Genomic DNA, 138,590 nt, shown 5'->3' with positions numbered 1-138,590 from the left:
GAAAACAATTTTTTTCTTGATAAACAATCTGGTTGTACTGCTTGCATTGTATTTTTCTGGCACACACAAAAATTAAAGATTAAAAACAAAAGTGTATGCTTCAGCCGAGCAAAGATTAAAATGCAGCGCATGTACGCAAAGCACACCGTGTATACATGCGTGTGCAACTGAAACAAAACAAAAAAAATATTGTACTAGCCACGTTTTTTATTTACAGTTATTTGACAAGGAATCATTTTTTAATCCCTATATGCTCAAGTACCACATTGAAACTGTATTCCACAGGATAACACCTTGCAAATTCTATAACGAACATGCAACATTATCCTAAAATAAATCAACATTCATGTCACTCCGAAAGTTTATTGTCTCACAGATTTCATGCAATTTAGTTGAAACTGAAATTCATTGGACGCATCAAACAAATGACGAACAGAAAAAGGTTTTCTCACGAGCAGGTCTAGTCACAAGTTTTTTAACGGCAAGAATTTGGCAACGAATTTGGAGAAATCTTTTGCAGTGAGTGATTCGCGCTTATTACAGACGAGGCAACATATTTGCCAATCAATGTTTCATTTGCGGTTACATACCATATAAAGTTAAGGTAAAATACCTTGAAAAAATGAAGTTATTTCTGTTTATATCTTTTTATTATATTTTCAACTTATGATAAAAACTATGTAAGATCTGCGCTTATAAACGGCAATACTTTCTCTTCAACGCTTCAAGCGTAGATCTTCAAACTTCAGCGCATTCACCAACAACCTTTCATAAATTTGCGTTTTCTGATCGTTGACACCTCGGCTTGGGTCAAAAAGCAGTTAAACAATTACATTTGATAACAGTAATCATGCAAAAAATTGTCAATTTTGAAATGCTTTGCAAAAAAACTTCAAAACTTTCAATCCTAATTTTCACCGAGCAAGAAAAAAGCAATTTAAAATCAGTTTTTCTATATGGCCCTCTAACTTCGTCGATAGGTTATGGGCCTACGTGAGACACAAAAGAAAAGAAGCATAAGGGGTGCCTGTTTGAAAGAGTGACAAAAAGGGAGAGACAGTACTCCTGGTCGAAAGAGTGTGTGTCCTTCAGAGACAAAGTCGCACAAACATACACACACACACGCGCACACACACACAATGAGCGAGAGAGAGAGGGAGAAAGATAATGACTGTGAGAGAGAGAGATTTAAAAACTTTTAAACTGTTGATTTGTTGAATTAATTTTACAAATGTTATTTTAAAAAATGAAGATTACAGCGCGCGTCCAGGCATAATTACAGGAGTGTGAAGATCACTCGTTTTTAACCAAAAACCGTCTATTGAAATAAAAGAAATAAGAGGGTCGGTTAAAAGAGTCCGTTCATAAAAGTGTAAATCGAACCCTCAAACAGATTGAAATAGTAGACTCAATTTTGAGTCCCTGAAGGCTATATAACATTGCGAACAACCATTGAAACATATGCAAACCTACAAAATAATTGAGAACATTAAAAGCATCGTTAATTTTGATATATAGAAAGCTTTCTCAAAGAATATTTGGAAACTTTGCTCATGCGCAAGGGAAAAGTTTAAAATAGTTTTTGAGAAACTGTCTGCAGGACCCGTCTTAGTCGGTGTGGGAGAATAATTGGCTATATTGGTCACTGGCCATTACACTTTTGTCAAGGATACTACGTTCTCTAAAAAATGGGTCATGTTTCTTTTTAAGTAAACAGAATTTCTCATGTAGCTTCTCTTCAAAAGCACTGTTGTCTAAAAAATCACTTTCTTTACCGACAAATTTTTATAGGCTCTATTTTTTAGAAAAAATTTCCAGTAAAACTGGAAAAAGTTTTTAAATGAAAACTATCTGAGGAACTGTTTTAGCAAAAAAAATAAGCCTATATTGTTTGAAAGAGTGTGCAATAGGATTTTTATTTTTAATCCTCTTTTGTTGAATGGTTAAATTAGGAGTTTAAATTTTCAAAAACACATGATAAGAATTCTCCACTGTAAACATGAATAGCAAAATTGGTAATAGTTTTCTTTTACGATTGAGTACACGACTTTGTCTTTTTTGAACAGTTTGAGACGCGAAGGTTTGTTTCAAAGTGGAACAAAATTCTTGACGGCACTAAAGGATATGATGATCTAATAGCTGTGCTGAGGGGACAACAGGGGAAAATTGACGCGACCGATTTTTGCCAAAAAACAGTTGACTTTCTGGTATGAACTTTTCCAGTTCCTCGACAAAAAAAGTTTATTTTGGCAATCAAATAGAGGAAATGGGTCTGAAGCTTGGAACGTCCTGTGAAAGTTAAAAACTTTTTTGAGAAACCGCGTTGACAAAAAAACTGACATCTGATTTAACAAATTTGAGGAAACACAGTATTAAATATTTAGAAACTATGATACCAGAGCCACTGAAAGCAGTAAGACTTTTCTGTTGTTGATGAGTCAATGAGTGAAAAAAGTTTTGTGTCGACACTTTTGAAGGAACTTCCATGCGAATTTGAAATTTTTTGTACTCTGGTAAAATAAGGTCAACATAAAACCGTCAGATGAAATGAAACGTGATTTCATTAAATTTGAAAGTGAGAAACGCAACGAAAGAAACACAGAGAAATCAGACTCCATTTTCTTAGGCATTGATCGAACTTGTTTTGGTTTTAACAAGAAGGGCATAGTGCAAAATATTGTCCTGCCCATCAACCGGAACCTAACAAAAATTGACTATGTCGAAAATAACATGATTCAAGCGCAAGAAAGTTGAACATATTGCCAAATTTTATTTCACTGACAAAACAATGAAATCCTATGTAACAAAAAGTTGAAAAAATTGAAAAAATTCAAACCATTGTTTTGGAAGAACAAGGATAGGAACATTTTAAGCTATTTCTCGAGTGAGAATAAAGTTGAACATCAAGATTTCATCATTGACTCTGGCTTAGCGAACTACATAATTAAAGACAAGAGTGCTTTTTCTGACTTGGATGAACATTTTTCTGACTTTATTCTCATTGCCGTCAAAAAAATCTTCAATATAAGGAGAAAAAGATGTTTTTTGCTGAAAATGGCAAAGGAAATCTGGAAAAAAATTTTCCCAAATATGCTGTCTTTTGTGCCTGATAACTCCTCAAAATAAACTCAATTTCTGTTTTAGAACATGAAGAAGCTGGCAATGAAAACATTTGCGTTTAAATTCTTGTTTCTTTTTGAAACTGAAAATGGTTTGTTTGTTTGGAAAACTAATCCTTGTTTGAAAATTGCTTTGAAGGTGACAATCTGCAAATGTGGCATGCAAAACTGATACATAGCAACGTGTTTGATTCGAAATGCCTGCCAAAACTCGTTGAGGGTATGAATTTACGTGATCCAAAATAAATTTGTGTGTAGTGAAATTTGTGAATTGAATACGCCAAAAAAACATCTTGTTCCCATGGATCGCATAATAAGAGCGAAGGAAATTTTGCTCATTGTGCATACAGATATCTTAAGAATATTTCAAGAAAACATCAAGGCAGCTGATGGTGACCCTTTGTTATGCCATTTGATTTGTGGATAGTTTCATGTGTTTTTCAAAGGTTTATTTTTGAAAACCAGAGAATATTTCTTGGATGAGTTAAAATAGTTTTTTGAAGATGTTGGAAAACCAGGTAATTTAGCTTTTGATGAAAGTAGAGAATACAATTCAAATGATTTCACGCGCTTTTGTAGGATCCAATGATTATCTCTATCAAATTATGCTTCACATTGTTCACAAAAATGGGCTAAAAGAAAAATTTTGGGGAATTTCTTTTGCTATGGCTTGCTGTTTCTTGGAAAACGCTTTCTTAGACAAAAAATTTTGGACACCTGCTTTGAACATTGTTTTTTGTCACGTCAGTGACATGATTTTGCTTTCAGCTATTGAGAAGACGCCCTTTGAAATGATGCACAATGAGGAACCTTATTCATCACTTGTCAAAGTTTTTAGTTTTGATGCAGTTTTTCATATTGGGAAGCCAGTTAGCAAAAAATTCAATCAAATCTCAGAAAAAACTATTTTTAAGAATTTTGATAATAGTAAGGGCTGTTTGATTTGGTTTGAGGACGGAAAAGAAGATCTCAAAAATCGGAAGATGAGAAACGTAAGATTCAACAAAAATATGTTTTCTTCAAACACATGAAAACACTAAAATTAGTCGAAGACATTGACAGTGGTTCAAATGGAGTTTCCTTTTTGAGTCAACATGCTATCGATCCTTTGCTCACAAAAAATGTTAACGAGGCATTGCAAAACCCAATTTGGTTCTAAGAAATGGATAATGAATACGACTCTTTGGTTTGTTCTTCAGTGGTGTTTGTTCTTCAGTGGTGAAAGTGAAAAAAGTGATGAAAAGACAGTAGAAAGTAGATGGCATTTTGCTTGAAATCTGGTCCTGGTGGATTAAAATGTCGCTATGAAACTCGTTTTGATGCAAAAGTTTTTTCCAAATTTTTGGATTTTTTTTGAGACGTTATCACCTCAACTATACTTTCAATTGTTAGAATTTTGATGTATCTCGCTTCCCCTAATGGTCATCAATTAAAACAAATGCTCAAAACTTGCTTGTTTAAATGCTCCAAAAAAAGAAGACGTATCATTAAACAACCTGAAGGTTTTGAATTTTCGGCTGAAAATGGAAAACCTTTTGTTTCTAAACTGAAAAAGAGCTTTTATGGTGCGAAGCAAGCTAGAAGAAACTCGTTTCTGACTTTGAAGTCTTTCATGATAACACTAACATTTTTCAATTCATTTCATGGAGAATGTTTGTTTATAAAAAGGCGGGACGAAAAAATGTTCCTCGGCAATAAAAACAGCCAACACAAAAACATTGAAAATTTTTGTTAAAGATTTTTAAAATGTGAGCCAACTGTTCCACCAATAAAGGAAAATTTAGAAATTCAAACTTGCAAAATGAAGTAATGTAATTGGTCACGACACTCCATTACAAATGAAAGAAATTTGATTATTTGGGTCGCGTTATAAAGAAAATTCTTTTTGCATAGTTTTAAATCTGACTGCTAAGGGTTTCCAAAAAGCATGCCGGATTCATTTAAAAAAATGGAGGGTGGTAGAACGAACCAACGAAAAACCTGGAATCAAGTTCTGGCGTTATTTTATACATCAGGAAAATTTTTAGCAGAAAACGTCAATAAGAAAGAAATAATTCCTTTAAAAATTTGCCACTTGCTGATAAAATTCATAATACCGATCAAAACTAAAGGAAGGCAACAATTCGTCGAAAACTTTGTAGAATTCTGAAAAATCTTGCAGAGATGGTCATCAAAGAGGAACTGCCATTGAAGGTTGCCCCTATCTTCCTCAAGCTCCTTCTCTCTTACGTGACGTCGACCTACAGCGGTTCGCTAACCAACAACCTCACCAGACGCCTACAGTTGTGACGCAAATTCGCCTTGACGAGCATCTTCTGGAAGCAAGAACTCTGCGGTGTAAACTGCGTAGGATCTCTGAAAAAGGAGAAATTGAGACAATTCAACAAGAGCGATACTCTCCTCGCCTCTGTGTGCAGCAACCTATAATGAGAAACACAATCTCAGGAGTTTGATAGTTCTATTGATAAGTTACTCCCGGGAAATTTATTGGAAAGTGGCCAGGCGTGTTCTTAAATATTTAAAAGGAACAATGAATGAGACTTCAACTGTCTGTGGATTTTTTGAATTTTTCATTTTGATTGGGCAGGGAACATAGATAGCAGGAGGAGTACTTTAGTTTTTGTTTAAAGTAAATGAGTTGTCTGAAGCAATAATTTAGGGTTTTATGGCCTAAAATACTGCAGAAACATCAATTGCTGAAGCAGAGTTCATCTCTGATGTTGAAGCAAGTAAAAAAGTAATTCACGAAAGAAAGGGTTTTGCATAATTTCAAAAGTTCAAAGTGGGAAAGGACATCCACTAACTTTGGGCTAACTTCACACATCCAGATCAAGTTTTGGCGTGAAATTTACACTAAAAGATTAAGCTGACTTGCTACTTACATTTGCCGTCCATAATCAAAGAACAGTAAATTGAACTTCCAAACGGATGTGTAAGCCTGCGTACCCTATAATCTCGTCAAAAATGGCGCTGATACTAAAAGCGGCGAATTTCTTGGCCTTTTAAATTTTCTTGAAGAGCAAACCCTCAATTCAACTTGATATCTGACCACCCTGGGGCTCTTTGACAGATGGAAAGACAACAATTAAGTCGTGATTCAAACACTTGTTTTTCATGAATCTTAAACATCATATAATTTTTTGATATATATTATTCTTGATTCTTAAACATCATATGATTTTTTGATATCATTTAAAATTTATCTCTTCGGGTTTGTTTCCAACTTTTGACAAATATTCCTTGAAAACTAAGAAAATATGCTTCATATTTCTTAGCACCCTTACCTAAATCTACAAACAAAGACGAACTATAATTATAAATGTAAATTAATCTGCTGGTCCATAGTTCTTTTAATGAAGAGTTGCCTCATGATCAACAATGAAATCAAAAGCATAGTACAGATTGATTACCCACTTTGAAACATTTCGTAAGAAATGCGCCAAAGCTGCTAGATGTTTGTAAGAAGTGAGCTCAATGCGCTGAACTGCGCTGAAATGAGCCGAAATGCGCTGATTCTCAAATTTTACAGCGCAAAAACTTTATATGAATCATACAAAAAAATGCGCTGAAATGTTCTGAAAAGCAGTGGATTTTTGAAAGAAATTTATTCAAAATTCAGCGCGTTTAGAAGTTTTTTCAAATGGATTTCAACAATTTCTGGGCACCACTTCTTGAGCTTTGACAATTCAAATTGCTCTTTTAATAACGATTAAACTTTTCTGAAGAAACTGTGCTAAAAGGTGCTGAAATGCTATCAACGAATATAAGAAACGCGCTGACATTTCAGCGCAATTCCTATTTAATTTAGGTTCATTTGTTCCTATTCTGTTTTTCATTGAAAATCAAATGAGGGGAAGAAATTCAGGAATCGTTAGTGCCGTGGAACTAATCGCTTTTTACCGAAAAGAGGGTTTCGAGTCTCAGTCAGCGCATTTTTGTGAAAAGTTTTTAGGCTGATTTTTTTTGAAATTTAACAGAGGAACTCAGCGATTCTCTTACATTATTTTTTCACATAATTGAGATTTCCACAATAACCATTACAGATGACCTCGAGATCTTCAAGTTGTTACCACGTAGATGTAACAACCCGGTACTCTCATAATACAAGATTTCTAGTAATTCTACTAAGTCTTTGAAACTTTCACTCAAACTGAAGTTTATTTTTGAGCAGCCAATAGAAGGCATCAAAATTTATATTTTGTCAAAAAATGTAATTTCACTAAAATCTGTACTTTTATCATCTTTTAGCAATTTGAGATATACGATATAGTGGATTCTGTTTTTAGGAAGTATGACAGCTATATTCTATTTTTTAGTTGTTGCTTCCAAGAACAGTGAAAAACTGACAGGAATGTGTTGTTGAGCCAAAACTTATTTTGCCCTCAATTTATTGCAGGAAAAAGAAGTAACTATTTTTGTCTCATTAGATTACTTTCAATTCTGAAAAAGTCAAGACTTTAATGTCACACAAGAAAATGGCTCTACAATTTTCTCTTTGAAATTTAGATGCCCTCGCAATAAAAATTCAAGTCACAACAAGTAATAAAGTGTACGTATAGATAAACAACTTGATTTTCCAGCCTAAGTAGAAAAACCAATATAGTATTTTTCTAACATTTTTTCAGCACGTTTTTTTTCTGGCACCGCATCCTGATTTTGGAAAACTTAAATTGCTTCTTTATTAACAAATAACTTTATTGTTTATGAGCAGCCAATAGGATGCATCAAAGTTTATTTATTGTCAAAATATGTAATTTCGAAAAAAAATCTCGTACTTTTATTATATTTTAGCGAATCGAGATATACGATGAAGTTGATTTTGTTTGTAAGAAGTACGGCAGCTATATTCTTTTTTTTAGATATTGCTTCCCAGAACAGTTAAAAAAACTGACAGGAGTGTGTTGTTGAGACAGAAACTCCAATTTTGACCTCAATTTAAAGCAGGGAACAGAATAAGTAACAATTTTTTGTCTCATTAAATTACTTTCGATTCTGAAATAAGTTTATACTTTCATGTCACACAAAAAAATGGTTTACAATATTCACTGTGTAATTTAGATGCCCTTTCAATAGAAATCAAGTCACTATAGGTAATAAAGTGTACGTATAGATAAACAAAGTGTACGCATAGATAAACATCCTGATTTTCGACTATTTAAATTGCTCTTTTGTTAACAACTAATTTTTTTTCTTGAAAAAACTGCGCTGACGAGTGCTGAAATGAGATAAATAAGGAAATTGACTAATTTTTAAGCACATTTCTTACACAATTCTATCGCATTTTTTCCAAAGCTGTTTATGGCATCAAATTAAATGAGAAAATTTTCAGGAATCAAAGGAGCAGTGAGCTGATGGCTATGTAGCGGAAAATGGGTTAAAAATCTCAGTCAGCGCTGACATTTGAAAATACTGAGGGGTTTTCAGCCCTCAAGCACATTCTGGCCAGTTTTATGTAAAGATTTTGCGATAAAAAATTGAAAAGTCAGCGCATTTCAGCGCGTTTTCTGCATTTTTATGCAACGTTTTGACATTGGTAGTAGTTCACAAACCATTGCACATATCTGAATAGTTCACAAACCATTGCACAATTTGAAGCTTCCAAACCTTCAAATTTTACGTTCAATTTTGAAAAAATTATACCTCCAGGTCACACCAAAAAAGTGGCTCTACAATTTCGAGACTATAATTATTGACGCCCTTTAGATAAAAATTTTGAGTCAAGGCACGTGACAAATTGCATCTTTAGATAGAAAACTTTAGTTTTCATGCCTAAGTAGAAAAAACAACATAGTATTTTTCTAAAGGTATCAAAATCATAATCATATTAAACGCCCTAAAAGTTTTTCTGACTGCAATGTAGTTTATTTCTTTTCAACAGTCCTAAAAGAGATCTTGCCCTTGAAAATGTCCTACTGCTGGTAAAATTTCCTTTGAGACACCCTGAGGCTACTCCATAGATGAAAAATTAATTAAGTCTCATGAAGCTACCACGCTGACCCGAGAGCAATGGCAAAAAAGTTGTAGCTATTCTTCTACTTTTTTATTTACTCGGAGATTAGAACATCATTATATGGTACGTCTATTACGCTAAAGCTGCGGGCTCCTTGAAGACCTTAATAGTCGTAATATATCGGCTCAATAAAGAAAGAGAGTTTATTGATTATAGTGCAAAAAAATCCGCAAATCAGGAATGCCGATATAGAATAAAGAAACGCTTTTTAGGCGTAAATGTTGACTAAGTCATCGCTTTCTTAGGATCGTACTAAGCGGAAGTGCATAATTTGAATACTTCTTGATCGCAACCGCAAAACTAGATTAACTTTTTGGTCCTAAATTTGCTCAACACAAAAACTTTTTTTTAAGAATGTCTGAAACAAACTTTTTAAGCAAAAAGAGCTCATAGAGACTCAAAAGTCAAATTTTGCCAGGCTACTTCAAAATGCAACAAACATATATAAAAACAATTTGGTCCTTTCAGTTTCGTTCCATTGTTCCGGCAAAGGTAAAATTAGAAATTTGTTCTATCTTCCCTTCTGAAGACAGGACTGACAAATATCAAAGATCTGTTCACTGGTGTGAACCCTCATATAAATCTAGTGCTGCAATTCTAGTTATTATTCACAAACACAACTTTCAGAAGATCCCAAATAAAAAAAAACTACAGAATACAGAGATAATTTTCCGATGTAACTGAACCTTATCTGCAACGGAGAAAGAAGCGTCGTGCTGCTTGAATGTGCTCCGGCTAACAAGATGAGATATTGATCCAAGGAAGGAAAGGAAATTTAGAGAAAGCATAGGCCTCAAAAACCGCTGAAAGCCTGTAAAGCACAATTTAAATGTGCACATTTAGAAAATGGTAACACAATCCGAGAGAGAGAGAGAGAGAGAGAGGGGGGGGGAGAAAGAGAGAGAAAGATTTTTATTTTTTTCCTAGGCATAGCCTGAGCTTTTAAATTAACACGTGTAAACAAATTATCCAGCTACAAAATTTTTTGTTATATCTGACTGGAGAAAATGGTGTTTGAAGCTGAATTCTTGCGATGTGCTATCTCACTGAATAAGAGCTGAAGACTCAACTATCAGAGAAATTTTTCAAACAAAATAGATAGGTATATGTAAACTTGCATTTGTATCAATTATATCGCATGTAAAATAGTAGTGACTATCAGAAAAACAAAACATGGTTATGAAACAATTCACAAATAAATGAAGCACATTAAATACTCCACACAAAATATTTTCATTTAGATCGAAAGATATACTTATGATAGGCTATTGGTAATTTAGGCCATTGTTGTTAAGTTTTCCTCATTTTTTGATGTATTTTTAAATTACGATAAACTATGTACTATATTTATTTAACAACTTGATACTAGAAAAGACAACACACTTCAAAACCCAAGTTATCTTGTTTGCCACAGAAAATACCAGATCTGAACTGACATAAACAAGACATGAAGCAAAAAAACAAATAGCCAATGACAATTAAATGGAAGAAGACGAGGAATATTGTGGTGGGTTATCTTTGTTGTGCAATTCCAATCGTTTTCATCGCTGCTGCCATATTTCTCACAACTTTTCAAAATTAATAGAAACCCAACCTAATTCTTTGAAGTATTAGGTAAGTAGTTAGATTATTTGTTCTTTTCGGAGTATAGCCGCTTCTAGAATTACAATAAGCGAACAGTTGAGCTCGCTCTAATTTGTGCGTTAGAAGGTTTCAAACTCAGTTTTTTGCTTTCCGAATTTGACGTATTGATACGATAGAAAACCTCCAATAATTTAGTTAACTTTGTGGAGAAAAATAGGAGGAAATATCAAAAGTTTTCCACTACAAACAACAAATAATCACCGGCATACTGCAAAATCTTAACAGCTTGAGGTGGTTGCTTTTAGAGGTAGCAAACGTTTCACTTAGGAACACCTTGCTTTAACTCTAGATTGAAAGGTTTTACTGAGGAACACCTTGCAATATCGAGTTCGTTTCCCCTAGAAACAAACTCGATATTGTTTTAGATGTTGTTGTTCTTGTTGCTGCTGTTGTTGTTGCGGTTGGTTTTTCGCAGCTGCCTGCAGGGACAACTAAGTAAAATTCGTATTTATTTATTTACCCATGGTTCTGTTTCTTCACAATTGGTACTTATGGGTTGCACATCAATTGCTATTTGAAGACTTTTTGTTCAAATCGTTTGGTGACAATTTTCCATACAAATGTTAGAAATCGAGTTCATAAAAACTTTGAACTTTTTCTGCTTACGTATCTCGATTTTCGAGTCACTAATCGTGTTGATCGTTAGTGAACTTCTGTTCTATTTTTTTTCTCTTAATCTTTTCGAAACTTTTAAGATGTTGTTTTAACTTCCCTCGGGCGTAATTTCGCCTATATTTTTTTTTGTGGGCGACTTTGACTTTTCATATAAAGCAAATTATCTAACAGCAAGATCATTGGGATGGGAACATGTTTGAATGTCTTATTTGATTGAATGAAGTCGCTTCAGTACCGTTTATCAATCCAGTAATTATGTTTTGAAAATATCATTAAGCATTTGTACGACACATTGTTTTGTTGACACTTGTTGAAACCGTTAAAAAGAACAGGTAAAACTAGAGACCTGTAGGGGCCTAGTTTAGTGAGTATTCTTTTTTGATACTTAATACTGCTCTTGAGCTTGAAAAATATTTTGCTTGCTTTTTCAGTCAGTCCCCATTGTGAGGTTGGCGTTACTGATCACAAGTAATTTGATGTGATCGCATAGTTCCTTTAATTTTCAAGTTTTGTGCTGCGTTGTTCCCAAAATGTTACTTTCTATCAAAGCTAGTTTTGCATATTTGTATACCGCTAGCTCCATTTTCTTTGTTTGAACCAAAGGTTCACTGTCGCCCAAGTAATTTTGTGTTTGGTCTCATACAAAGAAACTTCTTTTGAACAATTTTTTTGTAAAAACTGAAAACAATTTTTTTGTGTTTTTTGTGGCCAGACCTTAAATTTTGTCAATTTGGGATTTTCAATCTTGATATAGTAATAACTAAAACAATGCATTGTACGGAAAATTGAGAAAAGTTATTTTTTCTGGTTTGGTGTCTCTTAGTGATTTTTATAATGTACGCAAACTCCGAAGAGTCGACTATTAGATCTTTAAGTAAACAGATTTTGACTACCAATGTATACGTTGAACAATTTAAAGATTGTAAATTTTTCAATAGGTTTTGATGTAACATTGCGTTGAAGGCTTCAGATAATTAGAGTAAAAAGACAATAATAAAAATATCTCATCTTGTGCTGATGCGGCCAAATCCAAACTGAAGCAGTGGAACAATTTTGCTATTCTCAAAAAAGCGGTTATAAAACTGAATTTTTCAACAATTCTCATACACAAGTTTTATAGTGTGCAGATTTCCCCTTCTCACATTATTGATTAAATTGAAGCACTTTTTATTAGTACTATGTGAGATAAAAACAGTTCCAGTAGAGCCTTTGTTTTACGTTCAGAAAGCGTGGCAGTTTGGTTCAGTTCTTTTTGTGAGCAAGCCAATTTTCTTGCAATGATTTTAGATAAAAAGATTTCTGCACTTCCCATATTATTTCCACTACGTTGCACTAAAATGTTTACACAATGCTTCTTTTATGTAATAACACGTGTTCTCTAATTGTGGAGAGCATAACGTACTGTAGCACGTTTTCTCACTGCACGCTCGACGAAGTATGTTATGATGTCAAAGTAGAGCTCTGTTTTCAAAATCTGCAGTGAAAAACCTTTGCAAATAGAGGTAACAAATTTGATGATGACATTCGATTAAAAATGAAAGAAATTTGCAGTTTGGGTTGCTTTTTTATTAAAACAATTTTTTTAGGCGTTAAATCCAATTGCTAAGATTTTCCCAAAAGCATGTTGTATTCATTAATATCAAAAATACAAAGGTTGGCAGCAAGAATCAGCGAAAGAACAGTACGAATGTTCTGACGTTATTACATACATCAGGACAAAATTTTTGCAGCTGCATACTTTTTCTCCGTGGCGCGCAATCAACGCTCCAGCTTCCCGCCTTCAAAGCTTCCTTTGCAGCCTTAGTAAAAGAAAGGCGATTGTTGTCGTAGGTCACCTTTTAAATTGTTCAAATCTCTACTTAATATCATGTGGTACACATTTTTATATTCCCACAGTTTTCTCTCCTCCAATGTCTCACGACAATGAAGGTCAAAACTGTCGTTTCGTTTTCTGATCAAAGTGATTGCATTCATTATAAACCGTCTTTAAAGAACGCGAGCGTTTGTTGCAATGCTTGCTAATGTCTTCACGTAATGTGCAGTGGTTTGAAACAATCGGCTGAGAAACTCTTGTTTTCAATGTCTGCGATGTATTTCAAAAGCAGTATATGCTGCTTGCAACGTCCCAATTAGAACCATGTCCACTGACTTTCATACGCAAAGCCAAGACCGTACACTCCCTTTACCAGCACGAGAAGTCTAGGTTGCCGCTGATGATTCAAAAAATGGACCCAAAGTCGCAGCGGCCCTCTGAAACGCAGCGAAAGAAAACAACAAATTTCACAAAACGTTCTGTCATACACTGCAGGAAATGTTGATCAGATTCACTTAGTTCATTAACGAATGTGCCACTGGCGGTCAAACTTCATAATAATGAACAAAACCAAAAGAAGAGAAAATTCGCTGAAGGCTTTGATGAATTTCTGAAACAGTTTGCAGAAAAAGGTATCTATGAAGATCTCTCCTCGAAGGTTGCCCCTATCTTCCCGAAAATTGTTCACCCTTGCCTGACATCGACCAACAACTGGTCGCTTACCAACGCCCTCGCCCGACGCTTATGTTTGTGATACCAAGGCCGCCTCGACGAGCTTCTTCTGGAAGCTAAAATTCTTCAGTATAAACTGCACAAGACCCCTTAAAACGGAAAAACTGATTCAATTCAAAAAAAGGGATGCTGTCCCCAAGAAGGGAGTAAGGACCAAACTATAACCAGAAAACTAGCTCCCGGAATTTGATAGGTAAACTGATAGGTGAATCCTGAGAAGTTCTTTGTAAAGCGGCCAATCGTGTTCTTCGATACTTGTACACTTTGCCATATAACAGCACTTTGTAAAAAACTGTACAATACTGGTAATAAAAAACAGCAACTAGAAGTGTTTTATTTGACAACGGAAAACATGCCGGCAGATATTCTGACCATATTGCTTGCAATGAGAGGACGCTCACAATTTCGTATATATTACCTTGGTGAAGCCCAGATCAAAAGGAGGGGGTTTTTGAAAGATTTAAAAAATTAAAAGTGAGAAAGCACATTCGCTAACTTTTGGCTTACTTCCAGGTCAGACTTTTGCGGGTAATTTACACAATTCATAAAACTTTATTTGCTACATTTAAATGCCATGTCATATAAGTTGCATCTACTCGAATTTGTTTTTAACTTCTGACAAAAATACCTGATAAATTAAAAAATTAGGCAGCACTTTTCTTAGCACACTAACCTAAATCTGTGGACCAGAAAGAATTATACTTACTGTTAATAATACGCTCGAATGAGCTCCGCTTATTGATTTTCGACTATTTAAATTGCTCTTTTTTTTAAAAAAAAAATTAACACTTTTTTAGGAAACTGCGCTGAAAGATGATGAAATGCAAAATAACACGTGCATGAAAAGCGCTGATTTTCTATACATTTGTTACATAATTCCGGCCCATCACTTTCCATACTGTTCATTGGTATCAAATCAAATTAAAAGGTAACAATTAAAAGAATCAACGGTGCAGTCGATTAACTGCACCGGAAAAAGGGTTTTATGTCTCGGTCAGCGCTAACTTTTGCATTTCAGTGGTTTTCAGCACGTTTCTTGCTAAGTTTCAGTGCATTTCAGCTTATTTGGGCGCATTTTGATGCCAGGCTTTTGCGCCGAAATTTTTGAAAAAGGGCGCATATCAGCGAATCACAAATCGTTGCAGATATTTAGGACCGTTACATATGGCCTCAAAATTATCAAGGTGTTACCAAGTAGTTGGAACCCCAGGATGCTCATCCTACAAAACATTAATTAGTCATGCTAAGTCATTGAATGTGTTACTCTGTTTGAAGGTGATTTAAGAGCAGCCAATAGAAGCATCAAAATTTACACAAAATCAAATTTTTTATTTTTGAAAAATTTAAAAAGAGACATACTTTCCTCCTGTGTCTATCCTTTTATTAACTTTTAGTAAATTGAGATAGATAAAGTTTTCGAGTCTGGTTTTAAGGCTTCTGGCAACTATAAAATTCTTTGTTATTCATCGCGTCACAGATAAGAATAAAAAGAGAAGGAGTGTGTCTCTGAGCAGAAACCTACAATTTCTTCTGAATTTCCTCAATTCGATGCAGGAAAGAAAACAAGGAATTTTTTGTCACGTTATGTTAAGTTCAAACAACAAACTGAAAAAACAGCTATGTCACAACGGAAAAGTCGCTCTAAAGTTTTGAGAATTTCTTCAGAAAAAAAATTGAATCAGTGCATGTGATAAATTGTACGCATAGATAGAAAAAATTATTTTTCACGCCTAAGTAAAAAAGACCAAAGTATTTTTTAAAGGTATCAAAATCATCTTCATTTTAAACGCCCTCAAAGTTTTTCTGACTTCAATGTAGTTTAGTGCTATTCAACAGTCCTAAAAGAGATCTTGCCCTTAAAAATGTTCTACTGCTGGTGAAAGTTCTTTTTGATACACCCTGAGGCTACTTCATAGATGAAAAAATAATTAAGTCTCATGAAACTAAAACGCTGGGAGGACCCGAGGTTAATGGCAAAAAATGGTGCAGCCCTTCTTCCACTCTTTTGATTACTAGAAGTCCAGAAGAACATCACTTTATGGTACGCATATGACGGTAATGCTGCTGGTACCTTTAAGTTCTTTTAAAACGTGAAATAACGGCTCAATGGAAAAGGAAAAAACATTGAAAATAGGGCTGCAGTAACGGTTGAATTTCGAAGTATCAAGAAAAATTTCAGAAATGCTTCTTTGGGTGTCAATGCAGACAGAGTCTTTGTTTCCGATTGACCGTGATGCTGGAATTAATGTTTTGAATAGCTCCTGAACGTGAAATTGGGTTTAAGTTTTTGGTCTAACTGCAAAAAATTGCTCAACACAAGAATTTGAATCTTCAGAGTGTCCTAAACAAAAATCTTAAGCTAAAGAAGTCTAATGTAAACGCACTTCCTTGCAAAAAGGAAGCCAGATTCTGCAAGGCTACTTCAATATGCCACAAAAATAAATAAGAACAGTTTTGATCTTTTCAATTTCATTCCATCGTTCCTGCAACGGTAAAAAAAGGAAATATCTTTTCTCTTCCAGAGATAGGTGGTCTAAATTTTTTTTTAGCAGAAGACAGGGCTAACAAGTATCAAGGATCTGTTCATTAATGTAAACCCTGCTTAAGTCTGGTGCTACAAACGTAGTTATCACACAAAAATATATCTTTCAGAAAATCCTTGAAGCAGAAATCACGCGATGTGCTACCCCATTGAATAAGAAATGCTGAAGTCGCAGCTATAGGAGAACTTATCAGAAAAATTGTAGTCACTTGTAAGCTTGCACTTGTATATCTTTCATTGCAGATGATTTGGTAGCAAGTTCCAGATGAGCGAATCCTGGGAAGTTCATTGGACAGCGGCCAACCGTGCTCTTCGATACTTAAGAGGAACAATGAATCAGACTTTATTTTTGCGTAAGACTCAGGTTCTGGATTTGTTGACTTTTTTGATGCTGATTGTGCAGGGAACGTAGTTAACAAGAGGAGTACTTCAGGTTTTCTTTTAATTTAAGTGAGTTGTCTGGAACAGTAACTTGGTTTTTTATTGGCCAAAAGACTAAAAAATATCTACTGCTGAAGCAGAGTTTAACTCTATTGTTGAAGAGAATAAAGAAGCTATCCACCTAAACTGAATTCTAGAGGACTTAAAAATTTTCCATAATTTACCTATGAAAAAATTTGTGGATAATCAGGCTTGAATTTTCTTATGCAAGCTTTCTATGCATCATGGAAAAATTATACAGTTTGCCACAAAAAGCACTTTCTACGAGAACTGGTAAAAATCAGAAACTAGAAGTGTCTATTTGACAACAGAAAACATGCCGGCAGATATTCTGACCATATTGCTTGGAATAAAAAGACATTCACAATTTCGTATACATTACCTTGGTGAAACCCAGCTCAAAAGGACGAGTTTTTACATGAATTCGAAAGTTAAAAGTGAGAAAGCATATTCGCTAACTTTTGGCTAATTTCACACATCCATATCAATTTTTGGCGGGTAATTTACACAATTAATAAAAGTTGAATTAATACATTTCTTGCCATATCAAATAAGTTGCATCTACTTGGATTTGTTTTCAAGTTCTGAAAAAAATACCTGATAAACTAAGAGAAAATGATGCACTTTTCTTTGCACACTTACCTAGATCTCTAGACGAAAAAGAATTATTCTTATTGTTGGAACTACCCTCGAAAGAGATGCGCTTCCTGATTTTTGACAATTTAAATTGCCCTTTTAATTAAAATCAACACTTTTTAATGAAACTGCGCTAAAAGGTGATGAAATGCAAAAAACTCTATGAAACGCGCTGAATTTTGTTTGCATTTCTTACCTAATTCCGGCGTTCTTTCTATACTGTTCATTAGTATCAAATCAAATTAAATGAGAACAATTAAAAGAATCAACGATGCCGTCGATTAACTGCAGCGGAAAAAGGGTTTCGTTTCTCAGTCAGCGCTAACTTTTGATATTTCAGTGGTTTTTAGCGCATTTCTTGCTAAATTTCATTGCCATTCAGCATATTTGGGAGCATTTTTGTCAGCATTTGGGAGCATTCAACTTCCAAAATGACCACTACACATGGCCTCGAGATTATCAAGGTGTTACCAAGTGGTTGGAACCTCGGGATGACTAATAATAGTTTCATACGAAACTATTATTAGTCATTTTAGGTCACTAAATGTGTCACACATGAAGGTTATTTAAGAGCAGCCAATAGAAGCATCAAAATTTACACAAAATCAAAACTTTTTATTTTCAAAAAAAAATTAAAAAGAGACAATTTTTCCTCCTGTATGTGTCCTTTTATTATCTTATAGTAAATTGAGATATACAATGTAGTCAAGCCTCGTTTTAAAGCGTCTGGCAGCTTTAAAATTCTTTGTTATTCATCGCGTCACAGAACAGAATAAAAACAGAAAGATTGTGTTTCTTAGCAGAAACCTACAATTTCTCTGAATTTCCTCAATTTGATGCGGGAAAGAAAACAAGGAATTTTTTTGTCGCATTATTTTACGTTCAATTCTGAAAAAACAACAATGTCATTTCAAAAAAGTGGCTCTAATATTTCGAGAATATCTTTAGATAGAAAATTGGGTCAGTGCACGTGTTAAATTGTACGTATAGATAGAAAACTCTATTTTTCATGCCTAAGTAAAAAAAAGGAACATTTTTTCTAAAGGTATCAAAATCATCTTCATTTTAAACGCCCTCAAAGTTTTTCTAACTGCAGTGTAGTTTTCTTCTATTCAACAGTCCTAAAAAAGATCTTGCCCTTAAAAATATTCTACTGCCGGAGAAATTTCTTCTGAGACACCCTGGGGCTACTTCATAGCTTTCAAATTGATTAAATTTCACGAAACTGCAACGCTGGGAGGACCCAAGATTAATGTTGCAGCCCTTCTTCCACTATTATGATTACTAGTAGTCCAGAACAACATCACTTCATTGTAAGCATATGACGGTAATGCTGCTGATACCTTGAAATTTTTAAAAATTGCAAAATAACGGCTCAATGGATAAGAAAAAAGCATTGAATATAGTGATGTAACGTTTGAAAAATCAAAATACCAAGAAAAATTTCAGAAATGGTTTTTTGGTGTCAAGGCTGCCAATGTCGTTGTTTTTGGTGGACTGTAATGCCGAAATGAATGTTTTGAATAGTTCCTGAAAGTGAAAATGGATTAACTTTTCATTCCAACTGCAAAAAATGCTCAACTCAAGAATTTGAATCTTCAGAATGTCCTAAACAAAAATCTTAAGCTAAAGAAGTCATATGTAAACGCAATTCTTTGCAAAAAGGATGCCAATTCTGCAAGGCTATTTCAATACACGACAAACATAAATAAAAACAGTTTTGATCCTTTCAATTTCGTTCCATCTTTCCTGCAACGGTAAAAAAGAAATATCTTTTCTCTTCCAGAGATAGGTGGTCTAATTTTCTTAGCTGAAGACAGGGCTAACAAGTATCAAAGATCTGTTCACTAATGTGAACCCTGCATAAGTCTGGTGCTACAAATCTAGTTATTACACAGGAACATATCTTTCAGAAAATCTCAAAGCAGAAACAGCAACAGAGAGATTTTATTGATGTAACTGAAGCTTATCTGCTAGATCTTGCAGCGGAAAAAGAGGCGTCAAGCTGTTTGAATATGCTCTAGATGAAGAGATATTACTTTGATGCAACCATTGAAAATTTAGAGATGGCGTGGACCTGAAAACACCATGAAAAAGAGCGAATGGGGAAAATAATAGTAAATGCGAGAGAGAAAGAAACTTATATTATTTCAAAGGCATAGCTTGTGCGCAAAAAAACAACAAGTGTAAACAAAATATGCAGGCACATGTTTTTTTTGTTTTTTCTGGCTGGGAAAAATGTTGTTTGAAGCAAAAATAACGTGAAGTGCTACCCCACTGAATAAGAAATGCTGAAGTCTCAGCTATCAGAGAATTTATTTGAAAAATTATAGGTACTTGTAAGCTTGCACTTGTATATATTTTCTGGCAGACGAAATGGTAGCAAGTTCCAGATGAGCAAAGCAAGACTGAACCGAAACCGCGCACTCTGTTACCTTGCTGAACAAGAAGTGCTGAAAACTCAGCTATCAAAAAATTCTGTCAAACAAATTTTAGGTAGAAGGAAACAGACGTTTCGAAGCCCAAGTCATCTCGTTCTCCACAAAAAGCACTAGAACTGAGCTGATATGAAAATAACTAAACCAAAATCATCCAAAATACCAATGACAAACAAATGGAAGAAGATGAGTAATACTGTGGTAGGAAGTCTTTGTTGTTTTTTTTTTCAATGCGTTTTAATCCTACTGCCAAATTTTTCAATATTAATTAAAACCCAATCTGCTTTCCTATGGTTTTTAAGTAAATAATTGCATTGTTTTGTTTTCAGTATAGCGGCCGTAACAACCATATCGTGCGAGAAGTTGATCCTGTTATAAGTTGTGCGTTGGAACTTTGTAAACTCAGTTTTTTTTTCGAAGTTTGACGTATTGATATGAAAATAAATTTCCAAACCTTTAGTTGACTTTATGTATTTGATGATAAACAATTTAATAAAATATCAAAGTTTTTTTTATATACTACAAATAATTACCACCATATTGCAAAATTTAGGTACTCAGGTACTCATTTTCTAAAGTCGTTAATTTAAAAGTTAGAAAGAAGTCGTTTTGAAAAGTTTCGCTGAGGAACAATTTGCTTTAGCACAATCAAACCTGCTTGAGCACTTGTAAAACGAACTTGACGTTGTCATTATTGTTTTTGTTTTTGTTGTTGTTGTTGTTTTGTTGCTTTTGGTGTTTCGCAGGAATCAGAAAGTTGTAGTCGTTTTTATTCATTGTTTTATGCTTCTGTTTCTGCACGATTAGGAGTTGCAGAACAATTGACAAATTTTAGAGAATTTGTTCAAATCCTACAATGACAATTTTCCATATGAAAATTAGCAATCGCATTTATAGACACTATGAACTTGTTATACTGACAGATCTCGACATTCGATTTACTAACCAAGTCGAAAGGTAGTAAAAATCCGTTCATATTTTCTCTGTTAGTCTCTGCAAAAATTATTGATGTTGTCTGAACTCAACTCGAGCATACGTTCGGGTAATGTTTCTCTAGAGGGCGACTTTGTTTTTTAATATACTATCTAGCAGCAGGAACATTGTGAATGGTAGGCGTTATAGCAATTTTAATTAAATAAATGATGTAGCTTTGTTGCCGTTTTTAGATCCAATAAGTTTGTTTTGAAAAAATGATCAAGCAGTTGTATGCCTTATTGTTTTGCTGACACTTATTAGAAATCATGATGGAGAACAGGTAAACCTAGTTTTTTGGGACGCAAAATTTCTCCCGAGCTTGTAGAATACATTGGTTGCTTTCGTCACTCTGTCTGCAATGGGAGTTTAGAATTATAGATCACAAGTTATGTGATGAGAACCCACAATTCTTTTATTTTATCTTCTATCAGAGCACTGTTCCCATCAAGCTGAAATTGTGACCTTCTATGAAAACCAGTTTTACACATTTGTATACCATTGGTTTCATTTATGTCGTTCCCGCCAAAGTTTTACTGGAATCCAAGTCACTCTTTGTTTCGTAGAAACGTTCCTTAATCGAAAGAGTTTTTAGGTCATCTGCAAATATCAAACAGGTTAACAAAGACTGGGTCAGACAAAAAGTTTACGAAGATGCAGAAGAGGAGTGGTCTGAGCAGTGAACATTGTGGGACTCCACTCGCGACATTTATTATTTTTGAACTAACGCTTCCGACACGCACAAACTGTTTCCGATTTAAAAAATAGTCCAGAAGCACCTTGAGTATGCCACCAACCATTCCAGCATCAGCAACACTTTGTAAAAATTTGAACTAAAAGAATTTTTCAAAAGACTTGAAAAAGTCAGTGTGAAAACCGCTGTTTCAGAAAGTTGGTCCAAAATTGAACGCTTTTTTATGTTTAAGAAAACTAATAGCATGTTGGTTTATGCAGATCAATTTTTCAGTAAAAACGCGCTGGCACTCAAAAAAATAATGGCTGGAATTATCGTAGAGACTTTTTTTCAAACGCTTTGCTGTTGATGTCAAAAAGAAACACTGAACGATAATTTTGAACATGTTCCATTTTTTCGTATAATGGTGATATTACGAAAATTTTCTGCCTATCCGGTTTTCAGCGCAGTTGCTTGACGTATTTGAAAGGGTTTTAAAAGGCAAACAGATTTATGTAGAAATAATTCGATAGAGGACTGGTCGTAGACCATTTGGGCCACGAGATTTGTCCAGCGCAGACAATTTTGTGTATTTTGTAGTAAGACCTTGAATTTTTTCATTTTGGGATTTTAAATCTGGATAAATTTGAAATTAAAATAAGTTATTGGACTGAAAATTGATTTAAAAAATTTCTTGGGAGAAATTACGTTTGCCAGTTTGAAGTCGATTATTTTGTACCGTATGGAATGGACTGCCTCTTGGTTATTGTTAAAATGCTCATATTTAGATTTCAAGCTTGTCCAGATGTATTTATCAAAATAACGCGACTTCCGAAGAGCTGACTATAAGGTCTGCAGCTAAATATATTTTGATTCTAATGTAAAAGTTGAACATCTCAATAATTGCATTTTTTTCAATAGGTTTTGATGTAATAGTGCCTTGAAGGCTGTAGACACTTAAAGTAAACAGATATGAATAAATTTATCTCTACAGAGTTCATGTTAGACTGATTTAATGAAATTTGAAAGCTTCTTGAGCTGATATGGCCATATCTGGATAACTAATTCGATATTAAGGAGATAGCTACATCTTGACACGATCACTGGTCCCTGTAGCAAATGCTATTATTGATTGCTAGCAATTTTTACCCAGCAACAGGATGTCCATATTAAATTAATGCATAACCTACTTTTTTTCCTACAATGTTCAATGGAGTTGTATGAGCCCCATCTACAGAATCGAAATCGTTGCCCTTAAATCTATCAACTTATTTGGAAAACTAATTCTCACTCTATACCATTAGAGTAAAGCTCGCCCAAACCTTTCGCCTGCTGTTTTGAGAATAGCAAAATAACTCTACCGCTTCAGTTTGGATTCTAAGACCAAACTGAAGCGATCAAATAGAGCGACCAAAATGAAGCTACCAAGCTGATACCACCAAACCGAAGCGGTGGATTTTTTTTTGCTTTTCTGAAAAAAACAGATAAACTATTTGTGCCAGTTTTGTTCTATTAATATATAAAGCGTAGATATTAATATATAAGTAGTTATCCAAATAGGTTGATAAATTATTGGTTAAAGACGTCAGTTTTTTTACATGGCGCTAAGACAATTCCTTTGAGCATAGTAGGAAATAGAGTCTGTTATACATTAATTGAATGTCGACGTCCGGTTGCCGGCTAAAATTTGCCAGCCATCAATAATAGCTTTTGAGGGTACTCTTCAAGGACCAGTGATCGTGTCAAAACTTATCTATCTAGTGATATCAAAATTATTTCTGATCTGATTTTCGCCGAAAATTGAATGATGATGCTTCAATAGGAAAACATGGCGTTCTTTTTCGCCCTCCAAAAATGGTGACCGATGATTCAGAACACGCAATTAATTTTTTATGCCATTAATTGTTGTTAACATTCATCTCGTCAAAGGAATTTTTACCGGAGAAAAAATTTACAGGGTGCGTTTTCTCCCTCCTAACATTATTGATTAAGTTTAGGAACTTTTTAAGAGTACTGTGTGCAAGAAAACAGTTCTAGGAGAACTTCGATTTTACTTTTAAAAAGCGTGTCAGAGTGGTTTAGTTCTCTCTATATGCAAACCAGTTTTCTTGCGATGATGTTGGATAAGAATTTTCTTCACATTACTTGCAACCTCCCCAGACGCACTGCAACATATACCTATTGATGTACTGTGTAATCAGACGTGAGTTTTATTTGGGGAGAGCATAACGTACTGAGGGTGGGGTTTACAGACGGAAAAAATCACTTTTTCTTAGTTTATTTACATTAACGAAGTAAACATTTGTTTTCGTCGTCAAAATTTTTCTCCCTAATTTGTTTTAGTGTGTTTCCTCGAAGATGCTTTTCGGATGTTTCAGGTTTTGCCTTCGCCCCCTTACTAAATTTATATGTGAGTATTATTTGCACCTCCTAGACGAAGACACCATACTTTCACGTAATGATTTTTTTGAAATTGCATTCACTCTGTAATTGTGCGCACAACATAAGGGGGGATGGGCAAAAATGGAAAAGATCTACATTTTCTTAAGGGGTGATTGTTTTATTGATACACTGATGTGCTACCTTGTTCAAAAGGTTGGTATACCCACATCAGGTAAGAGACACGCGATACATTCGCTTTTTTAGTCAATGAAGTGTAAAATGATCTCATAGAGCTCTCTTTTCAAAATTTGCAGTAAGAAAAATTCGCAAATCGAAGCAATGCAATTGATGACGATAAAAAACCAACGGAATTTGGCTGTTTGGGTAGTGTTTTAAAGAAAACTTTTTCACGTTAGTGTCAAATCATTTTGCTAAGGGTTTTCCCAAAGCGTACGGGATTCATTTATATTAAAAATAAACAGGTTGGCAGCAAGAATTAGCAAAAAAACAGGAAACAATTTCTGACGTTATTACATTCATCATGACAGATTTTAGCAGAAAAAATTAATAAGATTGACAAAGTACTTTGAAAAATGTGACACTTGCCGACAATTTTCATAATAATCAACAAAACTAAAGAAATTCAAAAGTTCTTTGAAAATTTTGTGGAATTCTGAAACAGTTTGCAGAGTTGGACTATGAAAGACTTTCATTGAAGGTTGCCCCTATCTTTCTCAAACTCGTTCTCCCTTGCATGACATCAAACAACGACAGTTCGCCTACCAGCGCCCTTGCCCGACGCCTACAGTTCTGATGCCAAGGCCGTCTTTGACGAGCTTCTTCTGGAAGCAAGAGTTCTGCAGTGTAAAATACGTAAGACTACTTAAAACGGAAAATTTGGCAAGTTTCAACAGGGGGAAACTGTCCTCAAGAGGGGAGTAAAGAGCAATCTATAACCAGAAAAATTAGCTTTCGGAATTTGATAGGTTCATTGGTAGGTTAATCCCTGGAAGCTCATCAGAAAGCAGCCAACAGTGTTCTTAGAAACTTAAGGGGAACATTGAATAAGACTTTAACTTTCATTGGATTTATTGAATTTTTTTCAAGCTTATTGGACAGGGAGAGTGAACAGGGAGAGAAAACACATGGCAGTCATGGCAGTCATGGAGGAGTACTTCAGGTTTTGTTTTGATTTAATTGGAATGTCTGGAGCAAAAAATAGCGTCTTTATGGCTGAAAAGACTGTAGCAATATCAACTGCAGAAGCAGAGTTTAACTCTGTTGTTGAAACAAATAAAGAATTGTTATGCACCTACAGGGAATTCTAGGGGACCCAGAATTTTTCAATAAATTTCTCTAATAACTTTTGAGCATATTCAGGCCTGAAAACAGCTCGCAAAATTGGGCAACTGTGAAGAACTTTCATGAAAGGTTGCCACTATCTAGCCCAACTCTGTTCTCCCTTGCGTGAACTCGAAAACAACTGGTTGCGTAGCAACGCACTAGCCCGAAGCCTACATTTGTATTGCCTAGGCCGCCTCAACGGGCCTCGTCTGAAAGCTATAGTTTTGCATTTTAAACTGCGTAAGAACCCTAAAAGTGGAAAAACTGATTCAGTTCAACAACTTCATGAAAACCGGCAAAATCAAAAACACCATCATTTGTCTCACTGGTAAACTATCATCTGGGATATTGTTGCCAAATGACACACTAATTGGAAAAAAAAGTGAATTTGAATTGCTCAAAGAGAAACACCAGAATACTTCCCATTTAACCACAATTACGTAGTTGACGAAAAAACCTTTGAGTCAATATGGTACCACCCCGCAACCATCGAAAACTTAGGCGTATCGGCAGTTAAAACTGCAGCCTTGAAAAAACACATGGCAGTCAAGGACAGTCCGCTTTAGACGCAAACGATAAGAGACAAATTTAAACTTGTTTCAAAGAAGTTTCCGCAAACATAGCAAAAACTGTGGCTAATAAAGATATTCGCCATGCGACTGAAAGTTTATCTGAAAAAACCTCTTGAAGCCTACAACACATGCAAGATAGTGCAAATAAGCAAAACACCTGTGTTCGTAGTAGAAAAGCTTTGTGGTATCAGACTCAAATTCATGGTCAAGCATATAGAAAACGACCGGCAATTTTTGGCGTCAGCACTCAACTTTGCCAAGGCATAAATTGCGGGATTGAACACACATTTTACCCTCTGCGACTGCACAATGAAAAATCTGAACAAGATTCTGTTCTCCTATTAGACGCAAAAAGTGCGTTCAACTGTTTCTTCAGATGTAACTTTTCATTTGCAAATATTAAGAGAATTTGCCCCATTTTGAAAAATTTTGTTGCTCAGAACTCATATTCAGCCCTGTCTGATTTATACGTCCCAAATCAAACACTACGGTTCCTGGAGGACACAACTCAAGGGAAACCTTTTTCTATGGCTTTGAATGGAGTAGCCACCCTTCCCCTGCTCAGGCTTGTCCAGAGCACGCACTTGTCGCAACAATGGCACGCAAACAACGGCAGCGAAGTACGACTTTTGGAGGACTTAGTATTTTTCTTCAAACAACTCAGTGAAACTATTCTGTCCACATTTGCATGGTTGCTATTCTGGCTGCATCGTGAACGCCCCGAATTTTCAATTAGTAGTGAGAGAGGCTTTAAAGGCAAAAATTTTCGGGTTGTTTGAGGTGATGGCAATTAAAATTGTTGATAGCTGCCCCGTTCTGTGATCTGTAATAGGCAATGAGAAAACCTATGAGACCATAAAGGTAACAACAGTTGAAAAGTATGCCATTGTGCCCCCAAAACGCTTACACATGCCTCACAAGAGGCATGCGTAATAAATTAAATATCGTGTCTAGGACTACGCTGAATTCACGGAAGTGTAAGCCAGCATCCAAAAGCATGTGCTACCGCCGTTCTTTGACTCTCCGGTTTCTCAACCCTGACGGCGAATGTGTTCGCTTCTAATCCGGGAGGACGGACGTTACATCCAGCAGCCAATAGATTACGAAAAATCTTCTAGCAGATGGTCGAGCAAACGCTCATCTCGACCAAGGAAGCATACCGCAGGATCAACGAACCGCTCGCCTGAACAAACTTTGGTCGCGTGAGAATGGAAGACCTAATGGAAGACCGAGCAACACAACGTAATAGAAACGGCTTCGGAAAAAGGAGCCTCAAAGTGGCTCACCGTTTATGCGTTACAGTTTCACGCTAACGATGTCCGAATATAGAGACGGGCTTTGCATTAGATATAATTTTGAGGCAGAAAATACGACCGTATGTTGTCCATGTGGCGAAAAGTTCACGCTTTCACATGCTCTGCACTGTGCGAAGGGTGGGTATACACAGATGAAACAGAACTATATCCGAGACACCTTTGCTAACATTATGGATGACTCGAGGTTCAGCCGATTCTTGTTGCTTCAAGGCGAGTCCTTTAAACGCAACTACTACCACTGATGAAAACGCGCGACGACATTAAAACTGATGACCTGTGGGGGGTCCAGGTTCAGCCGTTATTTCTTAAGACGTGAAGATATTTAACCCACTCGCCGATTCATGCCCGAGGAACTCTCTAGAAGCGTATAAATATGAGTCGTTGAAATGCTTCAAGTATGGGCAACGAACACTAGACGTCGAGAAGAGTAACTTCGTTGCGCTCGTGTGTTCCTGCATGAGGGGCACAGTACCGTCCGCAACGCGCACTATAAAACAACTAGATAGCAGAATTGCTGAAAAGAAACGAATGATACTCGGACGCAAAAACACATACGCACGAGAATAAGTTTTGCTCCTGCGCAGCGCTATCGTATGCCTCTGAGGGTGCCGTGGTTCCAAGCGGCCATTTGACATTGATAAGTCGTGCAGTGCCATAGTGCAGGAGGGGAGACTAGATTCATGACAAATAAGTTTATATAGAAATTCAATTCCCGTGAGGCAGCTGTAAAGATTTATAAAACCCTGTCTTTAAAATATATACGATGCGTTAATGTCTCAGTTTATATAGAAATTCAGTTCTCATGACGCAGCTCTAAAAAGTTATAGTGCCTCGTCTTTAAAATTATGTACGATGCAGTGATGTCCATTGGATTATACTGCGCGGCTTAAGATCAAACCCCTCTTCTATGTCCTCTGGATTAATATAAATTCCTGCAGAAGCTATCTTTATTCTTTTACGATGCTTTGACCGATTTTTTCCCCGAGTTGACGTCCCCGAGTTGACCGATATTTTCCGCGATTGTTTCTTCAAGTTTCAGATTACTCCATGTAGTCGAATGGAATTCTGGTTGGTTGGTTTCTTCCATGGCACGCTTTCATTTTCGCCGGGCTCAACCTTGTATCATCTTTGTTAGCGCATTCATAATAGTTTCATGGTTTTTGACGACGCAGATAGATGAAGAGTCGGCGCAAAAACGGAAAATTCAGGAGCTCAACCACCGCATCAACACGTTGCAAAATCAAATAAATAGAATTGAAGGAAAGCAGACGTCTGGAGATGAAGTTGTAGGAAGGAAGGCATTCAGCATTAGTTATAAACTTCTCGACGGTTCGTCTCGCAGTCAGTTTGATAGACCAACAATCAGAGCTGAGCATGGAACGGTGACTAATTTCTTCTGTTAAGCCTAGCTTTTTAAATATGGTCTTAAGGTCATTCCGAAGATTTTTAATTCTGAGATCAGACAATAGTCCGCACCACAGAATTTGCTAGAAAAAAGCAACTATTCTAACAATGTTGAAACCTGAACGAAATTTATGTCAATCTGTAAGTTTTAATGTGAAAAAAGCTGCAAATTACTGAAATGAGTTTTCTAAAACTTTCCAAAAATTTTGGTGGTCATCTCCGTTGTTTTTCTCAAAATCTGGAGAACAAGATTAGAATTAAAATGTGGCAGGTGATGACTTTGCCGGAAAATAATTGAGTTAAATTTGAATTATTATGATCGATTGCTCTTGAACGAACTGAATTATAATTTTACTGAATTCAGCGACACTGTTATTAACAATTTCAAAAGTTTTAGGAAAATTGACGAAAATTTCTGTCAAAAAAAAGTGAAAATGTGAACAAAACAGCGGATTTCGGTCTATTATTCCCAAATTTTTAAACCGTTGTAACTCTTTAAGAAACGAAAGTAAAAAAATCTTTTTAATTCCACATTATACGCTTGACAGGTTTTCTAATGATACCACTCACAACCATCTACGATGAATATATCGATCGGCGAAAATTGTCTGAACAAAAAAAAACCCGTTTGAGTATATCGTTCCTCCCCCACTGTAGTGGGTCGGAACAATAAATCAACATACCTTGAATTGTATTTTTTCAAACCTTTGACGTGACGTTTCCACACCCCTCTTGCCAAAACTTTTTGTAATCATTTTTTACAGTTTTTACGAGGATCTTGGCTGAAAGCTGAGGCTGTAAATCTTGTTTTTTGATATTTTTGCCCTGTGCCTAAGTTTTAAAGTGATATGCGAAGGACTTTCTATGGCTCTAACACCTTTCGTTCTCAACGCGGTCCAACACGTTTTTCTCAACTAAGGAACGACCATAAGAAAGTCATAACGGCCATAAGCTTTCGACTAAAAAGCAAAATAGGTTGCCTTTAAACCCCCTAGGAAGGAAACTAGTTGCACCTGTCATTAGTTCCTTTTGGTAGTAATTTTTTTCGTAATTAACGGAAAAATTGGGGAAATCTCTTAAAAACATCGACTGATTACAATAATTTCTTTTGGAATTAAGGGAACAGCGATTAGACCAAAACTAGATTGACTATTGTCGTTGGTCTATTGGAAACACTGCCTTGTTCCAAATATCAAGGATATTGATATTTGATTGAAAAAGTCTAAATATGACACATAAATGATACTTTTTGCTTAATTAAATAGTTAAATTAGCGAATAACCGGCAAACGTTTAATTCAAGTGCACTCTCAAAAGATCCACAATTAAAAGTAGACTTTTCCGAGTCACCGAAAGCTGCGTCAGCAGTTTTTACGTGTTTTAATGCTGTAAGTTTAAACAAATTGGAGTACAAAAGCCTATTTCCAGCTATTCCTGATGGAAAGAAGGCTGAATTTTGACAAATTTAGCACAATTTTTGCCAAAAAATTAAACCAAACGGTTGAAAAACACCCATGTTTTTAGAGTTAAACCGAACAACACTATCCTTACCATTTGTCACAAATATTTAAGCAAAATTGGCAAAAAAAATTGCATAAAAATATGGAAAATGTGAAAAGAAACAACGAAAATCAAGTCAAACGTTCACAAAACTTTAAACCTCGATAACTGTGTGGAAAAAACAAAATTCAGGAAATTTTTTAGTTATACTTTTACTGAATTCAGCGACATTGTTATTAACAATTTCAAAAGTTTTTGCAAAATTGACGAAAATTTCTGTCAAAAAAAGTGAAAATGTGAACAAAACAGCGGATTTCGGCCTATTATTCCCAAATTTTTAAACGGTTGTAACTCTTTAGACGAAAGTAAAAAAAATCTTTTTAATTCAACATTATACGCTTGACAGGTTTTCTAATGATACCACTCACAACCATCTACGATGAATATATCGATCGGCGAAAATTGTCTGAACAAAAAAAACCCGTTTGAGTATATCGTTCCTCCCCCACTGTAGTGGGTCGGAACAATAAATCAACATACCTTGAATTGTATTTTTTCAAAACTTTGACGTGACGTTTCCACGCCCCTCTTGCGATAACTTTTTGTTGTAATCATTTTTTACAGTTTCTACGAGGATCTTGGCTGAAAGCTGAGGCTGTAAATCTTGTTGTTTGATATTTTTGCCCTGTGCCTAAGTTTTAAAGTGATATGTGAAGGACTTTCTATGGATCTAACACCTTTTGTTCTCAACGCGGTCCAACACGTTTTTCTCAACTAAGGAACGACCATAAGAAAGTCATAACGGCCATAAGCTTTCGACTAAAAAGCAAAATAGGTTGCCTTTAAACCCCCTAGGAAGGAAACTAGTTGCACCTGTCATTAGTTCCTTTTGGTAGTAATTTTTTTCGTAATTAACGGAAAAATTGGGGAAATCTCTTAAAAACATCGACTGATTACAATAATTTCTTTTGGAATTAAGGGAACAGCGATTAGACCAAAACTAGATTGACTATTGTCGTTGGTCTATTGGAAACACTGCCTTGTTCCAAATATCAAGGATATTGATATTTGATTGAAAAAGTCTAAATATCACACATAAATGATACTTTTTGCTTAATTAAATAGTTAAATTAGCGAATAACCGGCAAACGTTTAATTCAAGTGCACTCTCAAAAGATCCACAATTAAAAGTAGACTTTTCCGAGTCACCGAAAGCTGCGTCAGCAGTTTTTACGTGTTTTAATGCTGTAAGTTTAAACAAATTGGAGTACAAAAGCCTATTTCCAGCTATTCCTGATGGAAAGAAGGCTGAATTTTGACAAATTTAGCACAATTTTTGCCAAAAAATTAAACCAAACGGTTGAAAAACACCAATGTTTTTAGAGTTGAAACGAACAACACTATCCTTGCCATTTGTCACAAATATTTAAGCAAATTTGGCAAAAAAATTGCATAAAAATATGGAAAATGTGAAAAACAACGAAAATCAAGTCAAACGTTCACAAAACTTTAAACCTCGATAACTGTGTGGAAAAAACAAAATTCAGGAAATTTTTTAGTTATACTTGTACTGAATTCAGCGACATTGTTATTAACAATTTCAAAAGTTTTAGCAAAATTGACGAAAATTTCTGTCAAAAAAAGTGAAAATGTGAACAAAACAGCGGATTTCGGTCTATTATTCCCAAATTTTTAAACCGTTGTAACTCTTTAAGAAACGAAAGTAAAAGAATCTTTTTAATTCCACATTATACGCTTGACAGGTTTTCTAATGATACCACTCACAACCATCTACGATGAATATATCGATCGGCGAAAATTGTCTGAACAAAAAAACACGTTTGAGTATATCGTTCCTCCCCCACTGTAATGGGTCGGAACAATAAATCAACATCCCTTGAATTGGATTTTTTCAAACCTTTGACGTGACGTTTCCACACGCCTCTTGCCATAACTTTTTGTAATCATTTTTTACAGTTTTTACGAGGATCTTGGCTGAAAGCTGAGGCTCTAAATCTTGTTTTTTGATATTTTTGCCCTGTGCCTAAGTTTTAAAGTGATATGCGAAGGACTTTCTATGGCTCTAACACCTTTTGTTCTCAACGCGGTCCAACACGTTTTTGTCAACTAAGGAATCATATTCAGCCTCTGTTGCTTGTTGGTACCAATTGCTGACCTTAATAGCTCCCTGGTAGACGTAGGAAGGAGTTGAACATTAATCTCTCCTCAAAAAGCGGTTGGTCTCAAATCCGTTCCTGCACCCGCTTCTCATTTGTTCAGCTACCCCCAAATCTTCTTAAGAATTCACTTTCGATAAGGGTTACTTTCGAGGTGTAACTTTTGGTATGGTTCTAACGCCTACGCCAGGAATGTCAACCTGTGATTTTTTTCTGTTTTTTAATCTATTTTGCTGCAAAACTTTTTTAGATGAATGTATGCAAAACAACGAAATACCCTAATCAAAGAAACACTCTTTTTGGTTTTTATCCTTATGCGGCTCCGGGATGCGTCTTGCTAATGATTGAATTACGACCATTTTAATTTCTTTGGACTTGTTAATTTTTAAAGCTAATTAATATCAGCTCCCGATTCTTCTATCTGGCCTTTGGCTGCAGGTGTAGTTATTCAATTCAGAAATGATAGAACAAATCGGTTCAATTGACAAACACGGAAAGGGCATGTACTACACAGAATTAGTTTTAGACAAACGCGGGCGCTTTCGTCGCTTCTTCAGCTCCATCCATTCCACTTTTGTACAAAACGTTGCTAAAATGGGAAGAATTTTGTCTATAGTGTATGTTTATTCTTTATCTGCTCCTTATGTTGAAAATCCAGTTGAGAAAGCCATATTCTGCTGGAAACATTTTCTCGATCATCTCAATGGGGTTTTCGTCAACAGGCATCGAGGCCTCTTTTCGCTGTCTGCCACTCATAACGGAGTCTGTCTACGATGAGGCTGTTTCCGAGGGTTTCTTGTCCCAGCTGTAGAGCACATGCCATTACATAGTAAATCATTATGTAGAAATATGGCTCGTCTGTAGTGGGGGGACACAAGCTACAAAGTTGTTTTTGTTGCCCAACTTAGACGTCTACTTTTTCAAGATTTGCTAAATGGACCGCTTCTCGCTCGTTTCTACTGCATTAAGTTCAGCATGAGCTGTTGGGTAGAATTTTTTTTGAAAATTTTAAAGTTTACTTGAACAATAATCATTTGTCGACTTATCAATTTTAAAACAGTATACCGGGTGCTCACCCTGTGTGTATGACATGTCCAATCAGAATCGAGTAATTTTGTAAGGTTGATTTTTCAATGTTTAAAAGTTATCATTTCGGACTTTGCAAACTTCCTGTAAACTTGCGTTTCAGTATGACTTTGAAACTTGCGTTTCAGTATGACTTTTTCTTTTCACTGTGAAATACCATTTGCTAATAGACTGCTTTAAACGATATAGCTTTTCTTCAGTTTGCAAATTTTTAGCTTTCTTTGTTGATTATATTTTTGAAAGCCTTCAGTTTCCTGAATTGAGATATTTTTGGAAATCAGCTTTTGACCAAGCGGTTTTGATATCCGGTTGCTTCAATTCAAAATCACGACAAATGGCGGAGCTAATGAGTACTCTAATGGCTGAGTCTTGTTATAGAAAATTTGTCCTTAAAATTTCTACCAGAATGTTGGCTGAAACCTCTGGCTTCCTATCTTGTTTTTTGATATTTTTGATTTTTTCCCTGTGCCCAGATTTTAAGGTGATATGCCAGGACCTTTCTATGGCTCTAACTCATTATAATCTCAACGCGGTCCCACATTTGTTTTTCAAATAAGGATTCATATTCAGCCTCTATTGCTGGTTGGTACCAATTACTGACCTTAATAGCTCCGTGGAAGACGTAGTAAGGAGTTGAACATTAATCTGTCCTCAAAAAGCGGTTGGGCTCAAGTCTATTCTTGCGTACTCTGCTAACTCATTTGTTCATTTACCCTCAAATCTTCGTAAGAGTTAACTTTCGACAATCGTTACTTTCTAGATCTAATTTTAGGTAAGGTGCTAACGCCTACGCCAGGAATTCAGTCTGTGATTTTTTCCTAGTGATTTTTGTAATTTATTTTGATGCAAAACCTTTTTTACATGAATGTATGCAAAACAACGAAATGCCCTAACCAACACCCACTTTGGTTTTTATCCTTACGCTGGAGGTGTAGTTATCTTCAACCGCGGGAGGTGTAGTTTTTCAATTCCGCTCAATTTACAAAATTTGTTTACGGTGGGAGAAACTAATCTGACAGCATTTTTCCTGCACAACTGTTTTATGTACAAAAAAAGAATAGTTTTAGGCAACCACTGGCCCATCCGTAGCTTCTTCAGCTTCATCTATTCCACTTGTGTACAAGATGTTGCTAAAATGAGAAGAATCTTGTTTATTATGTATGTTTATTCTTTCTCTGCTCCTTAAGTTGAAAATCCCGTTTGGAAAGCCTTATTCTGCTGGAAATATTCGTGTCGATCTTCTCAATGAGGTTTTTGTCAAGAGTCATTGAGGCCTTTTTTCGCCGTCTGCCCCTCATAACGTAGTCCGACTACGATGAGGCTGTTTCTGAGGGTTTCTTGTCCGAAAAGTGCATCTTACATTGCGCTCTCTGCCTTTCCCTTGTGACCAATGTTTGTTCTTAGCGTTGTTTTTGAATGTAGCTTCAGCTTTTAGGACTTCTGTATTTCAGCTTATATGAACGGTCCTCAACTTGTTCCACGAAGTACAGGAAGTAATCGTCCCTGGCATTTAATACTATTAGCTCTCTTGTAACCCATTCTGATCATGTTTTAATCTGGATGATTTGTACAGCGCTATTGAAAATGTATCGCCTATTGGTATTCGTGTTTGTCAACAAAATGCTCGTATACATTAGTCATATACCTTTGGTCAGTGTTAACACCGCCATCAAAAATCAGAAAGCTCGATTCAAATATGCGTGTGCTTGTCCGCTGTTCGTTCAAAAAATTTCATTTTCGTAATAGGTTATCTTCTAAGATCTTCCGAATTCAAGTAAGCCTCTGTTGTCCTGAATTACCGCGAGATGTCTCAAAATTATCAATTACACCGAGAAAATCTTCTGAGGTTCTATCTCTTTTGGTACGGAATCTTTTTCTATTTGAACAATTATGTAGAACAATTAAGTATGTAAACTGACTCTGCTTTTTCTCGGCTTTTTGCTTTGAATGCCGTCTTCCTAATACTCAGTTGATAGAAAATGTGCTTCGTCTTTGACATGTTAATTTCGTAAGGCTAAAATGACGACCAACTCATTAATTTTCTATCTAGTATAAATGAAGCAGCTTTATGAACAAAGGTTCGCGAGTTGCCTCTTGTCTGTGCGCACGTGAGTTTTAATTATTACATAGCTAAATTTTCATTAGCTAAGTGCAAAATACGTTCGAATGAATTTTAGTAGCTGATTTATCCTTCTATTGCTTTATTTTTTAAATAGATTTCAAAAGTACTAATTACAAAGAAATATGGTTATCATTTACTACTGATAACTTGTGAATAAAGCGGCTGCTTTTGTTACAGGAGGATTGTCTGTTTGCTGCGAGACATCTAAAAAGTAGCGCTGAGTTGCAGACGATTGAGTTGTACAACAACGTGTCGTTTCAAAATATCGATGGAGGAGTGTGGAAGCAGGGCTATGACATCAAGTACAATGACGTCACACAGTTCACAGCAGACAGGCCTCTTGAGGTGGTTGTTGTTCCTCATTCACATAATGACCCCGGGTGGATAAAGACGTTTGAGAAGTACTTCAGAGAGCAGACGAAGAACATTCTCAACAATGTAGTGACCAAACTAGAGAATCATGAAAAGTAATTCCAATTCACGAGTATCTGAAGTATTTGACAGAGACTTAAGGAATTAAATAAAGGCTTTTTATTAGATAAAAGCATTAAACAGCTGCTCAGCAGGATTTAATCTGTGTTATATGTAATTTAGCAACTCTTGATGACCTAACTAATTGTATGAGGAAAGATGGAAAGCCATTGATAAAAACTACTTATGTTAGTATCTGGCTACTAGTACAAATATCGAAAGTCATTTTATTCAATCCCAAATCCTACGTAGTTATGTGAAATTTAGACAATTTGGTTGAACCCCAATTCATTCATTGAGACAGTATGAATAACTGGTTTGAACAAAAAATAGTAGTTCATGGTCACGTACACGGGATAGCAGAGTTGTTGTCCGATAGAACGCAGCTTTCTAATGGCAATGGATTTTGCCCTAGTGAATTCATTCTTTTTGTGACGTCTTCATACAATAATTTCTTTTGTAAAATTTTGTACTAGAATTTAGAGCGTAAATGCGTTGGATTGTTGCAGGAGGCGATTTATCTGGGCAGAGATATCCTTCTTTTCATTATGGTGGGGCGAAGCGCCTCAAGAGATGCGAGACAGAATGCTCGCTCTCATCAAAAAAGGCCAAGTGGAGATGGTGACTGCTGGTTGGGTGATGGAAGATGAAGCCAATACCCACATTTACGCCATGGTTGACCAGATGATTGAGGGCAATCACTGGATTAAAGACAACCTTGGAATTACTATCAAAACTGCCTGGTCCATCGACCCGTTTGGACAAAGTCCCACAGTTGCCTATCTAAGAAAAAGGATGGGCTTCAGCAACATGCTTATCCAAAGGACTCATTATGAAGTAAAGAAAGCTCTTTCAATGGATAAAAAGTTGGAGTTCATTTGGCGACAGCAGTGGGATGAGAATGGGAGAACGGATATGTTCTGCCATATGATGCCTTTCTATTCGTATGATGTACCTCACACGTGTGGCCCTGACCCAAAAATATGCTGCCAGTTTGATTTTGCACGATTACCGCCTACCAAATACAGCTGTCCTTGGCGAGTGCCGCCTACGGTAAGTAGCAGCGCTATTATTATGTACCTTTCAGTTAAAAATTCGTCGATGCGAAAATCTGATTTACTGAATAATGGGAAGTATTTTTTGTATTTTTGTTCTGCGCATAAATCATATCGATTTTCCGTAGCTCATTTTTTGTGTCAAAAAGTCTGAAGAAACTGCCGATTTATTACTTTGTACCCTATCTCAAAATATAAAGCTGTGCGTTTGTAAATGGCTGTCTTTTGATCGTTTAGGTAATCACAGACGATAATGTGGGAAAGAAAGCAGCTGTGCTAGTGGACCAGTATAAGAAGAAAGCTACTTTGTTCAAAAGCAATGTTGTTCTCATTCCACTCGGTGACGACTTCAGGTCAGTCCATTCTGTTTTTAATAGCCGCGAAGCGATAGCTGAGGCTATTATTGGCCTTCTCTTGGTTTTTTTTATTTATTTCGTCGTCAAGATTTTTGTTACGACCATATGACGTCACAATCATTTTAAATTTGCTTTTTGTTCATTCGTTCATGCAATTTCAACTAAATTGCGTGCGTGACGTCATTTTTCTCTCTCAGTGGAGCTAATTTTTTGTTCATTCGCATGATTAAATTTTTGGTAACACTTGACTTAACTCACTCTCAAAAAATGATTTCCTCAATCTGAAATTGACTTTTCTTTGCGTTAATTCAGAGATAAGGTCAAATCAATGTGTGTATTCTAATTGAAGGTTATTTAAGAGCAGCTAATAGAAACAGCAATAAGTTACGCAGATTCTTAATCAAAATTTAACATCTCAGCCCTTACTAAAAAGAATAAGTTCCTTTTTTGGTCTTTTTTTTACCTTCTTTTTGAGACTACAGATCTATGAAGCTATTGCGGCTATTTTCTGGCAATTTGCCAGCTATGTTTGATTTGCTCTCAAACTAACTTAGTAGCATACTTATGGTGGCTGTCGTTTTTTGTCAGACAGAAACTTAAATGGTTGTGCGCAATCAATTGAGTTCTTTCTGCTACTTTTCTGGATGTTTCAATTAATTGAAATGTTGTGTTTCAGTTAAATTGGTGATATTGGTCAGGCGAATGGGGTGGTCTGAGTTGTGATACATCACTTACCATTTATTTTGATAGTTCTAAGACTTCACGCTTTGAAATATTTTTCTTGTCCTTTGGATGGAGTCCTTTTTGCTGTAGTTTCCCGAGACAGTCTGCAATAGATAAACTTAGTGCTAATATCTCGAGTTTCAAAGTTTTAAAATTGAGATTCTTAATGGGGGCTAAATTTTCCTGCTTTTGATTGTAAATCATTGGTCTGTAGGTATGATGTGTCAGCCGAGTGTGACAAGCAGTTCAATAATTATGAGAAGTTGTTTGACTACATCAACTCTCATCGAGAGATGAACACCAACATCAGATGGGGAACTCTGTCCGACTATTTTGCTAAAGTGCACGAACGAACACAGTTGTCTGATTTCTCCAAACTCAGGTAGTTAATTGCCTCTGAGCTAGCGATGTTTGTAACATACATACTCTTACAGATTGTAGATGGGAAGTTGTGTTCATATCACTGTTTTAGAGAGCGAAATTCAGAGGTGTAAAAGAAATTTCTGTAAACGAGCAAGTTTTTTTGTGCACGTGCGGCTTTTTCTCAGCATTTTTTTTTGTTTTGGTTATTTTTTATAGCTGCGAAGCTGTAAGCTGAGCGAAGCTATATTGCGGTGCTCTTGGTTTTTTTACGACTCGAAGAGGAGTATTGGTTTTCTTCAGGTTTTTTTTACCGGAAGTACTATTCGTTCAGACGCTGTTTTGACCTAAAAGCGTAAGTGATTAAAGTTGCCGTGTGAACTAATTTTTTCTGAGCGAGAGAAGTTTTTTGATCATGTGCTGCGTTTAGTGAATGACTTTTTGACTTTGAAAAGTAGTTTTTGACTGAATGGCACATATAGATAACCTTTTTTGCCGTTTTTTCGTCTAAATGGCCCAATTTTTTTGTTTGTAGTTTGGTTTTTTGTAGAAATTATTTTTTTTTTCGATGCTATATTGAAATGTCAACCTCGGAAATTGATACCACTGTGTTTTGTGGAGCATGAAGATTGCGTTTCAAGTTCAAATTTGGCACATATTTCTTGATTTTTTTAGTTAATTTTTGGTTTTTTTTCTATTAATTTTGTCATTTTGGATCTTTCAACCGTCTGTTTGTCAAAAATCGGTTAATATGGCAACTTATTTTGGAAAATTCATATACTCAATGCATCTTTCTACCTCGATATAATTTTGTTTTAGAAAATTGTACATATGCTATTCCGATTTTGGTAGTTTTTTCCCATTTTTCTAATTTGGTTTTTTTCTTACTAGAAATAGTCTTTTTAAGCAAAAAGAGGGATTTCAATTTCGTTTCAATAAAAGTTCAATCATTTTTTGGCGTTAAGTTTTTTAAAAACAGTTAAAACTTTTTCATAAATGCAGTCTTAAAAGTTTTTTGACCTTTTTTTTTCAAAATGTTTCAATGTTTCGTATGTTTGAAGTCTGCTTTTTCCTTTTTTGTTCTCTTCAGGAGGATAGATCTTTGTATCGGATGACTAGTTATCTTTTCTATGTCTCGAATGCTGAACAATGAAATGTATTCGTTTTTCTTGATTTTTTAAATTTGATTTTTAGCTTTAAAAAATCAAGAATGTCTTTCTCTTACGGTGTTCCTTACATTGTGCTCATATTCTTCACATTCTGGTTTGTATCATTCTAGCTTTGTTGTGGCACATAAATTTTTTTCGATATATTAATTTTTTTCAGTTGTTAAAAAATTGAATGATTTCGGCCTGTTCTTAGATTTTCGTCATTTCTTTGGTTTGCAATTGATTTCATTCAACATATGGCAGTACTGAAAGTTTGCTAGCAAGCCTTTTCCAAAATGTCACTTTTTTCTATTTACTGCAACTTTCTTCCGGCCTTGGTATTAATTTAAACGATTTTTTGTGATTGAATATTCTTCTGCTTATGTCTTCTATGATCAATTTAATTTTTGAATTAGTATGAAATCATGTTGTCTAGCATATGTACAACAAGGAAAAGGCGTTTGCTGTTCTTAGTCTTAATTGCAGTGATTAGAAGTGTAATTTTAGTAGTTTTCTAATTCTTAAATTAGAGCATTCTTTTTTGAAAAGATTTAACTTAGTTTCTAATATTATTATCTGCCGTTTGCTTTCCCGATCTTTGAGATTAGAATCGTGAATTATTTGTGGGCAATTATTGATAGCCTTGTCAGCATTTTCAACCTATCAGTATTTTGAGCATCTTAATTGTTTCGGATTTTTTTAACGTTACCAAGCGTGTTCAAAATAAAATTTTGCTGCATTTTGTTTCTCTTGGTAACAGTCGTTCAAGTTTCACCAATGTTTAGATCAGACCTCGAGAGGTAATGAGTTAATGGTTTAATACAAAAGGCATTGGCTTCCGCCGCAATAACGGTTTTTTATGTGAAGTTTTGACGCTTCGAGTCGGTTCCGGAATTCTTCCGGCTATGTTTTTTGTTTCGTCGTCTTACGCTCTTTTTTAGTTTTACATTTGTTCACACAGCAAAGCTGAAAAAGTCAAATTTTCTGAATAACTTCTTCCTCTCACTAACGGCCTTTGCGCGCGTGACGTCATTTCTCAATCTCTTTAGCAAAAGTTTTTAGGTTATTTGCGTGATTAGATTTTGATCATACGTGACTTGTGCCTCACTCAATAAAATGACTTTTGCACTTTAAAACTTAAGTTTAATTTGAATTTGTTTAAGGTCAAAGGAACTCATATGTGCAGTAAATGTCCCTAATAAGAGGCTTCTGTGGAATGAATTTTAACAAGCTTTTTTAATTTATCGCTGAATGTTTTTTAGCCTAGTTTTTTTTTTAGCAGCGTCGATTTTTTTTTCAATTTAGATCTGTATCTGTTTCTATCTCTATTATATGACACGCAGGTCTATTCTTTCGCAGCTATTCCGGCAATCTGCCGGCTGTTTTTTTCGGGTTAAGATGTTTAATAATGCTTTGGCAATGCTTTTAGGCACGATCTGATTGTGGTATAGAGGTGTTTGTAATTAATTAATTTTCTGCTAATTTGGGTGCTTCTTCAGCTACTTTGCTCATTTTAGGCACTTTTAGCAATCATTTAGCAAACTTTTAGCAGTTTTTGATCATTGCATTGTTTCATTGCATTTTTTGGGAATTGAACAGACGCTTGTTTGACTTACCAAGTAAATCGAGATTTGTTTATATACAACAATTTTTCTTGTTGATAAAGCACTTAAAATCGAGAACTTTGCAAACTTTTTTGATGGCACTGCTCATCTCAGCTGGCTATCATTGAGCTTCTAAATATTAGGGCATTCTCTTTTTTTACTCTATGAAGAGTAATGGTCATCTTATTAATTGGTCTCGAATGAAGCTCGTTGCAATTATTGTAAACGTGATTCTCTTCATGCAATTTTTTCGCTTGACCGTTCTTGCGCTTTATTCTGGAGCATTCTTTGACTTCTGAAGTGGCTTTTTCACGCTTTCGTTCTTCATCATAATTGAGTGATCTCTATTGCTCTCACTCCGAAGTAAAGCTTGTTGCTAATATATACTGATTCAGCAATTGAAAAAGAACTGTCAGATGGGCCAGTGGGCAGTGCATTTGGTTAGGGATCGGGAGTTCAATGGTTCGAATCCCGGCGTGGTCGAATAGTTTTCTTCCCGCTTGTCGCTCGAGAGCAATTCTTCCAATATAAGTCGGTTTTTTATTATGGAGCAATTTGACAATATTTTGCTATTTTCGGTTTGCGGTGGGTTTCTAAGATGTCTTAACAATCCGTTTATCAGCATTCTAGGTCTATTCTTTTTTTAAACAATGAAAGTTCTTTGAGTTGTTACAGGACTTTTCCTATCATAATTTTTAATTCGTCGAAAGTAAATCTTCTGCCTTTACCTTATTTTGCGTGACTTTTTTTCATCCCAATTTCTGAGTGGATTGAGAAACGGGTGTTTGAATTTACCCGCCTGCCGTTCGAGAGCTCTACTTTTGCCATTAGTCGGTTTATCAATGGAGTTTGTTTTCTGTCAATCGTCATCATTGGCGGCGGTTTTTCCGTCTATCTATCCGGTTTCTCAATTATTGCAAAATAGCCCCTATATCCTCTCAATGTGAAACAGGAGTATGTCTAACGACGAAAAGATATCACAAAAAGTTTGCACTTAAAAAATGTTTTTGTACAACAGTCAATCTTCTGTTTTCTGTTCTTTCAATCGGGTTTATGGTGGCCGCATAAAAAGGTATTCTTTCCTCGTGCAGTTAACTATTTAAAGACGTAATTTAATTTAAAAAAATTGCTAAGGTTATTGCTTCACAAATAAGCAAATCAGCTCAACGCCATATCAAGCAGTGAAGCTAGAATAGCATGACCAGCTAAGTTTAAACCTTCGCATCTAAGCAAAATTGATCTGTTCACTTTTGACAACATTTATGCTTATTAACTGTTATTGTTACGTTATTATAAATGAAGTAAAACTTAATTAATCTCGAACTATCTTGAACTACGTGTTCACCAAAATTACTTGAAACACTTGAAATAGTTATAGTTTTCGCTCCCCGAATCTCGTCAATAGTAGAATTCCAATTATATCATATTAATGCCAACTGCGGGAAATATTCCAGTGAAGTCTTAGAAATTGTATTTGGAAGTCTATTCGGGAGAAGACGAAATTTATTACGGAACTACATCAGTATCTTTATTATTGGGTTGCCCCGACAAAACTTCTATATAGTTAAAAGTCGTCCCATCACATCAAGATTGCTTTGAAAAAGTGATGTTATGGAGAACTCAATCTGTCGACATCCTTATTTACAACCAATCAGAGATTCATTTTTGACACGTACAATTACGTGACTAGCGGCATGAAAGGAGATCGAAAAACTACAGAAATCAGTTGAAATTTGATATTTTTGTCTTGCATAATTCCTTAAGATTGTACAGTTTAACTAACTTTGGCTTGTTGAAAAGAGAATTCTTTATTTGATATTCTCAATCTTTCCTTCTGAGGAACAAGGTTCCTAAGAAAGATATTTCGTGCAAAGCATAAGGACCGTTTCCTTTATTCGTTTGAACGAAGGCTAGCAAAGTTTATTAAAACCAATTGAAAACAAATTTCTTGGTTATTAAAATAATTTTTATCGTTGGATATGCATCTTGGGAGATCTCCATTTTAGCAACTGTTATTTGTAGCAGGTTGAAACTTTGCTTATCTTTAGCCTAGTTATAGAGCTGCATTTTTATGAAAGGGAATCCCTAAATTCGACTTGTAAGTTTAGTTATAAACAAAAAACTCAAGCAAAATTTATTGTTTCAATTTGAAATATTTTGTATTCTGAACAAAATGAGTTTGATGAGGTTTTGAGGCGACAGTTTCATGATGTGATTTGAAGGGCAGTTCCTAATCTTAAAAGCGTCACCCCTATCATACTCCTGGTGGTATGGACCCACCTCTTGTCAAGCCCTCGCAACCCGACCCCTCCCCCATCGTATGCTACTAGCTTCTGCACCTTCAAGCTCGATAATCATCAATTTGTTACCTAAAATACATTATTGTGTGACATAGTTTGAAAACAGGTTATAGGTCGATTTCTGGATTTCTTGTTATAGCTGCGAAGCTGTAAGCTGAGCGTAGCTATATTGCGGTGCTCTTGGTTTTTTTTTGTTTCGTCGTCTGACGCTCTTTTTTCGTTTTACATTTGTTCACACAGCAAAGCTGAAAAAGTCAAATTTTCTGAATGACTTCTTCCTCTCACTAACGGCATTTGCGCGCGTGACGTCATTTCTCACTCGCTTTACCGAAAGTTTTTAGGTTATTTGCGTGATTAGATTTTGATCATATGTGACTTACCTCACTCAATAAAATGACTTTTGCACTTTAAAACTTAAGTTTAATTTGAATTTGTTTAAGGTCAAAGGAACTCATATGTGCAGTAAATGTCCCTAATAAGAGGCTTCTGTGGAATGAATTTTAACAAGCTTTACCAATTTATCGCTGAATGTTTTTTTACCTAGCTTTTTGAGCGGCGTCGATTTTTTTCAATTTAGATCTGTATCTGTTTCTATCTCTATTATATGGCACGCAGGTCTATTCTTTCGCAGCTATTCCGGCAATCTGCCGGCTATGTTTTTGTTTGGTGGAAGTAATTTTTTTTACTTGATGAAGTCTTTTTTTGCTACGTGACAAAATGCCACTAGAGTTGGTTTCAGATTTGAAATTTCGTTTGTTAGTTCGTTCTAGCAAAAAGTTCGTTCTAGTAGTTTGTTCTAGTTTTTATCTCAGCTTCAATTGGTAGACAAGGAATGTGAATGAGCAGGATTGGAGCAGTAAATGCCAACTTATATTAGTAAATCCGCGCACCTACCCCTTCCCCGCCTACCTACCCCGCCCCACCTACTCTCAGCACCTACCCACATCCTGAACTGGAATATTGTGTCTGCATTTTCTAAAACGCTTTTTAAACGTGTTTTATTGGACTTTTTTTCTCGAGTCTATTTTTGTCTTCTAATTTCGGTAAGGTTAGGTTAGTAATAATAATGTACGACGCTTCGAGTTGCTTCCGGTATTCTACCGGCTGTTTTTTAGCTAACGCGAGTTTTGTCATGACTTGAACTCTGACTTTTGTTTTCGATCACCCAATTCAAACTACAAACACCACCCACCCATCCCCATTCCACCTACCCCCGCCTAGCAGGACCCCTAAACTAATAGCTCTGTCCTCATTTTTTAAACCATGTCTACAGTTTCATTAGTCTATTAATTTCTTCGCTATTTCCTTGCTTCCATATTTCTTATTAATAGCCGCCCTCATCTTCTCAGCCGGCTATTAAAGCGCTCCTATTTTTTACAATTCAAAGAATTTGAATTGTATTGGTGCGCTGTGTTTTTTTAAGATGTGTTCACACATTTTTCAATGACTTTGATCGTTCAAAACGGGATAAACAGGTAAAGCTCAGCAGGCATTAAGCTTAATTAGAGGCCCAAAGTGGGCTTTAGTTGTCCTTCAAGTGCTAATAGTGGTGCAGCTACTGGGATGGCCTTAATTTAAGGTGCCAAGAAACTTCCTCTAGAGTTTGATAAAGGGTTTGATGATAGATTAATGCATAGTTTCTAGTGGTAATGGAGTGGTTTTCAACTTTTTGCCATCATGAATTTTAGCATTTTTTGACAAAGCTTGCAATTTTTTCATATTTTTTCTACTTTTTTTGTCATTATTCAAGTTGTTTGAGTCCCAGGGGTCAGAAAACCTCATTAGCGGTTGGATGATAAGTTACTGAAAAATTTTTAGTTGCCATGGAATAAGTTTCAAATTTTGAATATCACAATTTTTGCAATTTTTTCGACAAAATTCGCATTTTTTTCAGGTTTTCGAAAATTTTCGTCTTTTTCAGTTTTTACAGCTTTGGGGACCAGACAATCTCCTTTGAGGCTTGTTAATAGGGCACTTCATAGTTTCTAGTAGGAATGGAATGGTTTTTAACATTTTAGTGTGTCAAATTTTAGCATTTTTTTTTTGATAAAATCTGCAATTTTCTTAAGGTTTCCTAAAATTTTTGTCAGTTTTTGATATTCGTCCATTCTCAAGTGCGAGAAAACCTATTCCATAATACCCTCTGATAAAAAGTTACTGCATGGTTTTTAGTTTCAATGGATTTGTTTTCAACAATTTAACCTTTTGACGTTTGGAAGTTTTTTGATAAAATTTGCTATTTTTTTTCAAGTTTTTTCAAAACATTTGTATTTTATTTATTTTTTCTTGTCTCAGTAGACAGTTAACCTCATCCAGTGTTTGATAGTTTGTTATTAAATATTTATTAAATGCTAGGGGGCAATTGAATGGCTTTCAACATTTTAATAGAACGAATTTCTATTTTTTGAAGTTTGAAATTTTTTCTAAAAATTATTGCCTATCGATCTATGAGCCAATGAGTTTTTTAAAGCTTGGAATTGGGTCACTGGCTAGCCTCTAGAGACATAGAAATGATTCTGAAGATATTTATATCACGATTTTCAGCAACATTTTCTGATAATTTGCAATTGATTTTTTTTCGTAAATTTTCTGTTCATTTTCGAGTTAGTCATCGATCTTCAAGGGCCAATGAATATTTTTCAGGTCTTGCAGATACTGGACCGATTTCAGAAAGAGAAATTGATTTTGAACATATTTTTGAAATAGGTATTTTTAAAGGGAAAAAATTTTGCCTTAGGTTTGAAAGCTTCGAGTTTTAGCAATGAGTATATTTTGTTTAGTTTTGATTCTTTTAATTTCTCAATTTTTTGAGATGATTTTCTTTGTGTCCTGGCTGGAATTGTTCCATTGATCTGCTGGTCAGGTAGAGTACGTCTAAGTTATTCATTTAATTCTTTGAATTGTTTTTCAGGACTTGTCCTGTTATGTTTTTTTTACTCCGTCGAAATTTTTTTCGCTTTACCATTTTGCCGCTTTTTAGACATTTTGCGTGAAACCTTTTCGACTTCTCTATGCTAGTTTATCTCTTCTCTCATTCTGCTAAGAGTGAATTTGAACATAGTTGCTCAGCAAAGCAATTCAAAATGAACAGAGTCAGTATATAAAGTTGAAGTCAGAAATAGAAACGGGATAAACGAGGATAAATGAACAGAATCAGTATAAAAAAAATTAACCTTAGAAACAGGATAAACCCTTAAAGCCTAATTTTAAATGCCGTCTACTTGAACTTTGTTCTTATAAGTCTTAGTTGCCATTTATAGTACTTATTTCTTTTAATACTAGCCCTTTTATCCTCTTCAGAAGAAGCAGGAGTATGTCTAACAGCGGAATGAAATCAAAACAGTTCCCACTTTGATAATGTTTTCCTTCATCAATCAATTTTCTTTTCAATCCCAATCATGCTTATTGGAATCAACGGCGGCTATTTTCCGGCAATCTGCCGGGTATGTTTTTATGTAAGGTTAGATTAGTAATTATATTGCACGACGCTTCGAGTCGTATCCGATTTTCTACCGGGCATGTTTTTGTAGTACAAATTTGGAGATCAGGGAAAGAGTGGTATTCCTTATTTTTTCGAAAGGGGCGAGAAACCTCGAGTTGAAAAGATTTCGCTTAGCTGTTTATAATTTCTGTTCTTGTGCGGCTTTGTTAAAATCAAATTTTTTTTGTAAAACCTCATCTAAATTGTGTTCTTTGGCATAGATAATTGATATTTAGGACGGTCCAGAGACATTTGACTTTGCATACCATATTTGATTTTTAAAAGTCATTCTTCGGGGCTTTTGCTTTTTTGAAAACACTTTGTTAGTTTTTGAAACTTTTTGTCTCTTCCTTTTACTGTTCAAAAGTATCGTGATAGGATGTTGGACCATTTATCTGTTTTTGGCAGAAGTTTTTTGAGTTCTGAGGTTTTTTCAATTTTAAATATTTAAGTTTAGATATATTCTGCAGTGTAAACTTTTTTCAGTTTATTGAAATTGATTGTTTTTTATCGGGATTTGTTTTGTTTTGTATTGTACTTCAGGACTTTTCATGTTATTTTGATAAGGGAATTAATACTGGGAAAGGGGTAAGCTTAGTTTGGTATGCGCGTTCTTAAACTGCTTTTGAATACTTTGTTCTGATAACCAGCTGTAATTGAAACTGGATTGGTGCTAATCTCTATCTTCTCATTAAGAGGCAGGATTAAGTCGAACCATCAATCCCATTGAAGTTTCGCCTGTTTTTCATAGCTGCGAAGTTGTAAGCCAGGCATAGCTGTGTTTCGATACTCTGGATTTTTTTTAATTTTTTCAAAACATTTGTATTTTATTTATTTTTTCTTGTCTAAGTAGACAGGTAACCTCATCCAGTGTTTGATAGTTTGTTATTAAATATTTATTAAATGCTAGGGGGCAATTGAATGGCTTTCAACATTTTAATAGAACGAATTTCTATTTTTTGAAGTTTGAAATTTTTTCTAAAAATTATTGCCTATCGATCTATGAGCCAATGAGCTTTTAAAGCTTGGAATTGGGTCACTGGCTAGCCTCTAGAGACATAGAAATGATTCTGAAGATATTTATCACGATTTTCAGCAACATTTTCTGATAATTTGCAATTGATTTTTTTTCGTAAATTTTCTGTTCATTTTCGAGTTAGTCATCGATCTTCAAGGGCCAATGAATATTTTTCAGGTCTTGCAGATATAATACTGGACCGATTTCAGAAAGAGAAATTGATTTTGAACATATTTTTGAAATAGGTATTTTTAAAGGGAAAAAATTTTGCCTTAGGTTTGAAAGCTTCGAGTTTTAGCAATGAGTATATTTTGTTTAGTTTTGATTCTTTTAATTTCTCAATTTTTTGAGATGATTTTCTTTGTGTCCTGGCTGGAATTGTTCCATTGATCTGCTGGTCAGGTAGAGTACGTCTAAGTTATTCATTTAATTCTTTGAATTGTTTTTCAGGACTTCTCCTGTTATGTTTTTTTTACTCCGTCGAAATTTTTTTCGCTTTACCATTTTGCCGCTTTTTAGACATTTTGCGTGAAACCTTTTCGACTTCTCTATGCTAGTTTATCTCTTCTCTCATTCTGCTAAGAGTGAATTTGAACATAGTTGCTCAGCAAAGCAATTCAAAATGAACAGAGTCAGTATAAAAAGTTGAAGTCAGAAATAGAAACGGGATAAACCCATAAAGCCCAATTTTAGATGCCCATTATTTGAACGTCGTTCCGATAAGTCTTAGTTACCATATCTTATGCTTATTGGTATTGATAGTAGCCCCTGTAGCCTCTCTCTAAGAAACAGAAGTATTTTCAACTACGAAATGCCATAAAAATAAATCGGGCTTAAACAATTTTTTGTACAAAATTTTTTTTCAATGTCTTCTATTCTTTCAATCCCAATCATGCTTATTGGAATTAACGGCGGCTATTTTCCGGCAATCTGCCGGGTATGTTTTTATGTAAGGTTAGATTAGTAATTATATTGCACGACGCTTCGAGTCGTATCCGATTTTCTACCGGGCATGTTTTTGTAGTACAAATTTGGAGATCAGGGAAAGAGTGGTATTCCTTATTTTTTCGAAAGGGGCGAGAAACCTCGAGTTGAAAAGATTTGGCTTAGCTGTTTATAATTTCTGTTCTTGTGCGGCTTTGTTAAAATCAAATTTTTTTTGTAAAACCTCATCTAAATTGTGTTCTTTGGCATAGATAATTGATATTTAGGACGGTCCAGAGACATTTGACTTTGCATACCATATTTGATTTTTAAAAGTCATTCTTCGGGGCTTTTGCTTTTTTGAAAACACTTTGTTAGTTTTTGAAACTTTTTGTCTCTTCCTTTTACTGTTCAAAAGTATCGTGATAGGATGTTGGACCATTTATCTGTTTTTGGCAGAAATTTTTTGAGTTCTGAGGTTTTTTCAATTTTAAATATTTAAGTTTAGATATATTCTGCAGTGTAAACTTTTTTCAGTTTATTGAAATTGATTGTTTTTTATTGGGATGCTTTTTGTTTTGTATTGTACTTCAGGACTTTTCATGTTATTTTGATAAGGGAATTAATACTGGGAAAGGGGTAAGCTTAGTTTGGTATGCGCGTTCTTAAACTGCTTTTTAATACTTTGTTCTGATAACCAGCTGTAATTGTAACTGGATTGGTGCTAATCTCTATCTTCTCATTAAGAGGCAGGATTAAGTCGAACCATCAATCCCATTGAAGTTTCGCCTGTTTTTCATAGCTGCGAAGTTGTAAGCCAGGCATAGCTGTGTTTCGATACTCTGGATTTTTTAGTTTTTTTAAAAAACTTTTCCTCTTTCTGTTTTTAAAGGTTCTCTAAATACCTCACTCTCTTTTCATCACCTATATTAAGGTCGCTGAAGGTTTTCTAAACACTTTCAAAGTCAGTAAAGGAAACCTATATTATGAAGGCTGCTAATATTAAAGCATGAGGACCAAATTAAACTAAGTAATTTGAATTTTGTTCGAAAAAAAATCTTACGGCTATATTTCAATGTTTTTAAATGGGTATTGTATGTTGCACCAGAATCTCCATCGCCTCAGATCTGTAACTGTTACTATTAATACTATGCAGCACGTAAATATGTTTCATAGGTATTCATTCCGTCAATCTGCCGGCCATGTTTTTGTTGCAATTCGGTCCGTAGAATCTATCGCGGCTCTTTTCCAGCAATATGACAAATATGTATCTAAGTTATTAAGTTATAGGCTAATCGAAGCATCAATCGTTGGCTTGATTAAGAGTTAGTTAGATTATTAATTGATTAATTGCTCTTGAACGTAGTTCATAGCAATTATTGTAAACGTGTGTGTCTTTTTACGACTCGAAGAGGAGTATTGATATTCTACAGGTTTTTACGACTCGAAGAGGAGTATTGAGATTCTACAAGTTTTTTTTTTTAGCAGAAAGCAAGTTTGTTCATGACTTGAATTTTGACTTCTTTCTGTGCGAGCAATTGCCTCCGTTTTTGATTGTTGACTTCTGTTTTCGAACATTGTACTTTAACAGTAGCTTCGTTTGTAATGTATAGTACTTAGGAACTACTGGTAATGTTCAAGGTGAAGAGGTCATTTTGAGATTTTTTGTTCTTATATAAGTCACCCCTAATTATCTAAACCACCGCACAAACCCCCCCACCAACTATCTACCCACCCCCCCCCCCCCCCCCAAACACCTACCTACCCCCCCCCCCCACCTACCCCAAACTCTCCCCTCCCATCACCTAATTACCCCCCACCTACCCCCCTCCCCCAACTACCCCAGCACAACTCACCTCCCCAACCTATCTACCCACCTAGCTCCCACCCCCTGCACCTAAAAAATTGTCGGCATTTTTAAAACACTTTATGTGGTTTGTTGGGCTACTTTTGTTTTTTTTCTCATGTCTATTTTGATGTTCTGATTTCGGTAAGGTTAGGTTAGAGGTTATAATGCACGACGATTCGAGTCGTTTCCGGTATTCTACCGGCTATGTTTTTTTTAGCAGAAAGCAAGTTTGTTCATGACTTGAATTTTGACTTCTTTCTATTCGAGCTTTTACCTCCGTTTTTGATTGTTGACTTCTGTTTTCGAACATTGGACTTTAACAATAGCTTGGTTTGTAATGTGTAGCAATTGGTAAACAGTCTGTATTTTCAAGTTGAAGAGGTCAATTTGAGAAAATTTGATCCCACTTAACTACATACCCCGCCCCCCAAAAACTACCCCGCACGTACCTACCCCCCCCCCCCCAACGTAGCTACCCCCCCCCCCCAACATACCTACCCCCCCCCAACATACCTACCCCCCCCCCCCAACCCCAAAGTACCTCCCCCTCCCCCCTCGTACTTACCTACCCCCGCCACGTACCTACCCCCCACCCACCTACCTACACCCCCCACCACCACCTACCTGCCCCCACCTACCAACCCCCCCCCCCCCACCAGCACCTATCCACGCCACTGAACTGAAAAAATTTTAACGGTTTTTATGTTATATTGGTCTACGATTTTTGTTATTTCTTGTGTTTTTTCGATATTCTGATTTTGTCCAAGTTAGAATAGTGTTTTTGCACGACGATTCGCGCCGCTTCCGGTGTTCTACCGGCTATTTTTTTATGCAAATTTTTCGCTTGACAATTTTGACTTTTCGAATGACTTTTACGCCCTTGACTTTCTGCATTTCGCGTGATCTAAAATTCTCTCTCAATCTTAATTTCAAGCAGCTGAACTCAATTGGCGGCAATTTATTACTAAAAGTCAAATGAAAAGTGCGCCGAAACTGGTGTCATTTTTTAATTTAAATCTTAATAGTGGTATATGTTCCCCTCTGTGGGATAAGCCCACTCTAGAACTTTTTAGTCCCATTTAGGCTCCCCCCCCCCCCGACTGAAGCAGGCTGCAATTGATTTGAGCTCCCACTAGTCGTTCAAGAGCAATTCTTCCGACGTTTAGTCGGTTATGTTTTATTAATTGCTCTCGAATGAAGTGTAAAGCAATTACTTCAAACGTGTTTGTCTTGACTTTTTCGGTTTGCGTGATATCAATTTCTCTCATTCAGTGTCAGCAGCTGAAGTCACCACTAAAAGGGCGTCAAATAAAAAGGGCGCCAAAATTGGTGTAGTCTTTTTCTCTAATTGTAGTGGTTAATTGTATATAATAAACTCTAATGACGTCATTTGAATGATGTCCATTTAGTGATATTAGTTACCCCCCCCCCCCGACTGGAGCCGGCAGTAATAGATTAGAGCTCCCACTTGACATTCGAGAGAAATTCTTCCAACGTTAGTGGGTTATGTTTCAGATTATTAAATTGTTAAATGAGATTTAATTTGATGCAGTTATTGCAGTCGTGAGTTTTTATACAATATTTTTGCTTGATAGTTCTGACTTTTCCAGTTATGCTTCAAATTCAGACCTTAGAGTTTGCAAATTTACGACACTTTTGTCTTCGTGCTGTAACTTTAAAATCACAGCTTAACCCAATAATTATACAATTTTTCCCGAGTAAACTGGGGATGGTTAGTTTTTGCAAGATCTTGCAAGATTTTGTCAATCTTACAAGAGGCAGGGATGTATCATGTTATAAGATTTTCTGAAAAAATCTTACAAGATAAGCGTTCGCCTTCCAAGATTCTTACAAGATTAACCTTACTAGCCATGTAAGATTTTTTAACTGTTTATCTTGTAGAAATGCAGTGTAAAAAAGTCTGATTGAGTGTATTAAAGCGCAGCTCACCAGAAAGAAACGTGCGGAAATCTTAGAAGATCTTAAGAATCTTACCTACAATAATCTTACATTCATCTCGTACGATCTTACAAGATAACTATCTTTTATAAGAATCTTTACCAGATCTTGTAAGATAACTATCGTTTGCAGAAAGCTTGCAGGATCGTACCAGATAGCGACTATCTCGTCCAGGGTTAATATTCAATCTTTTTTCGCTTAAGATTTTGTTAGCTGCTTATATTTTGCCTGCTTTTTATGATATCGAATTAAAGAATTTATGTTGCATTTAATTTTGGCGAACTTGTTCTTTAGTGGAGACTTCTTTACGTATGCGGATAGAGAGCAGCATTACTGGTCGGGATACTTCACTTCGCGGCCCTTCTACAAAAAGTTGGACAGGATTGTGGAGAGTAGGCTGCGATCAGCCGAGGTGGCCTACTCGATGGCCAACTTTCTTATTCACTCGCCTGATGCAGCAAAACAATCGCAATGGACGACGGTAGCCTCCGGTCTGTTTGAAAAGTTGACGCAAGCCAGAAGGAACATGGGCTTGTTTCTACACCACGATGGTATAACAGGAACGGCAAAGGTGCGTAAATATGTACTAACACGTTCTAGTAAAGCAAATTGACATAGATGTTGCAAGCGGTATCAAAATAGTACATTACAGTATTGGAAGTGATACCCGGAACATGTTTCAAATGTTCATCAATTCTGCTCCTGTGAAGTTCCCAAAGTCATGAATACGTCCATATGACTTGCCGAAATTCAAATCAAAATCCCTGACACTCTTTTGATCTTTTTTACCCAATGGCAACTTTAATTTACCATATTGCTAAAATTACCACAACGACTATTTTGCCGACTATATAATTAAATGGCCCGTGGGACTTATATGAAACCATCGCAACCGAATATGGGATTATAAATGGCTATATAATTAAATGGCCCGTGGGATATGATAAACTATCACAACCGGACATCGGAACATTGAACAAAAACATCCAAGCATTGAATAAGTTGGCATTGGGTAAAATGGCGGATTGGGTAAAATGACATTGGAATATGGTAAATTGCCATGTAACCTCTAAAACATGGTTTTCTCAATGGTTTTGTCAATTATTGAATACCGCAAGGCTCAGCTTGAGGCCTGTTGCTATTCCTGCTATTCCTCGTCTAGCTCATTGATTTACACTGCTCATGCAAAAACAAAAGGCAGAAATCTCTCCTGCTTAAGCATGTTGAAATTTAATTTAACGCCCTTCGTTTCTGTGCAATTGGGTCGAAATTAGGCGGTTCTCTTATTCATTGAAACATATTTTAGGATTTGAATGTGTTTAATAGCCGCCCTCATCTTCTCAGCCGGCTATTATAGCGCTCCTATTTTTTTTTAAATAGCCGCCCTCATCTTCTCAGCCGGCTATTATAGCGCTCCAATTTTTTTACAATTCAAAGAATTTGAATTGTATTGGGGCGCTGTCTTTTTTTACGACTCGAAGAGGAGTATTGGAGAAGTCCTTTTTTTTAATCAATTTTATTGGAGTGATTTTTGAAGCGGGAAATGAAACGCGTGAAAAAATTTGGAGTGATTTTGGTGCTGAACAAAAGTGAAGAGCGGAGCGAAAAGAGAGTGGTTTTTGTTCATACCGCTGTTTTTGAGAGAGCGAGAAATTGATGTGTGAAAAAATTTTCTCTAAGCGAGCGAAATTTTTTTGTTCACGTGCGGCATTTTAAAGCAGTTTTTTCATTTATTTTGGTTAAGAGGTTTGGTTATGATTTTGTTTTAATTTTAGGCTGGTTTCAGTAGTGGTTTGAAGGTTTCTGGAAATGCATATGAATTTTATGATAATTCGGAGGTTTTTATTGTATTTTGCTGATTTGCGGGCTAATTTTTGCGTTTTTTTTTACGATTATTTTGTTCTATTGGCTCAAATGGGTATTGAAGAAACCCCTTCTACTTGCGAAAATTTATAATAACAATTGGATGCAGTTTTGTGGGTAAGAATCATTTTTTTGTTGAGAAATATGACAAAAAAATGGCGAAAATTGGAACTATTTTTCTTAATTTTTTGCAGTTTTTCGTTTTTTTCTGTTTTTAGCTAAGTTTCTTTGCCTTTTATGACTTGCCTATTGTTTTGCGAGAATCTGGATACCCTATTGGCTGAAGGGAATTTTTCTTTGGATTTATATGTTTTTCGAAATATTAAAAAATTTAGTTTTTCAGTGAAAGTTGTTTTTTAAAGCTTTTTTTCATAATTTAGCCTAAAGTATTTTTTCAAAATTCACATAAGTGTTTTTTAAGTACTAGTTGTTTTGATGAAGTTATTTTGGCAGAGATCGTTTTTTCGTGATCTCAATTTATAACAAAATTTGATCAGATTTTTTATCATATTTTAACAGATTTGATTTTATTGTTTTTAATTTTTTGTTTCATGACTTTGTTTCAAGATAATCATAAATTAGTGAAGGCACCTTTTGTTTGATGAGTAGTTGGATGGCGTTTAAATGAATTTTCACTTCGAGTCGTTTCCGGAATTCTTCCGGCTATGTTTTTTTTAAGATCTGTTCACACTTTTTTATGATTTTTGAAGTCAAATTGGAGTAGTGATTTTTGTCACGCCGAAACAGGAAGTTGAGCGAAAAAGCGAGTGGTTTTGCGGCGTGAAAGTTTTTCGCTCTAATTTTAAAGTGCAGTGAGAAAATGGTGTTTGAACAAAAATTCGCTTTCTCGCTAGTGGTTTTTCACATGCGGCAATTTCACTTTGATTTTTACAGTTTTTTCGATTTTTTCGATCGGATTTTTTTTCTAAATGGTTTTCCCAATCCATTCATAGTCCGTTTTTGGTCTAGTTTTCTGTTTAGTCAATGAAAATTCTTTGAATTGTACGTCAGGACTTGTCCTGCTATGTTTTTTTACTTCGTCGAATAAAAAAATGTTTCGCTTTACCTCATTTTGCCGCTTTTTCAACATTTTGCGTGAAATCTTTTTGACTTCTCTAGGCTGGTTTCTCTCTTCTTTCATTCTGCTAAAAGTGATATTGAACATCAGTTGCTTAGCAAAGCAATTCAAAATGAACAGAGTCAGTATAAAAATTGAAGTCAGAAATAGAAACGGGATAAACCCATAAAGCCCAATTTTAGATGCCCGCTATTTGAACGTCGTTCCTATAAGAATTAGTTTCCTCTCTCTAATGCTTATTGGTATTGATAGTAGCCCCTGTAGCCTCTCTCTAAGAAACAGAAGTATGTTCAACTACGAAATGCCATCAAAATAAATCGGACTTAAAAAATGTTTTTGTACAAAAATCTTTTTTTTTTTCAATATCTATTCTTTCAATCCCAATCATGCTTATTGGAATCAACGGTGGCTATTTTCCGGCAATCTGCCGGGTATGTTTTAATTTTTTCCATAGTTTTTGTTAAAAGATGCTGATCTCATTCGTAATCTCAAACATACATGAGTTCCTTGACTGAGAAATATGTTTTTTTTTGCCTTTTAACGTTAGATTTTAGAAACGAGAGGAATTGAGGTTTTGATGTGCAAATCACATCAAGCGTTTCAATCCAGGTGTTACCGCCACCATACGAATCGATTTTCTTAACAAAATAATACCAAATTAAATTACACACGAATGTGCTAATACACGCACACAAAACAAGTAAACCCAGAAATGCATAAAATTAAACATCAACGAATGCCCACTAAAAGGACGGAGAAGACAAATTGAAAACATGTAGTGGTCAAGTTATGAATTTCCCCAAGTCTAAATATCTTAGTGGCTATTTAAAGTACTACAAAAACGCATATGACTTTTCATAAGCAAAAAAAAATTAAATGAAACTAAATGATACAAAAACTTCCGCGTTTGAATATTGTTAGCGTCATAGAAATCAAAGCTAATAACTGCAGGTGAAAGAAATGTTTAAATTAAGTATCCTTGGAAAGCATGAAGATTTTTAAAATCGACATATCAGTAACCATTTTTCATGATAAATGACATCGAATTCATTATCATTTAACAGCAATGACAACTTCTAACATGATCGAACTTCTTACTAATAAACAGCATATATATATATATTTAGCATGTATTAATACTACTCTGACTTGATAAAAGAACTGGAGAGCTCAACAACTTCGATATATTTATTAAAACCATTGTCAGATTCATCAAAACTACTGGCAATATTAATTGCTCTCAAATGAAGTTTGTTGCAATTATTTTAGTCCGGTTGGTCTTTTTATGCTATTTCCCGCCTGACCAATTTTTCGTCTAAAGCATTTTCGTTCTGACGCAAAAACGGGATGAACAGGTAGCGCCCAGCGGGCATTTCGTTCTCTTAGAGCCTTTCACCTCAATAGTTTCCAAGTATTCGAATCTCAAGAAACTTTTGGAGACTTTTACTTATGGTGTGAAGGACGCTTCTTTGAGGTTGACCACCCCCCCCCCCCCTCCACCACCACCACGATGAAAAAGTTAGTATAGAAGCACACAGAACAATAAAAGATGGCTTAACTTAAATAGTTCATCAATACTTTCGGTAAACATGGTGGCATTATCGTCGCTGAAACCATTGGCTATATACTGTATAGATTAATGCATTTTGCCTCGATAGAAAGGTCTTCAAATTGGTCCCTACTGTCACTAAGTCGCAAGACAACCAAAAGAACAAAAATACTAACATTGAATATCGACTCTTTTTGTAAAACATTGGTACCAACTTATTTGTTGCGTCGCAACACTTATTTTTGTAAATTAGACTTGCTTTAAACGCTTTAAAGACTTAAATGCTTTATGCTTAAGAAAAACTCAAGCTCAAAAGGAAACAAGCGTTTTTGATAAAATCAGATGAAATTATGATTTCTTAGTTCAAATCACGTGGTAATTTATTGTTGCATTTGTTGAAGAAATCCTCTAGAATTGAAGTTCTCGAAATGTGAAGGTCAAAAGGTTGTTTACCGCAACATAACCCGGCCTCCTTGAACGAGTTCAAAAGAAAGTAATATTGGAGTCACTTGAGACCATTTGACACAAGACACTTCACGAAAATTTTTGTCGAGGAAATTGTTTTCTGAAAATCGATTGTTGTTTGCCTTGTTGTCATCTTCGTCATCGTTGTATTCGTCATCGTCGTCTTTGTCATTGTCGTCATCATCATCCTTATGGTCATTATCATCATCATTGTGATCATCATTGTCGTTCTTCCGGTCTTGTTGTATTGAAATTCGCTGTGCTGCTGACTTGTCAATCCTCATCCATTGAGTCATCCGCTTTCTTCCATTTGGGTAACTGAGATTCTGGGTTTTCCTTCTCTAATGGAACAAGTCGGCTTACGGGTTGTATGTAGAGTCCTGTTTGAGTTCTAACTTGGACGACTCGTACTATCTTGTCATTTCCGTCGAAAATTTTTGTAATCCTTGCCAGTGGCCATAGCATTGGAGGCGTGTTGTCTTCCTTGATGATAACAATGTCATTGACGGCGTACTGTTGCTTGTTATCGTGCCATTTTGGTCGATGTTGAAGTGTTGTCAAGTAGTCCACGGACCACTTTTTCCAAAATTGTCTGACAATGTTGTTGATGCTTTTGAACCTTCTGTTTAGTGTCCGGTTGTCTTCTTGAGATGGCTCCGGCAAAGCTGTTTGTGGGCGACCAATAAGAAAATGAGCGGGTGTTAGTGCTGAAGGGTCATTGGCATCGCTAGAAGCGGCTGTCAGCGGGCGAGAATTGAGGATGGCCTCAATTTGAGTGATCAAGGTTGTGAAACTCTCAAAGGACATCTTTTTTGTCCCCACAGTCCTGTAAAAATGTCTCTTCATGGATTTTTTTGCGGCTTCCCAGAGACCTCCGAAGTGAGGCTTCCGTGGAGGAATTGTCAACCAGTTTATCTGCTGTCCTGTAGTGAAAGCATCTACCAGTCCCTTGAATTCTCGGTCCATTAATAATTTCCGAAACTCAATTTCTCCCCGAGTTTCAATGAAAGTCCTTGAGTTGTCACTATAAATATTTTCGGGCAGTCCACGTCGTGCTGTAAAACGTTTTATGGCGTCAAGACAGTCCTCTTTAGTCAACTTAGTCACTGTTTCCATATGAACAGCCTTTGCTGAAACACACAAAAAGGCCACATACGTCTTCTGCAATTTTCCACTATTGTCTTTTGTGCTGAAAGGTCCACAGTAGACCAGTGTGGGTGAAAGCCAATGATGAAACAACACGTTCTCTTGGCAGATCTCCCATTTGCGGCTGAAGAATCCTGGCGTCGTGGCGAATGCAGGGCTTGCAGTTGTAAATAATTTTCTTTACAGCTGGTAGTCCTCCAGGTATCCAAATTGTTTGTCGGAGAAAAACATTGTTAACTGTGGGCCTCCATGTAAGTTCCTTGCATGAGCTTCACGAATCAGAAGCACTGTAATTGGCGAATCTTTTGGAATTAGGATATGAAACTTCTTGTCAATGTTGTCAATGGCGAATTTGCTAGTCGTCCGCCCATGCGAAAACTTTATTGTCTGGGTCGTAGAAGGGAGAAAGTTTGAAAAGTCGTCCTCTTTTTTGCACGAGCTTTATTTTTCGTTTTGTGGTATTGTTGATCAATTCTTGTTCACTTGTACCTACTTGTTGCTCCAATTCGTCGAAACTTGTTGGTTTATCTAAATTACCTAATTGAGCTGTACCAAGCTTACCTACCTGAACCTTACCAATCTTGCCTACCTAAACCTTACCAACCTTATCTACCTCAACCTTACCAACCTTACTTACCTCACCTTGACCAACCGTACCTACCTTAACCTTACCAACCTCAACCTTACCTACCTCAACCCCACCAACATTACCTACCTCAACTTTACCAAGGGGTTTATGACAAAACGCATCGTCCGAATTGTTACCTTCTCCTTCTGTCATTGATGAAGATGATTGACTAACAATGGCATCGAACTCTTGCAAGTAAAGTTGTTGAATCAGACTGTATATGGCAATCAGTCCATGATAAAGATCTGAAGAGCTGAGTTGACAAAGTGATTGAAATTCAGAGGCTGTTGCAGCTTCCGACTTTTTCTGTTGACATCGTTTTGATGATAGGTTCCTTTTCTGTGAGTAGCATTTGGTATCGGATTGTGTTGGATCTGTTCTGCTGGCAAAAGTTTTTTGGCTTTGTTGTTTAGCCTTCTGAATGAATTTCTTGACATAACAAAAAATTCGAACCAGTTTTCCAAACGAGGATATTCGATGAATTAGCTGAACTATTGAGTTGTTCTCCTGAGTAACAACCATTTTCGTTTGCTTCAGTGGTTCTCTTTGCACTTCATTGTTTACTGCAGGCTGATTTTCCTCAACTGATTCCGCCTTTGGCCAATAATCTTCGCTTTTTTCTAGCCAGTGGGGTCCATTCCACCAAAGGCTGTGTTTGGCTAGGTTTGCGGCTGAGATCCCTCGTGATGCGCAATCAGCAGGATTCTCCTCCGTCGGCACAAAATTCCAATTGCTAGATGGAATGATGTTCTGAATTTTTGCAACACGGTTGGCAACGAATGTGTTCCACTTTCTTGGAAAGTCTTGCAGCCAAGCAATTGTTACCGTTGAATCTGTCCAAGCGTACACCTTTGATGTCGGGAAACGTTGATAGCTCAAAGATGACGATACCGCTTGCACCAAATTTGCTCCAAGAAGTGCTGCACAAAGTTCCAACCGCGGAACGCACAAGCTCCTTATTGGTGCAACTCTGGTCTTTGCTGTCAACATCCTTGTGTGAACCGATCCGTCGAAAGATTGTCATATATACACAACTGCGGCGTAGGCAGTAGTTGATGCATCACAGAAGACATGAAGTTCAATGTCCGATGATGCTGGCGAGATTGAAACTACCTTCCTGGGCAGTGTAAAAGTTTCCAATTCCTTCAGTCGAACTCTGTGTCGGCTGTACTGTTGCTGAAGGCATTTTGACAAGGCTTTATCCCATCCAAGTCGGTCCATCCAAAGCAGTTGCACAAAACACTTGAACTGTATTGTTGTAGGTGAAAGCCATCCCAAAAGATCAAAGAGCCGGGTGACTTCCGACAGTATTTCGCGTTTTGTAGATGGTGTCTTTTCATCCAGTTTTGCTATGAAACTGAAGTGGTCTGGATTTGGGTTCCACTTGACGCCTAAAGTTTTTATACTGTAGTGGTCGCTTTTAATTGTCATCTCGTCGGTAGTTTCTCGAAAGTTTGTCGGTAATCTTTCAACAAGTTCTGGGTTACTTGAAGTCTATTTGCGAATCTCAAACCCTGCTTCTGAAAGAACTGCTATGATTGAGTCCTGCAGTTTCATTGCACTTTCCAGATCGGGTGCTCCTGTCAACAAGTCGTCGACGTACATGTCTGTAATGATTCCTAGCAGTACATTGTTGTCCGTAACATCTTCCGCTAAAACCTGTAATGGACGAACAGAATGGAACGCTGTTGATGCTATTCCGTACGTGACACGTGTCATCCTTAATGTCTTTATATCTGTTGAGTTCGGTTCCTTCCAAAGTAGTCGATGATAGTCTTTATCTTCGGCGTCCAGTTGCACTTGTCTGTACCTTTTTGCAATGTCTGCTGAAACGGCAACAGGATACATACGGAAACGGATCAGGATGCTGAATAGATCTTTCTGGATCTTGGGTCCCACCATCAGTATATCGTTCAAAGAAATTCCACTGGTAGTCTTCGCTGAACCATCAAAGACTACACGCAGCTTCGTTGTTGTACTTGAGTCTTTGAACACACAGTGATGGCTTAGATAATAGCTTTTCTCTGGCAGTAATATCCCATTTGCGGGTACTTCTTCCATGTGTCCTAGTTTAATGAACTCCTGGATGAACTCGTTATATCGTCTGTACAGATCAGGCTGTTTTTGAAGTCTGAAGAGTTCGTCGTGCTTGCTGCTGAGAATCCCCCAGTTCTCCAACTTCTTTTTTAAAGGGCAGTTTTGAATTGAAGCGTTCTTCACATCTTCTTTCTTCGTCGGTCAGATGTTTAGTTGCAGGCACTTCCTCAGTTTCCCAAAAACGCTGTAAGTTGTCCTCAAATGATGATACAAAGCAGGTTCGCAAACTGGAAGATTTGGAAGTTTGCACGTTTTTGCGTCCGATTACTAACCAACCGAATACTGAGAGTCTATAAGTAACGGGAATGTTTGGTTCTTCCTGTCGGTTGTTTCCAACCATCAAGTCTTCGTAGTGTCCAGCTCCAATGATGAGATCAACTTGGGCGGGTTTGTTAAAGTCGGGATCAGCCAACTGTAGTTCCTTTACTGTCTCCCAATTGTCTGTGTTGATGTACTGAGAAGGCAAATCGTTCGACATTTTTGTCAAAACTGACGCGTCAATGATAATTGGTGCTTAGTTTTTTGGTTGAAGGCAAAGGTCAACAAATCCGCAATTAGCTGACACTTCATTTCTTCCCAGTCCAAAAACACGAGTATTGTTCCTCTTTCTCTTTAGCTGAAGTCTTTGTACTGCAGCTTCAGTTACAAGATTATTCTGAGATGCAGAGTCCAGAATTGCTCGCAGATATACGATTTCTCCTTGGACATTAACAGGAACAATTGCTGTTTGGAGAAAAATTTCCTGTGTCTTGTCTTCATGCGTGAGGGCTGCGGTTATTTTTTTATCGATAGTTGTTTGTTCTGCATTAATGCTTGAAGCTCCAGATGTAACCTTTTCCTTTTCCCCTGCGTTGGCTTTGCGGCTGTTTCCAAACGATTTTTTCTCTTGATTGTTGACTTGATGGGCATCTTCTCGATGCAACAAGGTGTGATGCTTTCGTCCACATTGGCGGCATGAAGAACCTTCGCAGTTCTCTGCTCTTTGTCCTGGCCGTAGTCAATTGAAACAGTCCATTGATTTTGATCAGCTGGGCTCGCTCCTTGACACCTAAAACTTTGAACTTCCCACATTTGAAAATCCGGTCTTCCTCTTCACAACATTCGCATTGCTGATTCGTTGTCGTGACATGAGTGTGAAGGTGTCTCTGTCCTTGATTTTGTTCTGAATGAGATCGTTTTCCGATATTTGATGAACTGTTGCTTGGTGCTGCTGACTCCAAGGCTTGAACACGTTCCTCCAGGAAAGTCCTTAGTTCCTGATAGCTCTGTATTTCTTTCCCCTTTGAGGAAAGCTCCCAGAACTTTCGTGTTTCGGAGGACAGTTATTCTGCAATCAAGTAGACAAAGAAGGTGTCCTGATGCTCAACTGGTTGTCCCATGTTCCGAAGAGAAAGTCTGTGCTCTTCCATTGTGTCGACAAGTTTTCGTAATCCCCGCGTGTTTTCATTTGAAACTGGTCGATAGGAAACAATTCCATGGATGTGGGCTCGCAGTATCAATCTTTTGTTGTTGTATCGGTTCTGCAAAAATGCCATTGCAACATTGAAGTTGTCGTCGGTCACTGTGATTGAAGTTAACATCTTCGAAGCTTCTCCTTTCACTGCTGACTTCAGGTACTGTCATCTCAAACTGTTTGTCAACTGATCGTTATCTTTTACTGCTCCCTTGAAGCGATCGAAAAACGAGATCCAGTCCAAGTAGTTTCCGGAAAAACTGGGCAAGTCGAGCTTCGGCAGATTAATGTTCTGTATATTTCTCGAAATCGTGGTGCTTCCGGCGGCAAATGAGCTCTCTTGTGACGAGTGTCTAGTCTTTCGCTGAACAAACCGATGAACATAATCGATGCTTTGGCAAATCTTGTCATCATACTCCTCTGTCTCAACAATTTTCTCGTCCAAGTTGTCGGGATCATCAAAAAGAGACGAATCTTCTGGTTCTGCTCAGATAGGAAGGCTGGCTTCTTCCTCAATAATTCAACTATCTGCTGCAGTCAGATAAGGTCGTCTTCATTGAAAAGTGTGAACGGTTTGTTCATTGTGGCGTCTGCTTCATTGTAGAGTTTTGTTGCAACTCCTCTATGAGCTCCACGCGACTTTCGAAGAAGTTATAGATTTTCTGGCATGTTTCTGATGTGCTCTTGTCTCACTGTCCTTTGCTTTGCTTTTGATGCTGTTCTTTAGTTGTATTCTGTGGCTGTATTCTTTGTCTTTATCTGTTGCTGTAAATCGTGGCTAAAAACTCAGAAAACAAGTTAAAATAGCGTGAAAGTTGTAAATATAGGGTTGTATCTACCCCCCCCCCCCCCCCCCGGAAAAGTGCGGCCAATTTTAACGCGCGAACTTAGTCTTAGTACTTCAGGGGGCAAAGTAAGCTAACAAAAACCGAGTTCTCGATGATAACTAGAGCGAGAGAGAGAGAGAGAGAGAGAGAGAGCGAGCGCGAGAGCGAGAGCGAGAGCGAGAGCGAGCGAGCGAGAGAGAGAGAGAGAGAGAGAGAGAGAGAGAGAGAGGGAGGGAGAGGGAGAGGGAGAGGGAGAGGGAGAGGGAGAGGGAGAGGAAGAGGGAGAGAGAGAGAGAGAGAGAGAGAGAAAGAGAGAGAGAGAGAGAGAGAGAGAGAGAGAGAGAGAGAGAGATTGACTTCCCCTGAAGTTTTTAAAAAAAAATATGCGGAATCTTGAGTATATATTTACCCCACTAGATATCCTCTACCGGGTCCCTTGGTTAGGTTAATCAACCTAGTTTTACAAGTTAATCAACTTGAATAACATGTGGGGGGATGATGGTATCTAGTGGGGGATCCGCTTTTCAATTTCCCTTTAAGTTTCCCCTTTTTAGATTATCAACAAATTTTTGAGAGAGTGAATGCTTTGGGTGCGCAATGCTTTGAATATTTTATCCTTAACATATTTTTCGGCGGACCATTAAATGTGGCGTCGCAACACTTATTTTTGTAAATTAGACTTGCTTTAAACGCTTTAAAGGCTTAAATGCTTTATGCTTAAGAAGAACTCAAGCTCAAAAGGAAACAAGTGTTTTTGATAAAATCTGATGAAATTATTTCTTAGTTCAAATCACGTGGTAATTTATTTTTGCATTTATTGAGGAAGTCATCTAGAATTGAAGTTCTCGAAATGTGAAGGTCAAAAGGTTGTTTACCGCAACATTATTAAAAGTAACATTAGACGTTTTTCAAGAAATAACTGAAACATCTGCCGCAAATGTGAGCATGAGTTAGATATCAACCAGCTTTTTTTAATTAATTGTATCGAAGTCCTTAAAATAATTCGGTACATTGAACAGAACGAAGTTACCATAGTAGAAAGCCGTGGCACCAGTCATTTACCCGATTAAGGGACAACGTAATAATAAAAGGAACAGCTAATTGTTTCAAAAACCACTTATGTGAAAGACGTTAAAAATAGTGACTACATGCTGAAGAGATAGCGCTATTATTCATCAGCAAGAATATTATATTTCTCAATAATGCGCAGTGGCAACTAAAACTGATTACTGGCTATCTTCTATAGTTTTTTCGAAATGAAATAGGCCAAAAGAATAAAGCCATTAGCTGCTCATTCCCCAGTGATTCTGGAATTTTTATCGTGTAAGATCTGATAAGATGCTGATCAAAAATCTTTATCGTGTAAGATCTTATCTGGTCTTACACGACAAAAATTTTTCCCTGCGTGAAGTTTAATCTTCTAAGCTCTGATAAGATACTTATCAGATCTGATAAGATAATAATTCAATTTTGCAGAATTGTTATCTTATAAGATCTGATAAGTATCTTATCAGATCTTACACGATAAAGTTCACGTAGAGTAGAATTTTTATCGTGCAAGATCTGATAAGACATGTTTTAAATATTTCAAATTAACCGTATAACGTAGTCAAAGTCCTATGAAAGTAAAAAACAATTGGTCAACTAACCAATTCTGAAACAAAAAACTGTTTGCAGATTGTATTTTGGCAGCAGTTCTATTCTGAATGTTAACTAGGTACTATGGCTGAACTTAGCAGTCCAATAAAGTTTTGGTCTTTGAAGAAAATGTTTCAGCCTAGTTTGATAATCACCGCCTCAGAAAAAGCCCCTAACACTCGAATAACTTTTTTTCACAAAATCTAATAAGTCTCAAAAGACAATATAAGATAATTTTCACTTTGTTGCTCTGACACTTAAGTGTTGCAAGCTGTAGCTTTTTGGCTACTGCTTGAAAGCAACTCTTACTTGTCTTCAATATGAAGAATATGGCATTGTTAAAGAATTTTTATCGTATAAGGTCTGATAAAAATCTTATCAAAAAGATGAGTAATAATTTTCCGAATGTTTATCTTACAAGATCTTATAAGATCTTACACGATAAACATTATTTGTCAGGCAGAATTTTTATCGTGTAAGATCTTATAAGGCAGAATTTTTATCGTGTAAGACCTGATAAATTGTCTTACAAAGTCTTAGTCAGGCGACGCATAATCTTATAAGTACTTATAAGACAATTTTGTAGGAAATTTGTAAGATCTTACACGATAAAAATTCTCAAATGTCTGGGGTTGAGTCACTCAAACAATTGAAATCAATTAGAAATTATTTGTAAGAAATTAAAATTAAAGACACAAACTTGTGAAAAAGAAAACAAATCGCCTGACGTCAATGAAAAAAAGTTCTCGGAACCCACAAAGTTTTTTTTCATCGGTTGCTCTCGGAAAAAGTTAGAAAAAATTATTGTACAAGCGTGTGTCATGCGAAATTTTTTAGAAAATTATTCAGATTTCACTTTTTTTACGCTTGAGTTTGATCTTTTTGAGTGATTTGAATTGCGTGCATTGGGAGTTTAAATCTGAAACCGATTGTGAGCGAGAAGAGTATATAGCACTTCTAGCGTAGTGGTTAATCTCCTGGACTAATTTGTTGGACTCTTAGTGGAAAGATCGAAGTTTTTGCACGATAAAAGTTACTCCAGCGTATGCCCCTTCTAAATTTTTTCCCTCGCCATTCGATCGAAATCAATTCGCCCGACGTTAGGTTCAGATTTTTGATAGCAGAGTGAAATTTTACGTCCTGAAGCCATTTATTTCTCTCTTTACTACTTTGGTGAGACTAAAATCACTACTTCAAATGAGTATTTATGGACAGCACATCATAAATCGGTAACATGTTTACAGATCTTTTGAAACGATAGCGCACCAATAACTCAAATTATTCATATCGTGGAAACGACTATATCAAAAAAGGTTCATCTATTGTTTGAAGGCAATTAACTGTTGCGTTTTTTAAAAATTTGTTTCTGTGAAAAAAGCAAAAACTTACTTTTCAATTAATAAATGAAAAATGGATGAACTAGTTGTCTTTTCAGGTTTTTGTCGTTTTTTTCCGCGCTGCGCTAAATCTGTCTTTCCTCAAGCCCATTCAGACCTCATATACCTTTTCCCATATAAGCATCCTCATTTCAGTGTTTTAGCGGTCACAGTATTCTAGTGCCAACTTAGACAAAGGTTTTGATTTCGCGTGAAAGCATTTTTCACATTTCTTCCTTTGGCTGTCCAGATTGAGGGTCTCTTTTATTTTCGTGGCGCACACCACTTAAGCATCACTCTTAGTAAAGGAAGCTGTTTTTGAATTTGCTTCTTTTTCCAGTCTTTTTGCTCTGGAGAATTTTTTGTTTTTGAATTGAGTTTCACTGATTTAGTGGGTCCTCTGCACTGCCTTTTTCTTATGTTGTTTTCATTGTCTTATTTGGCACGGCGTGACAGATGCGATGTATAAAACTCTTCAATTGTGATTTGGGCTTCGTCCTATGATTATTTTACAATAAAGTCCATCATAAAGGCTTTTGCGTTGTTTGTATTTTTGTTTACTTCTGGGCAATGTTCGAATGTTTTTCATTGTGCTTAATTCGCGATCAAACCATTTTATGTTTGAATGATTACTGTTTAATGTTTAAGTGATTGCTGATCAAACCATTTGATGAAGTGATTGCTGAAATTTGAACATTATCCTCAATTTAAATCGGTCGAGATAAAGAAAAAATGAAATGACAAAACAATAAAATAGAAAGCCCAATTTTCAATAGTCATTTCTCAACCTTCCTTTCATTTAACTTGTACTGTAAAATGATATTGATATTATACGAATGCTTCATACTCGCATTAAAGGTCAAAGCTAAGCCAAATCCAATCATTGGAAACTGCTGACGCTAATTTCCAGCAAGCTTGTTCATCATTCAAGAACTTCTTCGAAACTGTCGGGCTTTTCTCAGTAGCCACGTCATATATACCACTATCTAGGTGCTGTCCTTTTTTATTTCGCTTGAAATGGAACATTCTTTCGAGCTTTTTTGTTTTCCGAGTTAATCCAGTAAAGATAACCGATTAAGACAGGTAATAGCGTGATCAAAAACCATTGGGTCAAATAGTATGTGGTTGAAGTAGGAAAACAAATATTTTTAAATGATGAAATCATCTTTTTAATAGCCACGTCCTCAATTCTAGGCGGCCATTATAGCGCTCCTAATTTTTTTACAATCCAAGAATTGGATTGTATTGGTGCTCTGTCTTTTTTACCATACCTTTTCCCATATAAGCATCCTCATTTCAGTGTTTTAGCGGTCACAGTATTCTAGTGCCAACTTAGACAAAGGTTTTGATTTCGCGTGAAAGCATTTTTCACATTTCTTCCTTTGGCTGTCCAGATTGAGGGTCTCTTTTATTTTCGTGGCGCACACCACTGAAGCATCACTCTTAGTAAAGGAAGCTGTTTTTGAATTTGCTTCTTTTTCCAGTCTTTTTGCTCTGGAGAATTTTTTGTTTTTGAAATGAGTTTCACTGATTTAGTGGGTCCTCTGCACTGCCTTTTTCTTATGTTGTTTTCATTGTCTTATTTGGATCGGCGTGACAGATGCGATGTATAAAACTCTTCAATTGTGATTTGGGCTTCGTCCTATGATTATTTTACAATAATGTCCATCATAAAGGCTTTTGCGTTGTTTGTATTTTTGTTTACTTCTGGGCAATGTTCGAATGTTTTTCATTGTGCTTAATTCGCGATCAAACCATTTTATGTTTGAATGATTACTGTTTAATGTTTAAGTGATTGCTGATCAAACCATTTGATGAAGTGATTGCTGAATTTTGAACATTATCCTCAATTTAAATCGGTCGAGATAAAGAAAAAATGAAATGACAAAACAATAAAATAGAAAGCCCAATTTTCAATAGTCATTTCTCAACCTTCCTTTCATTTAACTTGTACTGTAAAATGATATTGATATTATACGAATGCTTCATACTCGCATTAAAGGTCAAAGCTAAGCCAAATCCAATCATTGGAAACTGCTGACGCTAATTTCCAGCAAGCTTGTTCATCATTCAAGAACTTCTTCGAAACTGTCGGGCTTTTCTCAGTAGCCACCTCATATATACCACTATATAGGTGCTGTCCTTTTTTATTTCGCTTGAAATGGAACATTCTTTCGAGCTTTTTTGTTTTCCGAGTTAATCCAGTAAAGATAACCGATTAAGACAGGTAATAGCGTGATTAAAAACCATTGGGTCAAATAGTATGTGGTTGAAGTAGGAAAACAAATATTTTTAAATGATGAAATCATCTTTTTAATAGCCACGTCCTCAATTCTAGGCGGCCATTATAGCGCTCCTAATTTTTTTACAATCCAAGAATTGGATTGTATTGGTGCTCTGTCTTTTTTTTGTAAGATGTTTTCACACCTTTTTTTCTATGACTTTGAGCTTTCAAAACGGGATAAACCGGTAAAGCTCAGCGGGCATCAAGTTTCATTAGAGGCCCTTAGCCGCGTTTGGTAGTCCTTCAAGTGCTTAGAGTGGTGAAGCAACTGGGGAGGCCGTATTTCAAGGTTAAAAGGTCATTTTTAGGAGTTAGCCCAAAATGTTGCAATTCTTCACGTTTTTTCGTTTTTTTTTTCGAAATTTGTTGGACCAGTCTAAAATTGAGGTTTGTAAAATTTGATAAATGTCTTTTTCAAGAATTAATTACTCTTTGTGACCAATTTAAGAGTTATATCTTCTGGTACTCGAAAAAAACACGCAAATTTATACAAGTTTTTACAATTTTTTTCAATTTTTTTGAAAGTTTTTTTGTCATTTTTTGAGTTTTTCAGCCCTAGATGTCAAGCAATCTCCTCCAGGGTACTATATAGGTTACTGCGTAGTTTTTAGAGGTAAAAGACTGGTTTTCAACATTTTAAAATCACGAATTTTTTCAATTTTTTGATAAAACTTTTGATAAAATTTTTTTTTCAAATTTATTGTCAGGTTTATTGTCATTATCTAAGTATTCCGAGCCCCAGGAGCCAGGAAATCTCCTATAGTTTGATAATAGGGTACTAAAAATTTCTATTGGCCTGGAATTGGTTTTCATCATTTTGATATTAAAAGTTTTAGCAATAGTTTGATAAAATTTGCAAGTTTTTTTTTAAATTTTTTTTGTCTTTTTTTGTTTTCTCCAACCTCAAGGGACAGCAAACCTCCTCCAGGGTTTGATAATAGGTTACTGCATTGCTTCTAGTGGCATTGACACAGATTTTTTTTTAAAAAAAATCACGAATTTTAGCAGTTTTATTGTTAATATAACTTGAAATTTTTTGCCAGCGAGTTTTCCTCACCATCGGCCCAGGAATCACCTCTACATTTTTTGACAAAATTTAAACTTTTTTCCAAAATTTCTGAAAATTATTATCATGTTCCAAATTGATTTATCTTTATGAGCCACTGAGACTCTTTGAGGTTAGAATTAGAGATACTGGATAGTCTCTGGAGACAATGAAATGGTACTGAAAATGTTAGTATCACGAGTTTTAGCAAGAGTTGGATAAAATTTGTCATTGTTTCATTTGTTGAAATTTTTTTTTGTTTTCTGAGTTTAATGATCTGTATCTACCAACGAATCCTTTTTAGGTCTTGCAGATGGGTCACATGGCAGCACTCCACAGACCAAAACATGGTTTTGAACTTTTTTTCCCGCAAAATTTAGAAAGTTTCCTTAAAATTTGCACTTGTGATTTTTTCGAAGCATTTTTATATTTCTGGAGCTTATCTGCCTTTAGTGAATAATAAATCTCGTTCAAGTCTTGTGCGTGAGTTTATGAGTATAGTGAATTGTATCATGTTTGGCCTTCAGGGTAAAAGCTTCAAGATTTTTAGCAATGAATATTTTGTATAGTTTGTTCGATTAATTTAGTTTCTCAACTTTTGAGATTGTCTCTTTGGCTGGGATTGTTCAATTGATCTGCTGGTCAGGTACATTGGCGCTCAGTTTTTCATTCAATTCTTTGGATTGTATTTCAGGACTGGTCCTGCTCTGCTATGTTTTCTATGTTTTTTACTTCGTCTAACAGATTTTTGTTTCGTCTTACCGTAACTTCTTGGAATTGACTTTTTCAATGACCTACCTCACTCAAAAAAATGACTTCGGAGCTCATTGATGAAACTTTAAATTTCATGAATATTTACTTATTAAAGTTCAATAGTGTGCATCTAAGTAGTGCCAAACATATGTCCTAATTCTTGAATAATAGTCTTTGAGTTTTTGATTTCGAATATTAATTTTGGGATCTTTTCCGTTTGTGCCCCGCCCCAAATATTGCACGGGCATCTGGGGGTGCAAATAATATGCGCCCACTAAGCCGAGGGGGCACAAACGGAAAAGATCCTAATTTTGAAAAGCCCTATCAGTGCTTTCTCCTTATAGAGCTTATGTGTCTCATAAAAATGACAGTCCGAAGCTAACCCAATAAGTCTAGTGGTCGTCTATTAAAGGACTGGTGGTCAATCTGTCTATTTTATTTCTATAGTTGTTTCAACACATGTAACACCACAAGCGTCTATCGCGGCTATTTTTCGGAAATCTGCCGGCTTTGTTTTATATTAGCGATCACAGCTGTAGCCAAAGTTTTAACTTTCGAACATTTAAGAACAATTGTGCAGACTTTTTGGTAGCTGCTGTAGCTTTTTATTGTTACAAAGTTTTGCTAAATGGGGAATGTATATGCGAGTCTGACTTTGTTCTTCAGCCGAATTTTCATTTTTTTGTTTACCCATCGTACAGAAAGAATAGAAACATCATTTTGTAGCTCTGAGACTAGTTTTAATTTTTAAAAGTTGACAAATTTTTTCCGTTAGGGAAAGGAAACAGAAAAGGGAAAAAATCCTAATTTGGCTGGGGGGTAGTGAATAACTTATTAAAATATGTTATATAGAGGAATTCACAGGAGAAAACTCTGAAGAAAAGACTGAATTTCTTGCAATTTTTGTTCGAGTTTTTCTCGTCTTCGACTTGATTCAGAGTCTCATTTCCTGGTCATTAAATATGTTTATTGTGCCTATGTTAGAGCCTATTTAGAAACTAGCACTACAAATGGTTACGAAAGTCATAAAGCGGAAAAACATCTTTAGGATAAAACTGAAAAAAAATACAGAACTTCTTCATTTTTGAACCCTAGATTTAAATATGTAAGCTGTCTGAATTTCTGTATTTTTCGACTGATTTCATTCGACAGAAAGGATACGCAAAAAATACTTTGTTTAAAAACAACATAACACAATATTTCTGGTACGTGAAAAAGAGGACAAAATTTTGATGTACTGTATGTAAATTATAAAGCGTAAGTCTTAAAAAGAAAACTGAAAAAATATGCAGAACTTCATTTTTTTCTTTACTCTTGATTTGAGTATTTAAGCTGACTGAACTTCTGGATATCTCCACTAATTTCATTCGACAGAAACCGTACGCAAAAGCACTTAGTTTAAAAATAACAGAACATAATATGTCGTACGTGAAAAAGGAAAAATTTCGATATACAGTATTTAAATGTTGGCGTCCCTTATTTTTTTAATCAATTTAATAATTTTTTATATGCTCATAAATGAATGGTTTGAATTGAAGTTTACAGAAAAATTATTATTCAGCTAGAATAAGAAATGTTGAGATCAATGCTTTCTGTAAGGAAAAGTAGAACTTTTTTTTCTAAGATTCCTTGAATATTTACATTGATATTGAAAACGTTTTCCTTATTTTAAGAATAGGTTTGACGTAAGTTTAAGAAACATAGAAGTGCTGAGATACTAGAAAGAACGCCAAAAAAAACTAATTTGTTGAGAACAAGACAACGTAAAATAATTTTACTTTCCTTAATTCTGATTTTTGGTACGTTACATATCAGATATCATACTAATTTCGAATTCCAGGCTTTCAATTTATCAACGTTTTTTCGACAGTTCAATTCAAACGGAAAGAGTTCAGGAGTCATGTGCGTGTTTGTGTTTTACTTTTATATCAATAAAATTGGACGTTAAAATTTTTTAACGGAAAGTAGGTAAACTTTTCTTTCCAAGCACCTCTTATAATTTCAAATTTCAAATCAATGTGCGCCAAACGTTTATGATTTATTAATAGCCGCAGTCAGCCTCTCAAACTGTTCTAGGCGCTCTCCTTATCTAGGCGCTCTCCTTTTTACAATTCTTAGAATTTGAATTGTATTGGGGCGCTGTCTTTTTTTAAGAACTGTTCACACATTTTCATGATTTTTGAAGTCAAATTGGAGTAGTGATTTTGGTCACGCCTAAACAGGAAGTGGAGCGAAAAAGCGAGTGCTTTTGCGGCGTGAAATTTTTTCGCTCTAATTTTAAAGTAGAGTGAGAAAGCGGTGTTTGAACAAAATTTCGCAAGTGGTTTTTTGTTCACATGCGGCACTTTCACTTTGACTTTTTTTCAATTTTTTGGATCGGTTTTTTTTCTAAATAGTTTTTTCAATCCACTTATTGTTCATTCGAGGACTAGTTTTTTTTTGTTTGAACCAATGTTTTCTTTCTCGCTAGTCCTTTTTTGTTCGCATGCTGCATTTTGACATTCATTTTCTGTTTATTTATTTTAATCTGATTTTTCCAAATTCTCTCATAGTCCGTTCTAGGTCTAGTTTTTTGTTATTCAATGACAATTCGTTGAATTGTACGTCAATTTTTTAGAATCAAGAGAGATGGGATAAACCGATAAAGCCCGGTCATTAAGTCACTGAGAGGTATGTTATCAAAGTTCATTAGAGTGTTTGCTAGCTGACATTGATATTAAGCTTATTAGCTTTCAATTTAGAGGCTGAGTTAAGTACAGTTTTAGAATCCAACCGAAACTGCACGTCGAATTAGAACACTTTTTGACACTGAAAAAAAATAGAAAAAAATGGTCAATTTATCTTCTCTTTTTTTTTTTGTTTTCCTGTTTCAATCCCGACGTGCATCAAGCGCGTCAACGGAGGCTATTTTCCGGCAATCTGCCGGCTATGTTTTTGTAGGTTTCAACTTATATGGGTGAGTAGTTTGAAATGTTGAAAATCCATTTGTAGCGTCTGTTTTTTAGCTTCAAAATAATGAAAGAAGTCAAATGAAAGAGGTCAAAATAATGAATGACCTCAATGAAAGAAATTCTCTTGAAGCGTCTAGGTCAAATGAAAGGTAAAAAAATGAGAGCTCATGGAAAGAAATTCTCTTTTAAGAAATATTTCTGGGTTAACTTAAATGATCATATAAGGGATTTTTATGACAAGCAGAATCAAAAAGGCAACATTTTTGAGAGAAAGACCCGAAACATGTTGTTTTTCAACTCCAGCTTGATTTTTTCCTTGACTCCTGTATCACTCACCAAGTTGCTTTTTTTCCAATTGAGTCCAAAGATGTTCTTCATAAAATCACCTGAATGATGAAATTTTGGTTGGAAAAGTTTGAACTCTTTTAGTTCGAATTCGCGTAAAACTTTGAAAAGAGTAACTAGGAATGTTGTCGATTTTCGCGTTGATTGAAACGTACTCAATTGGTTGAAGTTCGTATACAACCATTAAAACGGTTTTAAAAAAACCTTTTCGGGAATAAATGGTAGTCATAATCTAAACTTGTTTTTAGATGCAAGCTAATCAAATTTTTCGGTAACCTGATTTGATTGATTTTTATTTTTTTTGTTTCTAATAAATTTTCGAATCGCTTTGAGTTATCTAATGATTTGTTACTCTCATTTTTCCTATTTTGATTTTTCCCTGTCTTTTTTATGCTTCTAAATTCTGAAATGCGCCTTTTTGGAATTCTTTGGGGGAATATTTTGTCCCATTACGGGCATGTTTCATTGTTTTTCAAGTTTTTCGAGCCGCAAAGAATTAGAGAGCAATATTGATCACTGATGGATGCCCATTTCTTTAGCCATTTGTCACACTCATTAGCAATGTTTTTTCCGAGTATAAAATTTTTATCACGAAGACTCTTAACAATTTTAAACGTCTATAAAGGTGTACATATTATAAGGTGTGTAAGTGTGTCCAGGTTGAAAGAAATAAAGAAGGTTTTTGAAATTGACCAATTTTTCTTTGAACAATTTTTTCGTGCTTTTATTCTCTCAAACGAAGTTTTTGGCGGCAATTATATTGGTCCTGTAGTCTGTTTTTCGGTGCAATTTTTGGTCTGACCCTTTTAGTTTGAGAGCAATTAGCTCCACGTTAGTCGGTTATGTTTGTAAAATGAATCTGCAACTTCGCGTTATCAATGTTGCTGCCCACCAAGCCTATTGGGTAGCTGTTTTCGGCAGTCTGCAGGCTATAGATATCAGTCATGTGAGATAGACTAATGATATTTTTGTACTTCAGGATCACGTAGTGGTGGATTACGGTGAGAAACTTTTAAAGGCGATTCAGAATGCTAATGACGTCATAGCCACAAGTTCTGAATACCTATTGCTGTCTGCGGAATCCAGTAAGTCTGAGACAAATTTCCCGTTGAACTCCTTGGTACTGGACGAGGTCAGGAAGAGCCACGACTCCTTACCAGAGTCATTTGTTGTGCCGGTGCGGGAGATGGCAATTGGAGCCAAATACCCCTTAGTTTTCTACAACTCACTTGGCATCCAGAGGCAGCAGATGGTTATGGTCCTGGTCGACGGTCCAGATGTTAAGGTCTGTCAAAATAAGTTGCATTATAAGTTCCCGCGAAGCGGTGGCTGGGGCTATTATTGATCTCTTTGTTTTCACGGTAGCGGTCTTTTGGAACGAGTAAAAGATGCAGGGATGGAAAAGTTTTTTTGATGGGCAATCACAACTTTGAGTTCACGTGTTGCTTTATTTAGTAATTTTTTTTAGCTGTAACTCTAACCTTTTCTTCCAAATAGGTTTTTGGCAGACATTTAAGTCATCAGGGCGTCTTTTAATTCTTTGAACAATTATTAATAGCAGCCCTCTTCTTCTCAGCCGGCTATTATAGCGCTCGTATTTTTTTTTTGCAATTCAAAGAATTTGAATTGTATTGGGGCGCTGTCTTTTTTACGACTCGAAGAGTCCTTTTTTTAATCAATTTTATTGGAGTGAATTTTGAAGCGGGAAATGAAACACGTGAAAAAATTTGGAGTGACTTTGTTGCTGAACAAAATGAAGAGTGGAGTGAAAAGAGAGTGGTTTTTTGTTCATATCTCTGTTTTCTAGAGAGCGAGAAATTGAGGTGTGAAAAAAATCTGTAAGCGAGCGAAATTTTTTGTTCACGTGCGGCATTTTAAAGCAGTTTTTCCCTTTTTTTGGTTAAGAGGTTTGGTTATGATTTGCTTTTAATTTTAGGCTGGGTTTGGTAGTGGTTTGAAGGTTTCTGAAAATTTATATGACTTATGCTAATTCGGATGTTTTTCATGTATTTTGCTGATTTTTGGGCTAGTTTTTTAAATATTGTTTTGTGCTTCAATATTGTTTACTGCCTCAAATGGGTATTGAAGATACCCCTATTAATTGAGCAATTTTTAGTTAACACGTGGTTACAGTTTTGTGGATATGAAGCATTTTTTGTTGAGAATTATGACGAAAAATGTCAAAAATTGGAACTGATTTTCTTAATTTTTTTTGCAGTTTTTCGGGTTTTTTTTCTGTTCTTTAGACAAGTTTTTTAACCCATTTTGACTTGCCTATTGTTTTGCGAGCATCTGGGTACCTTATTGGCTGATAAGAACTTTAGTTTAGATTTATGTGATTTGTAATATTAAAAAATGTGTTAACTGATTTTTTCATGATTTGGCTTTAAGTATTTTTAAAAATCTCATAAGTGGTCTTAGTGGTTAGTAGTTGTTTTAATGATGTAATTGTGGCAGAGATAGTTTTTGGGGTATCAATTTATGACAGAACTTGATCAGATTTTTTATCATAATTTAATAGATTTGATTTTTTTAATTTTTGTTTTATGGTTTTATTTCAAGAGACTCGTAAATTATTGGAGGTACGTTTTTTCTGATGAGGAGTTGGGTGGCATTTAAGTGGATTTCCACTTCGAGTCGTTTCTGGAATTCTTCCGGCTATGTTGTTTTTTTGAAGATGTGTTCACACATTTTCATGATTTTTGAAGTCAAATTGGAGTAGTGATTTTGGTCACGCCGAAACAGGAAATGGAGCGAAAAAGCGAGTGGTTTTGCGGCGTGATTTTTTTTCGCTCTAATTTTAAAGTAGAGTGAGAAAACGGTGTTTGAACAAAAATTCGGTTTCTCGGTAGTGGTTTTTTGTTCACATGCGGCAATTTCACTCTGATTTTTACTTTTTCGATTTTTTGGATCGGCTTTTTTCTAAATGGTTTTCCCAATCCATTCACAGCTCATTTTAGGCCTAATTTTTTTTGAATTAAATTTTAATTTCTCGCTAGTGGTTTTTTTGTTCACTTACGGCATTTTGACATTGATTTTCGGTTCTTTTCTTATTTTTTTGATCTGATTTTTTTAAATGGTTTTCTCAATTCACTCATAGTCCATTCTAAGTCTAGTTTTTCTGTTTAGTCAATGAAAATTCTTTGAATTGTACGTCAGGACTTGTCCTGCTATGTTTTTTTACTTCGTCGAACTTTTTTTCGCTTTACCATTTTGCCGCTTTTTCGACATTTTGCGTGAAATCTTATTGACTTCTCTAGGCTAGTTTCACTCTTCTGTCATTCTGCTCAAAGTCATAATAAACAGCAGTTGCTCAGCAAAGCAATTCAAAATGAAGAGACTCATTTTAAAAAAAATCAAAGTCATAAATAGAAACGGGATAAACCCATAAAGCCCATTTTTATATGCCCGGTGCTTGAACTTTGTTCTCATAAGTTTTAGTTACTGTCTAAAATGCTTATTGGTGTTCATACTGGACCCTGTAGCCTCTCACTGAGAGACAGGAGTATGTTCAACTACGAAATGACATCAAAATAAATCGCACTTATAATTGTTTTTGTACAAAAATCAATTTTTGTTGTTAGTTTCTTTTCTTCCAATCCCAATAGAGTTATGGGAATAAACGGCGGCTATTTTCCGGCAATCTGCCGGGTATGTTTTTAGATACAATTTAGCTGTCTTTCCATTTTGCGGTTTTAGAAACCCCGGTATGACTTTCCTGAAAATTATGTCTTGTTATGTTAAGCATGGTTGGTTATACCCAATTATTGTAGTTTGTCTTTTGTATACATATTTTTTGCTTCCTTTTTTGCGTGACTTTCGTTTCCGTGATTTTGCGTTTTACGTGATTCACTATTCGAATCAGTTGAACGCTGAAAGTCAAATAAAAACTATCTGAATTGTATATCATCTAAAGGTTGAGGTTTTTGCAAAATCAGCAACCAGGGAAACGGATACCAGTTCTACTCGTCTTAATCATTTCGTGTATCGAAATATTTATCTGTTAAACTGAAATTCTAAAAAATCAAACTTTTTCAGACCACGGTCCAATTATTCTAACATGCGGACTATGTTCGGAACCTGAACGTAAAACTACGTTTCGAAACACAGCTTGCCTGAAAAATCCAAGCACTGTAGAAAACTACGTAGAAACTCTCCGGGTGGCAATGTCGGAGTGTAGTGGAAAATTGCTGAGTACTACAACTTGCTCAGGAGCTTCCAATGCTTTTAATTAAACTTAAAGTCACTGATAGATTTGCCCCAATCTGTAGTTTCTCACCCGGAGATTACTCTGCCGAAATGGTTCAACAAATTCTTGCTTAAAATCAGGTCAAAACGGAACCAAGCACACAGAAAGAGGAAGAAAGATTGCCAAAACCAAGCCAAGCTTCAAGAATTCAAAAAGTGGCGTTTGACTTTTGAAAAAGAATACAAAAAATCAAAAAAAGCAGTACTTTCAAAATAAGTTCCAAGCTTGCCAAACAGACTCGAGGAGAACGTACAAACTTCTGAATGACATCAACGGAGAATCCAAAACGTTTTATGATCCCCCGCTTTTGAACACTTGTAGAGAAATTTATAAGCTCCCAATAATTAAAAACAATGCAGATGTCTTTAATAATTTCTTTGCGAATGCTGGTGGAAGACTTAGCGATCATTTAACTGCCGCACATGATGTTGATATCCCACATTGCGTTCACTCCATGTCCTTTTCCCAACAACAAAGCGTGAGGTTGAATCCGTTTACCAAAGTTTACAAAATAAGTCGTCCTCGGGAGATGAACTAAACAGTAACAATATTGTAAAAGCCTCAATGCCAGCCAACTTAAATGTAATTACAAATTTGATTAACCGGTCATTGAACGAAGGCCTTTTTCCTGATAGCTTGAGAACAGCCAAGATCGTTCCTTTATTTAAAGATGGCTCAAAATTGGAGGAAAGTAACTATCGCCCCATTTTAATACTCATAATTTGGAGCAAATTTTTTGAGAAAGTAGTTTTTTAACAGAGTATACGGCTATTTCGAAAAACTAGGAATTCTCTCAAGGTATCAATTTGGATTTCGCGACAAGCGTAGCACCATTGATGCGCTCGTAGAACTCACTGAACGAATTCGTCATTCTGGAAAAAGAACGCTATCAATTCATTCTTTTGGACTTGAAGAAAGCTTTCGATAGTATAAATCATAAACTACTGCTAAAAAAACTTGAAAGATATGGTATCAGGGGGAAATGCTTAATGTGGTTTGAATCGTATTTAAAAAATAGGAAACAAAGAGTTTTTTAAACAATGTGCTATCTGATCGGGAATTTTTACACTGCGGGTACCACAAGGTTCAATTCTGGGTCCTCTACTCTTTGTAATTTATATTAACGATCCCCCTCAAAATTGTAATCTTAATGTCCTGCTGTTTGCTGATGACACTAATATTATATCCATAGGAAACAGCCGTCCAGAAATTAGTCTCGAATTTGCAAAGATAAATAACTGACTTTTTTCACGCTTTATATCTTTTTACCTCGTCGAAATAGCTCTTTGCAATTTTAAGCTGATAAATTTAATTCGCGAGAGTTCACTACTACACGCCAAATCCTGAAGCCAACGGAGTCGGTTTCAACTCTTCTTTTTATAATTCGTTCTGTGCTGTAATGAGCCATAATAATCTCCTTTCAAGCCAATGAAGGTACTTAAGGCATTCCCCCCATCCGATCGCACCCCTTCACCACCTCTCGTTTGAGAGTAATTAGTCCGGCTATAGTTGGGACTTCTCGATTGACATTTTTGCCCTTGACTTTGCTTTTAATCCTACCCAACGAAAATTGCTTCACCAAAAGAGTAATTGAAATGAACATTTCGGTACTAGTGAGGAAAGTTGGGAAAAGTTGGATGCATGTTAAATAACATTTCCTGAGAATTTTTATCTTGTGTTTTCAGTATTTTAGGATCTATACAGAGCTGTGTTGCGGTTGCATAGATATGCTTTTTCTAATACTTGCCCGTGTTTCCACCAGCCGATCGAATGCATTTGACCAGCGTTAGCCTGTTGTTTGACTTTGCATTGATTTTACTCGTACTCCCACCCTAACACATTGTTCGACATTTTTTTACAATTCAAAGAATTTGAATTGTATTGGGGCGCTGTCTTTTTTTTTTTAAGATCTGTTCACACATTTTCATGATTTTTGAAGTCAAATTGGAGTAGTGATTTTGGTCACGCCGAAACAGGAAGTGGAGCGAAAAAGCGAGTGGTTTTGCGGCGTGAAATTTTTTCGCTCTAATTTTAAAGTAGAGTGAGGATACGGTGTTTGAACAAAAATTCGCTTTATCGGTAGTGGTTTTTTGTTCACATGCGGCAATTTCGCTTTGATTTTTTCTGTTTTTTCGATTTTTCGGATCGGATTTTTTTCTAAATGGTTTTCCCAATCCATTCATAGTCCTTTCTAGGTATAGTTTTCTGTTTAGTCAATGAAAATTCTTTGATTTGTACGTCAGGACTTGTCCTGCTATGTTTTTTTTTATTAGTGAGAAGTGTGAAAGTTTTTCTGCATCTGAAGATGCATTTTTTGGGTTAGTGTGTTTTGAGTGAGCTATGGTCTAGAATTTTATTTGCCCCTAGTATTCTAGTGAGATTTGATATTAGTCGGTTATTAATTGCTCTCAAACGAAGTTTGTCGGTCTTTTTTAATGTGATTTTCCGCTTGACCGATTTGTCGTCTGAACCTTTTGACTTTTCGTACTCACAAACGGGATAAACAGGTAGCGCCCAGCGGGCATGAAGTGCTCTTAGAGCATTTCAGCTCTGTTTCAGCTCAAATTGTTTTGGAGACTTATACTTATGGCGTGAAGGGCGGTTCTTAGAGGTTGAAGACACCCCCACAATTGCCGCCGCCGCCCCCACCCCCACTGCGCTGTTGCCCCCACCCCACTGTTGGCCCCATCACCCCCCCCCCCGTGGCTAGCTACTGACGCCCCGTGACTAGCTACTGACGAACAACCGCTCGCTAGTAACACGCAAATTTTTACTAATTTTTACAATTTTTTCAAGCTTTTTTGAAAATTTTTGTTTTTCAGCCGTAGATGTCAAGGAACCTCCTCTAGGGTTTGATAGTAATTTACTACATAGTTTCTAGTGGTAGTGGAATGGTTTCAACATTTTAACATCACGAATTTTAGGGTGATAATAGGTTACTGAAAAACGGTTTGATAATAAGTTACTGAAATACTTTTTTTTTAAAATTTGAACGTTTTTTTTCCAGGGTTCTCCAGCCTCAAGAGCTGATGAACCTCTTCTAGGGTTTGACAATAGGTTAGTGTTTAGTTTCTAATTGTAGAAGAATGTTATTCAAGATTTTAACACGAATTTTAGCATTTTTTTTTTACAAAATTTGCAATTTTCAATTTCCTTGACATTTATTATCATTATTCATTTTTTTTTCAGACTCAGGGGTCAGAAAACCTCCGTTAGGGTTTGATAATAAGGTCTGACAAGTTTTTTGGGCATTGGTTTACTTTTCAACTTTTTAATATCACAATTTTTTGCAAATTTTTTTTATAAAATTTATTTAAGTTTTTCGAAGTTTTTTCAAAACCTTTATTAGGTTTCTCCAGCCTGAAGAGCCACATAACCTCCTCTAGGTTTTGATAATAGGTTGCTTCATAGTGTCTACAGGTAATGGAATGTTCTAGCATTTTTTAAAAAAATATTTATATTTTTAAGTTGTTAATCTTTTTGAATTTTTTTGATTTTTTTTACGGCACCAGGGTTGAGTCCTAGGGAGCTCCTCCAAGATTTGATAAGCTGTTGCATAGTTTAAGAACTATTGGAGTGGTTATCACTACTTTAATGACTCTATTGGAGTGGTTATCACTATTTTAAAGCTTGAAATAGGGATACTGGATAGTCTCTTGAGACAATGAAATGGTTTTAAAGATTTTCAACATCTTTAATTTCAGCAAGATTTTGCTATTTTTTTCAAAATCTTTGAATTGTTTTGTCCTCTTCTGTGTTTAACGATCATCACTGGTCAACAGGTTATTTGGGTTAGTTGACAGGACTCCGGAGACGAGAAATGGTTTTGAACTATGAAATCTGGAAACTTTTTTTTAGTCTTTGGAATATTGCGGATTTTTAAACTGTTATCTTTTTGATTTTTTCACTAACAAGGCTAGAAAAATAAAAATTGCCGGGTCGAATCAAGTTAAAGCTAGCCTCACTAAACCTTGGCTAGCTACTGACGAAGCCAACCGCTCCTCGGTTGTTTGAGAGCAATTCGGCCGACCTTAATCGATCATGTTAATATTTTGTACATTCGGGTTTGAATCTTGGGCTTGAGAATAGGGAGAAAAGGTCAATGACCGAGGGCAGCGATCCTCTTCGCAGATCTTTTCTCTTTTTTACTGAGACCACTGAAAGTGCCTAACTTAATGGTGTGAAGATCATTTTTGGGAGGTGCGCACTGTTAGAATTTCGATTCAAACTATAGTCTTAGACTTAGTTAGAAACAAGTTTAACTTATCAGTTTAATCTGACAGGAGCAAATTGATTCAAGTCGCTAAATTGATGTGAATAAACCTTCATTAAATGGTGCTGTGAATCAATACTGGGTTCAAGCTGATGTTTCTAGATAGCTATTATTGCAGTTGGATTGTTTTCCCAGCATGTAGAATGTTCCCAGCATGTATCGGATGATTATGATACCACAGGAGGTCTGAATGATTTAGAAAACTGGAAATGCATTCTATATATGGTATCCTTTACGACTGATTTCTAGGAAATTGGCTGAAGCTGACCATACTGGGCAACCCGTGCTACCCCCATTATAAATCGTGGTACCAGGATCAGTTTTGTATCTTGCCTTTTTCGCACTGATAATGGATATTCATACAGATGATTTTTGAGTCCTTCCTCATCCCCAAATCCAAATCATCATCTTGATTCATTCATCAGGTCTCCTGTAAATCTGTAATTTATACTGTAAAATATCTTCTGGCTGTTCGCTCCTTTTTGAGAAATTAATTCTATTAGTTGAAAACGCTTTTCTTTTCCCGTGCCAAAGTCGATAACCCAACAGGTTATAGGCCCAGCAGTTTTCTGAATCGTAAAATCAGTTTCTAAAACAAAACTTGTTTGTTGTTGACAGACATAATCTTTCTCTGCTTAGTCCTTTTTCTTTATACAACTCTTTTTCCTGGTAAATCTACAATCGATACAAGACAGTGAAACTGCTGACCTACACAGGAAAGGCACAGGATTCTTTCCACTCTGGTGCACCGATGAAGAAGCTGTCTAGGTCCTCTGAATGCTTGAGCTACAGTCGAGCCAGCTGCGCTACCAAAGTCATCATTTTTGGCGTCTCCTCACTCTGAAATCTCTCTAGCAACAGCTTTCAAGCCTTTGCTCCATCTCCTGTGCCAGTCACCTTCCACACAGTCATGTTTCATCAGCATGAGTGTTGTTGCCTCCAGAGTTAATGCCAGATGGTACCACACGTTGTTTTTCTTCCTGAAGTGTGCAACTTCCTTCTTTAGCACCATGTGCTTGTTCTTCTCATCATTGCTTGCCTGATTGGTCAGTGGTGCTGGCTCATTGGGTTGCTCCTCTGACCAATCAGGCAAGCAATGATGAGAAGAACAAGCTCATGGTGCTAAAGAAGGAAGTTGCACACTTCAGGAAGAAAAACAACGTGTGGTATCATCTGGCATTAACTCTGGAGGCAACAACACTCATGCTGATGAGACATGACTGTGTGGAAGGTGACTGGCACAGGAGATGGAGCAAAGGCTTGAAAGCTGTTGCTAGAAAGATTTCAGAGTGAGGAGAAGCCGAAAATGATGACTTTGGTAGGGCAGCTGGCTCGACTGTAGCTCAAGCATTCCGAGGATCTAGAAAGCTTCTTCATCAGTGCACCAGAGTTGCTTCAGGGGAAGCAGTCTCAGAGTCCCTCCTTAACGTTTTGGTTGTCAATGGTCTACCAATGAGGTATGAAAGTTTTGTTATACTGGAAAGCGGCAACCCGGCAACAAACGTCACAGAGCTGAGGAAAAGGCTGCATAATTTCCGTGAGAGCACAGGATAACGGCACAAGGACAAAGAGGTTTAGTGAAACTAGCAAACTAGCAGTGAAACGTAACTTAAGAAGGTTTCCAAGAAAGGAAATTGCTTTGTGTGTGTGTGATCTCACGACACTCGCCAAGGACTTCGGAAGGAAGGAGACAGCGCAATGTAGTGAGCGTGGGGAGAGAGTTCGCCTAGAAAGGGCATGTAATAGATGGAGGCAAACAATAGTAAGTGGCGATGGTCCAACGTTGGCTACTCTAGAGAAGTAATACTGGGCGGCTCTTGCCCAGTGGAAGACAGCAAGCTAGTGGACAGTGGCTGTGCAGATTACAGTGACAAACATCGGCGCGTTCCTGGTTTTGTGCCAATTCAATCAGATGCCGGGAGCCCCAACGGAGAGGCTTCAGAGTGGTGGGCAGCTGTGTGAAGATCGGCATGCTCTCAAAGAGAGGGGAATTCTAACGCGAACTCAAGAATATGCCTGACTAATCTTCAGATCCACCAGTCTCAAGATGCACGAAGTGGGAACATCATTTCATATTCGATGATGGAAGCAGCTACATGAAACTCCTGAAAGGAACTCGGGTAAGACAACTCAAGAAAAATAGTTTTACTCTGCATTGTTCTAGGGTTCAAGATAAGTTCCAAGAGCATGGAACGTGGCAGTGCAAGGAAGTGGCACATACGATTGGGTCATCTGTATCAAGTGGATGTGGCCAGTAATCCACCAGAGACTGGGGGGACTCGATGATGTATTCAATGCTTGCACATTGGCCAAGATTACAACGAATCCAGTACCAAGAGTGGCAGAGACCAACGCATAGAAGCCGGAGAGGGTGTTCACAGACGTGATGGGGCCTTTCAGAGTAGAGTCAATGTCAGGGTTTTGGTTGTACATTGTGCTTGTAGACCAGTACACGAAGGGAAACCGTGAGGCTGAAGTTTGTTCTCAGTGTGGGGACGCCAAAGAAGTTGAAACAAGACAATGTGAAGGAGTATCTCTCAAAGCAGATCGGGACGTACTGCTTCGGTTTAGGCATTAGAAGTAGACCATACCTGGGACGCCACAACAGAATTGGTTAGTTGAGAGGGGCAGAAGGACATTGGTGGTGGCAAGATTTTTGCTCACTGACTCAGTACCTCCCAAGATGTGGCCAGCAGCAATTCTCCTCGCAGCATGGATTAGAAACTTGATTGTAAGACGAGTTGAAGGCAGATGCTCGGCAGAGCCCATGCGAGTAATGAAACCTAAGTTTCCAATAGATGTCAGTAAACTTGAACCCAAGGCATTAGAACGAAACGTAACCCACACTGAGGTTGACATTTTACAGCTCGTGTTCGTACCCAACTGAGATAAAGTGATGGCTGTTCGAAATGTGATCATCAACGAATCCGAAGTGGACTTAATCCCTGAACACAGGCTTAATCCCTGAACTAACGGCGGACCTAATAGATGGGGGATCTGAGCAACTGGTGATCGGCCAGATGATGGTCATCAAGACGATGGCAACAATGACAGATAGGGAGCTTCTACTGCAATTAAAGATGAGTGGCATGACGCAGAGAGCGCCAACAGCCAAGAAATGACAATTAAGTGAGATGCCTCGGTTGTTGAAGCAGTGCTAGATGTAGGATCAAGTGCAACAAGAGGGAGTCCCGGAGACTCAGAGTCACTAGAAGGTAGTGACAGAGAAGACTTCTCACAGTCAGAGACAGTTGACTTCTTAGAAGATGCACCAGAGCAAGCAGACAGAGCTGAGCCCAGACAAGGGAAATGAGCAAGGAGTGTTCCGCAATTTTTCAGAGGTCAGAGCCCATCTTGTTGTTGCCGAGGGGGACTACGGGGAAACCAAAACTGTTTACAAAGCCAAATAAAAAGTTGATTGGGATCAGTGGCACCGGGCAATGAAGGAAGAGCTCAAGGCACTCCAAGAAAATGAGACTTGGGAGCTTGAGCGAATACCGTCGAGCAGGAGAGCTACATAGAAACATTGCTTGAGCGTTATCAAGTGGATCAGTGCAAGCCCTCCAGCTGACTTGAAGCTTCAGACAGCACAGAATGGAGATGAAGTGGTGGATCAGAAGATTTACAGAGGCTTTCGCCAGACGGCATGTTCAGTCAGTATACTGCGAACTGCGGAGTATATGAATGCGCCTAACAATCAACACTGGCTGTGCTGAAAACGACTTCTTAGATGCCTTCAAGGTTCAAAAAGTTTACAAGAGTCTTACTATGATTTGCGGGGAAAGTGATTTGCGGGGAGTGGTCTGGTGATGTGAACGACATAAATTTAAGTAGTGATTAGTGCTTAAAGCTCAACAGACGTGGCGCAGCACTCAGATGGGGCGTCAAGAAGAAGGCCAAAGTTGCTCTTTCTTCATCAGAAGCAGAATATCATGGCATAGCAGCAGCAGTTCAAGATGCACTGCACAAAAAAAACTTCTATAAGATTTTGGCATCCAACTGAAGCATCCAGTAGCAATTTGAGAGGAAAACCATGGTTGTATCAGACGTTGCCATAACTGAGTCAGGCACAACAGGAGCAAGCACATCAAAACCAAATTTCACTTCATTAAGACTGAAGGTGGGACTACTTCAGTTCACTTTTCCTACTGACAAACCCTAAATAATGTAAATGATTAAGAAAATTGCAATTGCATTCTATATATGCTATCCCTTGCGACTTATGTTTAGGAAATTGGTAAAAGCAAACCATACTGGGCAACCCTTGCGACGCCCTTTGCAAATCGTGGTGATAAGATCAGTTTTGTTTCTTGCTGTTTTCGCACTGATAATGAGAATATATACAGCTGGTTTTTGGATTCCTTTTTCATCCCCAAATCTAAATCGTCATCTTGATCAATTGATCAGATCTCTGCTGTAAAGATCTCGTTTCTACTGTTAAATATCTTTTTGATGTTCTCTCATTTTTGAGAATTTAATTTTTAGTGAAAAATGCTTTTCATTCCGCCTGCGAAAGTCTTTAACACAAATTCCACCCCCACACACGTACACTTTTGTTGGCTTTGTGTACCCACGCCCGTTTAATTCTTGGCTTCTCGTATAAAAAGCCTTCAAATAGCTATTTTTCGTTCCTCCGGACCTTTTGAGAATTATTTTTCCGACTCTAGATGGTTATTTGAGTTACTTATTTTGAATTTCCGGACATGTCCTGCTGTTTGTGAGTTCATTGCTCAGCGACTTACGGTCAGAAACTAAGTTTGTGATCGAGACCTCTTTTAGATTTGGGAGGCTTTAACTGGAAAAAACCAATTGACAATTAACTTGGATAGCATGATTTTAGTCATCAACGTAACATTTTAGCAGTTTAATTAATCTAATATCAGCAGTCTGTTTCTTTTCTTCACAACAAGAAGTAGGAATCTATTACAACATGCTTTTGTTCTCCCCACTTAGGTCAGGTAAGAACGAAAACTTGTGATTGGAACCATTAAGATAGCTAGAGGGCTTTCTTTTGGATACATACTGTTGTTTTTCGGTTGATGATCTTTTCAAATTGAGCCCCTTTTAAGTTGCTCGCGCAAGCACCATCGTCAGTTTGATTTTAGATTGCTGTCAAATGCAGTTTATCGATTATATCAGTCCTGCTTTTTAAGCGATTTTTCGTTCGGCCGATTTTTGTCTGAAGCTTTTAATTTTTGTCCTCAAAAACGGGATAAACAGGTAAAGTCCGGAGGGCCATTTGGATACGCGTCCCGGTTCAAGCCCTCCCGAACCGAACTCATCCCATCGTTTGACCGATTTTACGATTGACGAGTACAAGGTGCAGTTAGCCGAGTGATTAATGCGTTGGGTTGAACGACGGAAGACGCGCGTTCGAACCCGCGGATTTATTTGCACCTATAAAAAGTTATCTAGGCTATAGCTACCTCCGAATTAAATTGCCCCTACTAACGTTCTGACCAATGGACGTTAGTCGATACATTTTTACTCAAAAAATGGGTCTTTCGTTTGTCATATTGTATTCATTTGACGAAAACTCTCAGCTGTTCATAAAAGGGATTAATTTGCAAAATTAGTGTAAATGGTAATTAATTGCTCTCAAATAAGGTTTGTAGCATTTATATAACTCATGCTGGTGCTTTATGTGTGGTTTATGTTGCTGCCGAGTTTTTTCTGATCGTTTTTGCGTCTGACTATTAAATTTCGTGACGTTTTCTGGGGAAACCTGGTCTTCTAGTGTGGCTCGAGGGCATTAAGGCTATGGACAGTCCTCATAGAGCCTTATTCTTCTTTGAGCAGTCCGTCCGACAAAGGTTTCTTTTTAAATGGGCTGGCAAAGTAGAATGAGTAAAATTTTGAATTATAACTCAGTCCTCTTTCAAGTGTTAATTAGCTTAAAAGTAGTCGAATTGCGCTGTTAATTTCCTTTCGTTCAACTCAGGTGCTGTGTCACGCTGGATCGCAAATTGACTCTCAAGTTGCTCCGAAATGGGCCAGAATTGGTACAGAAACTGCCCCTGCATTCCAGCCAAACGTATATGAGCTCTGGTTCCGGATCAACATTCACCCCCTGTCTCTCTCTCGCTACTTCATCCAGTCCGTCTCGCCAAATTCAGTTGACAGCAGTCAGCCAAAAGTTGCTTCAAAATCCACAGTTTTCACAATGAGAACGCAAAAGAACGTGGACCACATGTTCGAGAACCACGCTTTCAAAATAGAACCAGTGGATCCTACAGAATTTGAGGTAATTTGAGCTCCGCTAAATATTGTTTCAATTTCTAATTTATTAATAGCCGCAAAGCGATAGCTGGGGCTATTATTGGCCTTCTCTTGGTTTTTTTAAAATTCAAAGAATTTGAATTGTATTGGGGCGCTGTCTTTTTTACGACTCGAAGAGGAGTATTGGTTTTATTAAGGTTTTTTTTTTTTACCGGAAGTACTATTCGTTCAGACAATGTTTTGACCTAAAAGCAAAAGCGAGTAAAATTACAGTGTGAACTAATTTTTTCTGAGCGAGAGAAGTTTTTTGATCATGCGCTTCGTTTCGTGAATGACTTTTTGACTTTGAAAAGTAGTTTTTGACTGAATGGCACAAATAGATAACCGTTTTTAACCGTTTTTTGGACTAAGTGGCCCAATTTTTTTGTTTTTAATTTGATTTCTTATAGAAATAAAGTTTATTCGATACTATATTGAAATGTCAACCTCGGAAATTGATTCCACAGTGTTTTGCAGAGCCTGAAAATGCGTTTCAAATTGAAAATTGGCACACATTTCTTGATTTTTTAGTTAATTCTTGGCTTTTTTTTCTATTAATTTCTTCACTTTTGGATCTCTTAACCGTCTTTTTGTCAAAAATCAGTTAACATGGCAACTTTTCCTTGATAATTCATATACTCAACGCCTCTTTCTACCTCGATGTAATTTTGTTTTATAAAATTTACATATGCTAATCCGATTTTGGTAGTTTTTTCCGATTTTCGTCAGTTTTTTTTGTTTGTATTTTGGTTGTAATTGCTGGAAATAGTCTTTTTGTGCAACATGAGCGACTTTAATTTCGTTTCAATAAGAATTCAATTATTTTTTGGCGTTAGGTTTTTGAAAAACAGTTAAAACTTTTTCATAAATGCTGTCTTAAAAGTTTTTTGACCATTTTTTTGCAAAATGTTTCTATTTTTCGTATTTATGAATTCTGCTTTTTCCTATTTTTTGTTCTCTTCAGAAAAATAGATCTTTGTATCGGATGATTAGTTATCTTTTATATGTCTTGAAAGCTGAACAATGAAATGTATTCGTTTTTCTTGAATTTTTTTTTTGATTTTTAACTTTCAAAAATCAAGAATGTGTTTTTGTTACGGTGTTCCTTACATTGTGCCCATATTCTTCACATTCTAGTTAGTATCTTTCTATCTTTGTCCTGGCACCTACTTTTATTTTCGGTATATTGATTTTTTCAGTACTTAAAAATGAATGATTTCAGCTTTTTCTTAGATTTTCGTCATTTCTTTGTTTTGCATTTGATTTCATTCAACATAAGGCAGTACTGAGAGTTTGATAGCAAGCCTTTTCCGCAATTTTCACTTAAGACTTTTTATTGCAACTTTTTTCCGGTCTTGGTATTAAATTAAACGATTTTTTGCCTTTGAATATTCTTCTGCTGCTTAAGTCTTTTCTATGATCAATTTAATTTTCGAATTAGTATGAAATCATTTAGTCTAGCACATGTACAACAAGGAACAAGTTTGTGTTGTTTTTTGTCTTAATTGCAGTGATTGGAAGTGTAATTATAGGTTTTTTCTGATTCTTAAGTTTGAGCTTTATTTTTTAACTTATTTAAGGTTTAAGGTTTAACTTATTTTTTGAAAAGATTTCAAAAGATTTCTTAGATTATTGTCTGCCGTTTGCTTTCGCAATCTTTTTCAGATTAAAATCATGAATTATTTGAGGGCAATTGATAACCTTGTCAACTTTTCAGTCTATCACTTTTTTGACCACTTTAATTATTTCGGTTTTTTAACGTTACCAAACGTTTTCAATGATATAAAATTTTGCTGCATTTTGTTGCTCTTGATGACAGAGGTTTAAGTTTCACCAATTTTTAGAGCAGACTTGAAGAGGTAGTGAGTTAATGGTTTAATACAAAAATTAGTGGCTTCCGCTGCAATTACGGTTTTGTTAGTGAAGTTTTGGTGCTTCGAGTCGCTTCCGGAATTCTTCCGGCTATGTTTTTAAGATCTGTTCACACATTTTCATGATTTTTGAAGTCAAATTGGAGTAGTGATTTTGGTCACGCCGAAACAGGAAATGGAGCGAAAAAGCGAGTGGTTTTGCGGCGTGAAATTTTTTCGCTCTAAATTTAAAGTAGAGTGAGAAAACGGTGTTTGAACAAAAATTCGCTTTCTCGCTAGTGGTTTTTTGTTCACATGCGGCAATTTCACTTCGATTTTTACTGTTTTTTCGATTTTTTGGATCGGATTTTTTTCTAAATGGTTTTTCCAATCCATTCATAGTCCGTTTTAGGTCTGGTTTTTTTAGTCAATGAAAATTCTTTGAATTGTACGTCAGGACTTGTTTTTTTATTTCGTCGTCATGATTTTTGTTACGACCATATGACGTCACAGCCACTTTTTGCTCATTCGTTCATGCAATTTCAACTGAATTGCATGTGTGACGTCATTTTTCGCTCTTAGTGGAGCGAGTTTTTTTGTTCATGCGCGTGATTAAATTTTTGTTCACACTTGACTTACCTCACTCTCAAAAATGACTTCCTCAATTTGAAATTGACTTTTATTTACTAGAGAGATAAGGTCAAATGGGCGTGTGTCACTCTAAATGAAGGTTATTTGAGATCAGCTAATAGAGGCAGCAATAACTTATACAGATTTCTAATCAAAATATAACAGATCAGCCTTCAATGAAAAGACGAATTTTTTTGGTCTGTCTTTACTGTTTTTTTTAGACTGCCGATCTACGAATCTATTGCGGCTATTTTCTTGCAATCTGTCAGCTATGGGGGTGCTATAATGGAAAAGAACCGGCCCTCCAACCTATCAAATCTGAACTATCCCCTCCCCCCATCTACTCTCCACGCCTGCCACATACACCCCCTCCACGTACCTACCCACATTCTACACCAAAATTGATTTTAGCACATTGCTTTTTTATTTCTTTTGTCATATTTCTGGAATAGGTAGGGTTATGTAAGTGTTTATTGCACGACTCCTCGAGTCGTTTCCGGTATGCTACCGGTTATGTTTTTTAATGCAAATGTTTTGCTTGACCGTTTTGCCCTTTTCTTCTGAAAAAATCTGTCACATCTCAAGTGACTTTTTAACGCACTTCTTGATTTTTGAGTCATTTCAATTGCTCTCACTCCGAAATAAAGTTTGTTGTTCAAACAAAACCGATTGTTAGTCTCGATGACAAGTCGGTGACAGAAGCGGACTCAGAAGGTCGGGGTTTGAATCCTACCGTGGGATGATTTTTTCGCACTTATAAAAAAAATTTATGGAGGCACCCCTGTCATTAATTGCCCTCAAACGAAGTTTGTAGCAATTATTTTAGTCCTGTCGGTCTATTTATGCGATTTTTCGCTTGACCAAATTTTCGTCTGGCGCATTTGATTTTTCCTCAAAAACGGGATAAACAGGTAGCACCCAGCGGGCATTAAGTGCTCTTAGAGCCTTTCAGCTCAGTAGTCTTCAAGTATACAATTCACAGAATCTGTTTTGGACACTTATACTTATGATGCGAAGGGCGGTTCTTAGAGATGACTCCACCCACTGTTGCCACCCCATGAGCCCCCCTCCGGTGCACCCCCCCCCCCCCCGCTCTGCTCACTTACGCTCTACGCTCCTTCAATTAAGCTAAAGCTAGCCTAACTAAGACGAAGTTAACCGCTCGCCGGTCGTTTGAGAGCAATTCGCCCGACGTTAGTCGGTTGTTTTATAAATTGCGCCGCCTGTCATTCGAGATTAATTTTTCCGACGTTAGTGGGTTTATGTTTCCAGTTGCTGCGTTTTATAGAGGTTTTTAGCATTTGAATTATTTTGACTCTTAATCTTTCTAAAAAGCACAGATTAATTTTTCGGGTATTTTTTCGCACACATTAATTTTTCTGGTGATTTTTTTAATCGTCTTTGATCTCAAACTTTAGTCTTCTCACTCAGAGTTTCAACTGGCAGGGTTGAATGGCGCTTTAATTGTTTGTTATTTTGAACAAAACTGTAGATTTCTTCCAGTTGTTTTTCTGATGCGTCGTCTTTTATTGGAATAACAGGTCTCAGCACCATTTTTGATTGGTGTCTGTGACTTTGACCTTGAACCAACTGAATTTTGTCCTTGAAGTAATATTTTTAAATGACTCTCGGACGAAACTTTGAAGCGATCATTGTGAACATGATGGTCTTTTTACGACTCGAAAAGGATTATTGGTATTCTACAGGTTTTTTTGTAGCTGAAGCAAGTCGGTTTTGTTTGCTTTAATAGGCGAGTTTTCGCGTTACTTGTATTCTCAAAAGGACTTAAACATTTACAAGTGGTCACTCAACAAAATCTCACGCCTAGTTAAGCAATAGAAAGCAACGTCGCGCACTTTTAGTTATTCAATTTCGTCAGAAAAATGACGCGTTAACTTTCATTTGTAATGCGTTTAATATCGTTTGTGTTTGACCTTTTCCTTGGCACATTTTCTATCTGCTGCCTAGAGTTTGTGTGGCATCGTAATGCTCATTGGTTATATGAGCAATTTATTTGTACTGCTTTTGCTTTTGATAATTTTTTGAGGGAAAACTTGCTTGTCGCTGATTTTTTTTTGTTCAGTTGGTTCTTTGAAATTTTTGTAATATTCGATCTTTGTTAGTATTGGATTTTAAAAAAAATGGAAAAAAGTTATTTGAATCAATTGCAAGGATTTTATAAAGGTTTTCTGCGGTTTTTGGCATAATTGCTAATTTTTATATATTGAAGCATTAGTTAATATAGAATAATTTCTGATGATGGATTGAATATAGAGTTTTTGATAGCACTCAAACAGTTAGGGCATTTTGTGTGCTGCGTTTTGTCTGATCTCTTTAACTTATGTTTGAATGATGTTTTCATTTCTCTTGTGATCTATAATAGTCCATCCCATAATGTTAAAATGATTGAACGATTGAGCAATCAGTTTGGGATTTAAAAACGGAATTTAAAGTCAATTATTCATTTTGATAGTTCTTCCACTATCTCCATCAACCTAATTCTTTTTCTACAGAACTCAACAATTAAGGCGAGATTCGTTCTGTTTCAAGATTGCTCCTCTAATTGTTCCGACCCCATTTAGTTGGGGGGACTATATACTCAAATTGGTTTTTTTCCTCTTTTGTTCAGTCAATTTTGGCCGATCGATATATTCATTTTTTAAGAATTGTATGTGGTATCTGAGGAAAGCCCTTCAAGCGTAAAATTGGAAATTAAAAAGATTTTTCTAAATTTTGTTGTTCTCGGAGTTATCAATATTCGAATTTTTTGTGAAAATTGGATATTTGACGTGATTTTGTGTTCATTTTTAGCGCCAATTTTGTTCAAAATTATATATATATATATATATATATATATATATATTATATATATTATATATATATATATATATATATATACTATATATATATATTATATATATATATTATATATATATATATATATATATATTATATATATATATATAATATAAATATAATATATATATATATAACTATGCTGAAGTTTTGCACAAAATTGTTATTCAAATTTTTTTTGTCGCTGACAAGTGTTCTTTAAAGACGATCAGTGAAAAAAAGGTTAGTTTGTTTTCAAACAAAACTGTTGGAAATCTATTTAAAGAGATTTTTTTTCACAATTTTTAGTTTCTTAATGTCAATAAAAGCCGTTCAATATTTGTATCAAGTTTACAATAAAAACATTCCATGCGTTTGGATGAAATCCAATGAACAATTTTTTTTCAGGGAATAGATTATGGTCATATGGCTTCGACACAGTTTTAATCAATTTTTGAGCTTTGCCAGCTTTTTTACACTTTCTGTTGTTTTATGACTAAGTCTCAATAAATAAAATTTGAACTGGTCCCCTGAGGTGACTAAATTAAAACTAATTAATGCTTTGATTTTTGTTGATACACAATGGCTGTTATGACTATGAAATTATTTTCGAAAAATAAATGAGACTTTACTCCATTTTCAAACTTACTTCTGTGAACTTGTTCGTTCATCTCTTTAATTAAAAGTCCTATATGGTTTTTATTGACAGAAATACTAATCTGTTTAAGGGTTTTATGCTTTAAGTATCAGCTCTATAATTTGGATACTTCAACTTATTTGATATTTGGATGTTTGTTCATTACTTTGGTTCTTTTTGAAGAGTTGTCAGCTTATCACAACACCGACAGGTCCCAATGGTGGTTGAACCAATGCTCATTGAACGTATACAGAATCTTCGACAAATAAATTCTGGATATATGGTTCCCTATACTGTTTTTGACACTTTTCTTGACTTTTTATCGTTTTTGCCTTCTTTTGTTGTTTAATTGCTCTTGATCTTTGTTAATATCTGAATAATTGTTCATAATTTTGGTTCTGATTTGAAGTCCTGTCATATAACCACAATAATGACTGATCCATTCGACGTGGAAAGGGGGCGTAATTGAGCATATTCAAAACATTTTATTGAATAGATTGTTTTCTTCAACGATTCCTTATGGCTTCGACTATTCCTTACATTTTAAATTGAATTTCTTGATTTTTGCCGCTATATGTCGTTTTTCGGTGGTCGTAAGAATTACTCTAATTATTGGGAGGCCTATTTTGCTTGGTATTGAAGTATCATTGAGTTTGTTCAATGGCATCTATTGACAGGTAATGGGTTTGAATCATTTGTATTTTACTTCATTTCAAAAATTTAAACTAAAATAAAGATTATTAACTTAGCCTATAAATGAGATCTGCTATCCAGTTTCTTGGGATTCAAATTGTAACCTTTCTGTTGCTTTTATGTTACAACAGAGCATTAATTGGGAAAATGATCTCAAGTGCGCGCTCTGAGATTAATTACAGATTGCGGGCTCCAAATAGTGTAATTTCGTTTTTCGGTAGCAATTATGTTTCTAGTTTGTGTGCTCATTTTTCCACTTGTGCCTTGGGAGTCTGTCATAACTGTTTTCCTAATGTAAATTTGCACAGTTGATAACGATCTTTCGCAGGAAAATACCTGATAAACAATTTTAGGAAAAGAAAAACAAACATTGATTATAAACATTAAATTTGTTGGTTACAGATCACGGATCTTTTCAACAATTGCCCCCCCCCCCCTTGGTACCTTTGGTACCTAGTAGAGAATCGCCACCCCTTCTGTGCTATACTTTACCACGATATTACTTGGCCTACAGTTTAGTCAGCCGAATAATAGTTTAAGCGCAATTGCGGACCGCTGTTCATGGCCATGCCTCTCATGCGATGTGGGATGTAGTCCGGAAATCGCGGGTCGGTTATAGCGGCGAAGTCGGAAATTCTTTTCGCTTTGTATTCCGGATTGGCTAGTTGCCATACCGTGGCGTATTTTATTCAATTCAATTTAACATAGTATGCGCATGCGTGGAAAGTTATTAGTTGTCTCTGATTGGTTAATAAATGGCTCGCTTAAATTCTATTCAAGAATAGCTCCCCCTTTTGCAAAAGGGGGGCAATTGTTGAAAAGATCCCAGATCACTTTACAGATTCTTAGTTATTCGCAAAATTATCATTGGGTTGAATGATGAGCAAATTAAATTGGCATTCGAACTCAATCTGAACTTCAATCCACAGAATCAGATTTTCAACAATGCCAACCAATATTTTGCAGTATAATGCTGATGGCCAGTGTGATTTGTAATTTGTTTCCCCGCTAATTGGGTGAGCCGACGACGTACTGAAACTGCTAATTGCTTTTTAATAGCCGCGTAAGCAATTCCAGACAGCTATTATTGCGCTCCTAATTTTTTATTCGTCTAACAGATTTTTGTTGCGTCTTATCGTGACTTCTTAGAATTGACCTTTTCAAGGACTTCTGCTTTTAGTTAAAATTTGTGTTCGTGACGTCATTTCTGCTTTTAGGTCAATTGTGTGACTTACCTCACTCAAAAAAATGACTTCTGTACTAGCGCCAAACTTATATCCTAATTCCTGAGTACTAGTCTCGAGTTTTAATATCGAATATTAATTTTGAAAGAACTCCATTAGGGTTTTTCCTTGTAGAGCAAATGTGTCTCATAAAAAATCCGAATCTAACCCAAAAAGTCTGGTGGTCTATTAAAAAGCTGGTGGTCGCTTTGTCAATCTTAATTCTTTAGTTGTTTCAATTCATGATTGTGTTACCAGCGGTAGGCCACAAGCGTCTATCGCGGCTATTTTCCGGCAATGTGTCGGCTATTTTTTAAAATTCTTCAAAAATTGGCTTGTTGTTTGCATAAATGACACGTTCATAGTACAATATATTTAATTTTTAGCTAATATAAATAGAAGTTTGTTTAGTACTACTGCTCTTCTTGTGCAAAAAATGCGCCCATTAGATTGATGCTAACTGACCTGTAATTTCAGTTACAATGCATAATTATCCTCGCAATAGGACAGCTCTGGTTGGCTGCATGCCTTATTGGACCTTATTTATTGATTATACTCGTTGATTAGATGTTTTGATTTGCTATCGTAATGTGCTCTAATTGGCTGTAGATTTCGAACTATCAGATGGTTCTGCACTTCGCTGATAACGGTCTTCTCAGAGGAATCACAGATAGAAACACAAACAAACGAAGTGATGTGAGTTTGGACTTTGTTACGTATGGCACGAGCAGTGCGAAGGACAAGAGCGGGGCGTATCTTTTCCTCCCAGATGGACCAGCCAAGAGTGTGCCTTCTCTTAGTCCTGTCGTGGCTGTTGAAAAAGGAGCAGTCATGAGTCGAGTCATCGTTCAACTGCCAAATCTCATCCACACTGTTCAGTTGTTCAATTCCCCTGGTAAGCTTGGATAAGATGTAGATTTTCATTATTGAAAGCTGCAGAAGGAGATAGCTTTGAGAGCTATCATTGGCTTGACTTTGGTTTTCAAGTTATCAAAGGCCGCGAAAACAAGAGGATCACAGCCCTCATCATGTGACATGATGGTGGTTTTTAATTGATTAATTGCTCTCGAACGAAGTGTGAAGCAATTATTGTAAATGTGTGCCTTTTGCAAAGTTTTTGCCGGATCGTGTTTGCGCTTTTGTTCTAAAACACTCTTTGACTTCTCAAATGGCTTTTACACTTGTCTTCATTGATAGCAATTACTCTCACTGCGAAATAAAGTTTGTTGCTAAATTTAAATAGATAGAAGGTGCAAGGAATAAGGGCTTGATAGCCGAGTGGTTACTGCTTCTGTCGAGAACTCCGGAGGTTGCTGGCGAGAATCCCTTGCTAGTATTTTTGCAGCCATAATGAAAAATTTATCTCGGCTAAATTAAAGTGCCCCGCCTGTCGTTCAAGATCAATTTGTCCGACGTTAGTCGGTTTATGTTCTTATAATTTTCTTGTTAATTGGCTTCTTTGTTTACTCTCGCTATGATTTACTAGGTCAATGGAGTGATAATTTTTTGATCATACAAATGTAAAATTTAATTGAATAGAGGTGGCCGTTATTAAGTTGCATTACTTGTGCAACTTAATAACGGTCGAAAAGCAAATTTGGTTGAAGAAATTGGTTGAAAGGCATATTTGATTTGAAATTAAGGAGAGAAATTGAAATGAGGATCTCGTTTTTTGACAGCTTTTTAGTTCTTAGTCGCGGTGATCTTTTGACTAAGGGTCTCTACATGACTATTTCGCCTCTAATTTCCAGCAATCTATTGGCTCTGTTGAGCATAGTAGTATTAAGGCGTCTTTAATCGGATGTTTGCTCTGGAATATTCGAAACCTTATGGGTTTATGGGAAGATCTTATGGGTAAAATGCCTCTCTAAAGTTGTCAATCAAACTCGAGAACCGGAGAAGTGAATATTTCATGCCCCTACCTGATAGAGAGGGACATAAAGAATTGGGAAACTTTTCTGCGATATTGTTTCACTAGGTACAAACATTAATCTGAGATGTTTAAGTGAATCGCTCTTGAATAGAGTATGGAGTATTTTAGCCGTGTGCCTCTTTGATGATTTTTTTTGCTTGACCGTTTTGCACTTAGTGACTAATTTTTGCGTCCTTGACTTTTTCAGAAAATGTTTTCTGAATCTTAAATGTTTTCTCACTCATGATTTTAAGCCGCTGAATCAATCGGAGTTATTTTTTTAAAATAAAAATTAATTGAAAAATGCGCCAAATGTAGTGTCATTTGTTCAGCGTTAAATGTTCGATTGTTGTCGATGTTAACCTAATAAAGTCATATGAAGACCCTCGCTATTAGTATTACGTTAATGTTAATAGTCCCATGTGTTACGGCTGCCCAATGGCAGTCTTCGTTTACACCGGCCACGTCGTTAAAGAGTTACATTTTCAATTTATTGCAAGTTGTGGATCAAAAAATCAACAATCCACTAGTTCAGTGTGTAACGGTATTTATCTGATGCTTGTCGGAGATCACTACTCCAATCAGCGGCAAAGTTTTATAAGTTTACGTAAACTTAAAAAAGATAGTCACCTGTCGCCAAATTTAGTGAAGTTTCTTATGTTTTGCCCTGTCCAGTTTCCCACTTGAGACCATCGGAACAAAGTTTCTGCTGAGTTGCTGATCACAACTTTCAGTTGTATTCAAATATTAAACAGCTGATATGTATGACTATTGGACTTCTAAAATACAATTTGAAGCTTCATTTTTGTAGCGAACAAAAAAAATTAAAACAAAAAAAAAAACAACGTCAGTGGTTTGTTTTTTTTAATCGCAAACATGACGATATTCTAAGTAAAGAACTAAAAAATAGCTGCGGGATGTGATATTGTTTTGTTCCTGGTTGTGAGGCAGACTGAAGTTCGTTGTAATATAATATTGGAAAGAACTGTATATTTAGCGTTATATAACATACTCGAGTCGCCACTTCTTAGTAGTCATACAAGGATCATATCTGATGGCATACAAATCATAACGTATTCATGTTTTAAATTTTATTCGTTAAGTTATCACTTGTGATTTCCCGGTATCACTTTGTGATCCGCCAAAAGACTCTAACGTATATCATTTGCAACGTTGGGCCCTAAATGAAAGAGTAACTCCAAATAGATAACTAAAGTTTGGATGTTCTCTGAAGCCAGTTATTACCTAAAAATGCTCATAAGAAATATTTTACCAAAAATTTTTGCATATATCCTCAAATTCGTTTTGTGAATGTTCAAATTGTGAAGTTACTCTATTAGCGCACACAAAGAATGAAATTGGGATAGCAAATTCGATATAAAAATTAAATAAGTAATCTGACTACATTATACGAGAATTTGTGGCACCAGTCAATGTTTTATTTGCCATATTTGATCTTGTATGATTTCCAAAAAATTTCCTCAATTTCATTTGAAAATGAAATTCTACAGTTTTCAGGCTTTGCAATTTTTTGTTTGATCCCTTTCTGATTTCTAGGAAATCATATATGATCCTTTTATGACTACCAAGAGTTCATACAAATCATATATGACCTCGTATGATTACTAAAAATCATATATGACCTAGTATGACTACTAAGAATTTTGTATAAATAAATATCAAAACAATTATGTGATCAAATTACCTTTTTTCAAATGTCAAATAAAAATATTCTTTTTAATGGATCCAAAGGTTCAAAAAACAACACTGAATTAATGGTCTTGCGCTTAGTTGTAGCCATGCTATAGTTACTATCATGTAGTTAATTTATATGCTGGGGAGTAACATTTTAAACAGGAAAGTTTACGATGACTTCAGAATTGGGTTGCGTTAGTTGCCATATTTTTTGAATCACTAGCAGCTCTAATTGCACGCACAATTTGGTTAATGTCACTTAATGATAACTACCCGTTGGGAGCACGTTTTTTTTATAGTTGCCTAATTTCTTATATTTGAAGAGGGGCGCAAATTTTTACCAGTTTGTATTTGTTCAATTGAAGAAATATTTAATTTGACAAAGTTTTGCAGTAATTTGTCCTCACTTTTTCTATTCAGTTTTTTTCTGACCGGGTTTCATTTCTATTCATGGTACTCTGAGGTGACTATTGATGCTGTGTTATAAAACTATTTTTATTTTTCGTTTTTAAATTTTCAAACCGTTAATCATGACGCTTAGTTTTATTGATGAAGTTTGTTTTGAAAACATCCTGTTCTTTTGCTTGTGAAACGATTTATTTCCTGTATTTGTATGCAAGAATCAACCTCAAGTGGGAACTATTTTTAGTATGATCTTTTCTTAGAACAAAAAAATTTGAAGGAGTTCATCGAGGGCCGGGAGCCAATATGCTTTTTTGTGCTCAGAATATTTCGTTTCGCGGAAATCAAATGAAAATTAATCGAATGAAAAGGTCTATGATCAATTCACCTCGCTGAAATAAAATTTCTACTTTATTGTTTAAATGAATGCGGCCTTAAATCTCATTTTTAATAATTTTAAGGTCAATTTATTTATCTGTTAACGAATTTTTGAATCAAATAACTTGTATCAAAAGATTTAAATAACCAAATTGTTTCCAAATCTCTAGAAACTACTGGAAAGTTGCATAATGACCCGTTCATTTGCTAATTGTTTAAAACTAAGAATGGTAAAATTGTTTATCAGCTATGAACTTTGGCTTTTCAATACTTTTTCATTGGTCTCTTGATAGTACGGAGCAATTTTAGTTATTCAGCAGTCTGTCGCTTTGTTCAATTTTGCAAGAGGGTGGGATGTAGTGTTAAACATTGGACTGTACATGTTTTATTGGTCCAGCAAGTCTATTTAATTTTGAAAATGTTTTTGTTTTGGACTTTAAGTTCCGGATTGAGCGCATCATCAATGGTGCAAATCCGTATTTTCATTATCTAACAATTGAGCGTGTTGCCGGCGTAGATTGTAGAGAGTAATAGTTGGTGTCTGTGTGTTCATTGACCTGAGATGCAAATTGAATAGCTTGGCATATTTGTTGGCTAATAATGGTAAACATGGAAGAGTAGTGTCGAGTTACCAATTCTTTGGGGGATTTTGCTAATAGTCGAGACCACACGCTCCAGTTGTTTTTAAGTGCACCAAAACTCACAACCAGGCTTTTTTATAGAAATATTACTACCCAGTTTTTCATTATTAGTACTGGCCGTCTGTGGGGCCCCCGAATTCAATGAAAAAGTAATAATGTCTGTATCCTGTTGAACTTTCTAAGTCCAGTTAGTGTCTGTGTTCCAATTTACTTTCATCTGCTAGTTTATTGTTACAAAATGAGTTTTGCCCACAGCTTTGAATTGGATAAGTCATCTCAACTTGAGAGCAAAATTGCGAGTATGGAGCCTCCGCAAGTTGAAGTTACGAAAACTCCTTCCCCCACGGTTTGCGATCAACTCAAAGAATCAACGCTGCGTTTGAGAGATGCAACTATTTCACAAACTTCCCAGGAACGTTTCATATTGCGCTCTGCTTGGGTGCTTATTTACATCGGGGTCATTGCGTGCCTTGTTACTCAGTTTGGAAATCTGATTCAAAAGTATTTCAACTATCCGACTGATATTGATATTGTGATAATTAGCAAGCCACAGCTGGAGTTCCCTGCCGTGACTGTGTGCAACGAGAACCCTCTTCGCAAGTCGCTAGTCGGACGCATTCGGGACTTGGATGATTTTCAACAGTTGGACAAGTACGTGATGAGTTCCGTCAAGTCGTTTGCAAAAGAGGCCTTTGATAACGATAAGCCCGCAAAATGTGGAAAAGGATAGTAACCTCATGCCATTATTCATGCAATTCATGACAAGATAAGTTTAAATTTAAGAAAAGGAACAGACACTTTAAGTAATCGAGTTGTTTTTAGCGCCGATAAACTTTATCGGCATTGCTCTGCGGCATCTTATTTAGTTCTAATAATTGTCTATTTTAGCTGTGATAGCGTGTAGCATCGCAGAAACCTTCTTCTGTTGATTATTAGCCGCCGTCAGCCTCTCAACAGCTATTTTTACGCGCCCCTTCTTTCCAGTTTAAAGAATTTGAATTGTATCGGGCGCTGTTTTTTTTTAAGATCTGTTCACACATTCTCATGAATTTTTGAAGTCAAATTGAAGCGATTTTGGTCACGCCGAAACAGGAAGTGGAGCGAAAAAGTGAGTGGTTTTGCGGCGTGTTTTTTTTCAATTTAAGTTTTATGTAGAGTGAGAAAACAGCGTATGAACAAAAATTCGCCTTATCGCTAGTGGTTTTCTGTTCACATGCGGCATTTTGGCTTTGTTTTTGACTGTTTTTTCGATTTTTTTATACATTTTTTTCTAAATGGTTTTCCCAATCAAGTCATAGTCCATTCTAGGTCAACTTTTTTAGTTTAGTCAATGACAATTCTTTGAATTGTAGGCCTGGACTTGCCCTGCTATGTTTTTTAATTAGCTTTACCTTTTGATCACGTTTATCGTTTTACATAAATCACGATTTTCACGCTTGACTTCTGACTTGCTTCACTCATGGTTTCAACATTTTGAATTCTTTCACGTTTTGAATTACGTAATTTAGTGAATACGGTCAAAGTCAAAAGAGCAAAATCGAAAGAAATGGGATAAACCGATAAAGCCCGGTTTTTAAGTTATATTGCCTTAGGTTATCGAAGTTCATTAAAACGATTGCTAGCTGGCATTAGTATTATGCTTAATAGCGTTCTGTTTAGAAACGAAGCTGAGTTAAATGCAATTTTAGAATCTAACCGATTATGCAGAATTTACACACATCAAATAAGAACACTTTCACACTTAGAAAAATACTGTCAATTTCTCTCCTATTTTTTCGGTTTATCCCAATGTGCGTCAAGCGGATCAACGGCAGCTTTTTTGCGGCAATTCGCTGGCTATGTTGATAGAATTGCATTAGCAGGTTTTAGCAAGTTGTGAACAAGCAGGTGAGTTTAGCAACCTGCCCTCGCGTACACTATGTTTAAGATCCCGTTAACGGGTTGTAAAATATTAAAATAAAAATTGCCGAGGACAAAATAATTTGAGCTAGACTTAACGGCATGAGATTGTTAGGCTTCCACACGTGTGGTAGCACTGGAACATGTGTGCCTCGTAAGTGGGTATGCAACCAGGTTTTCAATTGCCAGGACAAAAGCGACGAAGACGAATCAAAATACAACTGTACTGAGATCCAAGCAAAGCGCTCTAACAATTTGACTGACGCACAAGGCATCTGCAATTGGCCCTTCATCCAGTGCCCAGGAGAAGAATTCTGTGCTCGTCCCTGCAGCGTACAAAAAGACTGCAATAGCGAAGTTGAAAACGTCGAACAATTAGAATCTGGGTGTGAGAAAACCAAATGTGAATTCTCGTTAAAAGCAACGCCTAACAAACAGGAATTCACATCTCCTAATTATCCAAATAAGTATGAAGCTGAATCAGAATGCACTTGGACTATAAAAGCAAGAAAAGGGATGAGGATACAGCTGACTATTTTGGACCTGGAAACTCAAGGTTTTCCAGGAGATTGCCAGGACTATTTTCAGGTTTTTGATGGATCTGATTTAAATTCTGGCAAACCTATGAGAGTGGATGGTCATGGCAGAATATGTGGCTACGAGGTGCCGACATGCGCAGTTTTGAAGTCCAAGAAATCAGTTGTTACAGTGCGGTTTCACACGAATGCGTTGTTGAATGAAAAAGGATTCAAGATAAGCTACGTTGCGGTACCTTTGCGCAACAACCGACGTGACGCAGGTCATGTTGAAGACTTTGACGAGTCTAATAGAAATGCGGCTGAATCTCTGGATGGCCAAAGACTCGGAAATTCTCGCAGTCGACGGAGCTCAGGCGATGATTATGATTACGGATCTGATGGCGATTATTCCTCTGGACCTGACGCTGGTAGGGATTTCTCAAAAGACTATAGTGGTTCTGACTACAATGACAGATCGACTGACTATGTCGATTATGGAAATGAGGAAAGCGACTACGGCACTGGCGAGGAGGATTACGACTATGCAGAGGATTACAGAAGCGAGTCCTCTTATGACTACAATGATTATTATCACTCCATGAGCGTTGAAGAATACACAGAAAAAGAAGCTAATTTAGATATCGCCGAGCAATTCTACTCAGTGCAGGCCAATGATTATTTCGGGTTGTACAAAGCATCTGAGTTACCAGATTACTCTGATTTCAGACTGGCGGCGTTTTTCAAACAGGAGGTAATTTCACACAATGGCTATCAGAAGCATGACTTCATTGTTCAATGCACGTACGACGGGAAGAAATGTGACTCAAATTTCTTCAAAACATTTCAAGATCCGTTTTATGGCAACTGTTTCAGTTTTAACTCAGTCAGAGGTCAGAATACATCGAAGCCGTGGTTCATTAGATCAAGTAGTAAGACTGGTCAGGAATTTGGTCTAAAACTGACTCTTTTCCTCGACATTAGTGAATATATTGGGCTACTGGCACCAACGGCTGCTGTTAGAGCCATGATACACGATAGCAGGATGCGACCACAAGTGCGGGCACAGAGCTTTGCTGTGGGTGTAGGAGAAGCAACGTACATCTCTTTGCGAATGAATGAAGTTGCGAGAAAGGGAGAGAAATTCAGTAATTGCACTGATGATTGGCCAAGTTGGCTTAACTTAAGTAGCAATTTTAAAAGTCAATGGAACAATTACGACAAGGACAATTGTGTCTACTTCTGTTCACAGATTGAAATGGCTGATACTTGTGGTTGTACTGATGGCTACGAGTTCGAGTTCAGCATTGACCCGAAAATCAACCAAGCTTCTAAACAAAATTGTGACTTACGAAACCAAACACAGAGTAAATGCAGACAAGATGTGTATGCTGGCTTTAGAAACAACTCTCTCACATGCGATTGTCCGAAAGAGTGTGTGACTCGGGGGTTCAATCAACGTCAGTCTGCGGCACCTTGGCCCACTGAGGCATACGCGCCCTACTTCGCCTCAAAGATGCTCCAGTATAATTCCGAACGGGTCCTGAAATACATGAGGGAGGTTTTGTCTGAAAATGAAGTTACAGCTAAAAATCTCAAGAACAATTTCAGCGAAAATTTTTCCCGTTTGGAGATTTTCTATGAAGCGTTGAACTTTGAGAAGATTTCGGAGTCTGAGGCATATGATGAAGTTGCCCTGTTGAGTGACTTTGGGGGTAATTTGGGATTATGGTTAGGATGGAGTGTTCTCATTGTATTTGAGCTCATCCAATTCGTGTTCGAGTGCATTTGTATTATAGTTAGGGGAATCGGTTGTCACAACAGATCAGAGTAGTTGGATCTATTCTCCTTCCTGGACACCAACCCCCAGGTGTATGAGATTTAAACCCGCCCGTGCTATTGTACATAGTACTTCGTAATGTGCTATATAACAACCCAATGTTTTTAATAGGGGGTAATAAATGGCACAGGAGGGAACAAAATAGATCCTGTTAACACCGGTAAAATTATTACCAACATAATTTTGCTTGTATTAATTGCTTTCGATTAAAAATTGATTTTGAATTAACTAACCTTTTCGGCTGATCTCGAAGTAAAGTGGCGCACTGCCTTATTTAAAACAAACAGTTTCGCCAGCTTAGCTGCAGTCACCCGATATAAAAAATTTCTATAAAAGAATGGACGTTTTATGTACACGTTTTTTTCAAAAATCGTTTCCCTCAAAAATTCTAATTTAACTTTTGGGCTGTCTTATTTGACCGAATAGAACGGGATAAAGCTCGAGGGCGACATATTGAGGTGCACTGTTTTCAACTTTGCTGTCTCGCCGAAAGTTTTGAGACAGATTTGTAAGACAGTTGGAGGTGCAGTATTTAGGGCGGTGAATTCCATGATTTTTTTGGATTGTGGGCTTCTGTCAAGTTTTTGGTTTCCTGTTGTTCCCACTTTTTTGAAAAAAAATTCCCACTTTTAATTTCTTCAGATAACTATTTTTTAAACTTTTTGAGAGCATCGGAGGCTAGCATATGTGGTATCAATTTGAAGCTCTCTGTGTTTAGAATTTCACTAAGAAGAGGAATTTTGATTCCTTCGAAAAAAGGCACCTTCTTCTACCCACAATTTCAGCCAATTCAGCCCAATTTTTTTAATCAAGTTTAGCTAATTTTGGTAAATGTTCAGTCCTTAAGGACGACGAGCGGTATCTTTGAAACGCAAGTATATTATCGTTTTTTCACTGTCTCCGGAAACCGTTTGAGATCAGTCTATTAATGTTTAATTGTTGAAAAATTTTTATGAAAAATCAAAAAACAAAGATATTTCATATCGAACCTCAAAAACTCAAAGAAATTTTAAGTTCCAGTCATAGCACGCACTTTGTCTGCATGCACAATTGATTGAACGCCAATCAACAATGACTCCATCTGCATTTCGTAATTTTGTGGACTACATAGATTTGAAAAGAAATTAGATACCTTTTGACTTTTTGATCACCTATTATGCCACTACTGATATTTTTCTCATATTTGTGTCACTCATTAAAATAACAACGAATATGAGCCGTTCTCGTACTAAGTCCGCTATTACAACGATTATTAACTGTTCATGTACTAAGTCAGCTATTATTGAGTTCCAGTTCCATATAATTTATATTGTTTTGGTGCAGGTTTTTCTACTCTTTAATTTTTGATGATTTTGAGGGTAATTGGAAATCAAATCCGTGGGAAAACATCAGGTAACAGAACCTGTAATTACACTGAGGCAACACAGGTAAAAAAACTATAAAGCTTCAGGGCGCGTTGACTGCTGCTTTCAGTGTTATCCTCTTTTCTATATCAGACTTCTTCACGACTCTTAAAAACTCACAATTTATTTCCATTACTGCTTTGCTTCAACTGTGTGAATCACTTTTTGATTCTGAATTTTTTCAAAACAAATTTTTACTTTTTGAAAATTTTCTCGACAATTTTTCTAGTTCTCCTATACATTGTCATTTTGGCAGCTTGTCTTATTTCATTAATTATGACAATTGTTTTCGCAAAGAGAGAGTCTTGCCGCATTCAGTCTCCTTTATACTCTTTGAGATAAGCTGCTTACAAACGGCAGTTTTTTGAAAACAAAACATTTTACTTTTTGATTTTGGCTCTGACAAATTAAAGCAATTTAAAACAATCCGGACTTCAGTTGTTCTGTATCTGTGTTTTTAATTGTTCAATGCTGTTTTTTAGGAAACGAATTTTACAGCTATGTCTCAACTGTATTACAACTATAATTGATGTTGATCAATTTTTCGTCTCTCCGATAAAAAACAACAGGTTGGGAATGCTCTGTAGTAAAGTATATTGTCTTCCGTATAACCCTTATTGTACGAAGCTTATGGTTCTACCGAATATGATTTTTTCAGAAGATTTGAATTTTTTAGATTCGATGCAGATATAATATATTCGTTCTAAGAGCGTTGAAACGAAAACTCCAGCATGCAGCTATTATTTTTATGGTGCCTCAAAGAGTTTTTCAACTTCACAGGTATATAAGCTACCAAATCTGTCTTAATTCTGTGTTGTTACTCAGAAAAATATCGCTCAAGATGTGAATAAGCAAGCTGAGCTCTTTATTAGTTACTTCGCTCGTTTTTAAAGCTACTTACTTATAAATTAATCTCATGCATTTTTTTATGCTTTATAGTTTTATATTTGTTCTTTTCAAAGCTATCATAATTGGCATGCTTTTAAAAAAGTGGGACGCCACCTGTTTTGAAAATCCAAGTCAAACATCTACTCAATTTTTGCTGGCTCTTCAGCTGTCCATAGTAATTTTTGTTATAACTATTTTACGTGGTTTGGGTATGTGATTAGGGTTTTGAGCTCAACATGAGTTTTGATTACTTTTATTTGTCAGAATTGCATTTTGCTTTTTTTGCTTGAATTGTATTCCAGGCCTAGTCCTGCATTGTTGATGAGAAACGAACAGATTAATTCGTTGCACCTGCTTTCGCCGCGTGGAGCGAGAAGAGTAGGTTTTTTGTTCATGCTGCTGTTTTGAGAGAGCGAGAAATTGAGGTGTGAAAAAATTATCTCAGCTACCGATTTTTTTGTTCACGTGCGGCTTTTTAAAGTTTTTAATTTTTTTTGTTCAGAAGTTTGATAATGATATTGTATTATTTCAAGGGTTGTTTTGATAGTGGTTTGAAGGTCTTTGGTAATTAATGATTTTTATACCAATTTGCAGGTTTTCCGCAATTTTGCTGAATTCTAGCCGAATTTGTGTTTTTTTTTTGCATTTTGCTTTGTTGTTCTGCTTTGTGTGGGATTTTAATAGTCGCTTATCAGTTCAGAAGTTTTTTGATACCAGCTCAGAAATTTCAAATTTGTTTTTAGATAAGTTTCTTAGCCTATTATTACTTTCTTGTCCTTTTTCGGGCATTTTAATAATCTTTTTACTCCAATGAAACTTCTTTGGCTCTATGATATTAAAAGAAATCGAAAAATTCATTTCAGCTTGTTTGTAAATGCTTTTTGTATTCTGGAAGTTCTTATAGCATCTGGGGGATATCCGTGGCTCAATTTAGTTGTTTTTGCTGCCTTTTGGTTGTTTTGATTTTTTAGTTGTTTTGCTAAAGATAATTGGTAAAAGTAGTTTTGGTAGTTTTGGTAAAGGTGATTTTTGTGCAGATTTTGGCGGATTTTCGTTTTTTTGTACGGTTTTTCTGCTAATTTCTTTTTTTGTGCTTTTTGCTACCTTTACTGTTCAATATCTTATGCAGAGCTTTTTCAGAGGTGTTGCTGGAAAACACTGCAAGCTAAACGTGGCATTTTTCAGTGAAAAATAATAAATATTTCTAACTTCTTTCTGTTTTTTCTCTTCGCTTTTTATTTTATAAATCGGCAAAGTGTTGGTTTGGTGTATGCTTGACCGGAAGTAGTAGTGAAAGTTAACTAAAATAGTGATTTGAAAATAGCATATTGGCATTTTATTCATTATTTTTAGCTAGATTTTGTTGATCTTTTGCAGAGATTTTTTATCTGATTTTGTCGTTCATATCCTTTCCCCATACCTCCGTTTTCCTGAAAATTTTTGTTGGGTGTTTGTCAATTTACAGTCCTTTAGTGAATGAAAACTAAATATATTATATGGTCTGTTGCCAATAGGTGTTTTGGAGTTGCAACTTTTAAAGAAACTTTTATCAGATGTTTCATGATGTTTTCTGGTCTGATAATTTTTAATTGTTCACTTACATTTTATCATGTTCTGTAAAAGTGATGAGTGTGAAAATGAAACAAGATAGACAGGTAGCGCCTAGTGGGCATTAAATGATCTCGTAGCCTTTCAGCTCTGTTTCAGTTGAAACTGTTTTGGAGACTTATACTTATGGTGTGAAGGGGGCGGTTCTTTGTTGAAGACCCCTCCACTGTTGACCCCCCCCCCCCACTATTGCCTCACTCTCCCGCGCTGTTACCCCCACCCCGCTGTTGACCCACCGCTCCCCCATCAGCGCTTGGTGGAAACCACCTTTTCTAGCTACTGATGAACAACTGCTCGGCAAAAACACGCAACTTTAGACTTTTACATAATTTTCAAGCTTTTTGAAAATTTTTGACTTTTTATTTTTATCAGCCCTAGGTGTCAAGGAACCTCCTCTAGTATTTAATAATAGGTTGCTGCATGGTTTCTAGTGGTAATGAAATGTTTTCAACATTTTAACATCACGAAATTCAGCCTTTTTAAGACAAAACCGGCAATTTTCAGTCGACATTCATTTTTCCTTATTCAGGTTTTCCAGACCCAGGGACCAGAAAACCTCCTAAGGGGTTTATTAATAAGTCTCTGACAAGTTTTTATTCGCCGTGGAATAGTTAATTTTTAATGTCACAAATTTTAGCAGTTTTTGATAACCTCCCTTAGGGTTTGAAAATAGTTTACTGTATAATATTAAGATGTATTGGAGTGTCTTGCAAGATTTTAACATCACGGATTTTTGTATTCTTTTGACAATTTTTGTCATTTATTTTCAGTTTTGTGACATTTAGTCATTATTCAGTTTTTTCGAGCCTCACGGGTTAGGAAACTTCCGTTAGGTTGTGATAATAAGTTACTGGAGAATTTTTGTTTGTCATGGATTAGTTTTTAAATTTTGAATATCACAAGTTTGAGCAATTTTATTTTTATAAAACTCGCTTTTTTTGAAATATTTTTGAATTGTTGTTGTCATTTTTAGGTTTCTCTAGGCTCAAGAGCCACGGAACTTTGTCTAGGATTTTATTTTATGTTACTGCATAGTTTATAGATGTTTACCCAATGTTTTTCAAGATTTCCTAATATCACGAATTCAAGCAATTTTTTAAAATATTTTCAATTTTTTCATGTTTTTGAAATTTTTTCCGGCACCAGGGGACGTGGGAACTTCTCCAAGGATTGATAATAAGCTACTGCATATTTTCTAGATTTAATGGAATGGTGATCAATATCTTTTTAATCCCGTTTTAGTAGTTTTTGGAGAAAATTTAAATATTTTCGAATTTTCGGAAATTGTTTATTCCAATTTTATGGATCTTTATGAGCCAGTGAAACGATTTCATGCTTGAAACAGGGATACTGGATAGTCTCTTGAGACAATAAATTGGTTCTTGGGGTATTCATACGTTAAATTTTAACAGAATGCAATTGTTTCGAAAATTTTTAAATGTTTTTTCCTTTTCTGAGTTTAACGACCATTACTGGCCAACGAAACTTTTTAAGTCTTGGAGATGGGTTACTTGATAGAACTGTCGAGACAAAATGATTTTGAACGTTTTTTACTGCGAAGTTGAAAACTTTTGTTTTTAGTTTTGCCTTTTTCAGGTTTTTTCTATATGATTTATTTACTAACAAGGCTAGAAAACTAGAAGTTGCAGAGTCGATTCCCACCATGGAAAATATTTCTATCTCTTTTTCTCTGTCGGTTAGGGTTTCCTTCCTTCTCTTTCCCGCTTTATCTCTCTCTCTCTCTCTCTCTCTCTCTCTAGGTAGGGCCCAAGTTGCATAAAGTTCTCTTAGAGCCGTTCAGCCCACTAGTCTTCAAGTATGCGATTAACAGAAACTGTTTAGAGACTTATACTTATGTTGTGAAGGGCGGTTCTTACAAATTGATACCACACCCCTACCCAGCCACCGCCCCCACATCAGCCCCAATCCACGTTTGCACCCTCGCTGCGCTCACTGTACGCCCTTTCAAATAATCTAAAGCTTACCTCACTAAACCGTGGCTAGCTACTGACGAAACAAACCGCTCGCCGGTCGTTTGAGAGCATTTCGCCCGACGTTAGTCGGTTATCTTTTGATTTTGTATCTGATTTTTTTTCTGAATGGTTTGCCTAAACTGTTCGTTATCCATTCTAGGCCTAGCTTTATTTTGGTCTTTGAAAATTCTTTGATTTGTTAGGGCTTGTCATGCTTTTTTTCCTTTCGCTTTTATCTTTTGATCACGTTCGTAGTTTAACATAATTCACGAATTTCACGTTTGACTTACCTCACTCATTGTTTCAACTCAATAGATTTTAAACTCTTTCACTCATTGAATTACGTAATGTAGTGAATACGGTCAAAGTCAAAAGAAACGGGATAAACCGATGAAGCCAGGTTATTAAGTTATAATGCCTTGGGTTATCAAAGTTCATTGAAGCGATCGCTAGCTCGCATTTGTATTATGCTTAATAGCGTTCAGTTTAGAAGCTGAATTAATTGCAATTTAGAATCGAATATGCAGAAATTGCACACCAAATAAGAACACTTTGACCACTTAGAAAAATTCTGTCGATTTCTATCTCTTAACTTTTTTTCTGATTCAATCCGAATGTGCATCAAGCGTGTCAACGGTGGCTTTTTCCGGCAGTTTGCCGGCTATTTTATTATTTTGCAATTGTAAGCTCGTGTTATCAAAAACTTCACTAGTTTTGCAGTTTGTTTCCTCCGGACAATTGGCAAATTTCCTTTTTTTAAATCATGAGAACAGTTTTTGTCCCAGATTTTTTTGGGCAGGAGTCCGAGAAAAATTTTGGAAAACAATTTGATCCTTGGATGTAGCCACCCCTGATATTATCACAAGTTGAACAATATTGGTAAAGATTTAAACGTGCCAACGTTCTAGTAAAAGTTGAGAACGTCTACGTGCTGAAAAGTTTTGTTGATGTAGATTGTAATCTCAGTGTCTGGGACGATTATATGATTATTTTAATGTCACCGTTAATGTGGCTCTTGTTTTGAGATGATCTCAAACAAAGCAAGTTTTTGAATTATTGTTTTTTTTTATTAGCCGCGTCCTCAATTCCAGGTGGCTATTATAGCGCTCCTAAATTTTTTTTTTACAATTCAAAGAATTTGAATTGTATTGGGGCGATGTCTTTTTTTTAAGATCTGTTCACACATTTTCATGATTTTTGAAGTCAAATTGGAGTAGTGATTTTGGGCACGCCGAAACAGCAAGCGGAGCGAAAAAGCGAGTGGTTTTGCGGCGTGAATTTTTTCGCTCTAAATTTAAAGTAGAGTGAGAAAACGGTGTTTGAACAAAAGTTCGCTTTCTCGCTAGTGGTTTTTTGTTCACATGCGGAAATTTCACTCTGATTTTTACTGTTTTCTCGATTTTTTGGATCGGATTTTTTTTCTAAATGGTTTTCCCAATCTATTCGTAGTTCATTCTAGGCCTAGTTTTTTTGTTTCGCTAGTGTTTTTTAATCATATGCGGCATTTTGACATTGATTTTCTGTTTTTTTGTTTTTAAATTTTTTGATCTGATTTTTTTAGGAATGGTTTTCTCAATTCACTCGTGGTCCATTCTAGGTCTAGTTGATCGTTTAGTCAATGAAAATTCTTTGAATTGTAGGTCAGGACTTGTCCTGTTATGTTTTTTTACTTCGTCTAACAGATTTTTGTTTCGTCTTACCCTGACTTCTTGGAGTTGACTATTTCAATGACTTACCTCACTCAAAAAAATGGCTTCTGAACTCACTTATGGAACTTTAATTTTTATGAACATTTACTTGTTAAAGGTCAATAGTGTGCATCTAAGTAGTGCCAAACATATATGCCCTAATTCTTGATTATTAGAGTCTTTGATTTCGAATATTAATATTAGAGTTTTATTATTAGAGTTTTTGATTTCAAATAATAATGTTGGGATCTTCTCCGTTTGTGCCCCCAGTATGTTATGCGCCCCCAGTTACAGAGCACGTGCCTTTACATAATAAGTCATTATGTAAAAAATATTGCACGTGCATCTTAGGGGTGCAAATAATATGCACCCATTAAGCTGAGGGGGCACAAACGGAAAAGATCCTAATTTTGAAAAGCCCTATTAGGGCTTTCTTTATAGAGCTTATGTGTCTCATAAAAATGACAGTACGAAGCTAACCCAAAAAGTCTAGTGGTCTATTAAAGGACTGGTGGTCGATCTGTCTATTTTATTTCGATAGTTGTTTCAATTCATGTAACGCCACAAGCGTCTATCGCGGCTATTTTCCGGCAATCTGCCGGCTATGTTGGGGACATCGTGTCGTCGTCTCCATCGATGATTCTTACGACCTGATTTCTTGTAATTGACATTTTCAATGACTTCAGTGGTTTCTACTGCTTTGCAGTTAAAATTTGTGTACGTGACGTCATTTGTTCTGCTTTTAGGTCAATTGCGTGACATATCTTACTCAAAAACTCCAAATCTAACCTAAAAAGTCTAGTGGTCTATTAAAGGACTGTTGATTAATCCGTCCATCTTATTTCTTTAGTTGTTTCAGTTCATGTAACGCCACAAGCGTCTATCGCGGCTATTTTCCGGCAATCTGCCGGCTATGTTTGTACATTTTGGATGATTAAGCAATATATTTGCATATTTTTTGCTCGTTTCGAAGTTGCTCCTTAAAAATTTTCAACTGTGCGCTCTGCCAGTTATAATTGAAAAGAGATCTATTTAAAAAACCACGAGAACCAAAGAGGAAATAATAAAACTTAGGTCTACGACTTGATAACAACTTGATCAAAAGTTTTCGTTGAGGTTAGCAACATTCATATGCATGCATTAAAACTGTCATATTAAACTTTAATATGTTCATCGAATTTCTGCCTACGAACAAAATAGTGGTGGATTTTTTAAACACTGAAACTGACAAGGATCTACTTTGTCATAATGCCCTCGGTTTTCATTGACTTGACGTGTGTGAAGCTATGTGACCGCGAACTGCATATTTGAAATAAGAACAAGCGCTTTTTTTGATTCTGCCAAAAATAATTCGGCAGTCTTATACAAAATCAGAAGTGTAGAGAAATCCAAAAATGACAAAAGTCGGCAACTTGACATAAAGTCAACAAAAAGTCAACATAAAAGTCAACTTGACATAACGTCAAAATGAAAGTCAACAAGATAATTGCATAATTAAAAACATGCTAGTGCTCAAAAAATTTGGCCGTTGAACTGAGAAATACCCAAAAAATAACCTTAATTTTGCAGCATTTGAGCTGATATATGTCCATCATTTAGTCACTTTTCTAAAAACATTAGATTTTCAAATAAATAAGGGCCGGCTAATAGTGGTGTTAAACTGTTCCTCAACTGGTGAAAAAAGTGCAAGCTGAGCCAGAAATAGGAAAATTGACTCGATACGGGTTTTCTTTTAAAAGTTCACCCAACCCAAATTTCAATGGATTTAAATTGAAGATATAAAGTGCTTTCAAATAGTTAAACGCATGTTGGTCAGGGATGCCCTCAAAAATGTTGGAACATTGTCGAACAAGGGTTCAGTAGCAAATTAATTTCCGATGTTTCTTTATTGGTAGTAAGTGTATGATACTTGGTATCTAGCTCTATTGTTACACGTCGTCATTTTCAACTTATAAACATAAACGACTAACGCCGGGCAAATTGCTCTCAAACCGACTGACGAGCGGTTGGCTTCATCAGTAGCTAGCCAGGGTTTAGTGGGGCTAGCTTTTGGTTTGATTCGACTCTGCAACTTTAAGTTATCTAGCCTTGCTATAAAAAATCAAATGAAAACTCATATTTTAAAAAATTGCAAAATTTAAAAAAGCTTCCAGATTTCGCAGTGAAAATGTTCAAAAGTATTTTCCTGTCTCTGGAATTATGTCAAGTAACCCAACTGCAAGACTTGAAAAGCCCCGTTGGTCAGTAATGATCGTTAAACTCCGAAAAGGACAAAAAATTTTGAAAACAATCGCAAATTTTATCAAAATCGTGCTAAAACTCAGGATATTAAAATCTTCAAAAACCACTGTATTGTCTCAAAAGACTATCCAGTATCCCTATTTCAAGCTTTTAATAGTTTCACTGGTTCATAAAGATCCATAAACTTGGTACATGATAATATTTTTTAAAAAAATTGAAAATTAAATTAAATTTTATCAAAAAATTGCTGAAGCTGGAATCATTAAAATATGGATTGCCATTCCATTAACTCCAAAAAAAGTTGCGACAGTTTATCATCAAGCCTTCGAGGAGGTCCCTGGGATCCTGGTGCCGGATAAAATGTTAAGAAGTCTAAAAGATTAAAAAATGAATTATTTAAAAAAATATTAAAATCTTGAAAAACAGTACATTGCAACTAGAAGCTATGCAGTAACCTATAACCAAGCCCTAGAGGAGTTTATGTGGCTCTTGAGGCTGGAGAAACCTAAAAAATGTCAAATGAATTCAAAAAACCTGAAAAAAATTGCATGTTGCATAAAAAAACTAACATCTGCGACAATAAAAGTTGAAAACTAATCCTTGACCAAAAACAATTTTCCGTTAACTTATCATCCTAACGGAGATTTGCTCTTAGGATGAAAAACCTGATTAATGACAGTAAAGGTAAAAAAATGAAAAAATGCAAGTTTTGTAAAAAAAAAAAACGGTGTTGAAATCTTAAAAAAGTTTTGTTAAATCTTGCAAGTTTTATTAAAAAAAAGTTGCTAAAGTTTTTCATATTAAATAGATGGTAAATTGATAACAATTCCTTGGCAAAAACTTTTTGCAGTAACTTATTATCAAACCTTTAAGTACGTTTCCTGGCCCCCGCTTCTGGAAACACGTGAATAATGAAAACTAATTGTCAAAAAAATTGAAAATTTGCACGTTTTGTCAAAAAGATGCTAAAATTCGTGATGTTGATGTGTTCAAACCTTTTCACTACTACTAGAAACTTTGTAGTGTTTTATTATAAAACCCTAGAGGAGGTTCCTTGACACCTAGAGCTGAAAACTCAGAAAATGACAAAAAATTTTCAAAAATCTTGATAAAAATGCAAATAGGTTTTCAAAAAAATTATTAAATTCGTTATTTTAAAAGCATGAAAAACCGTCTCATACATCTAGAAACTATACACTAATGTATTGTCAAACTCTAGAGCAGGTTCCTCTGCTCTTGAGGCCGGAGAAACCTAAAAACTGACAAAATCTTTCAAAAAACTTGAAAAAATGCAACTTATCAAAAAAATTGCTAGAATTTGTCATATTAATTAATTGACAGCAATTCCTTTGCAAATAAAATTTTTTCAGTAACCTATTATTAAACCCCTGAGGACGTTTTCGGGCCCCTGCTTCTTGAAAGACGTGAATAATGAAAAATAAATGTCAAAAAAATTTAAGAAATTTGCACGTTTTGTCAAAGAGATGCTAACATTCGTAATGTCAAAATTTTGAAATAATTCCACTATCGCTAGAAACTATGCAGTAACCTTTTATAAAACCGTGGAGGAGGTTCCCTGACACCTAGGGCTGCAAAAACTCAAAAAATGATAAAAATTTTCTAAATTTTTAGCGATCGGTTGTACGTCAATAGTCACAGGGGGGGGGGGGGGGGGGGGGGTCAGGTCAGTGCACCTGGTGGGGGGAGGGTGATGGGGTAGGGGGTTGGGAACAGGGGGTGGGGGCAATTCTGGGGGTGACGAACAACCGATCTTCAACCTCTAAGAACCGCCCTTCACACCATAAGTATAAGTCTCCAAAACAGTTTGAGCTGAAATAGAGCTGAAAGTCTCTACGAGCACTTAGTGTCCGCTGGGCGCTACCTGTTTATCCCGTTTTTTAGGACGAAAAGTCAAAAGCGTCAGACAAAAAATCGTTCAAGCGAAAAATCGCATTAAAAAGACCGACAGGACTAATATAATTGCTACAAACTTTGTTTGAGAGCAATTAATAATTCCTGCTGCTTTTATATGATCGCTGGTGAACAAATTGTCCTTTCTTCGCTAGATCTTTTTCGCGTGAGTAATTGTTGACTGAAATTGATGTGTGGGGTTCAAAATGGTTGTTTTTAATTGCTCTTGAACGAAGTTCATGGCAATTATTGTAAAGGTGTGTTTTTTAATGCAAAATTTTCGCTTGACAGTTTGGACTTTTCGAGTGACTGTTACGCCCTTGACTTTTGCGTTTCGCGTGATCTAAAATTCTCTCTCAATCACAATTTCAAGCAGCTGAATTCAATTGGCGGCAATTTAATACTAAAAGTCAAATGAAAAGTGCGCCCAAACTGGTGCCATTTTTTAACTTTAAATCTTAACAGTGTTATATGTTAATCTCTAATGTGGTTATTTGAAGCCCACTATTGAACTTCTTGGTCCCATTTAGGCTCCCCGTTCCCTCCCTCCCCCCGACTGAAGCAGGCTGCAATTGATTAGAGCTCCCACTAGTCGTTCGAGAGCAATTCTTCCGACGTTTAGTCGGTTATGTTTATTATCAGGGGCTCAATTATCATTTGTACTACCTGATGCTGAAACGTATTGGTCTAATACTTGCGTAATGGGGAAAGAGTTAGGCCAAGAATTTGACTTCAAAATACTGGAACTCCACTACCTGTAAAATTGTGAACTGTGGAGTTCACCCAGATAAACTTTCTGAACTTTGTTTTGATGGCAAAATTTGTGTGTTGATAATTGTTGTGTAGTTTTATTGACTCAAAATGTCGGTTACTGATTAAAGAGAATGACTGTTGGTGCATGTTATCAGTAAATTGAGCTGTTTCCTTCTGTAGATTTTGACCAGTTGTAGTTTGTATTTTTAACCCTGATAGCAGTAGGTAACATTGCATAAATCACCTCTTGTTAAAGACCGACAAAACAAACCTTTATTGTTGCAGAAACTCTCATCCACAATAAATTGTTCAGAAAAAAGCAGAATATTGATAATTGATAATTTGGGCAATGGGCATGCGTGTTGTATCTAGGCATCGACGGACATGCAGTGTCCATTTCGAACTTGGTCGACATTCGCATTTTGTCCAATCGGGAGCTGGCGATGCGTGTAGATGCAACATCGCTCATGAATGACAAGGACGGGGCTATCAAGAAAAGGTTTTACACCGATCTCAATGGCTTCCAGATGCAAGCCAGACATTTCTATTCGAAGTTGCCGATTCAAGCCAACTTTTACCCAATGCCAACTCAGGTTCGGTTTAAAAGCTACTATAGAAGCCTCTATATATGTACTTCGAACAGCCGATATTATATCATAGCCCAGCCCATTATCAATGGGTTAATGGGTTAAAATAAGTTTGTTAAAAGCATCTACCTGTCAAAAACGTACAGGTTCTTTTTTGTGATCAACTTTGTTAACATTTTAGTTTATATGTAACAAGGCGGCTCGTTAATGTGCGTTCGCACATGATGTTCCGACCCGAGCTCATCTACATTTTTGACTTAATTGTCAACCGAATGAAGAAATAACAAAAATAGATGTTTGAGTTTAAAACAATCGTTACACAACCTATGTACTAATTGAATTACAAAAGGCCATGCCTTATTACAGCGCCACTTAGATCTGACATTAAAGAGACTACGAGACAAAAAACACCAATGAAATTAGCAAAAACAAAAATTTCACGGCAAAAACTGAATATCTAAATTTAAAAGCACATAGTAACAACGTCAAAATGCAGTCAGATAAAACCTTAACTACTCAAATCTACTTTCTCCCAGCTCTACAATGGATGGAAAGTTTTCTTAATGAGACTATGTTACAAGTCAATAAATGAGAACGATCAATAAGGCGAAACTCAAAAATTAATCAACATTTTTTAAACCAAGAATTTTTAAAAGTCTTTAAAATCATTAGCTTTCAACTAAATAATCCTTGATAAATTACTAAGAAGTTCATACAAAACCAAAAGGCTTTGTCTTTGGGTCGACTAGGCCTTAGAAACGAACTAAAGAAAAACTTTAAAAATTACAAACGGTTTGCGAAAAACACAAACTATTGCTACCATTAAAATCATTAGCTATTATCTGAATATTATGTATTTTTAATTCAATTCTTATTTTGTACTAATTCAACTGCAGGCAACATACTGAGAGATCAAATAAGTTTATTTTGGGCCACATTTTTAAACCATTGGGATCTGTTACTACGCGATTGTTCTGAAAGAAGAGAAAAAGAAACGCAAAAAACCACTCAAAAAACGTTTATAAAAACGCTTATTGTCCAACAAACAAAGCATCGGTGACAAACAATATCAGTAGATAGGTTAGTTTTTGAAATACAAGAAATTGGATGTGACCTCTCATTGATGAAAATAAGTTACAATTTGACGAAAAGAACAACAAAAACTGAAAAGTTTGAAAAATATTTGAAAATGTATATCATAAACTTTGAGACTAAAGGCTATAAGCTGACTAACTGATTCGGGTAACATCCCTAATTCAATCCTCAATTACAAGATTAAGAATTTTTCAGCAAATTACGGCTACCTAAAGAACAAAAACAGCAATTTCAGGAAAAAAATTTATCGAGAAAAATGTCGAAGGCATTAAAAAATGAACTTTTCACAAAAATACTTTTTTATGTTCAATTGTTTTTAACAGCAATGGAATTCCTCTTTTTTATCAATATAAATTCAAAAAATCAAATCTGAACAAATACAGAACCACGAAATTTTTGAGAAAACTCGTAGTATCAACGCCATTAATTTCATTAGCTTTCAACGGAATCCACTAAATACACTAAAATATGCCTTGATGGGACATCAAGTTTGTTTGCCGTTCATATTTTGTCAATAAGAACTTACAACAAGTTATTGACGATGAAAACAACAACAAAGACAGTCAACGACCAAAAATTCAGTAGAAAAGTGCGAGAAAATGTCGAAGCGATTTAAACCATTAGCTTTTCTCTGAAGACTTTATCTGTGATCCACTAAATGTCTTCTTTAAGCCAATGGGATCAGAATAATATTTAGATAGTGTGAATAATATTTGGATAATAAGATAAGAGTTCCAAAGTAACCAATAATACGAAATTATCCAAAATTTTTGAAATTTTTGAATTCTTTTGTCATTGAAGTCAAATAACCAATTATTAGAAGATAAACCCGCTCATGACATTTTTTAAGATGCAGTAGAAAGCAATTGGGTTCTGTCAATACTGAGACTGACTAACAATTCAGGAAAGTTTTACGATTTGTTAATGTTCAAAATTTTCGAAAAATTATTTTTAACTTCTTAACAGCCATTAAATTTAAAAGATTTCAACGGAAGTCAATAAATTCGCTCATATATGCGTCAATGGGAGTATGAAGATGTTTTTTTGCATAGGTGATCAATAAGACATCACAACAAGTCTTATGACTATGAAAACAACAACAAAATCAGGCAAAAACCAAAATGTCAGTAGAAAAGTACGAAGAAAAAGTCAAGCCATTTGAAACCATAAGATTTTCTCTGAAAACTTTATCTGTGATCCACTGAATATCTTCTTTAAGCCATTAGGAGCTGTCAGTTTTAGGATAATGAGATAAGATTTCATAAGTAACCAATAATTCGGAAATATCCAAAAATTTTTAAAAACTTGAAATCTTGTGTCATTGAAGTCATATTACTAAAAGCTAGAAGATAAAACCGCCAGCTAGATCAAGTTTGATTTCAGTAGGACTGAAGAGGGTGCTGTCATCACAGAGACTGACTTACAGTTCACGATAATAAGTTTATGATTGGTTAATGTTCAAAAAAATTCGAAAAATATTATCTTTTAAGTCTTAGCAGCCATTAGCTGTCCACTCATAGCACTAGATATGTTCACTTAAGTCTCATTATGGAACATATTGCACTGTTAGTCAATGATTCCATGCCATAAGACTGCAAAAAAATTAGTCAAATCTCAAAAAGGAATTCAAAATTTCCTTTAATATCACGAAAACTCAGAGTCGAAGCAAAAAAAACATGAGCAATTCCTTGAAAACGATTTTTTTGTTCATTGAGCTTCATTTGACTGTGAAGGAGGTTTGTCATTAACGGAATCTCGATATGAAAAGTGACTTCTCTCTAGGTGACTTAAAAAAGCAAAAAAAGAGCTCTCAAATAGATTTCGAATTTTTTTTGATATTGAAGCTCCCTATGAGACCAGAACTAATCTTTTTAATCGCCTTTAGTCTATCAGGAACACAAAACTGGTTCAATTTTTGGCAAGAAGTTGAAGTTAGAAATAATATTTTTATAGAAATTATCTTATATTGAAGAAAAACCCCACAAAATGTGGACAAATATCCCGTGTTCACTCGAAACTCCTTCAATCCTCGATAATCTTCGATAACTCTCGAAAAAAAAAACGAAAATCAAAAAAAAATCTTTTAAATTTTGAATTCTACGCTGGACCAGCTTTTTAATGATACCACTCACATTTCTCTGCGATGAATATATCGATCGGCCAAAATTGACTGAATAAAAAAAACCCATTTGAGTATATAGTTCCTCCCCCCACAAGTGGGGTCGGAACAATTAACATTTTCCTCATCCTGGTCGTCTGATCTTAGACAGCTCATATTGCTTGGTTCACTTGATTCTGTCAAATTGTGTCAGTGAAAATGTTAAGTCAGAATCCAACTTTCGATCTGTACGTGCGGTCTCAAAGTTGCAGTTGAGTAACAGGAAGAAAATGGGCAGCGGAAGTTCCATTTCAACGTTAAGCTCTGAATTTAACGGTGAAAAGCATTTGATAACAACGAGTAGTCTGATATTTAGATGGTAGTGGACAACCCAGAAGGAAAATCACGTCTGTCTTTGCATTCGGCGCAAGCCCTGGGTGCTGGAGTTACTTCAACTGGACATATCGATGTCATCCTGGACCGACGCCTTATGCAGGATGACAATCGGGGACTGTTCCAAGGTAGGGTTTACAACTCCGGATTGGAAGAGTTGTGGGTTTTATTTAACAGTCGCTCTGTTAACATCGAAGTGTGTTCACTTGTCTCAACTTTAGACGTGTATGCAATAGAAAATGGTAGTTTTGGATTATTCTGCATATTCAGTTTTCAACTAGTTTTCGTATGATAAACTCGTCCAATAATGGCCATTTTGTATATTGAATCTTTGTTAATAGCCGCACAGCGATAGCTGAGGCTATTATTGGCCTTCTCTTGGTTTTTTTACGACTCGAAGAGGAGTATTGGTTTTATTAAGGTTTTTTTTACCGGAAGTACTATTCGTTCAGACAATGTTTTGACCTAAAAGCAAAAGCGAGTAAAATTACAGTGTGAACTAATTTTTTCTGAGCGAGAGAAGTTTTTTGATCATGCGCTGCGTTTAGTGAATGACTTTTTGACAATGAAAAGTAGTTTTTGACTGAATGGCACATATAGATAACCGTTTTTGCCGTTTTTTCGTCTAAGTGGCCTAGTTTTTTTGCTTATAATTTGGTTTTTTGTAGAAATAAATTTTAATCGATGCAATGTTGAAATGTAAACCCCGGATATTGATAGCACAGTATTTTGCATAGCCTGAAATTGCGTTTCAAATGCAAAATTGGCACATATTTCTTGATTTTTTAGTTAATTTTTGGTTTTTTTTCTATAAATTTTCTCATTTTTGGATCTTTTAGCTGTTTTTGTCAACAATCAGTTAATATGGCAACTTCTCTTTGATCATTCATATACTCAATGCCTCTTTCTACCTCGATATAATTTTGTTTTATAAAATTGTACTTTTGCTAATCCGATTTTCGTAGTTTTTTGCCATTTTTTTTGTTTGTTTTTATTTTGCTTTTAATTACTAGAAACAGTATTTTGGGGAACATGGGGGACTTTAATTTCGTTTCAATATTAATTCAATCTTTTTTGGTGTTAAGTTTTTGAAAAAACAGATAAATTTTTTTCATAAATGCAGTCTTAAATTTTTTTGACCACTTTTTTGCAAAATGTTTCATTGTTACGTATGTCTGAGTTCTGCTTTTTCTTGTTTTATTCTGTTCAGTAAGTTGGATTTTTGTCTCGAATTGACTCGTTGTCTTTTCTATGTCTCGAATGCTGATCAATGAAATTTACTCGTTTTTCTTGATTTTTTTAAATTTGATTTTTAACTTTCAAAAATCAAGAATTGGTCTTTTTGTTTTGGTGTTCCTAACATTGTGTCCATATTCTTCACATTCTTGTTTGTATCATTCTAGTTTTGTCCTGGCACCTACTTTTATATTCGTTATATTGATTTTTTCAGTTGTTAAAAAATTAAATGAATTCAGCTTTTTCTTAGATCTTGGTTTCTTCGGTTTGCAATTGATTTAATTCAAAATAAGGCAGTACTGAGAGTATGCTAGAAAGTCTTTTCCAAAATTTCTACTTATTACTACTCATTGCATTTTTCGTCCGGGCTTGGTATTGTTTATAGACGATATTTTGCCTTTGAATATTATTTTGTTGCTTTTGTTTTTCTATTAATTTAATTTCTGAATTAGTATGAAATCATGTTGTCTAGCATATATACAACAAGGAAATATCATGTATTATTTTTCTCATAATTGCCGTGATTAGAAGTCTAATTGTAGTGGTTCCCTGATTCTTAAGTTTGAGCACTCTTTTTTGAATAATTCTGATTTTCCTGTCTTTTTTGAAAAGTTTTTATCTGCCGTTTTCTTTCGCGATCTTTTTGAGATTAGAATCATTAATTATCTGAGGGCAATTGATGGTTCTGTCAGCTTTGTCAGGCTATCAGTTTTTTGACCATCCTAAAAATTTCAGACTTTTTTAACGTTACCAAACGTTTTCAATAATAAAATTTTGCTGCATTTTCTTTCTCTTGGTGACAGTGGTTTAAATTTCACCGATTTTTAGATCAGACCCGGGGAGGTAATGAGTCAATGGTTTAATACAAAAGGTAATGGCTTCAGCTTTTTGTGAAGTTTTGGTGCTTCGAGTCGCTTCCGGAATTCTTCCGGCTATGTTTTTTATTTCGTCGTCATGATTTTTGTTACGACCATATGACGTCACAGCGACTTTTTGTTCATTCGTTCATGCAATTTCAACTGAATTGCATGTGTGACGTCATTTTTCGCTCTTAGTGGAGCGAGTTTTTTTGTTCATGCGCGTGATTAAATTTTTGGTCACACTTGACTTACCTCACTCTCAAAAATGACTTCCTCACTTTGAAATTGACTTTTATTTACTTTAATTCAAAGAGATAAGGTCAAATGGGTGTGTGTCACTCTAAATGAAGGTTATTTCAGATCAGCTAATAGAGGCAGCAATAACTTATACAGATTTTTAATCAAAATATAGCAGATCAGCCTTCAATGAAAAGACGAATTTTTTTGGTCTGTCTTTTTTACTGCTTTTTTTAGACGGCCGATCTACGAATCTATTGCGGCTATTTTCTGGCAATCTGCCAGCTATGTTTTCGTCATGTGTTCTGGGCATGGCATAAATTAGTAGGCCGCTACGCGTCGTGTTGTTTTTAACTCTTACTCTATGAAAGAACAACAGTTTCGGGAATGACTGATGGATACACCCCCAGTTTATCGGCCAAACTCTGAGCTAGGTGAAATTATTTTTCAGGTGTGAAAGACAACAAATTGACTCCAAATGAGTTCTGGCTAGTTTTGGAGAACTTCACACCTTCTGACGTGCCTAATCCTTCCACGCGAGATGCTTCAGACTATACTCTCTATCCAACGGTCCTATCCAACCACGCCAGTTTGACTCTTAATAGTCCCCTGTTGACGCTGATTCCAAAGCAACAAGTCAAAGAGGGAATAGAAGAAAGGAAGCTGGCCTCCTTAGTCGGATACAAAAGCCAGAGTGACAAGTACTTGCCCTGTGATGTGAACGTGCTCAGTTTCCGAACTATGAAATTGCAGCCTGAAAAAGGACTCTTAATTTTACACCGTCAGGTAGTACTGAAATTTCCACTCTGAATTGTAATAGTGTTATTGTTAGCATTGGTTGCATAAACACTCCCAGTATTACACACCATTTCCTTATCGACTTATAATAAGTTTCTTATGGTGTTTACTTGTGACAAAAGTTTTTTGTTCACATGCGGCAATTGCACTCTGATTTTTACTGTTTTTTCAATTGGTTGGATCCGAATTGTTCTAAATGGTTTTCTCAATCCATTCATAGTTCATTCTAGGCCTAGTTTTTTGTTTGAATCAAATTTCCATTTCTCGTTAGTGGTTTTTTGTTCACATATGGGAATTTCATTTTGATTTTTACTGTTTTTCGATTTTTTTAATCTGATTTTTTCTAAATGGTGCTCCCAATTCACTCATAGTCCGTTCTTCGTCTAGTTTTTTTTGTTTAGTCAATGAAAATTCTTTGAATTGTACGTCAGGACTTTGAATTGTACGTTCAGCTCTAAAATTACATAAAAATAGTTCGCACTTTAAGTGTTTGTACAAAAATCATTTTTTCACTAATTTTTTCTCAATCCCAATCTTGGTTATGGGAATCAACGGCGGCAATTTTCCGGCAATCTGCCGGATATGTTTTCAATTCCATGGAAGGCCACAATCGTCTATCGCGGCTATGTTCCGGCAATCTGTCGGCTATGTTTGTTAATAGCCGCGAAGCGATAGCTGCTATTATTGGGAACATCGTGGTTTTTACGACTCGAAGAGGAGTATTGATATTCTACGGGTTTTTTTTTAGCGGAAAGCTAGTTTGTTCATGACTTGAATTTTGACTTCTTTCTATTCGAGCATTTACCTCCGTTTTTGATTGTTGACTTCTGTTTTTGAACATTGGACTTTAACAAAGCTTGGTTTGTAATGTATAGCAATTGGTAAGAGTCTGTAATTCAAAGTGAAGAGGTCAATTTGAGAAAATTTGATCCCATTTAACTACCTACCCCGCCCCCCAAACCCTCCCAAACGTACCTACACCCCCCACCCTCGTACGTACCTACCCCCACCCCCTACGTACCGACCCCCCGCAACGTACCTACCCCCCACCCCACCTACCTACACCACCACCTACCTGCCCCCACCTACCAACCCCCCCCCCCCGCACCAGCACCTACCCACACTCCTGAACTGAAAAAATTTTAACGTTTTTTTTTGTTATATTGGTCTACTATTTATTTGTTATTTCTCGTGTTTTTTCGATATTTTGATTTTGTCCAAGTTAGATTAGAGATTATTTTGCACGACGATTCGAGTAGTTTCCGGTATTCTACCGGCTATGTTTTTTTAATTCGTCTCCATCGATTATTCTTACGACCTGACTTCTTGGAATTGTCTTTTTTAATGACTTCAATGACTTCTACTGCTAGCAGTTAAAATTTAAGTTCGTGACGTCATTTGTTCTGCTTTTAGGTCAATTGCGTGACTTACCTCATTCAAATAAATAACTTCTGAAATCACTTACTGAGCTTTAAATTTTATGAAACTTTGCTAGTTAAAGATCAATAGTGTGCATCCAAGTAGTGCCAAACGTATATGCCCTAACTCTTGTGTATAAGAGTTTGGTGAATCTCTCTATCTTATTTCTTTAGTTGTTTCAATTCATGGAAGGCCGCAAGCATCTATCGCGGCTATTTTCCATCAATCTGCCGGCTATGTTTCAAAATTTTGTCTATGTCAATCTTTCGGTTTCAAAGAAAGTTCATCAAGCATCGGACCGCTAGCGAGGTTTTTATTGATCTCATATTAGTTTATTGTGATCCAAAAAGTTTGAACTCTAATTGGGCGCGTTCTTATTCTTCGAGATCTCTTCACACCTTTTTGAAGCCAAATTGAAAATCAAAGTGGTAATTTTTGTCACACCGAAGTAGTAAAGAGCGAAGAAGTGAATAGTTTAAAGCAAGAAGTTTTGGTACTCATTTCAAACATCACAAGACCTTTTATGATTTTATACGTTTATGTTACCTGTTTTTAAATAAAGATTGTGAATTCATGAGGTTTACAGGTTTGCAATTGTGTTTTTGAAAACGGTGTCAAAGTTATAGAAGCCACTGGCTAAAAAGATGCACCATTATTTAGGTTCATATATGCCTAATTAGCAACTGATATGACTTGTCCTTAACGAGACTAACGAATGAGAAAACAAAATGAACGATTCAACCTTGCAAATTTTGTGAGTGCTAATATTTTTTGAAAACAATATATGTTACTTTAAAGAGAATTTTGCTGCTGAAAGGATTAATTTGATTTAATTACGCCTCATTAGCAAGAGATGCGACCTGCATTTAATGGGACTAAGTGATAAAACAACATAAATAATTAAAAACGAGGGCAAACATTAAAAAAAGTTCTAATATTTTATGAAAACCAATAGTTCCAAAGTTATAAGCATTAGCTGATGGTTCACGGATTCGAGACTTTGCAAATATGCGGAATTAAAACACGTACGTAATTTTAACACCACTTAAGAGCAAAAAAAACATTGAAAGAGAATTTAGATTGCTGTACGTGAAAAAAATCACTATATAACCTATTTGTTAGAAAAACCAATGCCAAATTCTACACTTTAACGTTATTTTGAAAGAAAGCAAGTTTCAAACCTATTAACCATTTCGTCTGCGCCCTAGAATCACCACTCTAACTTGAGTTTTCATTGACATTAAAAAGTTCAAAAAAGTTTGAACAGATCTCAAAAAAAGACAGCACACTAATATGCCATTTTTTTGTCTGACCAATTTTTTGTGATGCTTCTGATTTTGGTCCTCAAAAATGGGATAAGCAAGTAACACCTGGAGGGTATTAAGTGCTCTTAAAGCCTTTCGTGTCACTGGAAGCTGTGTATGCGCTTCACCGAAACTTTTGGAGACATGAATTCAGGCTGTGGTGAGCGGTTCTTCCCCCACTTCACCACTACCCCCTCATCATCCCCTTTTTACCCCATCCACAAGCCCCATCCCATACCTTTTAATTAAGCTAAAGCTAGTCTCCCTAAGCCGTAGTTAACTAACTACTGACGAAGCCAACCTGTTCGACAGTCGTTTGAGAGCCATTCGCCCGATGTTAGTCGGTTATGCTTCAACTTTCAGCCCTTCGATGTTATGACATTAACACTATTAGTTCTCTAGAACAATTTTAGATATGTAATTTGGCTGCGTAAACCATTACAAACAAATCCATCACGGAATAAAATCCATGTATACATGCTATACACATATGCTCTTCAGAGAGCTTTTATGTTTCAGTGTCATTCTTGCCGGCCTACTTCTTTTGGTGACCTGGCTCCAACGAACTGCAGCCTGACAAATGGACAAGTTGATCTCACAAAGCTCTTCACCTCTTCCAGTTCATCTCTCAAATTCACAGAATTCACTCTTAACGGCATCACGCCACTCAACTCGGAATTAAGTCAGACCTCAGTACAAATTGAACCCTGTGAAATCAATACATATCAGGTAGAGATAGACTAATCGAACAAAACTGCTTAAATTCTAGAGGTTTTCATGCAATTTTACCAATGCCAAAATAACCAATGTTTGTAAAGACGTAAAAATCATATTACATGTTGTAGTTCGATTTATTTTGATCCTTGTGTTAGGTAATCCGATTGACAGCAACTATGTGTTCCAAGAAGAACGTTTGAGATCACCAATTCATTTTCTGCTGAGGGTATTTGTGAAACTGTTTTTCTATGCGTAGGCTTTATTGAAATTTTGGGTATTTTGGTTCTTGGAAAGTTGTCCTGTGATTCATGAAATGTCCGAGTTATTGTTGGTAAGTAAATAACTACTGAAAGCATTCCCCGTTGTTTGTTGAGCTAAGTCATTAGACGTGGGGATTTCTATACTTTGGGTGAAACTCTATTTGTATAGTTGTATAATATGCTTGTTTCTTTAAGCTTTATTACTTTGAATTGCAGTAATTATTGATTTTGATTCATAATTTACCAATTTATATGGTCTCAATACTTTTACTTTTAAAATGTTAATTCACATTAGGAAACGACTCCATAGTTAAATTATGATTTATACGCGACTTTTAACTATCTGAAGGGTTAATTACCCTCTTATATTACCTTCGGAATATGATAGGGGACTTTTAATGTTTCCGTGTATGGTAAAATTTGCAGACATCCAAATGGCGGTAGATTTAGCCGACGACTATGTCAAACAATTTGGAGTCGTAGTAGGACTGAATCCAATTTCGCTGAATCTTAGGTGATAATACCTATATGACAGGAGTGACAGGAGTTTGCAGTTGGCTTCCATTATAGGTTTCGAATATTGGCTCTAAACGTAAAGCTATTTATACCGGAGCAGTTTTGGATGACTGTGATGAATGTACTGAGGTTTTGGTTGATTGATGATCTATTAAACGAGGAGCGGTAATCTGCGCTCACAATATTCAATCTCTCATCCCAAACAATTCATCAAAACTTCAGATCTGTTTGTACCTAGATGCACATCGGCAACAATAATTTAAAAATAACACTAGAACAAAAGCTTTATTTAGCCATTTCATTTTGCACGGGATAGTTGGGGTAATGATTTTACAAATAGTTAGCAAGTGAAGTAAATCCCTTCATATGGGTTATTAAGATTTGAAGTACAAAAAACGTGTGCTTTTATTTGAGTTTTAGCAGGAATTTGCCACCAGTTGAGCTCTTCTGCTTAAAATTGGGGACGAGAGAGCAATTTAGATTACTAAAAAAAATAATCTCAAGCGTTACAAAGTTCCCTCGAAAATTCAAAACAAGGAAAAATTTTAGAGATGCATCATATGTTACCTTTTACTGGAAGCTCATTTTTTGACCTGTAAACCTTGAATAATTCTTACCTGAAATTGAAGACGAGTTAATTGACTTGACGTTTACAAAACCTCAGAAATTTCAAAATAGCTTGAACCTTGTTTTAAAAAGGGTATAGCCTTGTAACCAGCCTTGAAATCTGAGCACCTAACAAGTTGATGAGAGATAGTAGTACATGTCGACTTGAAAATGGCGCTTGGCCAGCAAAAAATAAGGATCAAATCTCCAACATCTGTTACACAAGTTAGCATTGCTGTTATTACCATTGAACTCATCATTTGGTTTTTGAAGATCTTTTTGAAGTTGCACCAAACTTCACCGTTGAGGGTAAAGGGTTGATAACTGATGGGTTCTGAACTCGAGACCTTTTGGTGATTTCAGTGAATTTCTGGATTTTGCTGCAATACCGTCTAGTCTTGATTTGGGTGGAAATTCAAGCGGTTGGAAGTCAAAGTAGCATGTTGCTTCTCTGAGGTGCACTAGAAAATCGTCATCAGGCTCTCCTAAGCCTTGGACGACAGAAAGATTTTTAGGCCCCTTTGCCGTTATTACTCTCTCATTGGATAGATAGAGTTTGGAATATCTATTTTATTATCTTCAAAAAGGAAGGTCTAATGGCTTCTTAATACTCATAAAGCTTCTCAGTATCAGAAGTACGCCTTGAACCCACACATTAAGAAAACATGGGTCCAAAACATGTCGCTGATCTGGACACGTCGCTGATCTGGACACATTGTGGCGGCCTGGAGCACGGGTCACGAGAACTCAAAAAGTTGAGTTTTAGTTGAAAATTGGTTCTGAAAATACGCAACTTAGCTTGTATACAGAGAAATTTTAGAAAAACTAAAACTTTTTTATTCGCATTTGGAAAAAATCCTTGGTTGTGATTCGCGGACGTGATGTTGTATTTTCTTTACTTTTCATGCAATCGATTGCGTTGGTTGGAGCTAAGTGGATGCGTTTCCTAAGAGTGGGAGAACTTAGCTTCTGAGAAATCTGATTATTAGGTCAAAATTATTTTGATAGCGCCTAGACAAATTTGAGTTGGAATCGGGATTAACTTTGTTGCCCACATATAAGTAATTATATAATTTTGTCCCCATATATAATTAAAAAAGGGGCGAGAAGATCAACCCTCAATTCTGGCTTAAAATTGGAGGAGAGTTTTCCATCATGTATGGGTTCTAGGGTGAATTGGCTAAATTTGAGATAATAACTATCACACAATATTTTGCTCGTCCTACGGGGAGACAAAATAGAAAATAATGAAATTTGGGACCTTTTCATACAGAAACCTAACTCTTTGCGAAAGAACTGTTTTTCTGAGTAAAGAAAAAAACTCGAGCATTTAAATAAGAACAGAATCTTGAGAAGAATTCAAGCAAAAATTGTTAAAGTTTTGAAAAGCAAATATAAAAGTTATCAATTTGAATAAATAAATGGAACAAAATCATTCAAAATGGTGCTGGTGTTTTAATTTTTTTTCTGAAAATCAAAAATCTGATTATTTTGTAGGCAATTTGTATTCTACTGTTGAGTTTAATCTCTATATATAAATTGAGCAGCATTTAATCTTGTTTTTTTATTAAAAGAACAATAGTGCAAATAGTAAATTTCTCTCAATATCGAAGTTTGTAGTAGTCTTGCTGGTCAACAATAGTCGGTGATGTTTAAAACTGATCAGCTCAGCAGGTTTTAGTTCCACTGCCTTATTCACCGAATATCTTTGATTTATATTGGTGCCCGTTTCTAAAACTAAGTTTTAGGTGAAAAAATTTGTTTTTTTTTTGTATTCTATTTTGAGTTTCTATTTTAAATAGTGGTAGAGTTACTTGCGAGAGATAAAAAAGCGAAAATGTCTATTTAACAGACGACTCTTCTGCAAGGGTTTCCCAACAATATTACTTCTGTATCTTTCTTCGGAAGACATCTCAGAATGAGTTCCGCCAAACAAGCCAGCCTTGATCAGACGGACTTCTGTTGCGCACAGTGGGTAAACCACGACAGCTCCACAGAGTCTGGCAGCACTATCTACTGTCTGGACAGTCTCAGGACCACATCCAGAGTGTGCACGGTCTCATCAGGGCACTACCTAAGGTTGGACAGTCTGATCAGAGCACGCCCAGAGTCTGGATAGTCTGATCAGTGCGTGGTCTAGGGTCTGGATTGTTGTGTTCGGTCTGGATAGTCAGGATACGGTCTGGATAGTCTGTAGTGAGCCCTCACCAGAGCCTGTACGGTCACGAAACTTTTCAGAGTCTGTAATATCTGATCAGAAACCTTTCCAGAGTCTGAAGAGTGAGTCTGCTCAGAACCAAGGGGACTTATTTTCGTGAGCACTTCGCAATTTCACTTGATGAACATCAAATAGACCATGCTAAAGACTACGTTTTGGTAATTGCTGTGGAGCTGAAATTTTTCCATTGTTTGGTATAATTTGTATTTACTGAAGATCCCAAAACCATATACATAGAATGCCGTCTATTTTTTGAATATAATACATTATATCAATGATTACTGCTACTGATATCAATCAGTATCAGACAGGGTACCCCCAGTAAGCAACCAAAATGGATCTGGTACGCCCGTGCTTTACTAAAGTCTGTCGGCACGCCCAGTGCGCGCCTCAAGTCGGTCGGGCACCCCCAGTGCGTGACTAAAGTCTGACTGATCAGAACTGATTTTTGCCTGGATGGGGTGATCAGAGCTTGCTCGGGTCGCGCACCTCGTCCTGGGGTGGATTGAACAAATTGGTGTAACAATGAATTGGAGCTCGATCAGAGTTAATAGCCACGGAATAAATTCGGAAGACGTCACTTTTCTGGACAATTGCTTTGTTCATTACAGTCGTTGTGTGCTATTTTTGAGTTGAGGCTGCGTTTTGTCTAACAATATTAAATTGTTCATTACAGTCGTCGTGCGTTTGTGCTATAATTTGTTAAAGTCTACACTTGGGCGTGTTTTTGTGGTGTATTAAGGAACCTTGAGACGGTGTGCAATCGTATGCCAGCAATATCTTTTTGTTGTTCAAAGACGTCATCGAAGGGTCACGCCAGGGAAGCTTCACATTTAGCTATTTTTTCAAATTGAGGTTTGTTGTTAGAACTTTCCACTATTTCCTAGACCTCGTTTTCTATCGATTCAAAATTGGATTGGCGTGTTATAGAACAATTGAATTTTGCTTTTCTTTTAACTAGGTCCATAAGTGTGTTGCGTATTTTTGCAATGTTTGGGATAGATAAACTTAGTATTGTGATCTATATTGCCCCAAAAAGTTCTACGTTTGTTGGTATTTGTTGGACGATTGAGTTTTTCAATGTCAGACGTTTTTACTATTGGATGTACGCCCGTCTGAGTACTTTCTGACCTAAATTGCAAAACCTTGTGTCCTGGTTGAAATTTTATTGCAAATTCTCCTTATCAAATTGGTGTAGATATTTAAATACATGTTTTAGATACTGTGATTGTGACCCGTTTGATATGACTAGTGTATCAACAAGGAAACAATGAGTATTTGTGAGCCCAACTAATGTTGAATCCATTGCGGTTTGGAATTCCAACCGCCATGCCGTAAGAGCCTTGAAAGAATCCTTATGTACCGCTGAATTCTCCACTTACGATGTTGATGTTGCAATAATTAGCCGTTCCGTGATCTCGTAGAAGTTGGCTATTCGCGAGTTCTCATTGTTTTTGATTTGAAGTGCAACTATTCAACCTCTAGTTCAAAAATGGAAAATCCAGCTGCAAAAAGTTTTAGTTTAAGTGTGTAGCAATCCGTCTTTCGAGTATCAGGGATATGCGATTACAGTACGCAAAAAGACATGGAGGTGGCAAGATAACTTAACTTTGTATGAGGGGACCAAGTTTATAAAAGTTACTTATCATCCGGTATTTAGCTCAATGTGATCAAACTTGGTAGGGAGTAGGTGTATACCCTGGGTCAAGTTTTTGTTGATATTTTTGAGGACTTTGCTTTTTATATACCGTGGGGGATTCTAAAATTTCAAAAAGGCCACTTTCTTGAGCTGAGAGTTTGGGCGATTGATTAATTGGCAGCGTATGAAGACCGATACTGCTGTTGTTTAGTTAGAATAGCTTGATTAGAAAGAAGTCAGCAATGTGTTAAGGAAGGTGTTGAGGTCATTTTATTGTTCTTCCGAAGTCATAACAGAATTTAAGTTAGAAAGGCTTAAATAAAAAAATCTTTTGTTAACACGCGGCTACAGGCGAGAGTTAATTAAATTGTAATTAAATTTCGTGTTGAATTCTGGTTTGTTTCAGTAAACTTTTACGTTTCTTATTACCCAGCTGGATGTTACCGGATTGCATTAATCAATTAATTCTTTAACGTTGAGTTTCTGACGGCCGACCGGAGTATACAAGAGTAGTGTGGGGACAAAAAAGCCCTCCAACAGATATGTCAGAGCCATCAAACCCCCTTTCAATTTGTTAGATTTTTGGGCGCTAGTCCGTCCCCGGTTAGTCAGCCTAAGCAAAGTACAAAATTCTATAGTGCTGCTCTTGGGTGGGCTCATGATTGAATTACTGAGTTGGAGTGGCTGCAGTTGAAGCGGCGGCTGTGTTGGTTGCAGTGGAACGTTGGACTTTGCAAGAGTAACGAAGAGGAAGGCCAGAGAAGGATTCGATTTGTGCGACAACGAGAGAAGAAAAAGTTAGCTCTGGAAAGAGTCAGGTTGGAGCTTGACTGAGAGAGAGAGAGAGTGTTTGTCGGTGTCTACGGTGGAGTGAGTGCGAAGCAGTTTCAGAGTTTAGTTGAAGCTCTATTACTGGTATTTTCCTTTAGCTTTTGCTTAGTATTGAAGAGGTAGTGAGAAAATACTTAGCCACGAGTGAAAGTCAAATGTGATTGAGTTACGACAGGGAGTTAGAGTATTGTATTAGCCTTCTAAGTGAGAGGAAATTACTACAGGACCTTTGACAAGATAAGAAATTTGTGAGGCAGAGGTAGAGAAGGTAGAGAGCAGTGAGAGTTAGACATAAGTAGAGTAAGTAGAAAAGTTTGGTGATATCAAATTTGATTAGGACTGTCTGTGTTATTAAATGACTTTCTCCGGAGAAGAAGGCCAGTTCAGACTGTCAAGAGCTAAGAACATGAGGTTGGTAAGCTCATATTTGGCAGGTGACACTTTTGAGAGTAAAGCAAGTAGAGTATAAGAGAGAGAGAGAGAGAGAGAGAGAGAGAGCGAGTGGTCTTAACAGGTTTTGTTTTTCTTTCAAACTGGAGAAGCTCAAGTTTGAGCGTTTGACTTTGAGGGAGAGAGCATGGAGCAGTTTCAAAAGCAGGCAAATGTTTGTTCAACAGCAGCAATCAGATAGTGTTCGCGGGAAAACAGACCGTGAAGTCCGAAGGCCGGTAGTTCTTGAAAGTAATGTAGTGACGCCAAGCAAGTGTGAGGCACTGAGAGAACTTTTTAGGAACGGAAGGCAACTAGTAGAATTAGGTGAGGGTAGTGTTCAAGAACACGGAGAACAAAATTAGTGGAAGAATGGACTGGAATTCGCTCCCATTGGTAAATGTTTTCCGTCAGAGTTTCCCGAATTGGGAGGACTGTAAAATGCAATATCTTTAAGTTGTAAGTATATTGCAAATGACCAAGGAACAAGTAATGGGCTCAGTGCTTTGCTTACTTAGAGGCTGGGCGTTGGAAGCAACATGCAATTTAGAGCCCCGTTACTGAGAGCAGGATCGGGCAGGGTGGCAATGACTATAGACGAATACCTTAGTTTCTTCGAAAAACGATTGTCTGCAGTAGTTGAAACGGGCTCCTATGGATTGCAAGAAAGTAGGAGGAGCACACGTGGGATAACAGAACTATTGTATAGGCAGAAGAATGAAATCGTAGACGGTAATATAAAGGAATTTAGGTGTAAGATTTCAGACGGAATCCTTGAGACCAGTGGGGTTGAAGCGGAGTTAGTGGAGGCAAGATTTCGTACTACAGATGCTAAAACCAAAGGCTTTGAGCAAATTGCGGAATTACCACAATTTAATAATGAAGCAGCAGAACAGTTGAAGTAGAGTTTGTTAGGAGAGATTAGCAAAGAAAAGAAAGTAGGCATAAAGCGTAGGATTGATAACAAAACTGGACCGGACGTAATTGTGCTCGCAAGTGAATGACTGAACACAGATGGGAACATGACAGTGAAAAAGGGTGTGAAAGATCTTTTAGATCAAACCACTGTGGAACAACCGATTGAGAAAATTAATATTTGACGGGAAGAAGCCAATGTCAATTGTAGGGGAAGAGCCGAGGTTGTATGTCTGGTCGCTAGATGAAGAAGAGGACCAACTAGAGTGCCGTGAAAAGATCTTAAATGCTGAGATGGAAGGTCGAGAAGATTTAAAGCCGTGTTGGGCGCCAATAGGGAAAAATGATTTGTGAAAAATGGAGAAAATAGTTGCGTACGATGTAGACGATGGTCTTGTGTACCATTTAGACCGCTCATCAGCGACTAGCGGAAAACCTGATTCCTGTTTCATTAGTGATTTGGAATGCAAGTGTTCAGATTATGAGGACGAGGAGGTCATGTTTTCCTCAGAACTCAGTGAGAGGGTTGAATAGACTCAGGAGACAAGTAATAGGGATGTCAGTTTTTCGGAAACTGTGTTTTCGTAATTAGATGGTGAAAAGTATATGAAAGCGGATCCGTCAATCGACAAAAATTTTGCGGAGCGCCATAGTGAAGATAGGCTTAGAGCAAATGAAACTGGAGTGGTGGCCATTTTGATTGAGGAGGAGCCATGTGTAGTTGAGATCAGAGGTCGTGTTCCTAATAGGGTCGGAAGAAGCTTCTTGTAAACAGATGATGGGTTGGCTGGGAAAATTGTTAATTGTGTTTGTTTTGCAGTTATTATGGTGCAGGCTACCGTTCTGGTAGAATAACAAGTAGTTAGGGATCTAGAACCTGTTCGACACTTCCACTGGAATAACAACTCGGCTGCCAGGAATCACAATGAAGCTACTCATTGTTTTGTCAAACTGCAAGTGGATAAGAGGGGAAAGAGGTTTGGGTCCAATTTGAGAAAGATAAAGCTCTGCTGACCAAGCAATAAATGGAATGCAGGAACGCGGTCAAAATTGATCTTGGCAATAGACAAGAGCCGATCGAGGCAATATCAAGAGGTTTTGAAGGTGATGGACCCTGTGACGTAGCTCAAGTGCTCGTATAACGCAAACCAACTACGGTTTTTTGGATAGGCAAATCAGAAGACTGTATATCTGTGAAGGAGCTCTGGATATTTGGAAGTAAAAACAGAAGTGTTATATTAATGACTAGAAATAAAAGTTTTCACGAAGCACTATAGCAATCCGTAGCCGAAATCACCGAAAGGCTAATTGTTGAACGGATGTTACCAGTTGTTCCATTTGAAGAGAACACAAAGGCTGAAAATGAGTTAGAGGTAGTTGTTTTACAGGGGCAAATTGAAGTGTTGGGTACAGCTTGTTATGCAACTGTGGTGTGACAGGCTACATCCGATTTTTTTAATTTGGAAAAGAATTCGCGTCGATTTGTTCGTCTTCAGGCACAATTTATAGTTACAAAAAGGTAGCAGCGACTGTTAGTCGAGTTTGTTGCGTCGAATTGGGGAAAGAGGAGACTGGAGGAGCCCATAGAGGGACTGGAGACTGTAAGTTTTCTTCCGCGTTGTACATATTCGCTTAGAAGCGATTGCAAGTTCAAATGATCAACTCGATTGTCCAGTAGTAATCGGAGGCTTGGTTGATGCTTGATTTAGTTCAACAGTTGACACGAGCAGGGATGAAGTAACGCGATATAGTGG

The 138,590-nt window shown here is 36.2% G+C and overlaps 2 protein-coding genes across 2 annotated transcripts; both read left to right on the top strand.

Annotated features, from left to right (window-relative positions):
* The first annotated feature begins 27,954 nt into the window (after positions 1-27,954).
* LOC142334613 (alpha-mannosidase 2-like) lies at positions 27,955-129,944 on the top strand. The gene is made up of 13 exons (XM_075382786.1): positions 27,955-28,631; positions 35,715-36,004; positions 36,518-37,061; positions 37,301-37,416; positions 38,357-38,524; positions 53,080-53,356; positions 75,263-75,568; positions 88,747-89,049; positions 97,541-97,826; positions 119,051-119,271; positions 122,835-122,979; positions 125,636-125,970; positions 129,225-129,944. The coding sequence occupies exons 1-13, from the start codon at positions 28,335-28,337 to the stop codon at positions 129,447-129,449; spliced, it is 3,513 nt and encodes a 1,170-aa protein (XP_075238901.1). The 5' UTR covers positions 27,955-28,334; the 3' UTR covers positions 129,450-129,944.
* On the top strand, positions 103,961-106,445 carry LOC142335543 (uncharacterized). The gene has a single exon (XM_075384082.1). The coding sequence runs from the start codon at positions 103,961-103,963 to the stop codon at positions 106,205-106,207; it is 2,247 nt and encodes a 748-aa protein (XP_075240197.1). The 3' UTR covers positions 106,208-106,445.
* Positions 129,945-138,590: the final 8,646 nt, after the last annotated feature.

This window comes from Convolutriloba macropyga, chromosome 2 (genome assembly GCF_964194025.1).
Source record: "Convolutriloba macropyga chromosome 2, txConMacr16.3, whole genome shotgun sequence".
In the NCBI taxonomy this organism is placed as follows: domain Eukaryota; kingdom Metazoa; phylum Xenacoelomorpha; order Acoela; family Convolutidae; genus Convolutriloba; species Convolutriloba macropyga.
Note: the sequence above shows the minus strand (reverse complement) of the source record. Positions and strands in the feature narration are given on the sequence as shown.

Coding starts and splice junctions, on each gene's coding strand:
- LOC142334613 (XM_075382786.1), top strand. CDS start 28,335: ATGGCACGCTTTCATTTTCGCCGGGCTCAACCTTGTATCATCTTTGTT. Junction 28,632..35,714: donor TCAGAGCTGAGCATGGAACG/GTGACTAATTTC, acceptor CTTTTGTTACAG/GAGGATTGTCTGTTTGCTGC. Junction 119,272..122,834: donor TTTACCCAATGCCAACTCAG/GTTCGGTTTAAA, acceptor TCTGATATTTAG/ATGGTAGTGGACAACCCAGA.
- LOC142335543 (XM_075384082.1), top strand. CDS start 103,961: ATGAGATTGTTAGGCTTCCACACGTGTGGTAGCACTGGAACATGTGTG.